This window comes from Argopecten irradians, chromosome 15, assembly GCF_041381155.1.
Source record: "Argopecten irradians isolate NY chromosome 15, Ai_NY, whole genome shotgun sequence".
NCBI classification, from domain to species: Eukaryota; Metazoa; Mollusca; class Bivalvia; order Pectinida; family Pectinidae; genus Argopecten; species Argopecten irradians.
The window spans coordinates 30,733,236-30,855,131 of record NC_091148.1 but is presented as its reverse complement, the minus strand read 5'-3'; the positions used below and the strand labels follow the sequence as shown (position 1 = coordinate 30,855,131).

Here is a 121,896-nt window from a genome sequence, read left to right as displayed (position 1 = left end):
TAATCATTTTTTGTACTTTTAAATATTTTTATTTTTTTAATTACAGATACTATAGGTATTAATTGAATAGATGAAAACAAAACAAAAAGTATAATTATAAATACCAAGTTTACATACCGATTATTACGTCAAATATGTAAACTACCGAGTTATGATAAAAGAGTTGTGTTACCTCCCTTTCATTTTAAAGTTTATCCGCTAGGGGTCGGTATTAACTATTTAAAACAAAAAATTAAAATCATTAGAATAAAGCGTTTTTTTATACCAATAAATTGTGATTTTATTTATATGACATTTTACATATTTTCCCCGCACACTACAGAAACTATGAGTGGAAACTCGTAAAGATTTGTTTTTGTGTTTGCGCGGTTATTTTCACTTCCGGTTCTTTGTTCATTCAAACTTTGTGTACACACGTGCTTCACACCGATAACATTTCTTAGCCTCGACAGCATCCAAACAGGATATATAACTTCCAGATATCGACAGATATTTCAAGGTAAGTCTTTGTTGATTCGTATACAAACTTGTTTTTAAAAGAATGTGTTTTATTATATTATTTCGCGGTAAGTTATTTTATCTATATATGTGTAGTCAGTATTTTGAGTATGTATACACATATACATTAACTTATACAAATTCCCTGATGTGCCTGTATACTATTTGTGTTTTTATTTATGTAATAACGTACCGGCACATGAAAAATATATCGTCTAAATCATTATATAGATGTTTAATGTTTTATTCTGTTTTCTTTTACAGATGAGAATGCTTATATATAAGTACACACGGAAGTAACGTGAAATGGCTCCTACACAAACAGTCTAGGTGGAAGTTGTTGCACCTATTTCATGCAGGATGAGCAGAAGACATTAAAATATTAATATAAACACTAGTATATTTTGTTGTTATTGTACTTCAAAATACTAGAATAATGGAAATAAACAAACGTAACATACAAACGTTGTGAAAACATTATATGATAACATTCGGCGGACGTTGTCAAAAAAACGTTCCCCAAACTTTCATTTGCAACCTTTTTGCAACCTAAATGCAACGTTGCGATCGGACCTAATAAAAACGTCCTCCGGATGTTGTGTGCCCACTGGGGGTGTTAGAACCAAGTATTCCCAACATCCCGCAGAAATTCCCGGCATTATACAACTCCAATGTTACTTTTGCAACATCCCAGAGAGATTTCCGACACTCTTCGGACATAATACAACTCGAATGTCACTTTTGCAACATTCCGTGCAGAGATATTTCCGGCATTATACAACTCCAATGTCACTTTTGCAACATCCCAGAGAGATTTCCGACACTCTTCGGACATATTACAACTCGAATGTTACTTTTGCAACATCCCAGATAGATTTCCGACACTCTTCGGACATAATACAACTCGAATGTTACTTTTGCAACATCCCTGAGAGATTTCCGACACTCTTCGAACATAATACAACTCGAATGTCACTTTTGCAACATCCCAGAGAGATTTCCGACACTCTTCGGACATAATACAACTCGAATGTTACTTTTGCAACATCTAGAGAGATATCCGACACTCTTCGGACATAATAGAACTCGAATGTTACTTTTGCAACATCCCAGAGAGATTTCCGACATTCTTCGGACATAATACAACTCGAATGTTACTTTTGCAACATCCCAGAGAGATTTCCGACACTCTTCGGACATATACAACTCGAATGTCACTTTTGCAACATCCCAGAGAGATATCCGACACTCTTCGGACATATTACAACTCGAATGTCACTTTTGCAACATCCCAGAGAGATATCCGACACTCTTCGGACATAATACAACTCGAATGTCACTTTTGCAACATTCCGTGCAGAGAGATTTCCGGCATTCTTCGGACATAACACAACTCGAATGTCACTTTTGCAACATCCCATGCAGAGAGATTTCCGGCATCCTTCAGACATTATACAACTCGAATGTCACTTTTGCAACATTCCATGCAGAGAGATTTCCGGCATTCTTCGGACATTATACAACTCGAATGTTACTTTTGCAACATCCTAGAGAAATTTCCGGCATTCTTCGGACATTGCCCATGCAGCGAGATTACCGGCATTCTTTTGGACATTATACAACTCGAATGTCACTTTTGCAACATTCAGGAAAAAATTCTGGCATTTTTGTCGGACATTATACAGTATCTGGCAATCTCCGGAAATTAACCAAATCTCACTTAATCACGCAAATCTCCTGAAATTATAATACTCGTTGCAACAGAAATTTCCAGCAATCTCCAGAAATTATGTATGGAACACACCAAAAGGATTCACTTCCAACAAAACGCTTGGTAATGGCTTTGAGCTAACTTTATTGGTACATATGTAAATGAAACAAACAGGATTGGCTAATCGTTGTAGATAATCCTCCAATATTCATAAATTATTAAAGAATTAAAACAAAACTTGCTGGTATAAATGTGTATAAAAGGCAAAAGTGTAAATAAGATATTTTGAAACATGCAACTAAAATCAAATATCGCATTGGACCTATATATTTTTGATAAAAAGCTGTTTTGATTAATAATTTAAGAAAACATAGGCAATGATAAAACTTAAGTAGTAACTTTTAAAATTGACTGTTACACATTAAATTGACGTTTTCGTGCATCCCTGTATTTATAATACATGTACATAGCAATAATAGTGTGTTCTTCACACAGAACAGCCTTATCGTCTTTGATTTCAGAACAAATGTTAGGAACACCTCCTTTTTTTACCTCCAAGTCATGTGTTCATACCAAAGAATTGGATTCTAGGAATAATACATTATTATTTCAATTTTAGAACCACATGATAGGAACACTCCATTTTCGTTCAAAATAAAATATTTTCAAATAATGATTCTTGAAATTATCATACGTTATCTGCAATTTTTTAGTTGTTTTAGAACGCATGTTGTAATGTGTTCATTAAAATCATTTATATTAGTTTTCTGTATTTGAATATTACAGAGTTATCTGTCCTTGCGGGTAGGTATTGATTATGACGTCATGTGTTTGCGAGCGTAACGTCATTCTTTTCGGAGAAAACGACGTTGAATGCGCTCACAAAATAATGACGTAACGATCGATACCTACCTGCAAGGGAGCTAACTCTGTAATATGCAGACAGAATTAAGCAATTTAAACACATCACTTCCCTCCCCCCCACCCACCCACGCAAGTGTTCACAGTTCAGTAAAGATTTACCAGTATATACTCTAAATAAACAATCTAATTAAAATGAGACTTGTAATTCCGCTCCACTACGATCTATTTTACGCTCCAATACATACTTTCGAGAGAATCAACCACACCGAAGATTTCGTAGGCCAGACGCTGATTGGCTAACCACAAGGGTCATCCTGAGGTGACCCTTATGTCTTGTATCGGGGCGTAACGTAGCTATAGAGTAATCGTGATTTGGCGAAGTTAGAAGTCTATAAGGGCTCCACTATATAGACTAACATCATTGGAAGTCTGTACTCATAACGGAATGTATAGAACACATTCTTCATTCGCTCGAATCCATTTGCTAGGCAAAAAATAGGATTCTTTCTACATTTTAAAACTATTGTAAGATTTTAGAACATGTGTTTGGAGCACATCTTCAATCCCTCTAAACCCCCACGTGTTAATGATGACATAGTATAACATTATTTTAAGTCTGTGATTTTGGAACACATGTTAGGAACGTCTCCGTCGTTCCCTCTGAGCCACGTGTTCAGGCTGCGATACACACGTTTGTATTTGTTTACAGTATGACTACGCCGACACAGTTCACAGAAAGTCTCCTCTGAATCAATGGTATCCTGCGCCGCGTATGACTGTCTCCATCGAAAAAAAGAGTTCGGCATTTTTAAGTGTTTCATAACCTTCCCCAGTGATTCTATATTTGAGAAATCGGCCGTATTTAAATATGATCCCGGCGGTAAGTATAAAGAAACATTAGCTCCATTTCGTATTATAGGAATCACATCAAATAATTTATCGTATATTTTAAAGCTCTTTTCTGTTATGTAATCTCGACATATTGTACTTTCAAATGAGAGATAATATTTATACTTATTTTGTAATTCCTTAGAACATGAAGTCCAGTTTCCTTTACACGTTTTTGTACCACATCGCCCATATATATCTAAATCTAAATATTTGTTCAGCTCTGCTGCGTACTCCGCTCTACAGCTCGGGACGTAACAGTTAGACACAAACCACAGCATAGATAACCTTTGTTCCCAGTTCAAAAGGTCAGTATCCGAAGAGGGGATAGAATTATTCGGAATTGTTCGGAAAATTCCGTATGGATTATAAAAATCAGAATCCCGTCTGTAAGATATAGTCCAGTTGATTAATCCATCCCATAAGTGCGTTGTATAAACATGAAGAGGCGGTGGCTCCATTGTATGGAACACCCAAGATTGATTATTGTATTTTCTTGGAGGGTACACTGGCATTTCCGTTCCCTGCCATATTACAATATCCGCCGAAGCATAGTCACTTCCTTCAGTCAACACACACGCGTACTCGCAGTTTTTGAACACATCCGCACTAAGGAATTCCGGTCTTTTGATGTAATGTATTCGACGGTAGAAATTTTGCCGTGCACATATAGGATCCGTATGAAAGAGGTACAGGAGACACATACAGAAAAGCAGGAGTAGAAGTACTTTGGTAGTCCTGAAAGTGAAAGACAAAACGTTAATGTGGTAACATAAATCAACGAAAATTAAATAGAGTTATTAATCTTTTGAAATGTGTATTGATTTACATAAATTTGCTCTAGTGCACACACCTCGGTCATTCACAAAATACAGTTGAAATTGCACAAAAGAAAATGGCGAGATACGTTTGGCTAACTTCATTAAGTCTCTTTACAAAATACATTGTGTAGAGAAACATATTTACTGCATTTCACCAATGCAACATTGAAGGAGAACACATTTAATATAACCTTTATAAACATAACTTTGATATTTTTACATAAATCCCTTAATATTTTTATATTCGTAGAGTTCTTAAGCTGTGAAAATATAATAATTGGTCTCGTGTAGTAGTTCCCTTTAACATATAATTTTCTTTGTACAGTGAAAAACGGACAATTTAATAAATAATAAAATTCATCACCAATATCGTTGGTATCATAATAATGCACACCCATATTTCACATACACTGGTGTTCAGGACGAAGGGAGGTAATCCTTACAGAAGAGGAACTTGTTCCATGGCATGTCAAAATTTTCGCCCAGTTACGGCTCATATAACTTTAATAATTATCGTTATCGTTATTAGCTGTTCTGGCCCGAAATACAACCAAATTTGGCAAGAAACATCCTACGGGAAAGAGGAACAGAGTTTGTTAAATTTTGGCTCAGACCCCCAGGGGGCGGGGCCCAATAGGGAAATAGAGGTAAATCCTTTTTATTGCTGTTAGTCATAGTGTTCTGCATGGAATGTAACCAAATTTGGCCAGAAACATCCTTGGGGGAAGGGAAACAGAGTTTGTTTAAAGTTTGGCTCTGAACCCAAGGGGGCAGGAGGGGCGGGGCCCAATAGGGAAATAGAGGTAAATCCTTTTTATTGCTGTTAGTCATAGTGTTCTGCATGGAATGTAACCAAATTTGGCCAGAAACATCCTTGGGAGAAGGGGAACATTGTTTGTATAAATTTTGACTCTGACCCCCTGGAGCAGAAAGAATGGGTCTCAATAGGGAAATGAGAGGTAAATTTTAAATTACTTCAGAAAAGAAACAATGCATATGTAATCAGAAATTTACTTGGCATTACAATAACCAGGTGAGCATACAGGCCCTCTGGGCCTCTTGTTTTCCTCCAAAATGAAGAGTACATATTGATATATATATGGTAACAACATGAAATAGTATTAACAAAATAACGGAAAGAGAGAGAGAGAAGTTAAAAAATAAACAAAAGAATTGTTGTAGATTAGAGAAAGAGAGAAGATGGCACAGTTCTCTTGGATATTTCTATATCAGAATTATTCTAATGTTTAAACATTGTATGTATTTAAGGATTAATTTGAATATATTTTTTATGTTATGGAGATATAACAGAAAAATCTGAGGTACTCTAAATAAACCGCGAAACGGTTTATGATGAAAGTACACTCAGATTTTTGTGTTATATCTTCATAACATAAAAAATCTATTCAAATTAATCCTTATAATTCAATTTACTAAAGATAATCTCTTCAATACTCAAAATTCATTTTGGGACTCTTTTGTCTATGAAATCATTACGCCGTCATCTCTGCCAATCAGAAGCAACGTCACAAACGGCGACGCCATTTTTTCCTTTATTGGCTGATTTAAATTTTTAAGCCAATGAAAATGCTTGTAACAAGCAAAATTGAATTATATATACATATATAAAGAACTACACGAGTAAGTTTTGCAGTGGTTATAAATCAGCTACATACAAAAACTGAACATCTTTTTAAAAGTATACACTGATATCAATCTGAATTGTTCCATATCGTACCTCTCCAATGTATAACCCAGGGGATCTCCTAATAATACATGTATACATATGATATAAAACCTATTATTGTGATTGAAACAATTAAACGTATGAAATCATCTCTTATTTGTTCAGTTAATTAATAAACAATTAAAAGCAATATGACTAACAATAACGGTGTAAATGTGTCCACAATAGTGACATAATATTATAGAATTTTCCAAACACCGACAATCATTTTCATAATATATCTTACATTTTCAAGACAATTTGGATTACGTAGAGCTAGTTTCCTAAGGTAATGGGGTTTTAAACAATCATGTAATGATAAGAATCGTGTAGTGATTTTTGAAAACAAGAAAAGTAGAAGAACACATACATTTACTTTTAATAATGATAGGATAAAAATTGAAGATTCCTACTCATATCTTGGTATTATATTCAATCATAATGGGAAATTTTGCAAAGCTAAAAATAAATTAATAAAACAAGCGAATAAAGCACTTTATGCTCTATACAGGAAAATCCGAAATGCTTCTCTTCCGATTGATATACAACTTAAATTGTTTGATTCACTTGTGGCTCCTATCTTACTGTATGGTTGCGAAATATGGGGATATGAAAATACTCAAATTATTGAAAAAATCCAGATGCAATTTTGTAAAAATATTTTAGAATTAAGAAATAATACACCACATTTTTTGGTATATGGCGAATTGGGACGATATCCATTAGAAATTGAAATAAAAAAACCTGACTTTCTGGCACAAGCTCATCACAGGGGGTGGAAAACTATCTAGTGTATTATATACTCTTGTTAATAAACTTCATTCGCAAGGTCAAATTGAGTACAAATGTCTGGCTTTTGTTAAATCCATTTTTGATAATACTGGTTTTAGTAATATATGGAATTGCCACAACACATGCACTATTAGTAAAGATAAGTTGAAATTATGTATTAACCAAAGATTAATTGACCAATTTATTCAACATTGGAATAACGATATTGATACTTCATCTCGTGGTAAAACTTATTCAATCTTTAAAAGTAAGTGGGAACTAGAAATTTATCTAAAAAAATTGTATCCAGCAGAACGAAAAACTTTATGTAAATTTAGAACTTCGAATATTAAGCTACCAATTGAAACAGGTCGGTGGGCGGGTGTGAGTAGAGAAAATAGGATTTGTACATTATATTATCTAGACATTGGTGATGAGTTCAATTATTTATACAAATGTGAAAATGATTTAGTAAAGGAAATCCGATACAAACATATTCCGGAATATTATTACAACTGCCCAAGTGAATCCAAAATGAAAGGTATGTTTTCAATATGTAATGTTGCACTTCTGAAAAACTTGTCAAATTCATATCTAAATTGGAAACCCTATTAGTATCCTAATGATGTATACTTATTTTTTTCTATATATTTCTTACTTTTATGTTTTTTGGTATGGATATATGTACGGGTATATGCATATCACATACTTATATAAATATATCCATGTTTGAGTGTTTGTACGTATATGTACGTGTTCATACTTATTTCATACTTATATACATGTATGTGTGTTTGTACGTATGTGTACTGTGTTTATACTTATTTCATACTGATATACATGTATGTATGTTTTGTACGTATGTGTACATTTTATACTTATTTCATACTTATATACATGTAGGTGTGTTTATACATATGTGTACATGTTTATACTTATTTCATACTTATATACATGTATGTGTGTTTGTACGTATGTGTACATTTTATACTTATTTCATACTTATATACATGCATGTGTGTTTATACATATGTGTACATGATTATACTTATTTCATACTTATATACATGTAGGTGTGTTTTTACGTATGTGTACATTTTATACTTATTTCATACTTATATACATGTATGTGTGTTTATACATATGTGTACATGATTATACTTATTTCATACTTATATACATGTATGTGTGTTTTTACGTATGTGTACATTTTATACTTATGTCATACTTATATACATGTAGGTGTGTTTATGCATATGTGTACATGTTTATACTTATTTCATACTAATATACATGTATGTGTGTTTGTACGTACGTGTACGTGTTTATACTTATTTCATACTTATATACATGTATGTGTGTTTTTACGTATGTGTACATTTTATACTTATGTCATACTTATATACATGTAGGTGTGTTTATAATATGTGTACATGTTTATACTTATTTCATACTTATATACATGTAATTGTGTTTGTACGAATGTGTACGTGTTTATACTTATTTGTTATTTCATACTTATATATACATGTATGTGAGTTTGTACGTATATGTACGTGTGTTTATACTTATTTCATACTTATATACATGTATGTGTGCGTGGGGATATGAACAGTGTATATAGGTGTATGTATGCATTGTACAGAATATAGGCCTATGTATCGTTCGGTAATGTAATGTGACATATGTATGTAATGTCTTTATGTATAAAAAGTGTGAATTGTAATGTAATGTATGCAAGTACCTTAATAAATGTAATGTTTGTAATGTATTTATGTAGAATAATGTATGTATATGTAATGTGTATAATATATGTAATGTAATGGATTTATGTATTTATATAGAATAGTGTATGTATGTAATGTGTATAATATATGTATGTAATGTGTATAATATATGTATGTAATGTGTAAAATATATGTATGTAATGTGTATAATATATGTAATGTAATGGATTTATGTATTTATATAGAATAGTGTATGTATGTAATGTGTATAATATATGTATGTAATGTGTATAATATATGTATGTAATGTGTAAAATATATGTATGTAATGTGTATAATATATGTAATGTAATGGATTTATGTATTTATATAGAATAGTGTATGTATGTAATGTGTATAATATATGTATGTAATGTGTATAATATATGTATGTAATGTGTAAAATATATATGTATGTAATGTGTATAATATATGTATGTAATGTGTAAAATATATGGATGTAATGTGTATAATATATGTTTGTAATGTGTATAATATATGTATGTAATGTGTATAATATATGTATGTAATGTGTATAATATATGTATGTAATGTGTAAAATATATGTATGTAATGTGTATAATATATGTATGTAATGTGTATAATATATGTATGTAATGTGTATAATATATGTATGTAATGTGTATAATATATGTATGTAATGTGTATAATATATGTATGTAATGTGTATAATATATGTATGTAATGTGTATAATATATGTATGTAATGTGTATAATATATGTATGTAATGTGTAAAATATATGTATGTAATGTGCATAATATATGTAATGTAATGGATTTATGTAGTTATGTAGAATAGTGTATGTATGTAATATGTATAATATATGTAATGTAATATAATGTATTTACACAGGTATGAAAAGTATGTATGAAAATATGTTACATGTTAATGTAAGGATGTGTAATGTATGTATTATTGCTAAACTTGTGGAACATTATTATGTAATTGATGTATCTCTGTTCTGTCATCTCTATATGTATTTGTTTGATTGACCTCCTGTTACACACAGATCGTGTGTCTGGAGTGAATAAAATGAATTGAATTGAATTGAGTGTGAATTCTGCGTCATTTGACATTCTCAATTTCCAGGCATTTGTTTCATACGTAGTTACAGATTTGTGGACGAAGGCCTTCCAACAATACCTAGTAGGAAAAGACCCACCATCTAAAAATATGGTTATGTCAGGAATAAAACCTTTTTGAACATATGACGTCACATTATTTAAAACATATCTAACTTTGAAAATTCTAAAATTTAAATTTGTTCGTTTCATTCTACAAACTCTGCCTAGGAATAATAGTCTTTAATATCTATATAAGCCTCAATAGAGGTCCATCCTATAAGTGAGAGTACATAATCTGTTCTAGTTCTTCTGTCAAACCCTTGTATAGACTTTATAATAAAATGTTGAGCCCTTTCCAGCATTAAAAAATCAGGTTTTTATAATACCCAAAGCTCACAACCATATAGAACAGAAGGATAGAAGGATCAACTTTTTATTTTGATAATTTTTGAAATAGTAAGGGGGTTCAGGGCACACTGGTGTGCACCAGAACGTAGTAATGCCATAGTACCACTTTTTAAATTTGTAAAAATCCTGTTTGATCCTTTCAAAGGATTGATATTTGCTATTCATAATGAAACCAAGATGATAAGTTTCTAAAACAAAAGGTAAAACATTATTATAAAGACTAAATTTACAGCTGATGCTTAAAATTATCTCATTAGAAAATACCATAATTTTACTTTTTGAGTTTGAATACAGAAATCTCCATTTTCTACTGTATTCTTCACATCATCGTCGGAAACCCACGGATGATCGCACTTCACTACGTTACACTTATCACCCGTGGGCAAACTCCTCGTAAAATCCTTGTAAAATATGCTAATTCACATACTAGAATTGACTAGTTAGAAAACTCGATATATACACTGTAGTTAGGAACTCTTCAGAATAAAGGCTGCTTTAGCTTGAAGATTAAACAAAAAATGGCGGCGCCCATAAAATCATGTGAGTTTTGTTAAAAACGATCAAGGACAAATCATACAGATGTCTATCTTCCAAAACTATCCCATACCACATAGGTCATGGTAGTATGGTGAGTGTGAAGGTATGACACCAAGGGTAGAAAGGAGTTGTTGACCACGGTGAGTGTTAAACAGCTGTGTTTACATGGTTACAATATGTAGGTCAAGGCGGTGTTGGCTCCATGACGTTGAGCTACAACATACGTATGCCCTAATTAATACCTTATACCTAATAACATTAAGACTATTAGTATAAAACACTCAAATGAAAATAGAAATTTCTGCCCTAATAAAGCGTAATATTAACATGACTGAATGCAAGGCCTTAAAGGGCGCAGCCAGATGTTTTAATATGAATCATGCACGGCATAGATGTAGGAAGACCGAAGCTCTACTTGTTTATTTTATTTTCTTTTTCATGAAGAAGACATAATTTAGAAATAAAAGGACGCACTTTAAACTATAGACGTATATGATTTAATAATTGTCTAGCATTAACTCAAAGATTCGGATTTCTCTGTGTCCATACAAGGCCTGGAGTTCCCCGTATGCGAATCCTATGATTTCGCGCCATTTGTTGACATTATGTGACGTCATGATTCCTTGCGCTCATCTTCGCCTTGGTGGATAGTTTGACTGCATTCCATAGCTTTTAATTTTCAAAGAGTTATTATTATTATTTAAAAAAATAATAAAATATGTTTAATTACTCCTGTTATGCATTTGCATTAGTAAAATATATATTTCCTGAATAGAGCAGTACCGGAGCAACGCACAACCTCCCCATATGTATGAAAAAATGGCGGCCGCAAACTGAAGCTGTCAGTGTGTAGGATTGAATTTTGAAGATTGTGTTTTTCTTATATTTTCGTGTATCTGTTACCTTAGAAGTACCTAATAAAGTCCTATACTGCTAATATGAATTAAAGGCAAAGCCTCAGAAGAGCGCAGCTATATGTAAAAGATTATAACATCATAACTTTATATCGTCTATATTTTTCTACGAGATTAACAATGAAATATCTCATTGACATGCACATACTATTGATAGTTAGAAAGAATTCGAAATAATCCAAATGGAATAGTTCAATATACTTCAATCTTGTTTTTATCAGATGCAGATGCTATCAAAATTACGCGCGAATCTGTGCCGTCATCTTTGGCGTCAGGTTTTGTGACGTCACTGCTGACGGTGCCGTGCGCTTGAGAACATATACGTATACTGATAACACATTTAGTCTAGTACAGAAATTTCAAATCTCGTCGTGCTGATAACGAGAATTAAAACATGGCTGCCTACATGGAGGCGCGGGACTTTTCCCGCGGGACACAATTTCAAAGTACAAGGGGTACTGGAATGTATTGGAATCTCTATGCTCACACACGTGTTATGATTAGTTGAGCTTCGCTTTACGCGGAGAGCTACGCTCTTATGAACGAAGCTAACAACGCTTTTGTTCATAGTTTACCTGGCCCATACACTTACGTGTATACAGTACACCGCTCGTGCGCTCACAGTATCGCGTGCCCAAACATTCGCCAGGTGCAAGTGTTGTCCATATTTGTTGTGCTGCCGTATACTGCACATAACGCTTACTCTGATTGGATGAAATCCCATCGCAAAAATGTACTGGAACCAATCAAATTCTTCATGCATATACATTTCCTACAACGATTTTACCTGGAGTTTGCCCACGGGTGATAAGTGTAGCGTAGTGTAGTGCGATCACACTTAACAATTTTTTGAAGGCTCGTACTATTCGAATTAAAAACATAAACGTATTATTTAGTGAGCTATCACTAAATCAAAATTTTGATCAATAGAATAAATGAACTATAAACGTCAATATGAAAAGGTTTCAAAAAGGCATATTAATAGTTTTATAATAAAGAATATAACATATTTGTTTTCTAACTTTTTGAATAGATTATTCATCTGGATCTTAAAGAAAATAACATGTGTGTAAATGTAAATCGTCTTAGTAATTTGAATATTGAAGCAAATTCATGTGTGACTTTGAAGCTCTTACCTAATTTGATGGGAAATTATGATTAGCTTATAACAGCACGTGGGCGCATTCGGTAACCGGTCACATGATGAATCTGAAAAGACATGTTTAAAACAGTTGATAAAAATGTAATTTATATTCCATGTAATTGATTAATCAAAATTCATTGAATCCACGACATAAGCTGTTACGTGTGTAATGATATATCATGTAAGATTTGATAATGACGGTAGTTGGAACTGTTGTTTAATAAAATAACTAAACTTCCCAGGGTAAATAAATCACAGTAATCACATGAAAGTACGTCAATAATTGTACATTGTATATTGACAGTGAATAACGGTTTTTCTACAAGAAGACGTATTAAGTAGTTATTTTTTTTATTAATATATTAATTATTATTTGAATTACTCATTTGCCACAGACATACATGTGGATAAATTACAGAGACACAGAACAGACAAGTCAAGAGGAATTATGATTTAAATCTGAACATCAATTATTCCGTCTTTGCTTATTACAGAGCTATGCCTCCCATGAGTGTAGGGTCATTATATTGTGAGCGAAACGCACGTCGTCTGAAAAGTATAACCTTACGCTAGGCTGGATTACCTGCTGAGGTACCAGTTCTCTCCGCTACGTTGCGAATTTCGGAGAGAAGCCTTGCGGAGAGTAGAAAATTTACGATAGGCGATTCAGTCTTAACGTTACGCTCAGATTAAACATGACGTCATAATCAATTTCTACCTACAAGAGCAGATAAGCCTGTATTATGTAAACAATGAGTCCTGATGGATTGACATTGAATACGGTAATAGATATGTGATGAAGTATGTTTTCCCGTTTGATTATGTATGTATTGTATAGGTTTTAACTGGCATAAAATCTAAACAGAACGTTTATGTTGGCAGTCCGAATTATTATAGGAAACCATTGATTGCTTACCGGCTTATAAGTATCGTACCTGTTGTAGGTCCACCCATGGGACAGTGGAACATTAAACACATTGTTTTCGTCATTGATCCTCCAATCCGTGGTATATTTATACTATGACCAGACAATCGTTAAAGGCCCACTACCTTTCCGGAGCAAAATATAAAGATTTCTTAAAAACATTAATAACGTCAGAAAATATGTACCGATGGCCTAAGATGAGGTTACAACACCAAAGATATGCAAGATTTACCGCGTAATATATGAAAACAGTGGAAAGTCATTTCACTGTTTTGCCGTCTGGCGCAGTGATAGTCAACTACCGCGCGGTATTTAGGACGACGGCGGGAATCATAAGACGACCCGCGTTATGAAAATTAACATTTTATTTATTTTGATTAAATTGTTCAGAAGGTGATGATATATGTAGTATTAACGGTAAGTCAATAACTTTTGCGACTCTACAAAATTATCGATCTCGTTTTACATTCCCATTTTAAAAATAAAAAGCCGTTTCGGAAAGGTAGTGGGCCTTTAATATTACTGATAACAATGTAGGTTAATCAATAATGGATATTAATGTACCGATAAGTTTGTTAGTAAGGTAAACACGCTAAATACCTACGGTTTAATCGGTTATCTTATAAATATATCAATAATGTATACATGGATACATTTTTGTAGAGCATGGATACACTTTTGTAAATCCGGACTTCGGCTGCCACTGCCGAAGGGTAAATTGCCCTCCATTGTGCTGTATAGTTTAATATTTGTCTACTTTGTCCCGCATTACTGTTCGTATCCGTGTTCGTTTTGTTTGTCTTGATAAGAGGCAGATCGCCTCGAAAATTGACAATTTTGTTTTGTCCATACGTTTGGAATTACTTCCTTGTCCCATAGTAATGTATACATAAATATTTTGTACTTGTATTTTGTGTTGTTATTGTCTTAGGATTTTTATCTTCCGTGATTCTCTAAATATTATACAAGTGTGGTGGCTTATCTAGGTATTTTGGGGATTCCGTGGGTTTTTCTTGCTGAAGTTTGTCGCCATATACAATTATATACCAAAATCATTTTAGGACACCCTCTTTACACAAAAACCTGACCTACATGTATGCTGTTTGATTTATTACTCCATTGATCCGAGACACTAAGTGACCGCCCGTCAGCGACACCGGAAACAAGGTTTAATCGTGTGATCATTAGTTACCATGGATACAGTTGTATCGTTGTTCAGGCAGGAATTCATATTTGATTGATAATTTCTATCGTTCACCATCACGTGTATCAATAAATAAAGTTAAGTTAGAGTCTAAATGAAATTGTTAAATGATTCAGTTGAAACAGTTTTTCATTGGAACTCTCCAGTGTTTCAGTGAAAACATTAAATGTTTCAATAGAACTGTCTAATATTTATTTTTGTTTTATTTCGGGTCTGTCTAATGTTCCCCGATACTCCAGGGGTTCCGATCAATTACGATCTCTACAGATCGTATGTAATCGGAACCCCTGGAGGAACGATGCTTGTTTCTAGTGTACTCGGTAAGCAGTTTTTCAAACACTACCATATTCTCCTGTAGTTTGTTATAGACATATAAGTCTATAATTATACCAATTAATTGAAGAAATTAAAAGAAAATGTCTTAACTTGATGTCTTGTAACCATTAACAACATGCATTTTGTATGGTATCTACGGAAGCATATACATACTTATATCGTAATAACGAGATAGAAAAAAAATCAATGGCACGTACTTGTAGGCTTCCGTAAACATCGACTATGTTACATACATTCACTACTACCAAACTCGTAAATCTTGGTGTAACTACCACAAATCTTCCTTATTGGATCATATATACAATAACTAGCACCACTTTAATAAACTAGGAAGGGTGTAAAGCAATTACTCAGTGGTTAAATATAACGGTGTAATTATAATAATGACTGGGTCTATTTTATGAATGTCAAACATAATTTATCTTTGTCAGACGCCAACATATGCTGGGACTCAAAGAAAACTCTAAATCATCTTTTAACCTTTGGAGGTTCCTATATTTACTGTCTGATTGTAGGATGTAACAGAGACCCCAGAGGGAGCTAGGCGCCTAGTCTACTAAACCTGCCTATATTTACTATCTGATTGTAGGATGTAACAGAGACCCCAGAGGGAGCTAGGCGCCTAGTCTACTAAACTTGTCTATATTTACTGTCTGAGTGTAGGATGTAACAGAGACCCCAGAGGGAGCTAGGCGCCTAGTCTACTAAACCTGCCTATATTTATTGTCTGATTGTAGGATGTAACAGAGACCCCAGAGGGAGCTAGGCGCCTAGTCTACTAAACCTGCCTATATTTACTGTCTGATTGTAGGATGTAACAGAGACCCCAGAGGGAGCTAGGCGCCTAGTCTACTAAACCTGCCTATATTTACTGTCTGATTGTAGGATGTAACAGAGACCCCAGAGGGAGCTAGGCGCCTAGTCTACTAAACCTGCCTATATTTACTGTCTGATTGTAGGATGTAACAGAGACCCCAGAGGGAGCTAGGCGCCTAGTCCACTAAACCTGCCTATATTTACTGTCTGATTGTAGGATGTAACAGAGACCCAGACCCCAGAGGAGGCACACAAACTCTTTACTTCGTTGTAGGATGTAACAGAGACCCCAGAGGGAGCTAGGCGCCTAGTCTACTAAACCTGCCTATATTTACTGTCTGATTGTAGGATGTAACAGAGACCCCAGAGGGAGCTAGGCGCCTAGTCTACTAAACCTGCCTATATTTACTGTCTGATTGTAGGATGTAACAGAGACCCCAGAGGGAGCTAGGCGCCTAGTCTACTAAACCTGCCTATATTTACTGTCTGATTGTAGGATGTAACAGAGACCCCAGAGGGAGCTAGGCGCCTAGTCTACTAAACTTGCCTATATTCACTGTCTGATTGTAGGATGTAACAGAGACCCCAGAGGGAGCTAGGCGCCTAGTCTACTAAACCTGCCTATATTTACTGTCTGATTGTAGGATGTAACAGAGACCCCAGAGGGAGCTAGGCAGCCAAGGCTCTAAACCTGCTATATTACTTGATTGTAGGATGTAACAGGACCCAGAGGGAGCTAGGCCTAGTCTACTAAACTGCCATATTTACTGTCTGATTGTAGGATGTAACAGAGACCCCAGAGGGAGCTAGGCGCCTAGTCTACTAAAACCTGCCTATATTTACTGTCTGATTGTAGGATGTAACAGAGACCCCAGAGGGAGCTAGGCGCCTAGTCTACTAAACCTGCCTATATTTACTGTCTGATTGTAGGATGTAACAGAGACCCCAGAGGGAGCTAGGCGCCTAGTCTACTAAACTTGCCTATATTTACTGTCTGATTGTAGGATGTAACAGAGACCCCAGAGGGAGCTAGGCGCCTAGTCTACAAAACTTGCTATATTTACTGTCTGATTGTAGGATGTAACAGAGACCCCAGAGGGAGCTAGGCGCCTAGTCTACTAAACCTGCCTATATTTAACTGTACTGATTGTAGGATGTAACAGAGACCCCAGAGGGAGCTAGGCGCCTAGTCTACTAAACCTGCCTATATTTACCGTCTGATTGTAGGATGTAACAGAGACCCCAGAGGGAGCTAGGCACCTAGTCTACTAAACTTGCCTATATTTACTGTCTGATTGTAGGATGTAACAGAGACCCCAGAGGGAGCTAGGCACCTAGGCTACTAAACCTGCCTATATTTACTGTCTGATTGTAGGATGTAACAGAGACCCCAGAGGGCGCTAGGCGCCTAGTCTACTAAACTTGCCTATATTTACTGTCTGATTGTAGGATGTAACAGAGACCCCAGAGGGAGCTAGGCGCCTAGTCTACTAAACCTGCCTATATTTACTGTCTGATTGTAGGATGTAACAGAGACCCCAGAGGGAGCTAGGCGCCTAGTCTACTAAACCTGCCTATATTTACTGTCTGATTGTAGGATGTAACAGAGACCCCAGAGGGAGCTAGGCGCCTAGTCTACTAAACCTGCCTATATCATTAGGCTTATTTTTATCATTCATACATGTTTTTTACCTAATATATTTGAAATGCGCCATTGAATTAGCGTAGGCCATATCTGTCCTACGATTTTACGTTTTCAGAGGTATCGCGAGCTGACTTTATATTAGATAAGCATGGAAATAAGTCTGATAATATAGGTTTAGTGGACTACATGGCGCTTACCAACGATTTATCTATGTCTGCTTTTCAAACTTAAACTATTAAAATCAAAGATGGCTGCCTGTCGACTATCTTGTTGATGGATAGGTCCCAATATGTCACATGCGCAACCATAGAACCTACATATAGGTATGATACTTCAGGACGATCCCTTCAATACTTTCTGAGAAATAGCGGTAACAAGAATTATTAACAGACCACAGACTAAGGGCGAGTTGATCGTCTCACTATCTGATGATGGTTGACTAAAATGCAAAAACAACAACTATCAAACATCACACTCCACATGCACAGTTCACTTCTGTAGATCTATATCCATTGTGAATTATTATTTTGTGCATTGGTGCTATTCAGGTCGTTATCTCTGGAGGCGTATATAATAATACTAGCATGCGAATAAATATAAGTCCAACACTGTATAAATATTTCATTTCAAGTTACAAGAAAATGAAAAAAAAATAATAAAGTACCTTATCTTGAGACATGTATTGAATGTATAGGTGAGTCGACTGGTGGCCAAGATAAAAGACATTTCCCTACTCGGTGATCTATACTAGAGAACCACAGTTAATGGTTACTTGTCACGCCAGTTATTATGACTGGTTTTCAACCATTCTTTTTTAAATGTTAAATACACAGTGTTTAAAAATATTTGCCACCTAGTGCACGATACACCAAGTACCCCTGGCAGTAGTTTGTAAGTGTTTGTTCTCTTGTCAGTAGGCAGTTTTGAGTTTGAATGTGGAGATTACACATTTTATATTGATATTTGATATGATTCTATTTGAAGAACGAAAGCATTGTCTACAAACGAAAATAAGTTGTATTTATGTTTTACCATTTCGCCATACTACCTTACTAAAAAACCATGTTGTGTATTAAACATCAACCTACCGGAATTTACGTTTAACGTATTACCATACTATCTTACTTAAAAACTATGTTGTACATTAAATATTAAACTAGTGTTATTATCGTAATGTTCAACATATTTCCACAGATTTATAAAATATAAAATGACTTGTTCCATGTCTATCTATTTTTATTGTGGTATTGACTCATTTGTTCAACATTATTATTAACTTGCCCATGTATTTCAGTTGTCGGTTTTTAGATTTGGTTTTAGACGGTGAGAAGTTGGTAGATTTGTGAATGAACTAAATTTCAGTTTCGGTTTTTAGATTTGTTGTTAGGGTGAAAGTCTAGATTTGTGAATGAACTAAATTTAAGTTTGTCGGTTTTTAGATTTGTTGTTAGGATGGAAAGTTGGTAGATTTGTGAATTAACTAAATTTCAGTTTGTCGGTAACTTTGTTGTTAGGATGGAAAGTTGGTAGATTTGTGAATTAACTAAATTTCAGTTGTCGGTTTTCTTTGTTGTTAGGGTGAGAAGTTGGTAGATTTGTAAATGAACTACAATTTACGGCACAGATAACTGTAAGACGAACAATGGGGTCATTTGTTGTTAGGGTGAAAGTTGGTAGATTTTGTGAATGAACTAAATTTCAGTTTAATCGGTTTTAGATTTGTTGTCTAGGGTGAACAAGTTTGTACACATTCCAAAACAGAACTACATTTCAGTTTGTCGGTATGTAGATTGATTGTAAGAGTGAGAAGTTGGTAGATTTGTGAATGAACTAAATTTCAGTTGTCGGTTTTTAGATTTGTTGTTAGGGTGAGAAGTTGGTAGATTTGTGAATGAACTAAATTTCAGTTTGTCGGTTTTTAGATTTGTTGTTAGGGTGAGAAGTTGGTAGATTTGTGAATGAACTAAATTTCAGTTTGTCGGTTTTTAGATTTGTTGTTAGGGTGAGAAGTTGGTAGATTTGTGAATGAACTAAATTTCAGTTTGTCGGTTTTTAGATTTGTTGTTAGGTTGAGAAGTTGGTAGATTTGTGAATGAACTAATGTTACTGTTAACTCAAACCGCAGGATAATATTCTGAGTAAGTATATTAGGCCTTTAAACATAAGGTCTTACCCCAAAATAATTACAACATTTGTTTTACAAGAAAAAAAAAGTAATCACAAATCAAAATTTGTGAAAGTGTTTTTATTCTTGACTCCCAAGAATTCAGAGAAATAGGTGTATTTATTTGATTGGCCGACTTTGAAGCTAAATGTAAACTCAAATAGCTGTAATGAGGTAGCAGAAAACCACTATGGCATAAACGTTTTAAGAACAACTTAGATTGCAAAAAATATTTATTTATTAAAATCAACCCAGGGAAAAAGTATGACAATATGGAAAGTGCAAAATGATGTCCTTACAATAGGTTTTGTTGGATTGTTTTAAAGATAAGAAATTGTAATAATTAACATTACCATCGATACTTATTGTAGTGTAGTCTTTTGATTCAGCAATAAAATTTGTGTATTAAAGGTTAAACGGTTAAAGGTAAGACATTTTACTTTCACTCGCTGAGATCACATAATTGCTCAAAGTTGGTCGGATGACCTTTATTCAATGTCATTTTGAATTCCAAATTGAATAATGTCTTTTTATGCAAGAATTACCCAGGCAATGCCATCTCAAGTGCTTAGTTATTTCATACGTAGACTATTCTCATCTGAATATATATATCAGGATATCCCCAAATATAAAGGTGTGAGGTCGATCAAATCCAAAAAGCAGAAAATACCTTGTATTAGGTCATAGTAATGGTGATCCAAAATTCATACTTGTATCGCAAAGTGCACGGTTCGCGATCGGTCAAAAATGGGGCTTAAGCCTCGAGACTATACACCGAACCGCTCCTTTCACGGGCTATTTAAATGTCTACCCCTATTATTTACAACAGAAATTACACCCAGTGAACAATGCAATTATCAAAGGTTTATCTTCCACGCTAGAAAGTAACAAAGAATAAAAGCCCGGCCGGATTACAGTGTGTCTAAGGCAAATGGAATCAAGTGAAACCCCATACACTGGTAAGTGACTTTGAACAATATGCCTTTTATGCCTGTGTTTGTTTGTTTTTGTCAATCGTTTTGCTAGCACTCAGATTCGTACAACTACAAGAAGTATCCATAATTTATTAGCAGTCCTGAGTTAAGAAAATACAAATGTAGACCTTTTATGACAAACAATGATATATGAAAAAAATATCACAACCAAGGTCTAAAACCTTAATTTTGAAATTTATAATTAACCAGCCAACCAAACAAAGTTCTATTATTGAACTCAATACTATGATATTGTGAAATTCTATTTCTCATTTAGTTGGTTGTTTCCTCAGAATTTGCCAGTTTAAAATATTAGCATATTTAGTTTTGACAGTCGCACCATCTACACATTGAAAGCTACCACAACCTGATAAGTACGTGTCCTTTACAAACAATTACTAGTGCCAGTTATATGTGTACGAAAACTGAAAAACACATATAAAATGCCTTTGCGACTTATACACAGGTGCAACTTATTATACGTAAGTCTCTTATGTTTCATTCATAACAGTTTGAATCAAAACTAAGGCCAGGTACGGGTTACTGTATAAGAACTCATTTTCGTGGTGATTTCATTTCGCCTTTGATGCCTTACAACTTTTTCACAGTAATATAACATTGAGATTTAGTCTCATAAATAGATTGAAAGATTTTAGTGGTGATTGATATTCACGATTTCAATTTTTTTAACATTTCAATATTTTTAGTGATTTTCATAACATATACAGTGCAATTACATTGGACAAAACCAATTCTTACATTACAATGTAGACACTATACATTACCATGATTGAATGTGTATCACTCTTGACTATATTGATATGTATATAATTACTCTTGAATCAAGATGACTTGCTCAACTACAAAGGTATAATGTATTCAACACACATTTAAAGATGAGGTGACAAGCAATATACATGTAACATGTACAACACAAGACCAATATCCATTTTTGTTAATATCTACTGAAAAGTATTTGGTTTACAGTACTGTACATTATATTATTCTCCCGTACATATTCAATAATTTACGTATTCGATATTGTCAGCTTATTCACGATACAGAGTCACAACCAATGGTTCTCATCGTTTATCGTGCATTTATACGTGTATTTATGCAATTATTCGTGAAACATTTGAATTCGCGTTCTCATGCGTTCTCCCGTGAAAACACACGAAAATTTCTGTCTCCCGAAAATCCGTTGGTTTACTTTATTCCGTAATCTACAATAACAATCACACGGTGATACTGCATACATATCTGATACAGAGTAGACTGTGGACAAGCCAACCAAACAAACACAGGTCAACACCGAGATTCTGTAAAAATGATTTTTTTCGTGAGTGAAATTTTCCGCGCTGAACCAGATTTAACCCGTTCGTGTTGTTACAATATTCGCTCTGTGTATGTGTAGTAAAATTATTGATTACATGTGGAAATTTGCATTTGATTTTAATGCTCACGTGTTGATATGTTAGCGTAGGCCTAATGGAGGCTACTTCAGGGGAAATTGTACATCGCGAAAAATTCCAGTTTTACAGTAACTAGAGTTTAAGAATACGCAAAGAAATATCTCATGACTATGTTCGTTATAACCGAGATTTGGACACTAAAACTACATTTATAACTGAACGCTAAGCAATAAAATCACCTCTATAACCGAGCCCAAACCATTAATTAAAAAGATATATACTCTCCTATCCAAAAATATGGGCCGATCGGGCTCTAGAAATTCATCATGGCATTTTTTTCATATATTATGGAGTTTATATTTACCGGGTGTCTCTGGTGTTTGTGTGTTACGCCAAAGTTAAATGACGAGGTGTCCCGAAAGGAGCACATGCATAATGTATGATAATATGTCATGATGAATTTCCACAGCCTGATCGGCCAATATTTTTTGTTGAAACGAGGCAGCTATCGTCTTAATGACGGCAATTTGTCTAGTTGTGTAGGTTGATTTTGAAAGCAAAATTATCACTCCTTCCAACGGTAGTAATCGTTCTTTGTGAAGGCGTGCTAGAAAATGTGATTTTTTTAGTCGCTAAAGCTAGGTGGGATAGAAGTTTTGAATTGGCGAGCAATGTAGAGTATGATTTTTACCAGTTTTTGATCTAGACCCCTGAAACGTCTAAAATGGTCTGTGGGCACTCTGGTGGGTCCTTAATTATATAAGATGTTACTAATTGTCTGATCCCTATGAAGCTACTCTATATTTACATACATGTATGTACAGTAGCTTAAATACACCACATACCTCTGAGGCCAAAAAATAAATATGTATGTTTAGGTTTACCTTGACAAAAAATGGGTCGGTCGGTCGAGAGGAATGTTTTTTTTTTCTCGTTTTTTAGTGTCTTTCACCCTAAATTGATAGCCGGAACCAGAGTCCGAGATCGAAATCCCGACTTTAACAATTTTTTTTTTTCGTAGAAAAGTGGAAAAGGGTAAACAAATTTGGGTGGGTTGGGTAACCCTAAACAAAGCATATTTAAATTACCGAACTTAAACGCCAAATCGACCAGATGACACAATCTGACACACATAATATTATCAAGAATAAAGTCAAGCCTAAGAAATGTCGAATTCCTCCGAAATATACACACATACAAGTACAGTAAATTGATAATTGATTTTAAAATTTAGCAACTATTCACACAATATTAAAGGAAAATTTATCAGAAAATTCTTTGTGATAGTTTTATTACGTCAATCTGCCCCGTTATATCACATACTAATATCGTCAACAATATATGTACACTGATAATTATTTCAAGCATTCTTCTAAATTAATCAACAAAAACGTGAAAACCAAACAAAATGGAAATTACAATTGTCATGCATCAACGTGAATTACTGCGCCTGTTTCGTATATAATTTTCATAAAAATAGCTGTCACATCATATAAAATTTCATCTGTACCGTGACGACATGGGATTCATTCTAAATGATTAACTATTACTGTATCCCTGTAACGCGAAGTCGGAATCACAAAGTTTAATATTACACCGAATCAACAAATACATATCCAAAGTCACACATACTCCCGTGTATCTTATTTCCGTCCTCACGATATTGTATTACACTGAATTAATGACGACGGAGCTAAATTCTCGGGTGATTCGTGTACCCGAATGCCTATTACTATATATATATATGTAAATCACAGGTGAGAAACGATCAGGTAACATTGAAACCTGTTGCACTGCCCTTCCCGTACTCAAGACATGAATAATATACTAAATAATTAAAAGCAGGTTTTAAAAAAACCCAACTGAATGTGATAATTTATACCTTATTAATCGTCAAGAGATAATACCAATAAAATATTTACCAGATTGCAGTTCCGCTCAAGCGAACACACAGAGTGACATGGTAGGGGCTACATCATAACTTACAATCCTGCTATTTAGATATGATGGGCATCAGCAGGGTAAATAAGTGGCGCAGGTAGAATATTGTGGAGAAATTATTATCGAATTAGATATTGTCTAAATATTTAAAGCCAACACAATTCAAAAAAGCACAACTGGATAATCTGATTTAGAACCATCCATAATATTCGATACAACGCTCTAAACACCACCCAAACAATTCTCAATACATCAGTCTAAACACCATTAACAAAATTCGACACAACATTCCAAACACCATCAACAAAATTCGACACAAATCTCTAAACACCACCCACACAATTCGATACAACGTTCTTTAAAACAGTCAAAGTTGGATATAGCGACAGTGATAGTAACCCCTGAAGTATTGAGGGTGTATACGTATTTATCTAAACAAATCACGCTTTTGAAACTGTGAGACTAGTGAATGCTCCCCCGTGATCTCTACTCTACTTAAATTGTGATCGTTCCAAGTCTCTACACTAACAGGAAAAGAAACTCTTCAATTTAATCTACAAAAACACTATCCTCGATACTCCATTGACCTTAGGACAGTGATAGTAACCCCTGCAATATCGAGGACGCCAGTGCCCGTTTTATCAGACTGAAGTGTAGTTGGTGTTTGCGATATTCATCAGATACCACAGGTAAAATGTATTCATGGCAATTTCCCTGTAAACCTTCGTCATCTAAAGTTCACCTGAAATTAGCCCGAACTATTTTCATGTTGGTTAGTGACTTTTCACTTTCTCGAGTAAAATTGATTCGGATTTGACCTGAATTGATCCGATTTTGCGACTTGTGAGACAGTCATTCTTTACGGAGGAGTATATACGTAGGTCTCCGGACATAACATACAATGTGACCCACTACCCGATAATTATTTATAATTGTATATGGCCGGGGGGGGGGGGGGGCGCTTGATATTAAATACTCGTTATTTAATTTCAAGTTTATGGCGTTTTTTATTTATAAGCTACACCCATCTTTTTTGGCATGTAAAACAAGTTTATCACTGGCATTAATAAATGCTCAATTTCGACATATACATATGTGAGAACTTTTGGAAGGCCAATGAACGCACTTAGACTGGTTTTCTTTGTCCGACTATTCACTTTAAATATGTTAAATTGGGACGCGTTCCCTTGACCATCTTGTTTGATTGTTTGTCTCCTTTCTACGAGATTCTCCATACTTGCTTAAAGATGCTTCACCACCGACAGAGCATACATAATAATCATCATTTGAACAATGAATGGTGTTTAATCGTGTATATATATGTCTAATCAACACAAAAAATAATATGAATTAATTTATTTTGCCTTTGGTGCATGCGTAATCATTACTTCATTCCATATAGGATATAGTGCCACGGATTTTTTTTCGTTATGCAATTAATTATTTTTTATTTTTAACTTGAAGTAAAATTAGAAGTTAAACTTTTCAATGGTGATAATGGTGTAAATTAAGTAACTTCTATAACTGGAGAAAAATACTAAATCGTCTGTTGCTGTTTTTTATAGTGAAAAATACAATTTGTCAGCGGTGTAGCATCTTTAATGAATTCATCTAGTTTAAATTGTTTTGGTAGTAGGACTAATATGTTTGACTGAAATCAAACTTTTTAGAAAAAATGTTAACCATCCATCCTGTCTTGCTTGATATTTCATGTATAATATTTTCACCCCATTTACATAATTGTGGCCGAGTGAAAATAAAAATCTTAAATCTTGGTAAATGTGCAGTTTCATTCATTAATAAACCAGTGGGATTTAGGCAAATTCTCTGAAAACCAATTGTGCAATATTGTTGAAACAATATAAAAACATGTGTAAAACAACAAGATGTTTGGAAAAAAGTCAAAGTGTTGTACAACACAGGAAAGTTTCAGGAAGCGAAAATAAAATGGAGTTAATGCTGTAGTTTAATAGTGAATTTATCAAGAGGAAGGCAACCCCTGGAATGTATACAGAGATTATGTAATTGTATTTTATTTTAAGTCAGTGCAGTATTAAATTATCTTCATAATCATTGTGTGGAATATTTTTTTTATTTTGAATTAAAGTATACCGAAATATTTCTGATTGTGTGTTTTGTGTAACCACAGTTATGGTAAAATGCATGGAGACCTACTCACACATATTGTGTAACTTATGAGTGACTGTCTTACATTAGAGTCACATATAACACACTTCAAGGTAACATATAGGACAGTTACAGGTAATGGTCAGATAATCTGGGAGTCAAAGTACAGAAACAGCAATAGATGACATTACAACCATGTTCTAACATGACTGATACACTGAAAGGTCGAAAGTAACAACATACTTTGCATTGAAGTTTTTTTTAAAACATACATTTAATAGAACTTTTTCCGTAAACCTAAAATAATTTGTACCAACCATTTGAAATAGATTAGTTTAGTGTTCGCCCAGTCCAGCACAGCTTTCCATGGCATACAAAAAGGAGTTAAATACTAATGACTATGAATTCTGGAAATTGGATTGTTTTCCCCTTGTGATATATTGTTTCAGGCTTAGACTAGTCTTAGGTCATATCTACAACATACCGTGAAAATATTTCATGAATTTAGTTTAGTCTCTTTTTAGACTTTAAACTGGATAGGTTTCTCTATATGACTTTAAACTGGATAGGTTTCTCTATATGACGAAAGAAATTTGTTATGAATGTGTCTTTTTCTATATGGCGAAAGCAATTCGTTTTGAATATGCCTTTATTTCTTTTAAGCTAAACTTTGTAGTATTTTAATCATTGAAGTAAATTAATTAAAATAAACGAACTTAACCCTAAGTATTCGTATGCATGTGATTGAAAACGTAGGTAGTCGAAACTCAAAACATTGTGTGTGCGTTTTGTCGAATAATATACCTACGTATTCAACACACACTTTGTTAAGGTCTCTATACCAAACAACGGTATATATGCTATTGGAAAACTGTTATACAAATATTTCGTTTAGAACCATAGTTGACCAATGTAAAATAGGTAATCTCGACCAATAACAACGAACAACCTCTTCTTCTACAAGGCTTCCATAACAAGGATCGTAACACGAACATGTTTTTGTATAAATATTTCAAGGTATAAATATCAGTGCGTCAAATTAGGTATCGTCTTTCCTTACGTCTGTATGACAGGTATGGCTAGTCATGTTTACAATGGTAGTACAGAAAATAGAAACTATTTCGCTCATTAGTTTGTGTGCTTAAGTAGGTCACTCCTAATACAGCCTAAACATTTGTTTTAGTACAAGACGAAAATTCTAGAAATTTAGATGACATAGGTGTTTACTTACGTAGGAGTGGACAGTACTTGTGGCTCAGCCTAGACAACATATTCCGTATAAAGGAACTCCTATCCGCACCCACACACCGTAGAGACTGCCCAGTACCGAGATTCGTCACACCAGACTTGGTCCAAGGTATTCATGACAATATACGTGTGTAGTATTTACCGTCTACCACAATACCCTCTGTGTATTGTTCCACACGAACAATCACCAATAATGGATTAGTAATATGGATATGCCCCGTTTAGAATTACCATACCTGTTGTGACGTCACATTCCAGTCAGAGACTGTAACATGTGTGAGGTCTGTATCAGTGTTATATCATCCTGTATTGATTCCTGCCAGGTATCTAATGACCAACAGGTGTGCCTTAATTAGTTCTACGTGTTTGGATGACCTAGTTATTAACAGTAGCAGGTGTGTGACTCGATAATTGGAATTTTTATGTATCTTAGGACACAAGGATGTGCAAGAAGGAGTTAAGATTAGTACCCGGAGAAAAACCGTCTACTCACAGGAAAATACCAATCGTTACGTCACTTATGATGAAGAGACGGAAGTATGTTGGTAGAATATTTGTCGGTTTGATATTTTGGCCTCAGAGACACAGGCTATTGATCATTTATATCACCTAGTATCCATGGCCCAAAGGTGGATGTATAATAAATGGGGGTGTTCTCTGAACGCCAACATATTTATCAACAATACATGTAGGTAGGTGTTGTTTTAGGAAACAATAGGAAGGCAATTATATACTGTTTCATATAAGCTGTCTTTATATTTACACCTGTAAAGTCACCTGAGATTTACCTGTATTTCAATCGGTATCATAAGTAACATTGGTGGGTTTTGGAAAATAATTCCTTCAATAAATTCCGTATAATACACAATGTAAATCAGTGCTTTTATATACATAAAATTATAAACATTACAAATTCTAAGAATTAATATGGAGCTACATGTGGATTATTAAGAACAGTGCATTTTGAGTTCCAGGTGAAATATTTTTTTACAAACAGGTTTCGTGATCAATGTATTGACATAGGAGTTCTTCAGAGCTACATTCTTAGCCAACTTTCATTTCTTGTGACCGTGCATAGTTGCGCATGATTTCTTTTAGCGTATAGACGTACACCTTTAAGTATTTGGTTAGAAAATGAGTGGAGAAAAACAATAGAAAAGTTTTAATTAATTTTGTCGGAGATTTTGACCTGTTTATTATAGTTTCAGTTGGTAATCTATTAAAGCCGACACAAACACACTTGTATGATGTTTTATAAACATTGGTAATAATATATCATTGGTTTTTAATGCTTTATATGTATATGAATATAAAATATTTTAGAAGTCACTTAACAATGTAAAAATACCAAATAAAATGAGATTGAAGACTGTTACTTAGGGTCTTAACCATATTCATTTTAATACACATTATAAATGTTAATGTTGCAATACTGGCAAAATTATTTCAAGTCCATATGTTGTAGGTCTTGTAATTCTCAAAATGTTGCAAACTTTTATTGTTGTGAATACCAAATTAACAGTTTTCTTATTTTTTTTCTGTTTAAAGATTATAGTACATATACCAATTTGTATCTAGTAACAATGTTTGACCGAAATTCAACCATAGGAAAGAAATTTATATGTTATTTCTAACATGCAAAAAATATATCATTTTACTGGCTGTTAACGGACAACGGTTTAATTATTGGGTGCTCTTTTGTTATAATGACATACATCATTTACATTATAATGTAACATCACGCTGATCTAGAATTACCATCTTAGGATAAGAAAGCAGGAAAATTATACAATTATGATAAATGATGCATCCTAATGCAACTTTCAAAATATATTGTATGTTCTGTTAACTGAAAAAAGGTCAGTCAAGTATCCCTTAAAACATTTTTAAAATTTGGAAATCATATTTGACATAAATTCACTTACTCTGTTGTTGGTAATTAACGCAGATGTTACATGTACATATAATTGATGAATACATGTATATAAGGTCACTTAAAGATGCTCCACCGCTGACAAACGGTATTTTTCACTATCAACGACATGAGCAAACGATTAAGTATTTTTCTTCAGTTAAAAAAGTTACTTACTTTACACCATTACCGCCGTTGAAAAGTTTGAGCTCCCAATTTTACATTAAGTTAAAAATATAAAAAATAATTAATTGCATCCCGAAAAAATTCCGTGTCACTATATCCTATATGGAATGAAATACTGATTGCGCATGCACCAAAGGCAAATTAAATTATTTGATTATATTTTTTGTGTTAATTAGACATATATATACACGATCAAACACCAATTATTATTCAAATGATGAATGCCATTTATTCTCTGTCGGCGGTGGAGCATCTTTAACAGACATATATGGAAGACCTCGTTGAAATATATCACGTTTCGACAGGCAAAATGCTTATATTATTTCAAAGTTTTAATCGAATGGGTGTTACACTAAGTTGAAAAAGGATAATTCCTTTTTGATTTTACTGAATGGGAAATTAAGTTACTTTCATATGAAATAAGTTTCAAAGAATCTAATGAGATTTATACCAGAGATTTTTGATATATCAAGGAAATCTTTAAAATTCTTGAAATCAAATCATTGTGAATTTAATTTCATTTCATTCATAGATTCTATTGTTATATTTTCATAGATATTAACAGAAACATATATTATGTATATATGTATCTGATATTAAATGTGAACAATTATTGAAAGAAATATCAATCGATATACATTTAGATAAGTATCAACACAGGTAACTCTTACAGGTAAATTTACCTGTTGGCATTGGGACTGCTTTTAGGAAAAAGACTATAAACACTGTCACAACAAACTACCCTACAGGTAAATCCAAAATGTTGGCGTTCAGTGATACACCCAATGAATGTATATCAGATTAACTTGACCACAGGTAAGAAGTGTTGAGTGAAAGGTAGAAATAATGGAAAGCTTTACCAATCGGTATTACAACTGAATAAATGAAAAAAACCTTCGAAATGGCCCCTATGTCTGTTTGTTTTTGTACGTTTGATTAATTAACACCCTTGTGTAGGATGATTTTGAAAGGGAAATTATCACTCCTTCCAACAGTAGTAACCTTTTTGTGAAGACGTGCTAGAAATGTGATTTTTAGCCGTCAAACTAGGTGGATTAGAAGTTTTGTCCCGGGGAGCTTTCCATCCTTTACGTGTATAGTACGATATAGAGCATGATTTTACCTTTAATCTAGACCCCTCAAAAATCTAAAATGGTCTATGTGCACTCTGGTGGGTCCATAATTATATAACTGTTATATAACTATTCTCTGGTCACTGTGTAGTGTGTATGAAGCGCGGGTGTGTGTTCTGGGAGATTGTGGTGTATTCGTGTTGTGTCTTCTTGTATAGTGGAACTCTTGTCCTTTTTATAGTGCTATATCACTGAAGCATACCGCCGAAGACACCAAGCAATACACCCCACCCGGTAACACTTTACTGACATCGGGCAATCCAGTTGGGCTCATATATAGAACAGATTGAGTACATGATAGTATTCTGTCAGACCCGATTGTTCACTGGATAATTATAGATTTCCTCAGTAAAATTATTTTCTGATATTTCTGGTAAGTATAGCTAGATAACAATGAATTTGGAAAGTCAGATTGAAACTACTATTTAAAATATCGATTTAGATTATTGATCGGTAAATCGTTAGAATTTTAAAAATATTTTATCGCAGAATTAATTTTATGTAAAAATTCCAAGTTGGGAGTTTGAACTTAAAGTTATAGAACATGCTAGCTGAATTTGGTTCATCAGTTTTAATAGTATATTCCAAAGTCATTTTGTTGGTTGGTGTCATCACCGTAAACATTTCAAAATGCAGATAAAAGCGACAATCACAATACCTCTGTTCAAATCCGGATTTTCTCACTCTCGCTTCAGCTCCGGTGTCATTACCATCCAATAACTGGATTATATGTAGTTACATTATACCAGTGTAATAACCACTCCGACATCGGTATCTGGTGTTGGGGGCTAGTAGAAAGTCAGACACCTTAACCATTTAGATATCGGGATCTGGTGTTCGGGGCTAGTAGAAAGTCAGACAACTAAACCACTCCGACATCGGGATCTGCTGTTCGGGGCAAGTAGAATGTCAGACAACTTAACCATTTAGATATCGGGATCTGGTGTTCGGGGCTAGTAGAAAGTCAGACACCTTAACCACTCAGACATCGGGATCTGGTGTTCGGGGCTAGTAGAATGTCAGACAACTTAACCACTCAGACATCGGTATCTGGTGTTCATGGCTAGTAGAAAGTCAGACACCTTAATCATTTAGATATCGGGATCTGGTGTTCGGGGCTAGTAGAAAGTCAGACACCTTAACCATTTAGATATCGGGATCTGGTGTTCGGGGCTAGTAGAAAGTCAGACACCTTAACCATTTAGATATATGGATCTGGTGTTCGGGGCTAGTAGAAAGTCAGACAACTTAACTATTTAGATATCGGGATCTGGTGTTCGGGGCTAGTAGAAAGTCAGACATCTTAACCACTTAGATATCGGGATCTGGTGTTCGGGGCTAGTAGAAAGTCAGACACCTTAACCATTTAGATATCGGGATCTGGTGTTCGGGGCTAGTAGAAAGTCAGACAACTTAACCATTTAGATATCGGGATCTGGTGTTCGGGGCTAGAAGAAAGTCAGACAACTTAACCATTTAGATATCGGGATCTGGTGTTCGAGGCTAGTAGAAAGTCAGACAACTTAACCACTCAGACATCGGGATTTGGTGTTCGGGGCTTGTAGAAAGTCAGACACCTTAACCACTCAGACATCATGATCTGCTGTTCGGGGCTTGTAGAATGTCAGACAACTCAACCATTTAGATATCGGGATCTGTTTTTCGAGGCTTGTAGAATGTCAGACAACTTAACCATTTAGATATCGGGATCTGGTGTTCGGGCTAATAGAATGTCGGACATCTTAACCACTCAGACATCCGGATCTGTTTTTTGAGGCTTGTAGAAAGTCAGACAACTTAACCATTTAGATATCGGGATCTGGTGTTCTGGGCTAATAGAAAGTCAGACATCTTAACCACTCAGACATCGGGATCTGGTGTTCGGGGCTAATAGCATGTCAGACGTCTTAACCACTCAGACATCGGGATCTGGTGTTCAGAGCTAGTAGAATGTCAGACACCTTAACCACTCAGACATCGGGATCTGGTGTTCTGGGCTAGTAGAAAGTCAGACATCTTAACCACTCAGACATCGGGATTTGGTGTTCAGAGCTAGTAGAATGTCAGACACCTTAACCACTCAGACATCGGGATCTGGTGTTCTGGGCTAGTAGAAAGTCAGACATCTTAACCACTCAGACATCGGGATCTGGTGTTCGGGGCTAATAGCATGTCAGACGTCTTAACCACTCAGACATCGGGATTTGGTGTTCAGAGCTAGTAGAATGTCAGACACCTAAACCACTCAGACATCGGGATCTGGTGTTCAGGGCTAGTAGAAAGTCAGACACCTTAACCACTCAGACATCGGGATTTGGTGTTCAGAGCTAGTAGAATGTCAGACACCTTAACCACTCAGACATCGGGATCTGGTGTTCAGGGCTAGTAGAATGTCAGACAACTTAACCACTCAGACATCGGGATTTGGTGTTCAGGGCTAGTAGAATGTCAGACAACTTAACCACTCAGACATCGGGATTTGGTGTTCAGAGCTAGTAGAATGTCAGACAACTTAACCACTCAGACATCGGGATCTGGTGTTAAGGGCTAGTAGAATGTCAGACACCTAAACCACTTAGATATAGGGATCTGGTGTTCGGGGCTAGTAGAAAGTCAGACACCTTAACCACTCAGACATCGAGGTCTGTTGTTGGGGGTAGTAGAATGTCAGACACCAATTATAGATGGGTTCCAGTATATTGATGCTCAATTTTGATTTCTTACAATATTAACAAATTTGGTATTTAAACTCATATAACAGAAATTAAACCCAGAAAATACAAAACGTAACTTTGCTTGAAACCTCTTTGATTAGTCGCTCACCGTGACAGGTGCTAGTGGGAGAATGGCAGACATATTTCTCAGTCACTCGCCGATTAGTTTTTCTGTTACAGTGTAAACAAAGTAAGAAAGACAAGCTGTATTCAGTATCATGGAATGTTTCCTCCATAAAATTTTAATGTAAAATGTACATGATGGCAAGATGATTGTTATCGGCAAAACTTATGGCATAATATAATTGGATGGATTTCAATGATCACTATTTTACATTGGTTTTAATTCATTAAGACAATAGCGCTGGCAATGGAAACGAGGCACACGGCGTTATGACGTCACTATAATATTCAAACTATAAAATATCCCCATATGTTTTTGAAAATGGTTGACATGAAATACAATAAAATAACGAGGGATCAGATTAGACTAAGAACCATGTATCCATACATATTGTAAGTGTTAAGACACTTAAGTAACGAACAGATTTTTGTTTCAAAAAGTAAGGCACTTAACGGCAATCGCCAGTTTCTCCCCCTATTACCCAAATTCTCACAATTATTTACATCAATTGACAACCGAATGTTCTCTATAAAAGATACCATGGTGTATAAGTAATATGTATGTGTACATACAAATAATTCATCAAACTTTTCGCAGCAATCTGCATGTTTGTCAAGACACAAAAACATTCATGCTTTTGGATATATGAAAAAAATGTATACAACTCACAAACAAACAGAAACGGTAAGTTGTAGTCACATTCAGATATGTTAGAGTTACTTCCCTTTATATGGACGGGATCAGAATGTAATGTTGACCTGTTCACCCTTCCGTGGCGATAAACAAATATTTGTATTTGTTAGTACCAGATCATTACACACACAATACTATACGGCCCATTGTTAACCTTATAAACGTTATATTTTAAACGTACTTTTTGTTAAGCATTTATCAATCAAACAAAAATCTTACCAAAAGTCAATATATTTACATTTAAATTGAATTGAAATTAGTACATACGACCAGCAAATTGTAGTCTACAATTTAATTCCACATTTGTATAGTGTTATTACAAATTGTTAAGTGATTTCTGTAGGTATGCTTCCATCTAAACATTCACAAGGTATTAAAAAAAAACAATTTTACAGTACATAATTTCTGTGTTGTAACGAACGTTATAAGGCACCTGTTTGAATGATTTCCACAGCTTAATTCATCAAACATTATGGTTTTCAATTTATGAAGATAAATTCACAATTATGGCACCTACAACTTTAAGGGATAAAAACGCGGAATAACAAAGTCACCACGACAATAAGTTTGTTGATGGTCCAGAGATATAGTTACTCACAAAAGGAGAAACCAGAATGTCAAACTTTGGCTAATAATAACAAATTCAAAACATCACAAACATTTACACCAATGTTTGTTTTAACACAATGCCTAGTGGCATTGAAAACATGATGAACAACATTTAGGTACATTGTAGTTTAACTCATCTATCCCCGCGCACTTATTTAGATTCTTCTAAAACAAACTCCAGGCTAGTCTATTATAAAATTCCAGGGGTGAATGAGTTTCCAAATCTTCACGGGACCATATGCCATGAAATTGCCTATGTCTTTAAAGTCTATGATTCGACAATTAGAAAATTTAGTTTAAATCAGTAAAATTATGATTTGATTTTTCTGTGCATAATAATAAAATTATGTGAAAAATTAAACTAACGAACATGATTCTATTACATAAATAATAATTACATATATACATATGTGATATTTACCCTAGAAAACATGTACACTTCTACATTGTTCTACCACTCAATACAGCCTGTGGTAGTCCGCTAAGACAAGTCTCCACTGAATACACCCATAATAGAACATACAATTTACCCTGCTAAAATTCTCATTATGAAAATCTAATCCCTACAAGTCATGTATGATTGAAAAATAAAAATTTTTGATTGTTTGAAAAATGACAGGCTAGTCTCTATCTCAAAACTGTCAGCTCATTTTATATGTATTACCTCATCCTCAAAAAGTTAAAACGTAATAACTATATTTATTACTTGATTGATTTGGAACTAGTGTGTATATTTTACCGAATATATATCAAGATAAAGAGGATAGACTTAATGCTTCCCACAAACAGATACTGGAGCGACCACAAAGTCGTCATACTTATGATATCTGTACATATAGATAGGATTTTTTTCCATGAACACAATGATATAAAAGAGAAAAAATCTGAAGTATTTCCCAGGACATATATATTGAATTGTGCAAAATATTGATTTCTAAACTCAAACTTCTGCTTCGTAATGCATTTTTCTGTCGTATTTCATTATGCAGAGTTATTTCACAATACAAAGATATCTGTTCATGCAAATGCATATTGTCTGCTGCAATAATGTTTGCATGAGAAAACGACGTCGTTTCCACACAAAAAATGATAATGTTCTTCAATAAATTGATAACGTTCTTTCACACAAACACGACTTTCTTTCACATAAACTGATGTCGTCACACCCATATATGACTTCCCACACTAATGAAGTTATATCGAACTATCACACAAACTATGACGTTCTAACACACGAAATGATGACGTTTTATCACACAAACTGATGACGTTTAAAAACTTCACTAACAATGCTTTCTGAAATTTAATTGACATCAAATTCATTGTCTACTTGCATGCTTCACTGTCATCAATATCAATTCACGAAACGATTTTCAACCTCACAAAAGATATGATAAATCCTCGATTATAGTTACTCAATTAACCATTTTGACGTCACTACCGAAAATGAGTTTTCGACGTCATAGAAAATGAATGAATATTTAACTTTGTGACAAATTGATAAACGATATATATAATCAAAATGATTTCGCATCAATACACTGTGTATTGAAAGCCTACCTTCAAATTAACTACATGAAGTATATGCTTTTATTAATCTAAATTGAAGTGAAGACAAAAATATATACAATATCAAATAATATATCGTTTTGTACCACGGTAAGCCTATGTTTATTATTATGCAGATTCCTGTCTCGTTTTAACGTATACCCGAGAATGGTTACATAGCATCAGACGTCCATCTACTTATCAACCTACTTTAATGTTTAAGAGTATATCACGAAAAATTAAAATAATCAAATACAAAACGATATGCATCAGTTCCAAACGATATTCAAATAACCTAATAATATCTCTTTTAAATCCCCAATTTTCACTTTTAAGCTACTTAACCAATCGGAACACTTCATCTGATCCGAACACTCGTTGATGACTTAGGGCAACAGCCAAGGTGTTCCGATCGGGACTTCCGATTGGTAGGGAATCAGTGGAAAGGTACGTGATTGACACCGAATAACCACTGAATTTACAGAGGCATCAATGCTTGTTTCAGGCTTTCTGTCTCAACTAATTTACTCTAGAAAAAATAAGAAAAAAAAAAAAAAAAAACAGAAAAAATTAATGTCATTATAAAGATATTCCATTTCTCCTTGTTCTCCAGTATCAACGTACCCTGAAAATACAGCCTAATGTAACCATATAAGGTCACATACAGTTATCCAATCATATTATGTCGTTTGATCACGTGTTGATTGTTTTCATTTTTTTTTTTTCGAAAATTTGTCTCGAATCCGGAATCGTCACTAAATGCAATTTAAAATAAAGCGTTTTCCTGACAAATAGTTCTTGGTCGAATTCCAGTAATTTTCAGTCATTAATATACAACTTTTTTGTAATCGTTTTTTTATGAAATTCCTGAGAATAATTAAATGATATGTGAACTTGTTCTGTTAACAAAAATGCATTTTCCCTTTCCTTTAAGCAGCTAGGCAATCCACATTTAGACATATATTTGTTTTAATCGTTTATCCTATTTGCAACCATTTCGAAAAAAAATGATTACTTCAGTTCCCGAAGAAAATGACAACAGTTTAATTCAACCAGATTCCCTTAGCCATAACATGTCTAAAAGGGCTGCTAAATATCATAAATTTAACATAACAAAAAAAAATGTATAAACAATAGTCATTAGATACCGTCTTATTATGTGTACTTGTGAATGCAATTATGATTTCACATGCTTAGTTTAGCTTTGTATTATTAACTGAATAATTGACACAATTACAACTGCTTCAACAGTTAAAATATTCCACCTCACACGATACATTACTTCTCATTTTATAGTAATATTAATTCATATGAAATGTTAGCTGCTCTGCTGGCTTTTATCTTGATGTTACATTTGATATCGAATGTAAAAATGCCCAACCGCCGGCACCAACATTATCGCCGCAGGCTTAAAACGAAAAGAATAAGGCCCATTATTTCCCTTGACGAGGAACCTTTGGTTCAACGGAAATTATTCTTTTGACCCCCGGAAAATATCGGAGTATGTTTAAACAAGTCTTTACATGCAATGTTAGCGACAAAGAAATGTGTACAAATTGAATGTAAACATCTCTAACATCCATGACCACAAAATATCCTACTGAGTAAAGAAAAGGTGTAGTTTCGATATGACTTCAAATAATTTTACTTAGGTCCCAAGCGCATGCGCCACTATCACATTTGCCGCTACTAATTCTGCGTAACGATCGCTGCCTTGAGTTGAACAATATCACCGCCAGGTGGCGTTCCTTCTGGAGAGGCTCGCAAGTTCGTTTCCGACTCCATACCAATAGAAACAGGAATAGCTTTTGGAGGCGAAGGTTCGAATATGTGGGGTTCCTGCTTCAAAACGAGGTTCTGATTCATGGCTAGGGCGCGTTCGATACTGTAATCCGGGCTTAGATGATGTATGGATGGAAGAACCCCGGGTGGCGGGCTGCCGACCTGTAGGAGCGCAGGGGGAGGAGTGCTTAGAGCAGCTAGCACTGAGCCGTGTGTCTGATAAAGATTTGGATAGGAAGACATCAGAGGTTTCATCTCAGTCACTGGAAATAAAAGTAAGAGAATATAAACATTGAGGAAATGTTTGAAGCTTGACACAGAGGTTCAGTATGCAGACAGATGGAAACATTTATGTCTGTATGAATTCTATTTCAGAGATTTAAAATTGAGATTAAGTTGTTCTAGATCTGAGTATATTTTTTCATATTTTCTTATCCATTTTCTCCAAGAAAAATAAACGTCAATGAATGCAAATAACATATTTTAAGATGTAGAAACGGAATATTTGGAATATTTCAATACTCAGGTCAACACTATAAGTGTCCAACCGTCAATTCAAACAAAAAATGTGTCACATTTTAAATAATATCAACACATCATATTAACACTTACCTGACGAGTTATCTGCCTTTGTCGCTGACAGGTCTAGCAGGCCGGTAGAGGGCGCTGACACATGAGGCTGATGATGATGGAGGGGGAAGTGTTGCTGTTGATTGTGTTGCGGCTGATGTTGTTGCTGCTGATGTTGCTGTTGATGTTGGTGTTGTTGTTGTTGCTGCTGTTGTTGTTGTTGCTGAAGTTGCTGATGTTCAACGTGAAGGGACACTTCTTTATTAGAGGGCGATTTTTTAGAGCTGGTCTTGGGTTTTCGTTTTCGAGTCTGAATCCCGTCTTTCTTCATTGACATCGGCCGATTTACCTGGAGGAAACATTAAAATATATTATATTGTTTGATATTATCCAAGATTTCTGAAGAAACGATCATATTTGCGATGACGCTTATGACACCTGACAGTACACGGATAAATCGAAAAAATAGTAGTCTGTGTATTTATGAGTTCCGATTTCGGACAAAGGATATAAGGATTAAGTTCTGCTGTGAATAACATACCTGATGCAGTTTGTAGTAAAGGCCGCATGCGTTACATACGGGTTCTCCTTCTCCATTTCGCCGCCAGAGGGTGGTAGTAGTGGTCCCACAATTCACACAAGACAGTCCCATCCGGTTCCGGTTGTTGTTGTTCGCCTGTAACAATAAAATGTAAACAAAAGGTTGATGTCTTTCTTTAGCAATCCCCTTTTTCAAATCAGTCGTCTTTTGTTTAATAACGATTTGTCACCAGTCCTATGACAAAATATAATTTTAAACAACCACGAGGGAGAGCTATGGAACTACACGAACGTCTTTTTCACGCGGTGTGACCAAGTTCAACCGCAGCATTTATTCAATATTACGCCATACAAGCCGATGAAAAGCATCTTCAGAGCGTGCGGACATTAACAGGGTTTACATGAAGGCCGTCCTTCCAGGCCATTAGTTGTAAATAAGACACTCTGCCTAACCACCAAACCAAACAGCCGACCACGTCCAGAATTCCGAATGGAATACCATGGTATGGAGGATAGACAGGATAGAGATTCGTGTTTTACCAAAAATACTGGTTACTGATATATCGATATATATATTTGTCATTATAACAATGTGCATAATCAAATACAAAGTTGGTATTTTGATTTTGTACAGCAAATTATTAATGATGCCTGGTCGTGCCAATGAATGAGCCACTGTCACTTTGAACTTTACATCGCTTTATAACATAACTGTGTACAAGCAATGCAACACAAAAATGCAATTTTGACATTGTGCCCAAATGGTATTTGTACAACGTTTAGGAAAACAAATATTGATCATATAATTTATAGAGGAGCTACTTGGTCATAATCACATTGCATTTTAAATTATTTTAAAAGTTTTATGTAAATAAGATTTATATCCAATGAAAGTTAAGTTTTTGACCTAGGTTTATGATCAGACTGAAATGAAAGACCAGCACACGAAAGTCGTGACAAACTGTATTTATTTGGATTCGTGTACATTTGAGACACTAAGTTGTATACCCATGTATCAATGACCATCAGAATTGAGGAAAATCTTGGTGGGTTTTTTCCTTTAACATTTCTGCATTTTTCATCTCCAATAAACCGTTACGCTTTCACAGCAAAAATGCGCATAACTGTCCATCATTCTTGTCAAAAAAGAAGTTTATCTCGGGAGCTCTGTACTGGCTCGATGTGTTTGAAGTTATGCCTCATAAATTACGCTCGTGCGTTTGTACGAGGCATGACGGATTCGCGTAAATATTTATCACAGTTTTCACATTTTCCAGATATGTGCGGCGTATTATGTATCAAATATAGATTAGCTATACATAATATTGTCTAAAGGCGCGCGCTGGCGTCAGACATTGGTTTCATTCTGGCGATAATTGGGTTTATTCTGCTCCAAGATAGAGCGTCAAACGTCAGTTTAAGTTCAATAATAAACATTTGTTTGAATTCCGTAAGTTCGTCTACATCAAAAAACACTTGAAGCAAGCCAAAAAACTATTTCCACTCGTGAATATTATCCGGTGATACAAATTCCTGGCTCGTATTTTGTCCCGCTATTTAAAATGTTAATATGTCACCAGCTCGATGTTAAAGGGAGATAATCAACTCAATAAAAATGGGAGATAACCAGAGTTCCAATGGTCTGGTGATAAAGGGAGATAATAATAATGTAAATAGTCTCGCATTTCAGGCAGTTAACTCTCATGTAAAGTACTAAAAACAATTTAGCAGGGACTATTCTTTTAACGAATATTTCTTTATGATATTTGTGGTTCCAAATGTACTCTGATTGGTTGTAGCTGGGTAACACAATCGCCTCAGACTTTGATGTACCAAGTTCGAATCAAAACATCCAAGAACATAATTTACAAAAAAACAACAACCCATTATTAATCGTGAAAAGGATAATTTAAAGATCCCGAATGGCAAATGCTTTATTTTCTCACATTTACATATATCACAAAAAAAATATAAATCTAGTTTTGTTTATTTCCGTAAACACGTTTATGGAGAAAGCATGGATTAATAGAATCTCACATGGGCCTGTAAAGTGGACAGGGATTTATCCCATACTTCACAGGGATATCCCGCGGTTGCTAGGGAAAATAAAAGGGCTAATAAAATCTGTTACCTGTAAGTGAACAGGTTATTTCAGTCGAGGGCTAAGATTTTGTAACATAATCCCAACCGAGGCGTTAGCCGAGGTTGGGATGTTACAAAATCTTAGCCCGAGACTGAGATAACCCGATCTCGATCACTTATAGGTAATAGATTTTTTCCTCGTGCCTCTAAGATATAACAAAACACATCTATATACGCGTTCAGAGTGTAAAACTATCCCGTCATGGGCCGCCTGGTTCAAAGCCGATTAACCATTTTATCTGCGCTTCGATTTCAGTCATTCCGCATAAAACTGTAGTTCGGTTGTATCAAAGACAAACGATGATCAATCGGTACATACTGTTTTCATAAATACAAACAACAACCAAACAATGCATGGTAAATGACTGAATGCACATATTTCTAATAATATTGATTATCTGACGCTTGTGACGTCACCGGTTCGAGAGTTTGACGTCACATGGTGCGGACTTTTACATGAATGGCGTAAAATTCCGCCAAAATTCGCGTAAAGGTACCAGAGAGATCGGACGAGATAGAAAAATCTAGCACCGGGTATCATGTGAGATTTCCCTGTCCGAGTTGCGAGAAATCTCTATCTTACACAGGGGGGTGTAAGACATCTCACACGCGCTAGACAATAACATGACGTCATCAATACATGCGACGTCCCTGCGGCGCGAATTGTAGTCGACGTCATCAATTTTGACGCATAACGACGTTCCTGCGATAATCGCGCGATGAAAAAGCTGGAAACCAAGTGGAATTTCATCATTTTTTCTCGGCAAGCCTCGGGTTGATCGGCCAAAATCTTTCACTCGGGTTGAGATATATCCCTGTCCACTTCACAGACCCATGTAAGGTTCTATTTATCTCAACCCGAGTGAAAGGTTTTGGCCGTCAACCCTCGGCTTTTGGGTTGATGGCCAAAATCTTTTACGAGGGTTGAGATATCCCTGTCCACTTCACAGACCCATGTTTGATTCTTTTTATCCCATTAATAGTAGAAAAAAATAATAAAAATTCCACTTGGTTTACAGCTTTTTCATCGCGCCATTATCGCAGAAACGTCGTTATGTGTCAAAATTGATGACGTCGACGACAATGCGCGCCGCAGTGACGTCGCATGTATTGATGACGTCACGTTATTGTCTAGCACGTGTGAGCTGTCTTACATCCCCTGTGTAAAATAGAGATATCTTTTCCCTATCAACCACGGGATATCCATGTGAAGTATGGGAGAAAACGATGTCTTGGACAGGTTCCACTACGGATATTGTTTGCAGCAGAGTTTGGGTACAAATATTTCATATACACTAGCTACACATCATCCGTCATAGTTCTAAACTTTAAATATTTGGCATATAATATAACTCAATGTATAATTCGAGAGAGCGGAAACAAAGCATTAACATCGTCTGACTAATGGAACTCTTCGGTATTAAAGTCTTAAAACTAACCGAGGGCCAAACTCCTTAATAATCCTCGACGTGGATACGTTAAACGAACTTTCTCAGCAAGATGCCCGTGTCTTTCGAAACGTTTTAGGGATTTTTGTTCAGTTTTATAAGTTAGAGATGTCTGCGGTATGGTTAATCCTGGTACGGTTGAAAGCGATTAATCTTACATTAGATAGGAGTGCTAGTCATTCTTTGTCATAAGCAGAGATGTTCCGAATGTACTCAAGGTTTGATCGTGAATACTTGGCAGCGCTACGGCTGCTGGCTTTAATGCCCAGCGGTGGGCAGTACCGTAAACCTATCCAGTGACGGCTGACTAGGGATAGAAGATAGATCTATGACTTCTTACTTGTAATGTTCGAAACATTCTATTGGGCTCTCTGTAGATCCGTCAGACCTTGAGCAGGGTTCTTGAAATATTTTGATGTTGCTTAGGTTGTTGACTTACGATTTTTTTTCTTTTATTTCTTTATGAATTATCAACTTTTGGCACAACATGGGTATTATTCATCAACCAGGAATTTCTTGATAAGATTTTAACTTCGATCTAAGATCAATGTTTAGATTCATAAACGTTTCAGTTTTAAGTTACTGTAAATTGTGTTTAATCAAAAGTATGGAGAAGTTACTTGTCGATGTATCAACTCTCGGTACATTGTGCGCTCTTATTGGGTTCAAATGTTTTTTTAACATATTGATATATTTTTTTAGTATTGGATTTTCAAGGTCATTCTAAAACGTGGTTAATATCATGTTATCTCCCTTTATCGTCACTAGAGATAGCGAGATAGACTGCTATAAAATGATCAGTGACTAAGATAAGAACATACCTGGTATACGTATGGCTCGATCATCGGTCAGAATTTGGTGAACCCGTTCTGACTGTTAATCTCTCTGATATTCTACTATTATTAACTTAGCTTGAATTAGGTTAAATAATGCGGTAACATTTGCTTGTCAAAAGCGGAAATGGATAGTCTTTTTAACTATTAAGTATTTCATAGTATTATTCAAAATTGTTTCTTATTTGAAACCCCTTGACCACTAATGTTAATCTGGGTTTATTTTGATTACATCGGAATTCTCTAGTCCAGTCCAAGGGGATATAAGAATTAGTTACAGATTATATAATCATGGACCCACCAGAGTGCCCTTAGACCATTTTTAAACGTTTAAGAGGTCTAGATTAAAACAAACGATAAAAATCATACTCTACATGGTACTATATACGAGTATTACGTATGTCAGCAGATAACATGACGTAACGACGGGTGTTAGAACCAGATAATCGTATTATAACTACATAGATAAGAAGTTCGATTCTTAGTACACTCCGGTCATGTCGCTACTGTGACATTAACATTGAAATGACAGCAGGTCAGTACTTCGCCGAGGGGTTCGGTGCGCAAGTATTTACTTAGGTTAATGGCGAAGCCACTGGTGGTCGGGAGGTTGTTCTTCGGCAGGAAATGACAAGTTCCCATGTGATTACGTCACTTCCTTACCCGTTTGGAAAGGCTTATTCGGAATATAAAAATAATTGCGATAAGTGCATGTATATCTGGACCCACACTCTAATGGACAAACCGTCCATAGAGCAAATCTATACTTCGTATGTTATTATTCCCCCAGCACGGGCTCAGTCAGGTACCCTCGCAAGGTTCACGACTACAAGTCCCAGACCAGGAAGGATTTACCGGATCTAAGGGGAGACTACTCTATTAATCAACTCGGTAGAGTTGGGGGTCTTAATAGCGAGTTATAAGGCACAAGGATTATGGACATGTTAATTGAATTTTACCATACATTAAAGGTCTAATTGTAGTTAGTAAGGTACCGGTATAGGGGGTCGACTTGGTATTTCCGGCGATGATTTTCTAAAGCCTGCCTGTCTCGAAGAAACTCTCGCTCGGTATGTTTAATGTCCTACCAACACTGATTCAACAGTCAAGGTCATTAAAAGACGTGACAGGTTTATGAATGGAGGTAATTCGGAGTACCCGGAGAAAAACCGTCGACCAGCGGTCAATGCGTGGCAACTGTCCTACATGATTCGAACTCGCGACCCAGCGTTGGAAGATGTGCGATAATATGTCGATATGTATTAACCACTAGACCACTGCAAATCCTCTAAGTCTCTTATATTTTCATTTTCACTTTGAAATTATCACAGAATCTGAGAAGAATCATACTGCCAAATTTCATAATCTGCTGTTTGTCATTAGCGTCTTCGCCTGTGTTAATACATAATTAAAATGACAAAACTTTCTAATAATATCTGCCCTTAAGATTACACCATACGACTGTTCATTCCTATATCAGCACCAAACCCATTTTTTCCCTAGACCCTATCGCCAAAAAAATAGTCGTTCCAACTGTAATGATTCCAATTAGTTCAGTTTGATAAAAACATGCGTAAAAATCAGACTATATAATGTTCAGGTTGAGACGAGACGATGTGTTTAGATGAGGGAGTGATAATTCCTGGTTTGATCTTTTTGGCAGTAATTAATGAGTTCTTATCGGTTTGAAATAGTTTCCTGAGATGGAAAACCATCGGTTTGTTTTACAAATAATTGCGACTCAAAAAAACGATTTTACTAATTGGATGTTCGGAATATTCCAAGAAAACTGAACTGTGAATGATATAATTATGTACATTTTAGACCTGCTCGGTCACTATTTCTTCAATCTATCAGGGCCACGTTTCGCTAAAATACCTAATTCTGAGATGGTCCCGTAGGAAATCATTACAGAGGCTGGGGCAGTTCTACAAAGTCCGGGGCAGTTCTACAAAGTCTGTGGCAGTTCTACAACGGCTGGGACAGTTCTACAAAGGCTGGGGCAGTTCTACAGAGGCTGGGGCAGTTCTACAAAGGCTGGGACAGTTCTACAAAGGCTGGGGCAGTTCTACAGAGGCTTGGGCAGTTCTACAAAGGCTGGGACAGTTCTACAAAGGCTGGGCAGTTATACAAAGTCTGGGGCATTTCTACAAAGGCTGGGGCAGTTCTACAAAGGCTGGAACAGTTCTACAGAGGCTGGGGCAGTTCTACAAAGTCTGGGACAGTTCTACAGAGGCTGGGACGGTTCTACAAAGGCTGGGCCGTTCTACAAAGTCTGGGACAGTTCTACAGAGGCTGGGACAGTTCTACGAAGGCTGGATCAGTTCTACAAAGTCTGAGACAGTTCTACAAAGTCTGAGACAGTTCTACAAAGGCTGGGACAGTTCTACAAAGTCTGGGACGGTTCTACAGAGGCTGGGTCAGTTCTACAAAGGCTGGAGCAGTTCTACAAAGTCTGTGACAGTTCTTTAGAAGCTGGGGCAGTTCTACAAAAGCTGGAACAGTTATTAATTTCAGTTTTTTTCTCGCCTTCATTAATGGTTTTCTATAGGAAAAAAAAGCTCAGGAAATTGTTAAGACATGTCCGCGAACCTCCTTTTCAACTTTACAGTGCGTATATTGAAAAAATGTTGTGACCCCTTCATCTATTCCCTCCAAAACACAATCACATGGCCTTAATGTACGCCCTCCTCTCAACCTTACCCCCGGACCAATCTAACAACTTATATACATGTAATTGAGAGCGATGTGCCTTTAATCCCCCTCCCGGGCTTTAACTGCGTCCAATTTAACAGGGCCTATATTGACAATGTTTCGAGACGGACGCTGAGGATAAACAAATTATACTATCGATGTGATTTTAGATCCGACTCCGACTGTAATTCCGGCCCTACCACAATATTTACTTATCCCGGAGAGTGTATGAAGATTGGGAGATTTCCATCTTTTGACATGCGCCTTCATTCATTTTTCTCGACATCAGTTGATGAGCTCGCGAACCAAAACCATCTCCCAGTGAGACTCCGCGTTGAAGAATTTTAGATTTTCGTCAGATAAGAATGCTTTACGGAACGCTCAATGGCTCTACTAGGAATGTGTCTTAAATTCAAATGGCAAAAATGTTCCACTGGATAACTTCGAAAGATTATATAAATACATGTATATATGATTCAAAGAGTCAAATTAAAATTTAATGGGAGTCCCCTTTCGTGGACCCCTTTTTAGTAACTGTAACGAATACATGCACTGGCTATGCATCACACTTACTGCCGGCCGGGTGACGGGTCCCGGGGGACGTGTATACCAATACTATTGAATTTCAATAGCGCATCGGGGGCTACCATGGGGTATTTATGTATTTGATTATAGAAAATAAATTTACATTTTGTAATAAACATAGACTAGGCTCTTTGAAAATAAGAATATGCTTCTTAAGTTGACATTTGTTGTAATGATAGTGTGTATCAATTACATTATACATAATAAATACATCAACATATTGGATATGCGTATTCTAATTTCGGTTACAAACTTGAATACGTATACCTTTAAACATCTCTAATTGATTGTTGAAAAGGTATATTCATGTTTTTCACCATATCACAATTTCTCTTCGTGGCATTTAAAAACTCCTGTGGATCCTAATCCTATTTAAACCGATCCTTTTCAGAGAAAATTGAACAAATTGTTTTACGGAAAACTTGCGTTAAGTCACATCTATAAATAAATTAGTGTCGGTGAAATGTTTATACGGTTAGCCTGGTAAGGAAAACGTGATCTCGCAAACAGAGTCTACAACATCAAACCGAAATCGGATACTATCGGCTATACGGGAAGGTGTGAAGCCTCTAAGATTCCTCGCACTTACAAATAAATGTGTTTTGTTTTCCTTTTACCCGTTCTAAATTCAAATGTATTGCACTTAGATTTTACCTCCCCTCATCAAGTTAAATCCGGATATTTAAAGTCGATCATATATACAAACTGGATACATCGCTTAGATTAAATAAGTTTATCTTTAAAGTATAAAATTAAAGGTAAATATGACGTCATGATTAAAGTTACGTCATCAATATTGTGACCTGCTAGACTACATTATAATTAATATAAACTTTTAATGGTTTTATTTTGAATATTACATGTGATACTGTCAGAATAAGCTACCATCGTATACCTATGGTATTAGAATTTTTTTTGCAGTTCAGTTAATATAGAGCTCTTAAAATCAATGATATTTCAATAATTATTTCTTTTATTTTTCAATGAAGCATGATTCCCCTAATTTTATACTTTGAATAACTGAACTGATTTGAACACAGTTAGGTTTTCCCATTTATAGCATTTGACATCTGTATTTTGATACGTATCTTCATGTCAGAAACACATGTTTCTTCTTCTGAATACATACTGAAAACTACATATTAATAATGGTGTCCGTTTGTAATCTAGTTTTACACGTAATTAGATTAAAACATGCAGTATAATTAATATATGTGTAAGTAATTCACTAATAAGTTTCCTGTGATGACTTTGTACGTACCTCTGATTATCATTGATAACAGTTGATATCAGAATATACAGTGATACGACTCAACGCTAACCCTAACAGCTGGTGTACCATATAGCGCCCTCCCAAAATTTCAACCCCGACACCATTTCGTTACAGCTGACCCCAAAACATGTATCCATGTATCCAGGAGATTGTAAAACTGACCACTGACTGATCATAAAACTTGTGTTGACACAGACAGTAAATAGTCCCCCGAGACCAGTATTTGTATGCACACCATACTTAATCGGCCACAGTAATTAGCGTTAAGTACACTTCTTGTAACAGCATTGACAGCTTAACTATCATTTATACAAAAAATAATACAAACGTTAGTCGCGTTGTATTAACAATTAACAAAATATAGCCGTTTCTAGACTACAAATAATAAATATGTATACTGAAATATGAATTTTCGTCAATTTGAAACCATCTAAAGCTTCCGACGTTCAAGTTATAGGGTTTTGGCACAAGCCCCCATAACACACGATTGCTTTCAATCAAACAACTTTCGGACTGTGGGTGGGATTTTACATCAAGTCCCTGTGTGAACAGGTGGCGATCTATAGCAGATACAGTCAGAAAGGCTATCTAAAATATTTCATATTTCTGCCATCCTTTTATACCATTTCCTGATTTGTTGAGTAAAAATAATAACTTGTATGAACGTGTTGATGCTAGTCATCTACAGTTTATATCTATATCGGTTATTCTCAATTGTAGGGTAAATTTATATTTATACGCCCTCAAAGGTACGCGCACGTGACGAACGGAAAGAAACACACACAGGAAAAATGTTTTTTTCTTCATTACAAAAAAAAAAGTTAATAATAGAAAAATTAACTTACCTTATCATATTTACTTTCGAACTTCTTTGGTTTTTCGTCTTCAGGCGAATCCTGGAATATGAAATACGACACTAAATCCACTGACATCCCGATATATATATAGAAAGGCGATGGGAATCTGACGACTTTTCACGGTGGGTGTATGTTTATAGACTCAGTCCGTCCCTCCCGAGACGTGTACCACTAATGCCGAGTGTTGATGTTGTAAAATTCAGGGGGAGTGAAAGTTTCGTGTGGGGAAATCAGATATCCCTAGTCTGAGTCGAGTCGACATGTAACCGAACAGTGAGGCCCGATAAGGGGTAATTTTAAGTTTTTGGAATCCTTAACCTCAGTCAATCGTATTACACGTCTAGTGACATGTTCTCACATAATTTGTTTAAACGTTTAAGAGAAAATGTCGTTAAATCTCCGGAAATTGGAATATATGTGAGTACAGTACTGCAATGTTTTAAGGATGTTTATTTACTGGCAAGATTTAACTTACGAAAGCCTGGTGACAATGTACGAGTTCTTAAAGCATGTGTTTGCAAGTATATTTCAAATTATTATAAACTTAGAATTTCATTCACACAGTCCATCCTTTTGTACAAATATGCATCGACACATAGCTAACAAAAAAGGACCGATGGATTTTTGAGACGCTGAAATGTTTATGAATACATTGTAATCCCATGCTCGCTTTAGAATCCGCGTTTTTTTTTTAAGTTAACAGTATTTTTTTTTATATATATGTTGCCTTTTGTCTTTTACAGGATGTTGTTTTCTCTCATGACTTGTACACATTAAAGATATATCTTGTCAATAATCTGACCAATTCTGCCCATTTTTGTGTACATTTTTGTGTCCTTTTTTGTAATTAATTAACAGAAAAGTTTATTTTGCTAAAGTAAACTACAATTATATTTCCGTTATCACGTAAATTTAAATATTCATCGAACAAATCTAAACAAATCTGTATTTTTGTCTTTGTTTCACCCAAACTAGAAATATACAGCACTGGTACATGTATATTGAATAGTGGACAAAATTTCAGTCTCTCGTTACATGGGTTACTTCCCTTTACACAATTTAAAATTCGCCAACTGATAAAGGTATACAGAGTTATCCAACTTAGCCCATGTGAAAAACTTTATATACAAACGATTGGGAGAGACAGGGAAGATAGCAATAGCTAAATCGGAGGCAAAAATGTAATTGTTTCTGTTTGTAAAGTCATATCTGTTAATTGGTTGTAATTAATTTGTGTCGAAGAGGGACTTATATAAGTTTTATAATATCTGTCTTTGCTTTGACAAAATATGTATAGATAGATTTTAAAAAGTTTCTCTGTTGAAAAACGGCATGGATATGGGGGGAAAGACAATTATGTGCTAGATATTACTCTCCAGGGAATCTCCACGAAAAATATATGACATTGCATTTTTCAAGAAGATGATAAATAAATGAATAAAAAATAAATAAATAAAAACTCGCTTATTAGTTTACCATATACCAATGCAGATTTTCGGATCGAGATTGTGAAAGTAAAATTAAGTCCCACATGTATTTTTTAAAATATTTCCAATCCGTCTCATAACATTGGTGTTATACTGTCACATTTTATCTTATCAGAACTGTTGAAAATAGTAATGACATCAACATCTAACAAAAATAATGTGAAGTGGCATTCTTTTCCTTTCAATTAGTGCTGAAAGGTTTACACTGCATAGTTATCATGATGCAGTGCATAAGACCTAGAAGATATCGCAATCTACGCTGCGCATTAATCTAAATCCAATTTTCAATTTTATCGTTTGATTTTGACATTCAAAAGAATTAAACCACAAAGCAATAAAATGTTTCTAATTACCTGACTAGAAGGGGAGGCTTTACTGTTTTGATGTCGAGTTAATCCATTCATTTTATGATATAATCCACACGCATTGCACAAATAATGACCCGTCCCGTCCTTCCGCCACAATGGCGTCGATATCGCTCCGCAGTTCACACATTCCCGCCCTTCTCCGTCAAAGTAGTTCGGGTCGTCTGAAAGTTAGAAAAAAAAAGTCAGTCAAAGATGCTTTTCTTATTCAACAAAGTTTGACCATAAGTTAAAAGGGGTGTAGATATTGAAAAAAAATCAGGCAAGTAATGTTGTAAGTATTTCCGTTGGCAACATAGGCCACCTTTGGATACAGAGGACGGATTGTTGTAGTTTACAAGTACCTGACATGGTGATTAGAAAACGTGAGACGACATTATGAATATAAAAAGTGTGAAGGGTTTATGTGGACAAAAATGGATTCTGACAGATTTACTTTATCATCAAAGTCCTCTCTGCAAAATATAGAAAAGAACTTGAGAATTGTCGAGTATTATAAATTATTTCTAAATATTGGCTTAAACACTTTTGCTTTTTAAAGTTAGAAATGATTTAAAGTATTGATCAAACATAAGAATACTAGACGTTTTTTTCCGAATCCCATTTTACTGTACTGCACGAGGAGCGTGGTTACTTACGATTCATTTATAACATTAATAAAATAACAAGCGCCCTCTATCGTCTGACCTATCGAAGTTTATGTTTTTTATCTCTGAACATTGAGTGCGGGGCTGGTTTATATGCAGCACTTTAAGAGTATAATCCAAATTATAGCACACCTGTGAAAAAAATCGATAGGTGGTATTGATTTCGACTCGAGCTTCCGGTAGTGGTGCGTGGAATAGCTGCGTTGTCAATGTTTTCTGACTGTACGCCGAGCCCTTATTCATTTCCAGTCAACATTATTGAATTGAAAACAATGATATAAAAATTAGAAACGATATATTTTTAATCTTTGAATCGTGCATTAAGTAAAATTACACAGGTTCATCGTCTCAAAGAAATGTTAATAAGGAAAATTGAGTAATTAGATTTATTAGGACTTTGAAAAAAATGCAATCGTGAGCTATTTATAACTTTGCTATATTTACCAACATTCTTCTCGACATAGCCAACTAAAAAACTCTTTCCATGCAATATTTTAGTGTTAAAAGTATCCTGATGTGACGATATTATTTTGTAATTGGAATTTCTTTTTTTTTCTATTTTCGTTTCTTAAATGTGACCTTCACAAGCTTCAATATGACTCATAACTGACTTCCATAGTGTGTTTATAACTTTGATCAATTTTATTTTCATTATTTTTCTGAAGGGGCATCATGTTTTAATTGAGACTGTTATATGTTTTTTTTTTAAGTTTTACATCCAGTACAGACATTGTTTGATAAGAAGTTGTATTCTAAATTTCAAGGTATAACTATATACATAAATTCTTGCGCAGACATAGGATTGTAATAGTCATTACAGAATTTTGTAAAGTAAAATCAATTTCACAAAATTTTCTTTTTAGATTAATGTCAATTTATACATCCAAGACAATGTCATCATTGACGGATCAATCAATATTTGGACATTTTCTAAGGGTTTCCTTGCATTGCAGACTTTTTTTTTGTCGCCAAATGAATTAGCCCAGGATTCCAGGATGAAATATTGTAAACATTCCGTCTGAAAAGTGAAATATTTCAAGTTCTACTGATGAATTGACGATAAATGATCCAATATGTATTGTTTCCGTAATGTGGATCTCACATCAAACTGTGGAAGTATTAATACACACTATATCTGTGTCAAAAAACCCACATATTGTCAGGAAATAAAAAAACAGTTGCTTACAGTACAGATATAGATTATCAAGTGATCGATGGCTGAAGGTCACGACCTTTGTGGTAACCAATAGAATCACTCGAAAGTGTTATCCACTGCTGTGTTATCTGATATGTTATACGATCACCTTTCTGTTTGTCCAGTACTTCTATAGTACGATCCCACTTATAAACAATAAATGGGGTGTTGATATGATAGTTTAAAGTTATCGTTTTAACATTAACATCAATACCAATTTTCGATTACTTGAGAACAACAGCAATGTACTCCTAAACTCGAGAAATCAGTATACAGTGAACTTAACTCACATTTATTTTGTTTTCCATTTTTATTTAGCTTTAAGAAGCTTTATAGCATATGTACCTTAAGATTTTCGGAGAGAAAAGAAGGCAAGTAACTCTGATAGATAATGGAAATACCCTCCCTGGTCAACATACCAAGTATTCTCATACTCCAGGGGTTCCGATCACTTACGATCCCTACCCCCTGGACTATCTCATAGTGAAATTGAAGGCAGCTCAGCAGAAAACATTTGACCAATCACAGACCAGCAAAGATTTCCTTTCAAGGCTACAGAGAGAGCATCGCCTAACACCAAAGCCACATAGTCAATCAAAGTGTACCGTTATACGGCTCTTTTGATGTTCATCAAATGACTAAATTACCTGTTCTATTCTGTTGCCACCAGTTTTACTATGAGATAGTACAAGGGTGTAGAGATCGTAAGTGATCGGAACCCCTGGAATATTGAGGATAAGTATCCTAGGCTCAGTTATAACCGGAACAAGGACGTTAAGTCCCATCAATCAATCAATCAATCACTCACTCAATCAATCAAGGAATCAAGTCCCATCAATCAATCAATCAATAAATCAATCAATCAATCAATCAATCAATCAATCAATCAATCAATAAATGGTCAAAACACCGTACATTACCCTATATAAAAGTCTGTACGGATAGATTTTATCTTTGTGTGATATTACGATAGACTTAATTTCTTACTGTTTGTAATTGTCACGTGGTATCATAGGCGTTGTCGCGAATCTGTACAAAACAATATGTACACATATGCATGAAAATTCACAAAGCTAAAAAAAACTGCGAATACATGAAGAATTCACCAAGATATATTTTTGCCCCTTTGTAATTAAGTAAATTATGCTTTGTATACAATTTCGGTGCAATATAACTATAATTTCTCGTTATTTCGACATATACGTATAACTGTTATATGAAGACCTATATATTTCCCGGTATTCCGTAACAGCAAGCAGTCCCGGGATCTCCGCGGACATAATTTCGGAGATAAGATATCGCCCTAGATAGATAAAATGTGTACTCTAATCCCCTTACACAGAAATACTGACAACCCCGAACCCATGATCCGGACCAACATGCAACCCTCGACCCCAAATTTAGTCATCTTGTGACGGCATCCGGCATTGCCACGACCTTTGACCCCTATTCAGTTCGTTTGTGCTGGCGTCGCCATCTTGAATTGTTGACTTTGAAAGATAAGGGATTTCAATGTTTAACGTATACACAGTTCGACAGAACTTGTATCGATGTGTATATATGTGTTACGATATGTAGGTAGACCTGTAGATATACACGGCAATATGGCTGATAATGATCTATAAATAAATATTCCCAAGGTACAATATTGATTACAAGTGTCTCTATGTGAGTTGACATACGTATCTCCCTGATATATATATGAAAATGAAAACAACACACTTCAAATCAATATTGACATGGAGATTTTTTGTCACAATTAAATAAAGATTGATAAGCGTCAAATCAAATTGAGATGATGTAAATTATTATGTACAAAGATGAGGTGCCCGACTGTAGGAACTGTCAAGTTATAACCTTCAGATATTAGGTTCGTTTACTTAAGAAGGAATCTAGGTGTTGTTAATGATGACAGTACGTAATTATCCGTTATCATTTACTGTTTTGTAAAAAACTATGTAATGTCGAGTGAATCTCGGTATCCTTTCCTTCCCACATATTTCACATTCCGTGGTGCTCGGGAAAATGCAATTTATCTGAGAGTTTAATTCTGTCCCAATGGCGAATATATATTTTGTTGAGGGACCGTTATATAGAATCAATAAAAGGTATTCACAAACTTTGAACCTCCTAAAACATTACTGTATTATATCTTTATAACATTACGACCATAACATACTTCTAACACATTCAATCAATTTTTTTTTTTTGGGGGGGGGGGGGGGGGGGGCATTAGTAGGCTGGTCACCGGTCATTCCCGATGTCAATAATAAATAGGCAAAGGGGGGAGGGGAAATCTATTAGACGATGAATTGCAATCTTGTACATTATATTAAAGGAAAAATTTTCGGTAAATAGAAAACTTTTCAAATCACTGATTGTAAAAACATGTTATTTAGTTAAAATGATGTTGTCCCATTCTGTTAAGCAATGGAAAAGCAGGATTTTAGCGAAATTAGTATTGGCAAAACTCAATTATTTATAAGTGAGATTAATCCTTGGCGAAACTGGACGATTCCGAATTTTTATTGAGAAAGGATCGAGTTTATAAAAAATGTTTACATATGTGAAGATGGTTTATAAGGAATGCTTTTTAGGTAAATTGGCCTTCCCGGATCTTTGAGACGGTCTGCAAGAAGTCTCGGTGAATCATGGTGAAAACACGTGATACAAACGCCCAAGTTTTATAATAAATTAATCCACGTGGTTTGTACGAAATTCAATAAATATCGGCCACCGTGTTTTTAAGCCAAACAATGAATGAGTTTGTATCGACCAGAGAGCGCGTGATTGGGTTGTCAGGGGACACGGGCCAGGGGTCGGGCCGAGATCGCGCTTTAATATGTAAACAGAATTTCCGTATAACCGCCGGGTACAGGGGTTAGACCAAGGTCAAACTGTATTTTAGATTATCCACAGGTCTAATTTTTGGATTATAATATTATATATAACAGTGCATGTACCCATCTATTATAATGATTATCAAGATTGAAACCATGGATTCGACTGTATATATATGTCTGTTACTCTGTTACTTAGATTGACATGTCTTAAATATGTTGGCATGCACAAAGACTTTTTTGGGCAATTGCTGAAATGAAATAAAGATATAGTGATAATTAATTGTGTGTATTAATATATTGATTATAAATCGATTCAACAAAATTATATTTATCACATAACTAGCCTGTCTAGCCATGTCATAAATATCATAAGACACATGTGTAATAACACTATATGACGTCACAGATAGTTTTGACGCCATTATCTATATGACGTTGTATGATTGTCTCAGTAGACGGAAACGTCACATCGGAGCCAGATTTCTACTGTTTTATATAGAGTCAAATTAAAAGTTTCACTTATATCTATTAATAAAAGTTATGTGATAAATAGAATCTTACATTCGTAGCTATATAATATGAAATTTATCAAACTCGTTTAATATTTTAATATGCCACTCGCCTCAAGGCTGGTGGAATATCCAATTATTGAACTCATTTGATAAATTTCATATTTCATAGTCACTAGCAAGATCCTCTATTTCAATAATCATTACTAATGACCAACAGGCAATGCCTATGTATCTTGTCTCATAGATCTAATAAGGTTTATCAACTGGCGCTAAAATTACGCGATGCGACGTAAGATATACATGTATAATATATAGCATAACCAGGTACAATCGGACATGGATACAAAATTATTTCGTACAACTCTAAATGTTTTTGGCGCTAACAACGAAAATTAACCAAATAAGGAACATCGAATCAACCTTTTTGTAGTGTTTTCAATTAAAATCAACACAACATAAAACCAGAGATAAATTATATAAGTAATTTCTATCTACGTCTCTGATAAAACTAAGAATGCTTTTATATTAGACTTATACATGTGTTGTTTGAATTAAAAATGATATTCGTCCTCAATATCACGATGAGGGTCACAACACTTACAAACACGCTCACTTCTATCTAAATTTGAAAAACGTCCACATTCAATACACAGGTTATGTGCAACATCACCAAAACCATGACTGAACAATATATCTTTAACAAATTTTACCCAATTAAATGCATTGGTTTTTTTTGATAAGTTCAATAAAATATTATAGGCAGTTTTTAAAATACAGTTATTAGAATTTATAATTTTCAACCAGTATTTTATCATTCGATACTTTCTGGTGTAAAAAAAAGAGGAAAACGTTCAAAATAAACCATTACATTGCATGTGGATTTTTTAACATGTAATACCTTTTTACAGAATTCAAGCTGTATCTTTTCAATATCTGAAGATTTACAGACTTCAGATGCATAACTTAATACACTATTAACATACGTATTAAATAAATTGAAGTTAACCCCCCTCTCCTGTCTCTCTTATTGTCTCCTTCTTCTCAACTCTATCTCCTACCATAATAACAGCGGGTTAGAGTCTGTACTAAAATATCTGCTAACAATAGATGTAGTAATCATTCTGCTGTATAAATCATGCTAAATTGTCTTATTCTATCGATATGAGTTATGGAAAAGATTGCTATGTGATGATAAAACAAATGTCCAATTATTTGTTTACATAGCAATTAAGGAGATTTATAGATAGTATTATCTTAGTCTCTGGTGTTAATAAATCACAAAATAATCCATGAAATAGATTATATACATGTAGATATACGTGTCACATTCAGGAAAACCCCCGTCTGATATAACTCCATCTACATGTATATATGGGACAAAATCAAACCTAAACCTATATACAAATATATTTTGAATTTTCAAGGCAGTATATCTCTTTATGAAAAGAGAGGTACAGTCATAATTTTCAAAGTTAAAACGTATCTATATATATATATATATATATCTAACAGATAAATAACAAATAACAAGATGCAGAAATATATATCACAAAGTATCCCAGTATCTCTCCTTAATTAATATTTTCCCCGTATATCGATGACTAATAATATCCCCGTATATTTCGTTAATTAGTAACCCGATTATTTGTACTCACTATTGCACATAGCCAGATAGTTATATCTGTATAGAGGTAAGAAATCCGCCATGTTAGATGATTCCGGGTCCTTCTTCACCAATAAAACAGCTGGTTCTGTTGTTATATTACGCGATAAGGACGTGAAGAGCACGTGCCATCAACATGGGGTGTGTGAGTTAGGGTGTGTATTCGGAGTTCCCGCGGAAGACGGGGTGACACCGGTACCCGAAGCGACTGTGACGGTGGCTGTGATTGGCTGAACCTCACTTCCGCCGTGTATTGCAGTCGCTGTCGGCCTGTCAGGAATGGTGTGACAGGTTTACGACTGCCATGTGTAAATATCAAAGAAACAATCCAAGCTTTATTAGTTTTTGTTCGTTCCTAGTTTTCACACGCGTTATAACATCACATTTTAACCTCAAAATTTTAAAATAATGAAACAATGTTAAGATTTGTTAGCTCTTACACTTGAACAGAGTTAGATAAAATATTATCTAATTCGAAAATGTCATAGGATCAAAAATAAATATAAATCTATTATATGGTTCTGATAGGACTGGGTACCATAAAGAGCCGAAATCACCCTTTGATTGCATTTTAAATAAACATGGACACTTTACTGAAAAACCTTCTTCCCGTCGCCCGCGGCAAGGGAAACCATACCCCACCCCATGGTCACACACACCTGTGACAGTACTAACCCCCGAGGCAGGTGTGTATACTAGAGTTAGGTGGGACATGTATATACAAACAACATTGGTGTACATCTGTTTACTTATATGGTCACATCAAGACAAAGTTGATATCTGTGTGTGGTTTTCCCGTCCAAAGGAGATAACATACAGAATAGGATTAGCTAGCACCTGTCAAGGGACGACGGGCATCATACACCCCCCTCCCCTCTTCCCCCCTCCCACCCCCACCCCGTACAATACTTCCGTAAGTTTTGTTTTATCATCATAAACTATGACACGTAATTTTATAAAATTTCGATAAAGTTGCCATCATCGAATACGGATGTTAAGGACAGAATGGTTTTAGGCTTTATTGGCATATCTAGGAGGTTTTACACAGAATAAAACGTATTTATGGTAATAAGAAGTTTTTAGAAATAAGGAAATATCAGTGAAATATTTCCATATTTGGCCTTAAGGCATTATTAATTACTGGTATGATTCTTAGTAATAAACAGAACACTTTGCCATGCTTCCCGAAATCTGGTAATTATAGCGGTTTTTAATCTTTTTAGTTGAATTTCTTCTGCTTTTTGCGGAAAAGTTACGAGAATTGGGTTTTGTTTGTTAGCAGATACTTGTGTTATTGGGTATTAACGTGACATGAAGGATATGGTGGTCGTACATGTAGTTGGTGATAAAACCAAGGACGTGTGGCATTTAGGGTTTGGTTTGTTTAGTTTTACGTCCTATTAACAGCCAGGGTCATGTAAGGACGTGCCAGGTTTGTTGGTGGAGGAAAGCCGGAGTACCCGGAGAAAAACCACCGATCAGCGGTCAGTACCTGGCAACTGCCCCACATTGGATTCGAACCCGCATCCCAGAGGTGAAGGGCTTGTGGTAATATGTCGGGACATCTTAACCACTCGGCCACCGCGAAAATATGGCATTTAAGTCCTAAATAAAAAGTAAAACCAAACCCAGATCCGGATCCACATAAATAGTATGCATGGATTAAAAAAAAGTGGATGCTGAATAAACATTTTTTCTTATGGCGTCTAAATGTCTCTTAGTTCACTAACAAAACACAAATATTTCAAATCACTCTTAACTTGAAATTATCCTTAATTAATATGTAAAAATACCTAAGTTACTTTTCTGACGTGACACTACATGTAGTTCAGTTTTCAAAAAACTTCTAAAATGCAGTTTATAAAGTAACATAGAACTTAGATTGTCTAAACCATGGACTACTAACTCACTTATTTTTGGTCTGACTCAAAATTTCTATGTTTTTGATTTGTTACATGTAATTTGATATTAAATTTTCTATTCTTCCTTATTAATTGTAGAATATAGAAATCTTGGAGAGAAAAAACACATTTAGACGTGTAATAACTTCAGGAAATCAATTAATTAGTTCCGTGAATTATTCTTTCTTACACCATAATATTATTTAACTTTAGACAAATTGTTTAGGTATTTAACCCCGTACCGTCATATTTCCCTTTTTAAGTCAACTTTTGAAACGGGGAAAAAGTAGTAAAAATATTTTAATATATATTATAAGTCACTTTACACTTGTGTTAATGTATATATAACGGTACGTAGGCAATTCAATTATTCAATATATCACTTAGCACTGTTTTATTCAAGCAAACACCACCCCCCCCCCCCCCCCCAAAAAAAAAAAAAAAAAAAAAAAAAAAAAACCGAAAAGGCGACAATAAAGTAATGCTTTATATAACAGTTATCACATCATGTGTCAATGGAGATTCGCTGTTAACGGAGATTTAATTAGCTGAAGTTAATCTCTTAACTCTTTAAAACTGACAGATAAATCTTCTTTACTGCTCCATTTGTTTTGCAGTATTTCATTGTCCACAGTTTACAATTGTCCTGTTAGTCAACGTTTCTCAACATTTCATACGATAGTCTGGGTTTATTGGGTGCATGTGTACCGAAATCATCCTGACAGATTTATGACATTCTGTGGTGAGTTTGGTTTAGATGGGAGGGTATAACTGAGGGGTTATATACGTGAAGATACCTGTCGTAAAGTCATAATCAGGGCTATATAGAGGTAATAGTACCGTATAGCTATGTGGAGACAATAACCTACTTTACCAGATTAGATAGTAAAACAAAAGCCAACGAACCAGGGCTCAAATAATGCTCTGGAAATATTGCTGTTTTCGCCGAAACTGTCTAAATTGCTAAAGACGATATTAAGGGTTATTAACTATGGACAATAAAGATGGTTATTTATGTTTCGCAAAAATATAAGTTAATATTCGGTATGATAATGAAAAAGCGAATAGTCGATGACAGACTATGTAATATTTTTAGATACTGTAAAAGGTATGTTTCCTTTAAAGAGTAAGAAATTTCTGTTTCTATATCATTATCTATAATTACAGGCACAAGGTAATGAGTCATTCTAAATTTTTATCTATGAAAAACAAAGTAGCATTTTTCTTCAGTAACAAAATTTACTTACTTTACACTATTTCCATCATTGAAAAGTTTGAGTGTCTCATCTCAATTCAGACTAAAAGTAATCAAGATAAATTGCATTCCGAAATAATCCTTGTCACTACGCCCTATAGGGAATTAGACACTAATTGCACAGACAACAACAATAATGACAAACTTTAATTATTTTCCTCTGTTAGTAAAATTTGATTACTAAAAGACATAAATAATATCTCCAGAAGTATAAGTCCATAAAATGACAACCAGTGTTACATACCGTGAAAACTTGTGTAAAATGCGCATGTTTTCTGTACAAAAATTAAATCTGAAGTTTGGGGTGCGCAAATTACATTGATAGTGGGGTTTAAAAATTTTACGGGGAGAAAATCTGTCCATTCTGAGGGGCTGACGATCTATGAATGTTGAAGTACCACTCTGTTTATAGTAGCCTTTTATGGCTGTTAAGATAAAATATGGTTGGATATAAGAAATTAATTCATATTACAAATACAATACATATATATAGTTGTTAATAGAAAACAGCAATTTAAATTTAGGCAACAAAAGCAAAACAAACCATTTCAAACTTAAGTATTTTTGTGCGTGTTTAATTAGACATATGATATATGCACAATTAATTACCAATTACTTTCCCAATGATAAATATTGTTTATGCTCTGACGGCAGTGGAGCATATCTAAAAGTGGTCATTTAACAATCGAGGAACAATAAAAGCATTATTTTGTAAATCTTAATCTTTGGCGACAAACTGATACAAATTATTATGTTAATTTGTCATCGGTTTCTCTGGTGAAAACCTGGCTTACATTGTATGACAAAACATTGAGTTTTGCATCAAGTTTGGATCACCAAAACATTAAATTATAAATCGAAAGAAAAGAATGTTGAATACATAATTCCCTAGATAAAAGTTATCCTTTTTTAATGTAGAAAGGACAGTAAATATATTGAATCTCTTTAAAAAAAATAGCTGCCAACTTGGTGAATTCAAGCAGAATTTTAAAGTTATGCATATCTGTTAATGTCATTTTTACGAACAACATACCATTTGACATTTTTGAACCATATTGTTTAGTATTCGGTTAACTTTACTTTGCTTTGGATGTTTTGGACGTAGAGAGTTTTATTTCTAGTTATCAGATTGAACAATGATTTATACGTGATCTACATCCTTGGATTAAACAACCAAAATACCACTATGGAAGATTTTCTGTACTCATTGTTTGATGTCCTACATCATATACCCAAAACTTAATTTATGACCGGAATTTCGCCACTCTGTACACTAGATACGAGATACCCCCATTTAACTATGATACGTAGGATTGTGTGCTGATCTGACGAGATGTTGTAAGGAGGTCATCTCCTGACCAAGGTGTCTTAAAGTCAACCTTGTCCTAATAGGTAGGCCCAAAGGCATGTGTACTCACGAGACAATATTGTAACAATGTATTGGGTACATGTCTGTTTTGTAAGATATTGAAAACACTGCTATCATGTTATTTCAATATTCCATGACAGTATTAAAAGTAAGCAATATACCAGATATGTTTTTAATAGTATTGGTATCACATGTGTTTATTTCTTGTTCCCTTTTATGTTAAAACGCATTCAATTAGATGTTTTAAAAAGTAACAAATTAGATAAAAGCATTTTCCAATGTTTTCATTTTTCAATATCAGATGCATGTTTATTATAGCTGGTTTTGTCAGCCTCTGACATGTATATACTTAGACGACATAATGTGTCGGTATGACTAGAGTTCGTTGTCATTGTTGAGAGATAAATGATAATGATATTCTTTTGTACATTCGATCATTCGTTCGTTTTAATCCACTATAGTTGACTACACAAGCTATCTAAAACAAACTTGTAAATGTTACGTGTAAAATTAGTTTCAGTCGTGACTGATATCTTTCAATCTATATTAGTTGTTGATATTAATATTCAAAATGTTTTATGTAAAATTTTTGTAGGAACCTTTTAATGTTGGAAATATTTGTCAAACCTACAATAATTAACACACAGTGCTTTATATATCAAATATTCAATTTTAGTCTTTAACATGATTATTTTTCGTCTTTCAACAACATATAAATGTAAATCGATAAATACAATATGTAAAATAGTGTTTAGTTGGAATCACTCTACAGTAAAACTATGGTAATGAAATTTGTAGTAAATGAACATGGGTGTCCTACACTATATATATAGTTTACAATCTATACTCTATTTATACTGCCAAACTGTATTGTTTTAAAGTTAATTAATGAAATTAATTAAATGCAAAAAAAATTGTTTTGGAATAATTTTACAAATACAATTGTGCTATGTATCTAAATATTCTTTAGTGTTGTAATGTGCACCATAGGCAGAATCACGTAGCATCACTTTTATGAAAATGATTAAACCTCTTGTGTCAAAAAGTACGCATAATGAACGATGAAATGTGGTGCTAATGATATATGTTTTTATAACCATGTTTAAAATTTGAAAAATTGTATTTTGAACGTTCAAATCAATGCATATTCAATTTATTATTAGAGTATAAGGTATAAGTTACTGCATATGGACAAATAGGATTATTATAAATTATGGTATAAAAATGGACAGCACAGAGTTTTTGTTTTGTTCTTTTTCATCTTTTTTGTTGTAAATAGTTGTTACCTAGCAACAAATCAAAACAACCATTTGGAGTTTGTTGTGTTATAATGATTTCAGTATCATTTAAATCATCATATATACAAAATAAAAAGGGAAAATGCCACTTGGATACCACTTAATACATAACATGTATGAAATGCTAATTTCGATATTGCCAACTGGACCAGAATTTTAATATTACTTTATGTATGAAACGCTAACTGAACCATAGTTTTGGATATAACTTCACACAACACATGTATTAAACGATAACTGAACCCTAGTTTTGACTATTATTTCACACAACACGTGCATGAAATGCTTACTGACCACGAGCTTTGATATAACTTCATACACCACGTGTAGGGAATGCTAACCGAACCAGCCGAGCATTTAAGGCGAACACTCTACCCATCATTAATATCTCCAGTAGTTCCGATAAGGAATGGGACAACAGAGATATGTCTATAAACAATGGAATGGAAGTAATCCGATCACGGTCTCTAACACCCGAACACGTGTAATCAAGGTGGCGTATTACAACGCGATCAATGGCACTAAATATGGCCGCAATTTTAGTCAGCATAATCTCAAACCCAAAACAAATCTTCTAATATTCGCATTTATCCTAATTAATGATTTATGTAATCATAAAATGGCAGTACTGCCATGAAGTAAATATGATTAAGTAAGAAAAAAACATAATCATGTTTTATGTGACGTATAATCAAATGTATAAACTCACAGTAAAGATATAAAATAAATAGTTTTTAGTGAAAAAGACATTATGCATTTTGTTTGATGTACATATAACTAAGTGTATAAACACGCAGTACTGACATATATAACAGTATTAAGTCAAACGTTTGATGTACATATCATTAAACGTATAAACTGGTAGTATGGACATATATAAACAGTATTAAGTCGCATCATGGTGTATATAATTAGTATCTAGCAATACGAGATGATGTATACAGACCCATTCTGGATAATTCCTCAGTTATTAACATTGCTAATTGACGTATTTTATTTGATAGTATTAATTTATTATATATTACCATATTTCATTTGATAGCATTAAACTATTATATATTACCTTTAATAATAATTATATTATTAATTGTTATATCATTTTCGTTCATACCTACACGTGTAATATTGGCTGGTCCAGGGCAATATACTCATGTCGCCTGAAGCTGTATTGCATGGCTACCCATGGCTACCCATGCAATAAAGCCTCGTGACGTCAGAGCGTCAACAAAATTACAATTTTCTAGGCACAATTTGAACATTTTTTTTTTAAATTAAGCTGGATTTACTTTAAAAAAATACAAAAATCACGAGATCTGCGATAAAAATATCACGCAATTTTTTATGTATGGAGATTTGCATTGCTGCGTTTTTTTTCGATTTTATTTCAAAATGGCGGAAATTAATAGAAGTAAAATTGCAAGAAAACGTCGAGGTATGAGAGAAAAATACTCTTTCATACGTGGATATAAAGGATAGGGGTATTCTACCCTCGGGATCACAAAATGTTGTAAAACGCTAGGCTTGCCGAGCGTTTTACAACATTTTGTGATCCCGACGTCTTATATAGACGAACTCCAAAACGATAGTTTCAACATATACTGTACATGTGTGGTTTGAATGTTTTGTTACTTTTCTCACGTTATATTTAATAAATAGTACATGTATCCTGCTACCTATCATTTTTTATGCAAACACCGATGTTAACCTGATATGGGCAATTGAAACAGAATATTTTAATATTTTCAATAAGGCCAATTTGGATAGAAACAGTAATATTCGTATAATACGCCCCCGGTGACATAACGACTCTCGGGTGATCAAATAGTCATGTCGCTCCATCACGGGGGCGTCGGTTGTATAATGTCACCATTTATGTCACTGGGACGCAATTAGGAAACACTACTGATAATAATAATATGCTACAAAAATGAACGAATTGTGTTTCAGCAAAGCTGCACAACAATATAAACGATTACAACGGAAATAAGAACCAGAAGTTGGTGTATTTACTTGTTATTCTACATTATGCAATCAGAGGAAGGCATACATTTTAAAGCATTGGCTATAATATATTCTTAAATATTATAATTATGCGGATTTACAAGAAGTTAATAGTAGTACAATGTTCAATAGTACGAGAAAAAAACGTTTACAAAAGTATCAACACATATCATTTACATTGTTTGAAAACCTTTGTTGCATTATATTCCTACACATTAGAGGCGGTTTTCAAGTAAAAAACACTCAAATGGATATAAATATATAAACATAACTTACCTTGGGGTCGATTCTCATCCACCATGTTAAAAGGAGGCATGCTTGACTGTCCAAGTTCATGGCTCAGATAACTTCCGTAGGATGTCTCATTTGTGGACTGTCCCCGGGGGTACTGCAGCCCTGGGGACCCCTCGTTACGGATAGAATGGGAAGGGGATACACTGTCATTATTGAGAGGATACGAGTACTTGACAGGCGATGAGAGGCCAATGTTTGTGTAAGTGGGTTCCTGAGACGGAATCTGCCACTGTGACGACGGCGTCGATGATGGAGGGGGCGACGCCGACGACGAAAGGCCGTAATCGTGATGCCGACCTGAAGGCAAGTAAAGCGACGAAAGTGGCGAATGATAAGACGGATGGTGAATGTCTGAATAGGCAGAAGGATGGGACAAAGTCACAACACTTCCGGACGAACCCAGTAGACCGTGGTATACTGTAGGTGAAGCCATGGGCGCATTGGTTAGTGTGGTCAATTGTCCATTACCACCTGTCGTGTAGTGAGAATTGGCAAGAGAAACAGAAGTTGCCATTGGTCGTTCCATGTTGTGAAAGAACTCTTCCACGTCTTCCTGTGGAAGCAGTACGCTGTTAGTATTGTCAAATGGTGAATGCAAACCCGAGTTACCGGATAAATTGACAAGACCCACCGGAGCGTTCGAGAGGTTTAGTCCACCAAACGACACATGACCCGTTGAGGAAATATTTGTTAAATGTGTATGACCTAATTCGTCCTCCTCCCGGTGTAAACTTCCGTTATGAGGGTATTTCACTATCTGTACAGTCTGTAAAGGTGGCGGCGATCTGGACACTTCCGGTGTGCCCACAGTCTCTAACCGACTAATGCTCTCCACGGCCTGAGCAGTTTCCGCAGCAGACTCGGGTGTCTGGGTATGATAGGAGAGGACTACGGTGTCTGTATGGGGATGATGTGCTGGCACACAATCGTCCACCCGGACACACGTATCAGGACACACTGGCTCTGAGTCGGCCTCTAGACCGTTGGACTCTGTACCTTGGTACCCATACACAGCATCGTCCTGAAGCTCACACTCACCACCCACTTCCTCTTCTACAACCTCCTCTACACTCTCCTCTACCTCAACGTTCACCTCTGGCACCGGCACGTGGTTCTCCTCCCGAATTATATCCTCTTCTTCCTCGTCGCCCTCGTAAGCCGGTGGATTGTCCGGACTACGTGAGATCTCGGGTGGCGAAGTTCCTGGCCAGCTCTCGCGAGCTGTAATCTGTGCCATGACTGGTCGAGATGTTTGTATTTAGTTGAGAGTACTGGTATAGTAGGTGGTCCCAAGTCTAGGTGATCTTTGGACGTCCGCCGAGCTGGCTGGCTGCGACTAGCGTAGGTACACAAATAGTCTAGTCGCACCTGCGTGGCCGCGGTACCTGAGCTGAAACATACATCACCGATATTTTACAAAAAAGCATAATCAATTAACGAAAATAAATGGATACTGTCTGCGAATTATCGGTAATAAGAATAAAATCCATGCTGCTGTAATATCTAAATAAAAATAACGGAAAATAAGCATAGAAAAACGGGAATGAAGCCAAGCATCAGCGTTTATATAATATAATAATAATAATAATGAAATTGTGCTTATGGTTGCATTATATCTCGGAGATACTCTAGTCCTGGGAAAATATACATAGGCTAACATTAAAAAAGAAATTAAGGGATCCATTGTAATTAATGCAAAGACAAGGTATTCAAAGAATATATCTTATCTCTATTTTTATGGCTTTAGAAATTAAGAAATTATTATGGAAATATTAAATTTGTAAAAGTCGAAACTTAGGGAATAAAACACCACCTCTTAAATGGAAAAACGAAAACATTGTCAAAAAAAAATTAAAAACATATCATTGGTTTGAATCTGAAAGGTTAAAACTATTAAAGTTTGTCATCATAAAAAGCAAATCGTTTTTTCAAACGCGTCCAAATCTGTTAATAAAGCAGATTAAGTAGACACGCCTTCTTTAAGCTAAAACAGGTAAAAAAAACTTAAAACGTTTGTGCAAAAAAATAACCCTGTAAAAATCTTTATAACACAACTAGATTTTGACCGTGATAGTAATATACTAATTTTATTTTCGGTCAAATGATAATTACAGTCTATAAGTTCAAACTGAACTAAATGGATAGTCAATTGACTGACAGAAAATGTAATAAAATGCATGTTAATGACTATGTGGCCAAAGATGCATACAAAAATATTTCTTTTGTTACATTTCATATGCTGAAAATAAAGTCAACTCAATTTAGGTTCTGTAAAATGTGGTTTATGAGAAAAAGAAGATATCTTTATGGAATTGAATCGCAACATAATTTCGGATATTTTGATGACATTTGTAACTGGATCGAGTCTTAAAAAACCCAAAAAACCTCAAATACAGGATTTCACCCAACGAAATTAATACACATTATCTTTATTTATTTCATTATTTTGATTAAAGCATTGATGTCGATTTTTTAACTTCATCGGGTTAAAAAGCAGCGGATTCACACAGTTTGCCTCAGATTTTTACTACATGAAGAAAAAGAATCTGCCAGTCGGAAAGTCGGATTAAGTATGAAAACAAATAAAAAAATAATTATTAAGTTATATTGAAATAATTTTAATGGATATTTTTTAAATTAACGATACGTATAATATAAAGTATATATGTAATTGAATTCCATTTTATACCTAACATATTTTTTTAGTACATGTATAATGAAATTTTGTAAATTATTTAGTATTTGTAGATTAACATTACGTATATGATATCAGAATAAAATCATCATTGGAATAAACACTGAAGTGTCCAAATTTCTATCAGAAAAAAATAATCCTTTATCTACTAGAGATGTAATTAAGACTATATTATAAAAAACTCTAATGCTACTCGACAGAATTAAACGAAATTTTCGTAAATATTCGCAATTTCTTAAGAATAAAAATATGAATAATAAAATAACAATAAAACAATTAATTAAAATATAGAAAACAAGATGAGAGTTGGATGTCAATTTACATAATAATTTAATGTTTTTGGTCCTCTACGTATTTTTAAGAATAACTTGGTCTTAAATAATACAAACAATAATAAAGAAACATCGCACAAACTACATACCTTGTACTGGCATTGAAGAAATATTGTTATTATTTGCACTTATTGTATGCTATTTGTTAAAAATGAAAAACATACTTAACAGAAGTTATGAAAAACTCAAAAGAACGGATGAAATAAATTCAATGAAGAAGTATTGCGGAAAATTAAAATATAAATGTATATACTATGGATAATGTTTTTCAAAGTGAGTTGATTATGCAATATTTTCAAAATGGGGTATAACAGCACTTGTTAACTATAAATATTTAAAATAAGTTATCAAGTATAAAATGATACTTAAAGATAATACTTTTAGTACATAAATAAGTAGGATAAAAGACGAAAAATAGTATGGTGTTTATGTTACAATCGGTGTTTATTTAAAATGTACACGTACTATGATAATTATTAATCAATAAAATTATCTATATGTAAAAACACATCCCAAAATATTTGTTTCGTGGAAAGGAATCACAAAAAGATATTAATATCTTTGACAGCAAAAAATTCACAGCGTCTACCAAAATATTGTGCAGCCTACATGTATATAACGCAAGAAAACAGAAATATTTAATGTTATGTTAGGCTGAAATTGCTTTATGTGTATTCCAATATAAACATCAGCGGAGTGATAATGGGCTATCTGACACTTGGAGTGCCCTAATAAATGCGCCGAAATATTTACAAACCAACTATTATAGCAGATTTCATGGTTTTATTGCACTCAAACATAAAATGGACTGAGTTAGCTAATGTATCATGATTTTGGTAATATTTAGATATATCTACAGCGACTACGATCCCACATGATTAGAACTAATGTCAAAATTGGAAATGTTTTATTGTAATTTATATCAGATACATGAATACTGCAAATACAATGTAAATGGTGATGCAATAGTTAAGACAATAAATGTTTTGTGTCATAGAATGTCATCTGTATTTTCAAAGCAACAAAATATGAAATCCTTTTTTTTTTTTAAATAATTTTTAATATTTTTGTTTTTCTATTTATGCCGTAATATTTATTAAAATGTCCAGACGTTACTTAAGAATTAAAAAATAATTTCAAATACTGTATATTTGTAGTATATGTTTACTCCGAAACTATTTTTTTAATTTGCAAAAACAATTACACATAATAACATTTGCAATTTTTTGAAAAAAAAACCCAATAAAGACCTTAAACAAAATGTGCAACTTTGAGACATCATCATGTCTGAAAAAGCATTAAAGGAATTTTATCTTTCAATAACTATAGAAACAGTAGTTAATATTTTGATAAAAAAGTATTGATACACTAAACGACTTTTCTGTTCAAAAGTTTTTTTTGTTTCGTCTACTCATACATTTATTTTTAAATTTGTAATTTGTTAAACTCCAAAAAATGGCCAGAATAAAACAAAAACATAATTTCTAGCATTGAAACACAAATATTTCAAGTCAAACCACAAAATTGTCATTAGAAAACACATTGTAATACCAATGATGCGATGCACATACGATTTTACTGACGTTTTATATAAACATATATTTTGTTTGTTGTACATCTAATTATAAATTTTGTAATGTTCTTATGACCGTCTGTAATAGAAAATAATATTGTTTGTTATGTATATTTAATTATATCTTTTGTTTATGGATTTATATAAGATTTTGTATCGAAATAATATTTTTCACAATGGTAAATATGTTTCTTTCGATAAGTAAATCATAAACAGCCATTGTAATTCAAATCAAATACTATACTTAGGTTTGTACAAATTGCTGAGAAAACAAGATGAAATATGTAAGCACACATCCTAAACATTCTACTACATCTTGTACTATTTTTGCCTTTTAGATACATTACTACAGTTATATGGTCCGTAATTTTCATACTTATTCACCACCAAAAATACTAACATTTTTAAAATTACATGTGCAATACTTTCATTGCATAGGTTTTAATTTTACATGTTCAAATAAAAGTTCAAAATGGATTTGAACAGTACTATAAAAAATCGTTATATTTACATCTACAGTTCAGAAGACCATAACGTCAAACCATGAAGCCAATGTATGGCCTATAATTCCTTTTAAATTTTACAGTTTTATTATTGACTGTAAAGTTACTTCTACGCATACTATTGTGTTTTTACATAAACATGTATAAGGCATGAAAACAAGAACGTTTACAGTGTATGTGATGTAACTTATGTTTTTAAGGCATCACACATGTTTGTAAGTCCAGTTGAATGAGTTTTACGGCATATTTCATCAAACCTGATGATGTTCAATAGATTACCAAAGGAAACAACCCCATGCTTTGTTATGGCACATATAGTTTTAATAACTAGAAACATTATATTTCGCTATTGGAGGCGAGGAAAACTAAAATTCAAAAGTAATTTTAATTGAAATTATCCAAGTACTGGTGGAACATTGGAAGTTGCAAAAGAATCTATTTTGAAAGAATAATTGTTCAAAGGAAGGACGTGGTCAAAGAATAATGGACATTTTTTCTGTTAGATTATAATTTCGAAAAATACTCAAATAAATTCAAAATGAATAAGGCACAACTATTATCAGATATAATAAGGCACAACTATTATCAGATATACATTGTAGATACAGTATAACAAAAATATGAATTCAGAGTGATTAGGCCAAATAAAGATTAAAAAAAGAAAGTAATGAAGAAGTTTGATGAGATCATGAATTTTCAGTAATATCGTAATATAATAAGTAATCAGATCGATGTCACTGCTGTAACGTAACAAGAGGACTAAAAGTCTAAGTGGAGGTAAGGTATGTCAAAAGAACATTAAAAAAACACCAACAACAACAATAAAGATTTTTGCAGAGAATATGAATTTGAGTATGAAATACAAATATAAAAGTATATAATGTGCAGTAAGATAAATATCTTTGTCACTAATGTAACGAATACACCTGCAAGAAGTAAGACGAGGACGTCGAATGTTCGGACCCAATAATAGTTTGGGTGTGCCACGTACCTGTGCCAGCGATTCCTGTTTGTCCTATCAGTAAGGTAAACGGTTGCCCTAATGAATCTCCAATATCACCCGAAATTCTCATAAAAACAGAAGCTGGACTCACAATAAACTCATCTATAGTAAAATTCGACATGTATGCGTTTCTCTCGACCTGAATTTTTCAGACAGGTAACTGACGTTGACCTCTAAATATTGGACCCTAGCGTGGCATACGGTACCTTACGCCGGTCCTTATGCTAGTTTTTACCTGTATGAGTGCTTACCTGAGCCAATGCATATGTCGAGAGGACTGTGGAGGGCTACTGTGTCACAGCTTACACAATGAACAAAGGTTTACCGCGTCAAAACACCTAGCCAAATGTTTAACCATACTCTCCCAAAAATCGACACTTTGCCTTGGAATTCAAGCTATGCCAATGTTTGAAAACATATCTTGGCCGTAGAAAACGTAAAGATATCATGGTTATATTACTTTTTTTCTTCTTATCAATTTTGAAAATCTGTTACTCTTTATACTTCAACGAAAAGATATCTTTCTCCATGGCACAATTAAGAACGAAAAAGTATTTAGATTTTTTTTATGGAAGACCTCTTTTCTTTTCTAACTTCTAAAGAGCTAATCTTTTTATGGTGTGTTCCCAGTAAGAAGGTAATCCGGTCCAAAGTTTGACAAAACGTAGTCAAAACTGTCACAGACTGAAAGTTCCGCGGAAACATTTGATGAAGATTCAAAAGAAATCTAAGGCGATCAAGTCAAGACCTGGTGCGGTAATGTTCGACAGTTCCAGAGAGACAACTTAAACATGGAACGATAAAGGTTTATCACCGATAGCGTTATATGCAGTTTGAGGAGTTCTCGCGATAGTACGGCTAGTGACGGGGACACATATTGACATGTTGGTTGTAAACTGCGATAAATCAGAGCCCGGCCACAAGTACTCCAGAGAATGTTCATTACCATGGCCCCAGTGCTGATAAAGACTCACCAAATAGTATTATCAGTGATAACACTGGTACCAATACTTCTTACCCCTTACCTCAACCACACAGATAGCAGCGATATCGCCAAAGCTCTTCTACACAGAAAAAAGGACGCACTGGAATAAAGGTTATGTGCAGATTTATGAATAATTTACCATTTTAACCTTTGAACTGTCTGGGTTAAACTCATTTGCATAATATGGCCACTGAATATTATGGCGGTGTCGTAAGCTTGAGTAGTGTATCTTGGTTCTACTGGACAACTCAAAATTGTCATTATGGCGGTTGTAAAACCAAGGGGAACATTTACCTGTAGTGGTAGCCGATAACAGAACCCTAAAACGTTCCCGAGCTGATAATGTTACCTATCGGGGACTGATTGCAAACTATAGATACCGATAAAGGACTGATCCTATATATACTCAACTAATGCCATCCGAGCTGGTCTTCCATGCTCCGGACATTCAAATGGTGATTTAAGGCTTCAGACATGTTAGAAATGTTCTTACCTGTAGGTTTCTCACCTGGACGAGGTACTGTCGTGTTTAAGTCTCTCTCTGGGATCTAGTGTGACGAATTTTGCTGTATACAGCTTAGAGACACATGTTACTCTGAGGAAGTTGGTAACCCATTTTCTGTCACGGTAAATTGTGTGCCATAGCTTGTAGCCAATGTTGAGCGAACTTGGCCGTCTGTCGGGCGTCCACAGCGAGCCTGGGAACACGGCGTATGGCCACACCTGTACGATTGGTGGTTTGTCACCTACACGTAAACTAGCTTTTCTTAAGTCAGGCGCTATTTAAACGTCAACTAATTCTGACTTTTACAAAATTTTCGAAAATGTATATCATTTTCTGGAAAATAGAATGCAAATTGATATCTTCACGTAGGTATGTGCTGCTTGCTTTTACTGTAATATCCATAAAACATAAACAATAACATATACTGAAGTTTCAGTGTTGTAATAATGAATAATGTTTACATCATCAATTGTCTTATTGACGTTGCGAAACTATTATCACGTAAATGAATACACTGGAGATATCAAATGGGTTATTTTACACTCACCTGCATTTAAGAGACCCTTAATGTAAAACAAAAGAAGAAAAACAGATTTTTTTTTTCCTTTTTTGTGTTAAATCATGATTTGAATATTATGTTTTCCATGTTTTTCCTGTGATTTTTAAAGATTCGTGTTACAACGTTCGTTACATGAATTATAAATCATATAAAGTTAAGTATAAGATTAGGTTTTACCACAGGAATGCTTTATCGGCCTTATCTATCATCAGAAATGCTTTAACAATTTACATAAGGGTACCATCAAGCAGGAGGATAACATCAATGGGAATACCTACAGCGCCATTGTACAAAGACAGGGTATCTCTAAAAAGGACAACATTTATAAATGTAACAATGTGTATTGGAAACTTTCTATTGTGGGTACTAAATTTTAAGATTTCCATTTCAATACAAGTTTGCGCCACTTACAGATTTCAACATTGAGTGAAATCCCTATCAATATAAATGTTGTTACATTAATTACCGAAAACAAACCGATTTACTTGGATTGTGATATCCGCGAAAGTTAACAGCAGGCAAAAAATGTTCACACTACATTTATACCAACTTGTATAAAAATTGTAAACTACACGATGTTTTACCTTTAAGGATGTGTCATATTTTGGAGGCGAAGGAACTCTGCAGAACTATTAAGATAATATACTAACACAAGAGTAATGTATTATATATGTCCCTCGTGGTATTCTTGCGGTTAAGATATTAGAGGTTAGCAGTAAAAAATATGTGCACATATCAAACCAATTACTCAATATATACATATACAACACGTTACAGAAACTTCCATATCGATGGTATTGATAAGATAGTGTAAGACAAAGTTCTTTAGCGTGCGATTTACTTTCGCGAATTCCATGGATGATTTTCTCCGCAAAATAATATAAATACCACTTATATTGATAGAATTTTTCAATCAGTTTTTACATCCACGAATGACAATCTTCGCAAACGACGTTGGTTTACAGTATCTAAAATAGAAAGAGACTTAATACCAGAGACATTAGAGTCAACAAAGACAAGGAAAACTATCAGGAACATAAACTGAACCTTACAAAAAGCTTTCAAACAAACTGCCACTATGGAATTAATGTAACTTTTGGATACCAAAATCCGACAGTAAGTAATATCTTTATATATAGACCTTTACCATATAATGTTATGGTTCAATAACTGAAGTCTTTCAAAAAAATAAAAATAAAATAGTATCGAATAATTGAACAGTAAACTATATTTCAACTTAATGGAACATGGGTAAAATATCATAAAAAATAGCAAAGGAAATAATTTCGAGTGAATCACATCGGCAATGGAACCAGAGTAAACTACAACAGCAATCATATAAGCATTCTCATGTTTAATGTATCAATGGAAAATAATCAACACGTCTCATAAAATATGGCGCCTTATTTTGATATCAACCCAATAGTTATTCACTGCCTTTAAGGAAATATTAATAATGTTTCATATGCATACACATACTAAATATTTCATATAATATGCTTTATTTTTCACAGTTATTATACAATAATTATTCACTGCCTTTAAGAAGATATAAATTATGATTCCTATGCATACAGATATCATTTGTCTGAATGTAAACAATAACCAGCTTAGTCATACTGAGGTAAGTACACCTACTCATGCTTTACGTTAAATCAAACAATAGATGATGGATCAGATCGTCCTCAATGATTTCTGTGTCTGTCGCCGATAGAGGACTTGGTTCAAATCTCAATCTATTGTTTGAGGTGCATTCGCATGTAATGCATTTTTACGTTCCCGACACGGTGTACTAGTTAGCTTCATGTTGAGTTTGTGATCCTTCGGGCGCCATTTTTATTTCCTTATAGACAAAGGTCAAGGACTTAGTTCGGCTTGCGTGTAAACAGAAAAGAGATTTTTAGGGTCCTGCCTGGTGTAATCTAAGTTTGCTTACCATAAATTGAAACCACATATCGACCTGCTGCAATGGTGTGTAGTGTATAGGACTGTTTATAGGTCGTTAACGGATGTTAACCAGGTGTTTTACCGGAGACGGGCATAAAAACAAATAAAGTAACACCTTTAATAAATAAAGTTAATAAGAAAGAACATTTTGTGTTATTATATGGAGTTAAAAAACGTAGCATGACAGAATAGCTATATAAAAAATATAAAAATTGGTGTACGATAAAATCATGGAATATACATGCATAATGTATACCTATGCTTTTGATTATAACGGGATATTATAACCTGGAACAATGATAGTACATATTATGCCTATATTAATTTAAAATAAAAATTGTCCCCCAATTTCATGATACATGTACTGAAAAGTATACATACGTGTGATATTTACTTGAAAACGAATTGATCTATTGTTTACTATTTTTTAACAAAAAATCTATATACTACAAAATGATACAAATATGCATTTTCTGAAAACAAGGAAACAAAGCCCCGTTTAAGATGTCGTTGTTTACGTAAGCTAAGCCCCCCCTGTAAGAGGTATCAGGATTAACCGTGTGTACGGGACGGGTATGTGGGACCAAGGCATAGATAAACACATGGCGACACTTCATGTAGCATTTTAGTTACAAGCCTTAATCATGCAACTGTGCAAATTCTGAAAACAAATATAAACATTCAGTTGAAGTACAACAATTGATAAAAAATTAGAAACGCTAAGATATTAGAAATATGACCATTTATGATAAAGTCTTTCTGTGGGATTAGGACTTAGATTAACACATGGAACTACTCCAGGGGTATAGATAAATTCTAGTATGGTCTGTACATAACGCTCACTCATGGAATTGATTGGGCAAATTTTGTAAACAGGTACTTCTGTAAATAATCATCTAACATTGGCACAATGTATCAAGTATGACCATTTATAAGCTGATAGATTAATTTGTAATTAGTGTAAAGAGAAGTGATTGAAATAATCATATAATTATGGGCATGTGCAAAAGAAACAAAATATATTTTAGTTGGAGAGTACTTCATGTCTAGTCATGTACATATATAACGGCATGTTCAATTATCGAAAACATACTTATAAAATAATTTTGGTTGCTTTTGTTTTCTGCGCAATTAGTACCTTACTCATTCCATATAAAAATGTTGGATATGGCGCCATGGAGGTTTTTCGGGCATATAATTATTTAAAATAATTTTATTCTGAAGTACAATTAGAAGTTGAAACTGTTCAATAATGGTAAAATTGTAGAGCAAATAATTTTTGTTTTGTTAATGAAGAAAAATCCTACATTGTTTGCTCATGTTAAAAGATATAAACTACCTTTCGTCGAGGTTTTAGAACCTTTAAATACTAAGTTAATTTATTTACATTGAAGATACGAAGTTTCTAATAGTATTTTCTCCACATATCTTTAACTTAAGTGGGGTGAAATTTTGTGCAAACTTTGCATATATGTTTGAAGCATATGCATATTTTGGTATAGGCATTCCTTTGCACACCACCTTCATACTAATTTCATAAGGATTGTTTAATGTATGATTTATAATATATTGTATAATAATCTTTTATTTGGTTGTCCAATGTGAATTAAATGTGTTGTTACACACTGCAACAGTGTGAATCAAGTAAATTTCGCGCACAAACTGATGCGAAAAAACTAGCTATAGGTAAAGTATTGTTCACTAAACAATAAATCGCGAGAAAAGATGACCCAACCCTGTCACATTGTACTGACAACGGCGAACCAGTCGTCCCACTCTCCTTATGCTGAGCGCTAAGCACGATCAGAAACTACCACTTTTATAGACTTTGGTGTGTCTTGGCCAGGGGACAGAACTCAGAGCCTTCCTCACAGCGACGAGCGTTCAGACAAAGGCCAAAAGTGAGACGTTAGTAAGAAAATACAGAAACGTTAATTAATATTAACAAAGAAATGTTAGCATGAGGTTTGAAAACACCAAGTTAGTCGCCGCGAAACTAAGTTGGTTTACAGTAAATATAGGTAAATAAGGTAAATACATGTAAATACAATATGTACAGGTAAATACATGTCCTAAACGGCTTTCAATTCAGCTTAGTATTTCTGGTTTCATTTGTAGTTACAAACGTTGAAGTATGGGGAACTTAACAGGAATCGCATACATGTATCATAAAGGTAAATAATTTTATACGATTCAAACCCTTCATGAAACTATAAGCTAACCTTCTATCACATCCACTTAATTTCGCTATTTTTGTTTCAAACATCAAGGAAATATATTTTTGTTGATTCAAAAAATGAATTTAATATCTTGAAATCATTAAATTAAAACGAAATTTGAATTAACGAAATCAAAATATAACAACAATATCATCATTTGTAATTTTTATTACTTTTTTTCTCTGTTTTGTTGAAACTAATTAATGATTTTTAATAAGAATGAAATATCAGTCTTTCACACATAACCTAAAGTTCTAACATCAGAATTTGACGGATCGCCAGCTGTCAATCACACCGCACGTGTCTTTACCATTTGTATTGTGTATGTTACGATGTTTTTCTCTGATATTGAATAGAAACACGTGCGTGTGCGAGCACGAGGCGTGGCTAAATATTGCCTGTCGATCTGTCAATTAAATTTAACAACATGAATTATGTAAATAACGACGAAAAAAAACATGTGTGCATGAAAAAGTAATTGTAATTAATAAATTACAACTTATTAATATAAAAAATTCTAATTAATAAAACCGGAAAAACATACCCAATACAGAAATATTACATACACGATACAGCTAGCCATTTTTGCGACTAAAAATCATGATTTTGAATTAAAACAAGAAATGAAATTTACAAAAAGCATAAGAATCATCCATGTCTTAGTAGGAAAATATTAAATAAATAAATACCAATTGAAACTAAGATAATATTATTTGAAATTCTTCATTTTCAAATTGTTTTCCTTTATAAGATTCCAGTGCTATTCAAACAAAACAATACATTAGTAAACCGCTCATCATCAAATCATAAATATACACACAATGTATTCAATTTCAATTTTGTAAAAGGAGCTAACATTTTAAAATTATTCCTAATTTCATAGACTGATTAATAACATATGAACCTCATATTTGAAAGTTTGAATTCAGTAAACGTATTGCAACAAGGGTAACGATAATATGTCTGAAGACGTCATGCTCTTGATAGCTTCGTCAGCTGTCAAGGTCTGGACACCAAAAGGGTTTAATGTGTTCTAACTGCAATCGTTCATAGGAAGGGAATGTACTCTTTCCAATAAATTCCAAGTTTTACTAGATAGGGGGTTTTACATTGCTCTGTAACCGACATCACAAAAGTGACAAAAGTTTGAGAATGCGACTGATCCCAGATTTTGTCCATTTTGGTAAACGAATGCCCTGCCTTGTTTACTTTAAAGCGTTACTTCCCTACAAAAAGTGAGAAGATGTCACTAAATATATAACTGTATGTAATTGAGTTTGGAAGAACTTACTGCTGCTTAGATACTGCAATACAAGGCTCATAGATTATCAATCAGAACCCAAATGGACATTGTCATGAACAGCAAATGAGAATATTGATAGACACATTTATCTCAGCAGGCGTAGAAATACGAGGACAATGTGCTCAGGCGCAAAAAGATATGTACCGTCCTCTCCATCACAAATATGACGTGTTAGATGTCTGTGGTAAGTAATTTTTGTCAAATGCGGGTAATTTTTATTGTTAATTAAATTTAATCTTCAAATAGTATGCTTTAAATGGCAAATGCCATTAACAAAAACATCGTGAATCCAGTAACTGAACAGTTGTGTGGATATAACACATTATTACTTCTATCACCAATAACGTAGAATTCTAAATATTCGTTAATGAATTAAACATCTATTTAACATAGTGAATAAAAGACACAAATTTTGGTTGAGTCTCTTGATACAATTTCATATTTTACTTTATTATATTTTATTCTTTATTTTCTGGTATCCATCGCCTGTAGTAGAATTCAGTTTGGGCCTGCGTTTTATGTAGCAGGTAATACTTGTAAAATTTAATAAAATTTAATACTTGGGTGACTTGATTCAAAATATCAACTTAACAATACCCAAGCATACATATTCCGTCTTTGCATATTCGAGAGTTATCTGCCCTTGTGGGTAGGTATTGATTGTGACGTCATGTGTTTGCGAGTGTAACATCATTTTATTTAAAGAAAACGACACGAGTATCGTTCACAAAACAATGACGTCACAATCGACACCTTCCCACAAGGGGAATAACTCTGTAATAATCTAATGTTTTGTCGGAACATATGCAATGGAAGATTGCAAGTTTTTCCACACTCTCAATGCCCACAATTATATCAAATCTAAAACACAATGAAGATATCACAACGAAAACAGGAAGACAATAACTATATCATCAGCAAAACTTTTTTTTTAAATCAAAGGAGTTGTCTCCCTTTCGTCTAATTGTTGAAAGTAATCACAGTGAAATTACGCTATTGAGGCGATGACGTCATCGTGTTGATGTCAATAATGATGACGTAAGTGTTTGAGTTATTGGTGACCCGAAGGACGTTATAATCACATTCTGCCAGTCTCCCTCCGCTGTCTTAATACATACTGTTGAAAAGAAAGAAAACGGATTACACATATATTCTAGGAATCTACTAAAGGAATATACGGTAATAATAATTTAATTCAAACAGCAGTTTATGGAAATCAATGCTTGCAATGCTCTATACAAAAACCAATTGCTTAATAAGGCCACTTTTCTTGGGTACAAAATGATCTAAATGTTCACGGTTTATGTGTACATAGACCACATGGCTATAAAGCTCATTTTCTCTCTGTTCCTTGGATGGTCTTCACAGACAAGTTTGATTGTATAATTTTTATAAAACACGTATAAAGCCTGTTCTTGGTATGGAGTTAGCTCCCTTTATACTGTCTATGTAAGTTAACTGTTAAGATAACCTAAGATTGATGTTCAATCCTTACTAACATCTTGTCATTACAATAAGCTGAATTTGAAATATATTAAAAAACTGACGTCACTTGTGGATTCGACTAAAAAGGCAGTTTCATAGCAACTCATATCGAAGCAGTCAATACCAGTTTTAAAGGGAAGATAACTCTGTATTTAGTCAAATAAGTAATTCGTTTATACGATACAAACTATCATGGGTTGTATTGACTTACTTGTCCTGTTTCCAAGGGTTCCAGGTATAGTCCCCTATGGTTGCCACCTTCTGAGTACGAGGAGGCGGAGGGGTGTCTGTTTTAGGAAGAAAATAACACATCAAACAAAATAAACAAATATAATTAAGATTTCTATATGACGATTACCTATATTAGGAAGATATAAAAATAACACATCAATCAAAAGAGAAATTAAGATAAAAGAGAGAAATTTCTATAAACGATTATCTATTTTATGAAGAGGTGAAAATAACACACCAAATAATAAAAAGTAACATGAATGGGAGAAAGTTCTATATGGCAATTATCTATTTTAGGGAGAGGTGAAAATAACACATAAAACAAAATGAAACAAACAAAAATAATTGTACATATTGATATATGAGGATTATTGCATCAAACGCAGAAAAGGAAATGAAAATGATATTCGTGTCGAATAGGTCACAGGTACAGTACTGTTGACTTTTGTTTTTGTTTTAAAGTTCGCATGTATGTCAGAGATAAGAATTTGCAAAAATAAACGTCCGCGGAAAAGATTCATTTACGTGTGTAATAGACCTCTCAGATTTGTCCATACTCAAATGACGCTAAACCGGAAACTGTGGAGGTTGTTTTGAATTCCAGAATGGTTTCCGTTACGCTACGACATTTCACTTGGATATTTTTCCATTAAGTAAAAATTGTCTTCATACAATGTATAACATTGAATGCTTAAAGATGCTCCACCGCTGACAAATGGCATTTTTTCACTATCAAAAACGGTAGCAGACGATTTAGTATTTTTTCTTCAGTTACAAAAGTTACTTACTTTACACCATTACTACCATTGAAAAGTTTGAGCTTCTAATTTTACTTCAAGTTATAAATATAAAAAATAATTAATTGCATCCCGAAAAAATTCCGTAGCACTATATCCTATATGGAATGAAGTAATGATTGCGCATGCACCAAAGGCGGAATAAATTAGTTTATGTTATTTTTTGTGTTAATTAGGCACATTTATACAGGATTAAACACCAATTATTGTTCAAATAATAAATATCATTCATGCTCTGTCGGCGGTGGAGCATCTTTAAAATAATGAAATAAATCAAATAAAAGCAATAAAATGAAAATAATATATCTCTGAGGTGTTTTCGGTCCCTGTCGTAAATGGGAATGGATTTTCAAACACCGGAAGTAACGTTCGTCGATATGAATGATAAGAGAGTAACCGTCCGGACCGAAATTCCGGAATTAAAAAAATCGCATACGGATTCCCTTAAAACATAAAATTAGGAGAAAATCATAAAAATAAACATAAACCAGATATAGTATCGCAAAAACATACGAACTGATTTTGAGGATGATTTCAAAAAAGAGTAATGACTCATCTTAGCACTGAATACAATGGGGTTAGGGTTGTGAGTTACAAACTTGAAACTTACACAATTGTGAAAATTTGATTGAAGACCCCATATTTAGAAAAAAATGACATGGATTTTTTCATCAGTATGAAGCTACCTTAAAACTGTAAATTGTCACAAAAATAGTCGTTAAGCATGAAATCACGAAAATACATCTCCACGACAATAAGCTGGTTAACAGTATGGCATCACGTTACAGGACAAGAAACCCATAGACGTAATAGCTAGTGACATTTCAATTTCCATTTCATTAACTTCTCTTAGTCCGCTGCTTTTCATTTTTTGTATGCTTAACATCATATAACATTTAAATTTTTATGTCATTAATTTCTCCTAATCTACCGCTTCTCAGATTTCATCTTTCATTTTGTAGTATAAAGATTGTAAAAAATATATATATTCGACTAACATTGAATGAATTCGAATATACCGGGTATATAGTCTATCATAGACATTTGTACCAATGTCAGTAGGTATTTATAAAAGGACATTTATGTGCAAGATAAACAAGATAACACCTTTTTGCGATTAGGATACAAGAACATATATAATTCAACCATTTCTCATCAAATTCACGTATCAAAATTTCGCGAACATAGCATTGCGACGTAAAATTCGAAAAATGCCATCCCCGCTAAAATCACGGGCTATGTAGTATTATTTCAAACGGCTCACAATGCATCATAAAAATTCAGGAAATAACATCCATTTTACCTTTATGCTGCATGTGCAGATATCCGAACAGTCCTTTAGGCGGTTATATGAACTTTAACATAGCTTTAGTCAGGTTCACTTTATTGTTTTAGGTTGTTTGTTGCCATTAGATAATAATACACATTATTCAAATTAAAACAGAAGGGCATTTAGACAATACAATTTATAGTTGTTTACAAAATAATCGTTCATTGATTTATTTCATAAACAAGAGGCCCAAAGGGCCTTAACAGTCATCTGACTACCTTGGCAATAGTAAAAATTAATTTCATATGGTGACACTTTGTCAGGACCATGTCAGGATCATTATCAATTTTTTTCAACAAATTTTATTTCAAACAAGAGGCCAAAGGGCCTTAACATGAAGGAAATTAATTAGATATAGTGTCATGTTAGCCATCTTCGATTTGGGATCAGCCAGAGATGTAACATCACTTTGTCGGGACCATGTCAGGATCATTTCATGCAAGTTTCAGCCAAATCGCACCGGTAGAACTGAGAAGAAGTTCAAAATCTGTTTTCAAGATGGCGGCTGTGTCGGCCATCTTGGATTTCGGATCGACCCGAAAAATAACAACACTTTGTCGGGACCATGTCAGGATCATTTCATGCAAGTTTCAGCCAAATCGCACCGGTAGAACTTGAGAAGAAGTTCAAAATGTGTTTTCAAGGTGGCGGCTGTGGCGGCCATCTTGGATTTCGGATCGACCCGAAAAATAACAACACTTTGTCGGGACCATGTCAGGATCATTTCATGCAAGTTTCAGCCAAATCGCACCGGTAGAACTTGAGAAGAAGAAGTTCAAAATGTATTTTCAAGATGGCGGCTGTGGCGGCCATCTTGGATCTCGGATCGACCCGAATAATAAAAAACACTTTGTCTGGACCATGTCAGGATCATTTCATGCAAGTTTCAGCCTAATCGCACCGGTAGAACTTGAGAGGAAGTTCAAAATGTATTTTCAAGATGGCGGCTGTGGCGGCCATCTTGGATCACGAATCGACCCGAAAAATAACAACACTTTGTCGGGATCATGTCAGGATCATTTCATGCAAGTTTCAGCCTAATCGCACCGGTATAACTTGAGAAGAAGTTCAAAATGTGTTTTCAAGATGGCGGCTGTGGCGGCCATCTTGGATTTCAGATCGACCCGAAAAATAAGACACTTTGTCGGGACCATGTCAGGATCATTTCATATTAGTTTCAGCTAAATCGCACAGGTTGAATTTGAGAAGAAGTTCAAAATGTGAAAAGTTAAAGCACGGCGCACGGCGGACGACGACGGACGAAACATGACGACTATAGGTCATCCTGACCCTTCGGTCTAACCCTAGTTTTAATTTTTCTTGAAAGCCACTTTCAATGTGTCCTTGTTATCTTCAATGATGTCAGGTTTTACGTTTTTTCTATGTAAGACATATTTGTACTTTTTATATATTTTACAATTCTGATAACATACGTGTTCTACGTGTCAATGTGAGGTGTTCTAAGAATGATTTCATACATAGGTATGTTACAATACAATGGTTACTTACAATACTCTATTTCTTCCTCCTCGCTTTCCTCTTCAAACTCCTCTTCCTCCTCATCGCGGCATTTTCTGTGAAAATAACAAATACCGATATAGCAGAATACGTGAACATTCAGAATTCGTTAAAAAAGAGAGAGGAGTGGTAAAATAACATAAAGACGTAAAAATAGAAGAATGGTAAAAGGAAATATAAATCGTTAAAGATGCTCCACCGCCGACAGAGCATAAATGATACTCATCATTTGATCAGTAGTTAGTGTTTAATCATGTATATATCTGTTTAATAAACGTAAAAAATAATACAAAATCACTTATTTTGCTTTTGGTACATGCGCAGTCAGAAATTCGTTCCACATAGCACATACTGCCACCGATTTTTTTCGGGATGCAATTAATTTTTTTTTTAAATATTTTTATCTTTAAGTAAAAATTAGAAGCTCACACTTTTCAATGGTGGTAATGGTGTAGAGTAAGTAACCTTTGTAACTGAAGAAAATACTTAATCGTCTACTCCTGTTTTTGATAGAGGAAACAAATGCCATTTGTCAGGGGTGGAGCATCTTTAAAGGTTTGTTATCCTTCGAGTGGTCGTTATAGACAGGTTTGCAATCCATTCATTAGGTGGTCATTATTTGACTATAAATACTTACCCTGGTCTGCAATTTTCACACAGTCCCTCCAAACGGTCCACAATCCACGAGAAGAAGCCGTTCCTGTACGCCATGAATATCAGCAGACCTATCAATAAGGCGCCAACCGCACAGAATGTTGTCAACCAGGCAACGTTACTGGTGCTTTCCTCAAACTTCATGTGTCGGTCAGTGGTAGTCGTGGTAGAGGTAGTGGTCGTGGCTGGCACGATCACCTGGATAGCAGCGTTCGCGGTGAGGCCTCCAGTATCGGTTGCTGTGGCGATGAATGCCAGCGTACTCCCACTACTTCCGAGGTTGCTGACGTTACTTTTAACGTAAACTTCTCCGTTACTGTTGATGCCGAAATAGCCAGCATCGGCTGAATTATCCAGCGTGTAGGAAAAGGTCCCTGGAAACAATGGCAAAAGATTTAAACCTTATAATCGAAATTAAATTCAAATAGTATTTACTAATTGAGTTCAGGGTTAATACTAATAACAGAAACAAATCACTCGTTTATAATTCCTTATTATAGAAAAAAAAAGATACATCGAACATAAGGGAAAACGGATAAAGGAACAGTCATATAAATGAAGAAAACACTTTTTATCAACATGAATAAAAATTGTCCTTTAAATCAACCGTCATTATTATTCAGTCAAAAAAACTACCAAATTATTATAAAAATGTGTAAAAGTCCATGTAAATCACAAATAAAATACCAACTGTTTTCAATTGTTCACAAATGGACTTTCTTGATAGGTCTAGAAAAACCCCAAATATAAGAACCTATTCATATCAGAATAGAGTAGGCTCAGATAATTAAATTCAAAGAACGACAAAAGTAAGTTGTTTCAAAAACAAACGAAAACGAAGCGTAGAGTCATCACGCATGCGCAAAGGGTAATATCATAGGAGTAAGATTGGAGTTTGTATTGAAAATAGATACAATATCATCTCAAGCCATCAACAGTCAGACAAAAGACAAAAGAGAAAACAAAAATAAAAGAAAGAAGGGGGAAAAGGAAAACAAAGAAAAACAGAATTTCAAAAAAGGAAAAGAACAAAAAGAGAGGAAAAGAAGGTAAACATAGAGAAAAAAATATTTTTCAATGAAAAGAAAAAAGAGAGACAAAGAGAGAAAAACCAGACTCTTCGGCCGTCCAAATACCTACCAAAATCTCCTATATCGGCGTCAGTAGCGGAGATACTACCAACAGTGGTACCAATGGTAGCCGTACTATCCATGTACCAGACGTAGACTGTCGGGTCAAAAATGGGCGTGTTGTCATTAATGTTATTTATAGTAGCGACTAACGTGGTCGTGTCTGTCAACGCCGAATCCGAAACTGTCACTGTACACGTGACCGTTGTTGTCGCACTTGCGCTGTCTACGTCATACGCCGTAATGAGTGAAATGGCGCCAGTAGAACCGTCTATGGAGAAGATAGATACACAGTCTATACTGTAGGTATGGGCATCGCCGGTATCCTCGTCATTCACAACGAAGTTAGGGTTACTGAAGCTGGTACCAGCCTGTTAAAATATAATTATCTGGGTTTAGTATTTTTTTCACTTCCATAATGTAATTTTTTATGTGTTCAGATGTATCATATTCATCCAATGTATTTCCAAATAAACAGTTTAAATAGCTGAAATGGTGGTACGATTGAAACCCAATTCAGAACTTTACTGCTTTGTTAACACTTAGAAAGAGTACCGGTGTCATGTGAAATTTTGACCTCCATGGATAATACCGGTAAAGGCGACTTGAGGCATGTATGCAAAATTGTATGCACTTACCAATCCCTCGTCGCCACTAGTTGTGTATTGTGTCTTCTGAAAGGTTGGCGGTTCGTTCACGTTAGTAATGGTCAGGGTGAGGTCAGAGGCCACAGTCGCCTTCGTGTCGCTAACGATGACGGACACAATCACTGTGGTTGAATCTGCCGTCTCAAAGTTAATGTTTGTAGCGGACGTCGACAGCAGACCAGCTATTTTACACAGAAAATGTAAACGTCATCAAAAACGCTATACATTTATGTCTATTTATAGGACAGCACCGAACACCGAACTATTGCATGGGACTATTATTCTATATATCCTCTACAATTGATATATATATATATATATTGCTGCCAGCATATGTGATCCAGAGGAGAAAACCCCACCTAGAATGTTCTACTGTTTTCACAGTTCTTCATTTTTGGCACTCATAGAAATCCTCTTGGGGATATAATAAGAGGCCCAAGGGCCTTAACGGTCATCTGACTACCTTGGCAATAGACGTATAGAAAATTATAAGTTGCCATCTTCAATTTGGGATCAACCAGAGATGTAACAATACTTTGTTGCGATAATACCATGGTCATTTCAGGCACATTTCAGCCAAACCACATCGATAGAACTTTAATGTATTTCAAGATGACGGCTGTGGCGGCCATATTGGATTTCGGATCGACCCAAAAAACAACACTTTGTTGGGGTCATGTCAGGATCATTTCAGGCAAGTTTCAGCCAAATCGCAACTACAAAACTTGAGAAGATGTTCAAATGTGAAAAGCTTTGGGTAAAATGACCAAAAAAACCCAAAGAATTGTATCCTAAACAAATGTTTATCTTAATTGCTTTAGTGTTATGTTCTGTGAGATCTGGTATAAAATAAACCAAACGATTCTAGTGGTGTCTGACAACGAGTCAACGACCCACAAAACAATTATAATTAGCCTTCTGTTAATAGCACAAGCTATCTGTGGTTGCCGTGACATGACTTTGTGACTTTATGTCAAGTACCCTGAGATACACAGCACTACTTCATCAAGTTTTTTATCCACCGAAAACGCACTTTATCCACCCGCTTTCACATTAAACGTATGATCAACGTGTTTATGAAATAAAAATATTCCGGATAATAGTACCAGCTACAATGTACGTCTTGTTGTTTCATGGAAACAATATATGAGGTAATTACGTACTGGTACTGTCCATACTGAGATAGACGAGGGCTGACCCTGGGTTGGTGAAGGCGGTGTAAGTCAAGGTATCCCCGTCCGCATCAGAACCGGTTACTTGGAATATGGACACACCGGCAGCGCTATTCTCGGGAATAGTCGCCGTGTCTGGTAAGTTATCGATGGTGGGAGAGGTGTTGATATCTGTAGAGTAAAAAATAAAAACCCATCTGAGTAGATTTGAAACGAAACACTTCATGCGAAATCCTTACGTGATGCTATAAATAAAGTAATAATTTGTAATATATACAGATGTTATAAATAGAGTAATAATTTGTAATATATATACAGATGTTTTAAATAGAGTAATAATTTGTAATATATATACAGATGTTATAAATAGAGTAATAATTTGTAATATATATACAGATGTTGTGAATAGAGTAATAATTTGTAATATATATACAGATGTTATAAATAGAGTAATAATTTGTAATATATATACAGATGTTATAAATAGAGTAATAATTTGTAATATATATACAGATGTTTTAAATAGAATAATAATTTGTAATATATACAGATGTTGTAAATATATATATAGTAATAATTTGTAATATATACAGATGTTGTAAATAGAGTAATAATTTGTAATATATACAGATGTTGTAAATATAGTAATAATTTGTAATATGTACAGATGTTATAAATATAGTAATAATTTGTAAAATATACAGATGTTATATATAGAGTAATAATTTTTAACATATACAGATGTTATAGATAGAGTAATAATTTGTAATATTTACAGATGTTGTAAATAGAGTAATGATTTGTAACATATACAGATGTTATAAATAGAGTAATAATTTGTAATATATATACAGATGTTATAAATAGAGTAATAATTTGTAATATATACATATGATGTAAATATAGTAATAATTTGTAATATATATACAGATGTTGTAAATAGAGTAATAATTTGTAATGTATACAGATGTTGTAAATATAGTAATAATTTGTAATATATAAAGATGTTATAAATATAGTAATAATTTGTAATATATACAGATGTTGTAAATATAGTAATAATTTGTAATATATACAGATGATGTAAATATAGTAATAATTTGTAATATATATACAGATGTTGTAAATAGAGTAATAATTTGTAATATATACAGATGTTGTAAATATAGTAATAATTTGTAATATATAAAGATGTTGTAAATATAGCAATAATTTGTAATATATATACAGATGTTGTAAATAGAGTAATAATTTGTAATATATATACAGATGTTATAAATAGAGTAATAATTTGTAATATATACAGATGTTGTAAATATAGTAATAATTTGTAATAAATACTGATGTTATAAATTGAGTAATAATTTGTAATATATATACAGATGTTATCAATAGAGTAATAATTTGTAATATATACAGATGTTGTAAATATACATATAGTAATAATTTGTAATATATATATAGATGTTATCAATAGAGTAATAATTTGTAATATATATACAGATGTTATAAATAGAGTAATAATTTGTAATATATACAGATGTTATAAATATAGTAATAATTTGTAATATATACAGATGTTATAAATATAGTAATAATTTGTAATATATACAGATGTTATAAATAGAGTAATAATTTGTAATATATACAGATGTTATAAATATAGTAATAATTTGTAATATATACAGATGTTATAAATAGAGTTATAATTTGTAATATATACAGATGTTGTAAATATAGTAATAATTTGTTATTTATACAGATGTTTTAAAAAAACTATGATTTGTAATATGATGTTGAGTTGCTTTCGTTTTTCCTTGATCATAAAGCGAAGTCACCAGACTTTCAAACCGTTCGAAAATGGTAGAAGGAACAAATTATAAACATATATACGGGAAACATCAATAAATAATGTATGACCAACTAGAGACGATAAATAAGAGAGATAGAGGGTATATTGAAGGGAGATAACAGAAATATCGGTATGCGCTGTTTAATAGAAAAGGGCGTTAACTCTGCATGACCTCAGAGACGGTAATTAACATTGCAATAACTAATGGCAGATAATTCTGTAGTGACCTACCGGAAACGAAAGGTAAATGTGCGACAGAGACGGGACATAATTCTGTAGTGACCTACCGGAAACGAAAATGTGCGACAGAGACGGGACATAATTCTGTAGTGACCTACCGGAAACGAAAATGTGCGACAGAGACGGGACATAATTCTGTAGGATAGAGACAGGAGATGACTCAGTATTATAGAATAAGAGCGTAGCTCTCTGCGCGGCCGAAGTCCGCGTAGAGCGAAGCTCTACTAACCATAACACGTGTGTGTGCATATAGATTCCAATACATTCCAGTACCCCTTGGACTTTGAAATCGTGTCCCGCGGGAAAAGTCTCGCGCCTCCATGCAGGCAGCCATGTTTTAATTCTCGTTATCAGCACGACGAGATTTGAAATTTTTTCTAAAGACAAAATGTATCACCAGGATACACTTTGAAATTACTGTAAGTAGTTTTAGATAACTACACAAAGATACGAACGATACAATAAATGTACTAGTCAAATAATATACTGTCTGTGTGTTGTCAAGCGCACCGTCAGCCGTGACGTCAGGAAGCTTGGTGCCAAAGATGACGGCACATATTCCCGCGCTTTTTTGATACATGGCATGTTGCCAAGTTTTCCGCCTTACAGAGAATTCCAATTGAATGTGTCTTTCTGGCCTGTATATGACGACTGTCAATATATTGCTAGACACAAAACATCAATCTACAGTATTGAAGAATAGCATTTAATAAAAATCAATGATCGGACTACAAGTTTAAACAGTTTTAATCTCGTTCTGAGGTTACAATCCTAACTATATTTACATTTTACATGTAGCTGCGCTCTTATGAGGCTTTGCCTTAAATTCATATTATGGAGATAACTTCATAGGATAGAGACGGTAGATAACTCTGTGTGATATTAGAATGGAGTTAACTTCATAGGTAGACTGGATTGCCTGCCGTAGTTTTTCTACTCTCCACTAGGCTTCGCTCCGAAAAAAACCCAAACTCAGGATCTTGACCAAAATGGCTGTCCTGACCTGTCTTATTATTTATGAGCGCAGCTTAGCGGAAAGAATTTGTACTAAGAGATGTAATTATAATCCAGTCTAATAGGCGATTTGCCGGTTCTCAATGACGAAAGCAATTTTCTTTGCAAACACCTAAGCGGCAACCGGAACAACCGGACAAGTTACCGAAGCGGCTTTCTATAAGAAATGCTTACTGCTATGAATTACATTTCGTTTTTACTGTAATAATGAGATATGCCTTTCTATTTCTTGAATAAATAACGTCACAAATACAACACAAATCAGTAATTATTTGAAAACTAAAGGAATGGGGTGATTTATATGAACTAAAGCGGCAAAACATTAACGTTAGTCTTCAGTACATGAGCACTACGAATAAAAACTATTGAATAGCAGACAAAAACACGGCGCCTATCTGCATATTTGGAAGTTAAAGTGTATAATTTATTATGATCATGAACTACATACAGGAAATAAAAAAGATAAGAAAACAAACATTATTAATTATAAAGAAGCATGGTTCCACTCGTGATATATCGGCCCGTCTCGACTTGTATAGAGGTGACCATTTTCAAAGTAACGTTAACAGTTAGACTGAAAATAAATGTCAAATATGAGGTTTCTAAATACATATGTTTTTATACTTTCCATATAATATATAAATCATCTACAATGTATTTGTGAAAAAGAAGTTTGCAAAATCCAATAAATAATCTATTACAAAGTTGCGTAGTCGTGCGATTTGCGAATTTAAGTAGGGATTTTCCGATTTTTAAGAGCAGATATTGGAGGATCAACTTCTACCGTGGAATATCTTTTTCAATGAAATAAAATACACATAGTTTATCCTATTGCAGATTGATCATTGTACATGTATGTATAAATTAATGTAACTGTATGTACAATAATGTATAATTTTTATATAGTGTAATTACTATTGGAACAACGGAAGAATGCACAACTGATAAAAATTACAATTAACAACTTTTAGCGTATGTATAAATTAATTCTCATTGGCACTATTTGTGATTCATGTAAAACAATAAGAACTTATGGATTCTGTGTATAAACGTAATCAGCAGACGTTCTATTAATTCTAAAATGAACATGAAAATTCGGTGGTAATTTTTATATGCGCCTGAATCTACATCGTTAATTACTTAAAGTTAAACTTTTATTATCAATCCAGGTCGATATCAAGGACAAGTTACATGTATATAAACATCAATTTGATTTCATGTACCTTAGTCCGCTAAACCTGCCTATAGTATTAGGCTTTTTTATTATTTTTTTTTTGCCTATTATATAATTAGACTATATATTAGACAAAAAAATTAAAAAGCTTTATAATGCATTTATGCATTTATTTGAGAGCTTGAATTATTTTGATTACCTCACAAATAGAGTAACAGTACAGTAATTGTACAGTAAAGTTTATAGGTAAGAGTAATATATATATATATATATATATACGTCAGATGTATACTTTGAAAGAGCGCTTACCTCCGTTGTATCGCCGCTGTCCGCATACGTTATTGTGATAAAATTACCGATATAAACAAACAAATCAAATTACACGACTTCCTATACAATAGGCTTATAAACGGAGACATAAAATCTGATGAAAATATATATCAAGTATTGTAAAGATAAGCTGAATCCGATAAATAAAACGTTTCGCTATGCCCGGCACAGGCTGCATCGCTAAATGAATATTTTGACAGCCTTTACACATATCTCTCAGCTTGATTTAATGCACTCAACAACCAAATACAAGCAAAAACAATTTAATTTTAGCAAACACAGCATTACAACTGAGCCCACTTTTTATTGGAGTATGAGTAAAGACCAACTTTTTGCCCGATGGAATTCTTTTGTGTTTCAAGGGAGATCACTCTAATCGCTAACCTATTGGAAACCGGCAAATGGTCTATTGCATAGGATTGAGACGGGAGATAACTCTGTATGATAAAGAATGAAAATAGCTTCATATGATAAAGAATGAAAATAGCTTCATATGAAATGGAAGATAACTCCGTGTGACAAAAAAGAAACGAAAAGTCAGAGTCGGGATATAAGTCCAAAGAAACTTAACAGAGACGGGAGGTAACTCCGTTTGACTTACCTGCGACATTTATAGTGACGATGTCCGGCCCTACCAGATTATAACCATCATAGACGTACACGGAGAGGGCGTAGGAGGCCTGTGTTAAACCGAGGAGGGACTGTGACAAAAGGATGTCTCCAGCTAAATATCAACAAATAAATCAAACTAAATATTGAACATTATATGGTATTATTCCGTCGTTCTTTTTGATGATTGTATGTTCCTTGTACTGGTTATATCGTTACACCACTTAATTGTTTGTGACATTGATTTTATATCTTAATATATGTAGATCTAGATATATATTGGTGTTTAAGTATCATATCTACACTGTGTTGTTTTGTGTGAAAATAATTCAATTCTTTGAGGTTAAAGAAAATAATCAAAAATTTTTGTTTTGCTATGCTCTACTGCGACTGCTGCAGATGTACGAGTTGTCTACCTTAGACCATTATTTGATACTTACAATCTTGTATTTGAAATGGAGCGCCGGTCGGGTTGGTGGTCATATTGTAGAAGAGTTGTGTACTGTCTGTATCTGTTGTTGTTACTGTGTGTACAATGGTACCCACTGATGTTGACTCACTGTTCACGGAAACGGTAGCTGGAAACATAAACAGATTTTGGACTGAAGAAGGCTCTATAGTGGCTGAATAAATATTCCATAGAAATGATTTTGATTTTACTTCGAATTTATTTTGGCTTTTTATTTTGGATTATTTATATACTAGCTTTATACCTTTATTATCTCATTATGATAAAGAAGTGACACAATAAAACTACGTTAGTCTCGATCCGAGTGCAGAAATAAATCACAACTTTTGATGACGTCATACTGTATTATTTTTAACCTGACGTAAATTTATTTTATACGGAAACATAGATGAACAAAATATTAAACTACGTTAGCTTCCATCCTAAGTGTAATATACAATATCTGATGATACCAGAGTGTGGTAACGGAACCTGTTATAGATTTGACGTCACGTAAACCTTCGAGGACTTGGATAACGGGGTCGGCGTTCTGTGATTTTAGCCTCGGTGTGAGACATGGTGACGTCGCTTACCTCCAAAGATTTCACCGGATAACCAGGTCGGTGTTCCAAGGTTTTAGCCTCGGTTTGAGACATGATTACGTCACTTACCTCCAAAGATTTGGATAACCGGGTCGGTATTCTAAGGTTTTAGCCTCGGTTTGAGACATGATGACGTCACTCACCCCCGAATATTTGGATAACCGGGACGGTGTTTTATGGTTTTAGCCTCGGTTTGAGATATGGTGACGTAATTTTACCTTTAGAGTTTTGGATAACCAGGCTCTAGGATCACGAAAGAGTCTTAGACTTAATTTAAGTTTTTGATTAGCTATTAAAAAATGACGGATTTTTCTTTTGCAAAGTCATCTGTGATTGTGTCAGTCTAAACTTAAGACTAATTAGACTTGTTTTATTATCTTAGGGCCAGGTCGGCTTTCTGTAGTATTAGCCTCAATGTAAAAAGATGATGACGTTATTTACCTCGGAAGACTGGGTCGGCGTTCTGTGTTTAGCCTCGGTCTGAGAGATGATGACGTTACTTACCTCCAGGGTTTTGAAAGGCCGGGTCGGCGTTCTGTGCTTAGCTGTGTTTAGCCTCGGTCTGAGAGATGATGACGTGACTTACCTCCAGGATTTTGGCAGACTGGGTCGGCGTTCTGTGCTTAGCCTCGGTCTGAGAGATGATGACGTGACTTACCTCCAGGATTTTGGAAGACTGGGTCGGCGTTCTGTCCGACGGTGACTGTGAGTGAATTTGTCGCGGAGGCGCCACTCTCATCGGTACAGGCTATGGGCACCACATAGGAAGAAGCAGTAAGGGTGGGGTTCTGTTGTACATATACTGCATACTCTACACAGAATAAACTTGTTATTTTACCTGCTGTACTTTGTAAGTCATTTTGCATTGTACATACACTGCATAATATACACAGAATAAACTTGCTATTTACTGTTGTACTTTGTAAGTAATCTTCATGCTCACATGGCTCTGATAATTAATTACGGTATACATAATTATATTTCACAGGTAATACACAGGTAGTTGTCCACGATTTAATTATGAAAACTGATGAGACTTTCATAAATGCTTAACATCTAACGTCCGATCGGTTTTGACTGAACTCAACGCTGTTTGTGGTATCACGACTTGTAGTTTGGCCCTAAAATGATCTTGGTTGTCGATGGGCCGTAAGCACAAACCAACAAAATTGTGGTATCACAGCGGACGCAGAAATCAGTGAAGGAGACGACACAGAATCCTCACAGGGCCTTGAGAATGTATTTACAGTTTGTATCAATATGGACCCATTAGAGTGACCATTGAGGATGTTTAGACGTTTTAGGGATCTAGATCGAAAATCGGTAAAAACAATATGTATGGTGTGACGGTGTGACCGCTTTTTGACCCCAAAATCCATCAAAGGTTTTACAAACCTGTTATTTAGTGATTAAATTGTTGAATATCAAATATCGAGTACATCCTTGATATAATAGATATGGTTATTATGTATCCTTGCAGTTCTAGTTGCTATGGTAACCATCCTAAATATGCAAAAAATATAAAAATGTTGAAATTTGGTTTTTCATCTAGAACCACTGAGCGCATCATTGCACAAATTTTATATTTCTACTAAAGATGTGTCTTAGGTACCTACATATTCAGAACAAATGTTAAGTTTGATTAAGATTGCGCTCTATTGTTTCTTTGACAAAAATATTTAAAAAATTGCAAAAAATGACAAAAAATTGAAATTCAGTTAAAGATGCTCCACCGCTGACAAATTGAAATTTTTCCTCTATCAAAACAGGAGTAGATGATTCAGTATTTTTCTTCAGTTACAAAAGTTTCTTACTTTACACCTTTATTACCATTACAAATTGAGCTTCCAATTTTACACCAATATCAAAATATCAAAAATAATTGACTGCACCCCAAAAAAATTCCGTGATGCTCTAAGTCCTATGTGGAATGCAGTACTGATTGCGCATGCACCGAAACCAAAATAAATTATTTCAAATGATTTTTATGTTAATTAGTCATATATATTTACGATTAAACACCAATTATTGTTAAAATGATGGGTATCATTTATGTCCTGTCGGCGGTAGAGCATCTTTAATTTATGTATATTTTGGTGTAACAACGGTAACTTAATTAAAGTTGCAAAGTTAAAAAACTGTTATTAAAATTAAATCACGGATGGATATACTAACTATATCAAATGTAAAAAGTTTATTTCTTAATTTCTTAAATCTATAGATTTGGGGGCCAAAAAGGGCCCAAACCATACATAGTCTTTTGAATTGTAAATAGTACAATGCACGTAAAGAATGGAAAGCCAAACATATGGCCTTCGTTTAAAAGGTCTCAGCGAAAACAGGTCCTTTAAACCTGTTTCCATTAAATAATAGAAATTATGACGATCAATTAACGGGTATCGTGTATTTCATCTCTTCTTTTTATTTTTTTCTGTAAATGTTAAATTTATCTTAATGTCTAGAATTTTTTTCTATCGGTACGGTGGTAATAATTATAAGCATAAACATACATATTTTTTTTTATATTTTTCATTTTTATTTTTCAGATATATTTAAATATATCTATCACATTTTGGCTGTTTGGAAGGGATCAAGTGAACAAGTTATTACATTTTCGCACATCTCTCTAAAAATCATATATAGAGAAAATATGGGTCAAATATTAAGTGGATTTGTTTGTTCATTACGTATCCCTATTATGAAACTGATTTCTGATAATAATTGTGTCTTCAAATTTCATGTGGTAGCGCGGCATTTTAGTTCTTTGATTTTTACAGATACAATCATTAGCACTGGCAAAGATTTATTTCAAAATTAGAGAGAGTTATATTTGTAAAATCCTTAAATGTAATTGGCGTTGTGCGTCATTAACACAGAAGATAACCGTTTGTGTTTGAGGGATGGGTCGTTCATTTTTTTTCCATTTATTTATTTATTTGTTACGCAAGTCCTTTCTGCCACGCGTACCGCTTAAATTATTGTACTTATACACAGAGACCAGTTTAGCTATAAGACGTTTAGTCACACAAAGCTAAAATTAGGTGGTAACTAATTAAAATTAGAGCCTCTATGATTCTTTAATTTCTAGGAAAGCGATACATATAGATATTTTAGACAGCGATAATGGACCGTGTTTCAACGACATCCTCAATTTTGTTGAACGAAAACGTTTTATAACATGAAATCGCTTTAATTTTACGTGTTCTTAAAACGACAATTCAAAAAGTTACGTCTACTTTATAAACTTCTTTCAAATTATGATTACATTCTAATAAAACTAGAGATATATCGATAACAACTTAAATATATATACATTATTGATTATAATAGATGTTTAATAAAATTAGAAGAAATGTTTGTAATATGTGCGATAATATTTCCTTAATTGTGTATATTCATGTATTTATATACATTGTATTTATGTCTCATTATTTTCTGTAGAATATATTTTTTATGATAAATTAATTGAAATGATGATGCCGCGCAACCAAAGTCAAGGACAGAAGTATGCACATGTACATAAATAAGCTCATCGTCTATATAGTTTTCATATGATATATAAACAAAACCTTACTGGTATATACACAACGACATGTATCTTACATCTTAATTATATGTATCTGGCTTTTTGGGTTCCAATATCTAACGATCACCATACAAAATTACACTGGCATTTCGGTAAAAAAAAACACAATGGTTTATGAACGCACAATATATATATTCCATTCATAAAAGGTTATCGTTGGGTGAATTTTCTGTAAAAATGATTTTGTTTAAAGAACATAACTGCGTCAAATTATTCTTGTTCGAGCATTCATGTTGATTTAATTAAATATATTGCATATACATCTTGTAAAACATAAATTTAAGTTATTCTTCTTGTGGATGTGCATACATTTACATGTAGATCTAAAATGTACATGTAGAATAAAGATACAGCTATATGTATGAGAATTCCAAAATAACGCTTTATGTTTAGAAGGGAGATAACCCTCTGTAATATAGTCCTACATGTAGTCGGTAATTTGGCCGTCGTCCGGCGGATCACAAAATACATATGTACATCATTTTCATTTGTATTCATACAGTAAGGTCCGAGCCTATGCTCGAAGAAGTGGGCGAGGTGTTCCGATTGCAGAGACACCCGGTAAAATATATGCATATTGGATGAAGCCGAGAAAAAAACCATTTGGAATACAAAGACAGATAAAACATGCTACGATCACTTACTCACCTTTGTATTAAAATGGTATGGAATAAATAATTCAAACAAGAGGCCCTTTGGGCCTAAACAGGCACCTGATACTTAATGAAACATGATATGGGACTCAGGTAACTGGTGAAGGGATATAACTCTAAGAAACAAGATTGACTGAACTCACTGCTGTTTGTGGTATCATAGCGGACGAAGAAATCCGTGGAAGCCGGAGTGGTAGGGAGTTGGACGACACAGTCGACAAAGTCATCAGCGGAGGCGTCTGTGTATTCAATCAGGAAGATCTGTGCCTCGGCAGTTTCGGATTCTGTCGCCGTGGCGGTCCAGGCGGCGTTTGTCAGTACGGGGGCCTATAGAGAAAAGAGGGAATACATTTGTCATTTACTTGCCCTGATTGACTTAAACAGCGAACCATATAAACTGTGCCCTAGACTAGGATATAAACGGAATAGTAGATTAAACCTCATCAATCAATCTTACGGAGTTGGTCACGATGACTGTGAGCGTTCCCGTATTTTACTTACGGAGATGGTCACGGTGACTGTGAGCGTCCTCGTATTTTACTTACGGAGTTGGTCACGGTGACTGTGAGCGTCCCTGTATTTTACTTACGGAGTTGGTCACGATGACTGTGAGCGTCCCCGTATTTTACTTACGGAGTTGGTCACGGTGACTGTGAGCGTCCCCGTATTTTACTTACGGAGTTGGTCACGGTGACTGTGAGCGTCCCTGTATTTTACTTACGGAGTTGGTCACGGTGACTGTGAGCGTCCCTGTATTTTACTTACGGAGTTGGTCACGGTGACTGTGAGCGTCCCTGTATTTTACTTACGGAGTTGGTCACGGTGACTGTGAGCGTCCCTGTATTTTACTTACGGAGTTGGTCACGGTGACTGTGAGCGTCCCTGTATTTTACTTACGGAGTTAGTCACGGTGACTGTGAGCGTCCCTGTATTTTACTTACGGAGTTAGTCACGGTGACTGTGAGCGTCCCTGTATTTTACTTACGGAGTTGTCACGGTGACTGTGAGCGTCCCTGTATTTTACTTACGGAGTTGGTCACGGTGACTGTGAGCGTCCCTGTATTTTACTTACGGAGTTGGTCACGGTGACTGTGAGCGTCCCTGTATTTTACTTACGGAGTTGGTCACGGTGACTGTGAGCGTCCCCGTATTTTACTTACGGAGATGGTCACGATGACTGTGAGCGTCCCTGTATTTTACTTACGGAGTTGGTCACGATGACTGTGAGCGTCCCGTATTTTACTTACGGAGATGGTCACGGTGACTGTGAGCGTCCCTGTATTTTACTTACGGAGTTGTCACGTGACTGTGAGCGTCCCGTATTTACTTACGAGTTGTCACGGTGACTGTGAGCGTCCCTGTATTTTACTTACGGAGTTGGTCACGGTGACTGTGAGCGTCCCTGTATTTTACTTACGGAGATGGTCACGATGACTGTGAGCGTCCCCGTATTTTACTTACGGAGTTGGTCACGGTGACTGTGAGCGTCCCTGTATTTTACTTTACGGAGTTGGTCACGGTGACTGTGAGCGTCCCTGTATTTTACTTACGGAGTTAGTCACGGTGACTGTGAGCGTCCCTGTATTTTACTTACGGAGTTGGTCACGGTGACTGTGAGCGTCCCTGTATTTTACTTACGGAGTTGGTCACGATGACTGTGAGCGTCCCCGTATTTTACTTACGGAGTTGGTCACGGTGACTGTGAGCGTCCCTGTATTTTACTTACGGAGTTGGTCACGGTGACTGTGAGCGTCCCTGTATTTTACTTACGGAGTTAGTCACGGTGACTGTGAGCGTCCCTGTATTTTACTTACGGAGTTGGTCACGGTGACTGTGAGCGTCCCTGTATTTTACTTACGGAGTTGGTCACGGTGACTGTGAGCGTCCCTGTATTTTACTTACGGAGTTGGTCACGGTGACTGTGAGCGTCCCTGTATTTTACTTACGGAGTTGGTCACGGTGACTGTGAGCGTCCCTGTATTTTACTTACGGAGTTGGTCACGGTGACTGTGAGCGTCCCTGTATTTTACTTACGGAGTTGGTCACGGTGACTGTGAGCGTCCCTGTATTTTACTTACGGAGTTGGTCACGGTGACTGTGAGTCACTTACGGAGTGACGGTGACTGTGAGCGTCCCTGTATTTTACTTACGGAGTTGGTCACGGTGACTGTGAGCGTCCCTGTATTTTACTTACAGAGTTGGTCACGTGACTGTGAGCGTCCCTGTATTTTACTTACGGAGTTGGTCACGGTGACTGTGAGCGTCCCTGTATTTTACTTACGGAGTTGGTCACGGTGACTGTGAGCGTCCCTGTATTTTACTTACGGAGTTGGTCACGGTGACTGTGAGCGTCCCTGTATTTTACTTACGGAGTTGGTCACGGTGACTGTGAGCGTCCCTGTATTTTACTTACGGAGTTGGTCACGGTGACTGTGAGCGTCCCTGTATTTTACTTACGGAGTTGGTCACGGTGACTGTGAGCGTCCCTGTATTTTACTTACGGAGTTGGTCACGGTGACTGTGAGCGTCCCTGTATTTTACTTACGGAGTTGGTCACGGTGACTGTGAGCGTCCCCGCTCAGAGGTATTTTTACTTACGGAGTTGGTCACGGTGACTGTGAGCGTCCCTGTATTTTACTTACGGAGTTGGTCACGGTGACTGTGAGCGTCCCTGTATTTTACTTACGGAGTTGGTCACGGTGACTGTGAGCGTCCCTGTATTTTACTTACGGAGTTGGTCACGGTGACTGTGAGCGTCCCCGTATTTTACTTACGGAGTTGGTCACGGTGACTGTGAGCGTCCCTGTATTTTACTTACGGAGTTGGTCACGGTGACTGTGAGCGTCCCCGTATTTTACTTACGGAGTTGGTCACGGTGACTGTGAGCGTCCCTGTATCCTGACCCCCTGTTGCATCCATAACTCTGAAGTCCAGACTATAAACTCCCGCTGGGACTGCCCCGGTGGTTTGGACGGCAGCTATTGCAGAAAAAAAATGTATCGTTTTTGTACATTTCATGACGAAGTCCATTAATCTCAGAAATACGTACCAGTTAACCTCCATACTGGCTGTGCCTCATAATGTTTATCCAATAATATTACATCTAAACATTTTACATTGTTTGTTACACAGGTCTATAGTTCCTGTATTTGTATAATACTCATTGTTTTACCATTGTGATTAACTATTGCCTGTAACGAGGTAACGCCATATTTTTAGTGTCTCCTGGGTTCATTACAATCCTCAAATTCAAATCAGGTTAAACTGGTTCCTTCACCCTAGTTCTCTACTCTCCGCCAGGTTGCAGTGTAGCTTCCACAAGGGAGGTAATTGAGATGGGAACCAGTCTAATCTGGTGACCGCAATGAACTCTGGGAGAGATTGATTTTTTAGGAAAACTTATTTAATCTTACTAAAAAATCATGACGTCACAATCGATACTGTTTCGAAAAGGCAGATAACTCTGCTATGTTGAAACATTACATACTTCCTCCACTAACAAGAGAGAAGTAGCCAGCGGATCGTGTCATAGAGTAGCCTTGGATGTCTCCATCTGTATCTGAAGCTGCCAGGGTAAAGATAGTTGTAACGGCAGTGCCGGTGTCCACCATAGTGTATGTATCATCGAGGTTATCGAAGGTTGGGGCAGCACCTGGGAAAAGATAACGACGTTTATTTAGATCGTGCCTGTAACAAGGACTTTTATTGGCTTAAAAATTATGTTATCTGTTCATGACGTAAAAAAATGACGAAGCTGTTTGTAACGTCGTTCCTGATTATCTGAATCAACGATGCAATGATTTCATTTAAAAAGTCCCTCAACAAATTTGGAATTTCACGAATTTCGATAGATTAATAAGAGCGAAGCGAACGGGAACTCTTGTGATAGAGGTGTCTCGGTAACGTTATTCTATGAAAATCATCCAATATATGTAGAGTTTGGAAAAATTTCTCGTAAACCGGAAACCGGAAGTCAAAGCAAGATCCAACAGCAAGACAGTATCCAAAGTCACACTTTCGCTTGATTACAAAATCACATCACGCGTGATTACAAACAAGTTACATAGGTCTGGAAAATTTCAAAATGAAAGCATTAGTGAAAGATAAACATTGCAATTTATTCTTACCTGAATCTAACATTTACATTTTATCCTGAATCTTAACTTAAAAGCCGTTTTACGTGAGCAATTGCTTCGGAATTTTCCGCCTGGCAACGGAGAATGACGTCGAGATATATTTTGTAGCCGCAGTTACGTATTTTTGCAGAAAGTGAAAGTAGAAGTATCCTGTGTTCAATATTGTTTTTCTTGTTATAAATTCAATGTCAGTAATTCAGCAAAGCTATTATTATTAATTAAGAGCGCAGCTCTCTGTGCGGCCGAAGCGCACACAATCTGGCATATTTCTCTTTTAGTAACACAGTTAAAAAACAACAACGAAAGAATTATTAACTGCTGCGCTCTCAGATAGGCTTTGCCTACAATATATTAACACAGAAGTGTGAGTCTTTTCTCATCATGAACACCCCCGCGGTTTATTAAAGTACACTCTTAATTTTGTGTGACATTTTGTATATATCCATATCATACAAATCTATTTTTTTATCCTTTAAAACTGAAAGAAATAAAGAATAAGAACAGCACCTAAAAATATTAATTTCACCTTGTCATTGTATGTTAAACAAAATATTAAAAACATATTTGAAATATTCTGTATTTCCAAATTGCACAATTATATGTAACTGCGGTAGTATTAATTGTCACGTCATGTTTGCGAGCGAAACGTCATACTTTTCAGAGAAAGTGACGTGAATTTCGCACAAAAAATTAATGACGTCACAATATCTTACATAAATAATCGATTGGTATTAGTTATTTTCAAAGACAATGTAAATAACACGAATTTGTAAGAAAAATGTATCAAATGTCAAAAATACTACAAATACAAAGTATATGTTTTACGTGTCTATTGTCTAAAATACAAGGCGTATGTTTTACGTTATCTATTGTCCTACAAATACAAGGCGTATCAATTGTTACAAATACAAGGTGTATGTTTTACGTGATCTATTGTCTACAAATACAAGGTGTATGGCGTATGTTTTACGTGATTTGGTGACAAATACAAGGCGTATGTTTTACGTCAATTGTCTACAAATACAAGGCGTATGTTTTACGTTATCAATTGGTGACAAATACAAGGCGTATGTTTTACGTGATCAATTGTCTACAAATACAAGGCGTATGTTTTACGTGATCAATTGTCTATAAATACAAGGCGTATGTTTTACGTTATCAATTGTGTGACAAATACAAGGCGTATGTTTTACGTTGTCAATTGGTCTACAAATACAAGGCGTATGTTTTACGTGATCAATTGTCTACAAATACAAGGCGTATGTTTTACGTGTCAATTGTCTACAAATACAAGGCGTATGTTTTACGTGATCAATTGTCTACAAATACAAGGCGTATGTTTTACGTGATCAATTGGTGACAAATACAAGGCGTATGTTTTACGTGATCAATTGGTGACAAATACAAGGCGTATGTTTTACGTGATCAATTGTCTACAAATACAAGGCGTATGTTTTACGTGATCAATTGTCTACAAATACAAGGCGTATGTTTTACGTGATCAATTGTCTACAAATACAAGGCGTATGTTTTACGTGATCAATTGTCTACAAATACAAGGCGTATGTTTTACGTGATCAATTGTCTACAAATACAAGGCGTATGTTTTACGTGATCAATTGTCTACAAATACAAGGCGTATGTTTTACGTGATCAATTGTCTACAAATACAAGGCGTATGTTTTACGTGATCAATTGTTGACAAATACAAGGCGTTGTTTTACGTTATCAATTGTCTACAAATACAATTGTTTTATCGTTGATGGTGAAAAATACAAGGCGTATGTTTTTGACGTGACAAATACAAGGCGTATGTTTTACGTTGATCAATTGGTGACAAAATACAAGGCGTATGTTTTACGTTATTCAATTGTGACAAATACAAGGCGTATGTTTTACGTTATCAATTTGTCAAATACAAGGCGTATGTTTTACGTGATAAATTGTCTACAAATACAAGGCGTATGTTTTACGTTGATCTATTGTTACAAATACAAGGCGTATGTTTTACAAGGCGTATGTTTTACGTGATCAATTGTCTACAAATACAAGGCGTATTGTTTTACGTTATCAATTGTCTACAAATACAAGGCGTATGTTTTTCGTTACTCAATTGTCTACAAATACAAGGCGTATGTTTTACGTGAACAATTGTCTACAAAATACAAGGCGTATGTTTTTACGTGATCAATTGTCTACAAATACAAGGCGTATGTTTTTTTACGTGATCAATTGTCTACAAATACAAGGCGTATGTTTTACGTGATCAATTGTCTACAAATACAAGGGCGTATGTTTTACGTGATCAATTGTCTACAAATACAAGGCGTATGTTTTACGTGATCAATTGTCTACAAATACAAGGCGTATGTTTTACGTGATCATTGTCTACAAATACAAGGCGTATGTTTTACGTGATCAATTGTCTGACAAAATACAAGGCGTATGTTTTACGTGATCAATTGTCTACAAATACAAGGCGTATGTTTTACGTGATCAATTGTCTACAAAAATACAAGGCGTATGTTTTACGTGATCAATTGTCTACAAATACAAGGTGTATGTTTTACGTGATCAATTGTCTACAAATACAAGGCGTATGTTTTACGTGATCAATTGTCTACAAATACAAGGCGTATGTTTTACGTTATCAATTGTCTACAAATACAAGGCGTATGTTTTACGTGATCAATTGTCTACAAATACAAGGTGTATGTTTTACGTGATCATATTGTCTACAAATACAAGGCGTATGTTTTACGTGATCAATTGTCTACAAATACAAGGCGTATGTTTTACGTGATCAATTGTCTACAAATACAAGGCGTATGTTTTACGTTATCAATTGTCTACAAATACAAGGTGTATGTTTTACGTGATCAATTGTCTACAAATACAAGGCGTATGTTTTACGTGATCAATTGTCTACAAATACAAGGCGTATGTTTTACGTGATCAATTGTCTACAAATACAAGGCGTATGTTTTACGTGATCAATTGTCTACAAATACAAGGCGTATGTTTTACGTTATCAATTGTCTACAAATACAAGGTGTATGTTTTACGTGATCAATTGTCTACAAATACAAGGCGTATGTTTTACGTGATCAATTGTCTACAAATACAAGGCGTATGTTTTACGTTATCAATTGTCTACAAATACAAGGCGTATGTTTTACGTGATCAATTGTCTACAAATACAAGGTGTATGTTTTACGTGATCAATTGTCTACAAATACAAGGCGTATGTTTTACGTGATCAATTGTCTACAAATACAAGGCGTATGTTTTACGTGATCAATTGTCTACAAATACAAGGCGTATGTTTTACGTGATCAATTGTCTACAAATACAAGGCGTATGTTTTACGTGATCAATTGTCTACAAATACAAGGTGTATGTTTTACGTGATCAATTGTCTACAAATACAAGGCGTATGTTTTACGTGATCAATTGTCTACAAATTAACAAGGCGTGTGTTTTACGTTATCAATTGTCTACAAATACAAGGCGTTATGTTTTACGTGATCAATTGTCTACAAATACAAGGCGTATGTTTTACGTGATCAATTGTCTACAAATACAAGGCGTATGTTTTACGTGATCAATTGTCTACAAATACAAGGCGTATGTTTTACATTATCTAATGTCTACAAATACATGGCGTATGTTTTACGTGATCAATTGTCTACAATACAAGGCGTATGTTTTACGTGATCTATTGTATGAAGAAAACTTACAACAGTTGAAAACATATATTCAGGGATTTATATATCTATTTACTTTTTAGTTACTATAATTAGGATTGTCCATTTTTGAATCAGTAAGATTATATCAACCCTAACTTATAGGACACTCATATTTGATTGTGATTTCAGTTTCGAGATGCTACCTCTATTTAGTTATGATGTATTTCTCTACGCTACGAGACATTTCCCGTGTATTGGCGGATTTTTTTTAATTACGAAAAAATTTACTTATCAAATTAGAATATCTATTTCTGAAAAAAAATCGCCTTCACGCAGGCCTTCTGTTACGGGACATTTCCCTTCAGTTATATGCGTTTTATTCCTCTTCAATTACGGCATATTTCCCTTCAGTTACGGGACATTTTCCTTCAGTGACGTAATATTCCTCTTCAATTACGGCATATTTCCCTTCAGTTACGGGACATTTTCCTTCAGTTAGGTAATATTCCTCTTCAATTACGGCATTTTCCTCTTCAGCTACGGGACATTTCCCTTCAGTTACGGTAATTTTCCCTTCAGAAATGGCATATTTCCCTCAATTACGGGACATTTCCCTTCAGTTAAGGCATATTTCCTTCGATTAAGTAATATTCCACAACAGTTACGGGAAATTTCCCTTCGGTTACGGCATAATTCCCTTCAGTTACGGGACATTTTCCTTCAGTTACGGTACATTTTCCTTCAGTTACGGTACATTTCCCTTCAGTTACGCGACATTTCCCTTCAGTTACGGCATTTTCCACTTCAGTTACGGGACATTTCCCTTCAGTTAACGCATATTTCCCTTCGATTAAGTAATATTCCACAACAGTTATGGGACATTTATCTTCGGTTACGGGACATTTCCCTTCAATTACGGTACAGTTCCCTTCAGTAACGGCATATTTCCCTTCACTTACGAAATATTTCCCTTCAGTTATGGGACATTTCCATTTGGTTACGGGGCATTTCCCTTCGGTTACGTAAAATTTTCTCTTCACTTACGTAATATTCCACTTCAGTTACGCGACATTTCCTTCCATCAAGAGCTATATTTTCCTTCATTTATGGTATATGTACTTCTATTTATTAACTGGACATTTTTCTTCAGTGACGTAATATTCCTCTTCAATTACGGCATATTTCCCTTCAGTTACGAGACATTTTCCTTCAGTTACGTAATCTTCCTCTTCAATTACGGCATTTTCCTCTTCAAGCCAACGGGACATTTCCCTTCAGTAACGGTATTTCCCTTCAGAAATGGCATATTTCCCTTCAGTTACGGTATTTCCTTCAGTTAAGGCGGGACATTTTTCCCTTCAGTTACGGCATATTTCCCTTCAGTTACGGGACATTTTCCTTCAGTTACGCAGTTACGCGTTATTTTCCCTTCAGTTACGGCATTTTCCACTTCAGTTACGGGACATTTCCCTTCAGTTAACGCATATTTCCCTTCGATTAAGTAATATTCCACAACAGTTATGGGACATTTATCTTCGGTTAAGACATATTTCCCTTCAGTTACGGGACATTTCCCTTAAATTACGGTACAGTTCCCTTCAGTAACGGCATATTTCCCTTCACTTACGAAATATTTCCCTTCAGTTATGGGACATTTCCATTTGGTTACGGGGCATTTCCCTTCGGTTACGTAAAATTTTCTCTTCACTTACGTAATATTCCACTTCAGTTACGCGACATTTCCTTCCATCAAGAGCTATATTTTCCTTCATTTATGGTATATGTATTTCTATTAATTAACTGGACATTCCATCTCGGATACAGGGTATTTCTTTAAGTTACGAAATAAATTTCATTTCCGTTATAGGACATTCCCTTCAGTAACAACTATCTGTATGCGACATTCTCTTCTGTTATGGAATATTTCCTATATAGGATAGGTATTATTTCACATAATTTATATCATAAATTATTAATATTTTAAGATGATTTTCTTCTGTTTAATCATCTTTCTGAAAGTTTCGGGATATTTCCGTGAATGCAGCGGTCTTTGTCTTAATTTCCTAGAAGTTTTGGGATATTTGATACGAAACATTTTTCTTATATTTCAAGATAGTTCCCGTTTTGTCCTAAGTTGTCTTGCCTTCAAACGTCTATTAGGGTTTTCCGAAGAGGTCAAAAAAAAAAAAAAAAAAAAAAAAGAAGAAGAAAAAAACCTTCACAGGTATGCCTCAGAACATCAACTTTTATCATATTCATTTTTAATATTTATCTCAGGAAAATAAACACCATTTTACAAATATAAGGTATAGATAGAATTAAAACACTAAATATACATTACCATAAGACGACTTTACGATCACTGCCGTCCATAGTAAAACAAAATATAACTTTTCTATCGCCATTTTCTTTCGCCTTCTTTCCGAGTCATAGTCTCCATATACTATAGGTGCGACTATTAAAACCGAGAGAATCTGTAGTCCTGCCAATATCAATGACGTGTACCTATAATGTGTATCTATAAGAAATCTATCAATGCTGTCGATGTCTTGTGGTAAAGAAAGTTTTTATTCGTGAATCATTAGTTGTTTGAAGCGTTTTATAAAGGTATTTAAACGAGGTGAATGCTCATTGAAATCGCAGGAAAATTAATATTTACACTTTTACGGAAACCTAAACGCGTCCAACATCTGGTCATTTAAACATTGAGTTCAAAATATACGTTACAGTGAAAACTAGGGCGATTGTAGAAAAGTTGTGTGTGCCAAGTCACCCGGACACTGCCGCAATATCTCCCTTTCCGATATTCCCGTGATAGCACCGTTGGTGGCGCTAGTCTCAGTAGAAATGTATTCATTTCCGAAACGGTTTTCTTTTTAAAATTGGAAATTAAATAAAAAAAACAATAATTTGTAAAGTTGCAAAATATATCAGCTTTCCGTTAATACTACTACAGTATTATAACCTCCTTCTGAACAATTTAATTAAAGTAAATCGAAAGATAACTTTTATAACGCGGATCCTTATGTGTCCCGCTACCATCCCAATTACCACGTGTTAGTCTAGTATATTTGCGCCAGGCGGCAAAACAACGAAGTGAATCTTCACTGTTAACATATATTACGCAGGGAATATTGCATCCTCGATACTCCAGGGGTTCCGATCACTTACGATCCCTACACCCCTGGACTATCTCATAGTGAAATTGAAGGCAGCTCAGCTGAAAACATTTGACCAATCACAGGCCAGCAAAGATTTCCTTTCAAGACTACAGAGAGAGCATCGCCTAACATCAAAGCCACACAGTCAACCACAGTGTACCGTTATGCGGTTCTTTTGATGTACATCAAATGACTAAATTACCTGTTCTATTCTGTTGCATCCAGTTTTACTATGAGATAGCCCAGGGGTGTAGAGATCGTAAGTGATCGCAACCCCTGAAATATTGAGGATGTGAATATTGCAATTATTTGGTATTGTAACTTCATCTTAGACTACCAATATAATTTTTCTTGTACTATTATTGTTTTAAGAAACGTTTAATGTTTGTTTCGGAAAGATACATGGGCCTTTTAGGAAAACTCATAATGGAATCGTTAAAGCTTTGCTAGACACTTTAAGTTTTGCCTGTCTGTTTGTTCTGATGATAAGTCGATGTTATTAAATGTTTAGAAGATGAAATGAAGTCGGAATACCATGAGAAAAAAATCATTGACCTACGGCGACCAGTGCATTGCAGCTGCTCCATTTTTGTTCTGAATCTGAAACACGACCGTATGAGGAGGTCAAGAGAAAAAAAACCACGTGATCAAATATGAAATGTAATCCAACGCAACATAGGCAATCGCAACATACCGTAGACATTTACTTTAATCTTCGGAAATATAAATAATAATTTCCGAAGATAGCCGAAGATGTCTGGGAGATGTTACGATTGTTACCACAGGACCACGTGATCCGTCTGGTCCGCCGTAGATTCTACACCTGTCGGTAAACAGTGTACGTAAACAGCAGTGAACACCTTACAATGTCGTTTAACCATGTAGTTTATACAAGGACACGTATATCAGTGTGTGATTGCCGCCCCTATACACTACAGTACAATACACTGTACAATATAACAACACCTTCGTCATTTGAAGTCCCACAATGACGGCCGTTATTACCTATATAATGGTATCTGATATAGGAGAGAGTTATTCCCCGCCTGAATGGTCTCCATTGTATACTAACTACTCCTCACAGAATACGACTGTGAAAGGACTGAGTACACGACATAGAGGGGAGGTGATAATTAATTATACTGCTCAACAGGACAAGGCTATGCGTGTTTATAACGTTTCACCAGTACAGAATGGGTGTTTGATATTCTTTTTATATAGGCCTTCAGACGTTCATCGACATAATTCGGAATAGGTAATAATACAGCATGCTACTGTGGTGTATATGATGTTGTTGGCAGGAATACTAGGATGTTCTTATTGCGCCACTGATGCCAATGTCTATTTTTTACGTTTACATGATCGACAGAAATCTATCATTGTTACCTCCCTTTGATGATAATCAAGAGCTCATTAGTCTGTGAGGCGAGAAGAGAAAGACAGCAGATCATTGGTTGTACAGACAATTACTTGAATATGAAACTAAAATAATTACAGGAAGTTTAGCATTAAGTAACGGGGGAGATGAACCACTTAGTGGTGTGTATATTTAAGATGATTTGATTATATTTGGTTTGGTTTTATTAGTTTAACGTCCTATTAACAGCAAGGATTATGTAAGGACGTGCTAGGTTTGGTGGAAAAAACCGGAGTACCTAGAGAAAAAACACCGTCCAGTGGTCAGTACCTGGCAACTGCCCCACATGGGATTCGAACTCGTCACCCAGAGGTGGAGGGCTTGTGGTATTATGTCGAGACATCTTAGCTACTCGGCCACCGCGGATTTTTTTTTTTTTTTTTCAATACGATTACGTGTTGTTACCAAAGTATTACTTGTCACAAAAATGAGTCTAAGAAGTAAAGAAAGTGACAATCGATACAATTAACATGTAAACCAGAGTAAACCAGCAGTCATATTCCGTTATACTTTTACGGCAATTTTATATCATAACCTGCAAACGGTCACCTCATGACTAGCATAAGTCTATTAACTCGATACCGTTATGTACGAGACTCTCGCGTGATTGTACGAGACTGCTTACCCTATTCGATTTTAAAATTGTGAAACAGTCATGCTATTGAGGCATTAGTTGTCAGATTAGACTTAAATATTCCATTATAATATCATTTCGTTTAAACTTACCAATCGTCTTTGTTGTGCTTGGTATTGATTAGGTTATCGCCATAGCGACGAGCCTGATATATAGTGTAATGCTGTATTCCTTAATTCAGTCGTATAGGAAACGTGCAAATATTAAGAAATTCTTATCGTTATTTTGCTTTTTATCAGCCAAATGCAAGCACGCCCGGTCCTCTGTTGTATTTCATGCATGCATCGCGATCGTACATATGTACACGTGTACGTTGTGGTCTGTGAGTGTCGCCATCCCCCTGATGAAAAGGGCGATTTTCCACAGCTTAGTGCTATCACATTGAAACACATATTGTATAGTGTAATGCTCGACGATGTAACATCAAAATATCAATACTGCTAACAAATTTAGTCTAGTACAGAAATTTCAAATCTCGTCATGCTGATAACGAGAATTAACGTTCCTTTTACAGATATTGTTAAATATTATTTACCAGTGAAAACGATTTGAAAACCATGGCAACCAAACGTTCCTTCCTTGTTTATATGGCCATGGTAATCGCTATTGAACGTTGTGATATGTCATATTATAGACATATATAAGTTACAATAATTGAGAAAGTTGTTAAACATCTAACAACCAATGAGGTATCGGCACTTTTACAAAACTTGTGTACAGTGACCCGGTTACATTGGCAACCGTTCTTTCAACAAATGAAAACCTACTTTCTCATTTGCACATGCTCTTCAACATTACTGTGAAGATTAATTGATATTGGCCCAGTATTTCAAGAGTTGTCCGGAGTTATGTTATTTGTTTTGTTTTTTGATTCAACAAAAGACCTGTGTATATTGACGTAGTCACCATGACAACCAACATAATGGCAAACGAAAACATGCGTGCACATCTACACATGGTCCTCAACATTGCTGTAAAGTTTCAATGAAGTTATTTAACAGTCAAGAAGGAGTTACTTGATTCCAAAGACAGACAGACCGAAAGGCAAGACAGACCGAAAGGCAAGTCAATTCAATGTCCCCCCCCTTCCTATTGAACTCTTTGTTGTGCGAGATGAGGGTGAGGTATATAAATGTTTTGAGTATATTATATTTTCAAAAAACATTTTTGATAATTCTGAAGATTGTTCAATATGTCTAACATAACATAAAACATTTATGAAACAATTTCGGGGAGAAGACCGATTTAATACTATTTATTAAATATTTATGAGTATAGCAAAGATCATGATTGCTATTTCACTTGCTCTCAGTTTTCCCTAAAATGACCAAATATTGATTTTTTGGCGATATTTTGACAAAATATTTATCTAACATATTATACAGGAATATACATTATACATTATAACGTATTATAAACATTCCACTTTACATAATTGGCATACTTCATGCTAAACTAATAGGAATTAAAAGATGATCTACCTTTAAACTTGAAGTTCTGGTTGCCAAAGGAGGTAATATTGTATATTTGACCATATGACCTTTGACCCCTAACGTTGACCTCACTACATGGTCAAATAATTGACACCATCATTTTTCCAAAAGAAGATGACCTACTGAACATTTTGGTATATGGTGTCAAACTTCATTAAGAAGTGTCCACGGAACCCCCAAAACCCGACATTAGACACCAGACTATAGCTTCCGTTATTCATCTCTTGATGATATATGTGACGTCACAATGTACTATTCCTTTGATGTCCAACATCACAGACTGTATACGATCACCTTGGGCAGAAAGCGAAGACCATCCTCGGCTTTTTCCTGATTAGTTTTAATAAAAATACTCTTTGTATTTTACGACTCTCCACAGTGTAGTTAAAAGTATATTAGATCCTACCGGTGGTCTTGTGGATGTATATAAAATATACTAACTTTGTCATGTAATCAAATCATTGAAATGTTGGTAACTTTCATACTGATTGATTACTTGTTCAACCTAATTTAATGAAAAAGACTAAAATATTCTCCCTATATGTTTACGAGTCTCCTAACTAGCTCATGTGCTTGATATGCTTATTTATCATCCGTGCGGTTCGTTACAATGTTCATTATTCTAACGCACCAAATTGTTTCTTCACATCGTAAAGCCGTTGCATCTGTATGTATGTAAAGACAATAGCATAGTCGTTAGGGCTTTAGCATAGTCGTTAGGGCTTTAAATTCAATTCCAGTAAGCTTTTGTACTACAATGTATTTCAGTAACAAAATGGTCTGCCACACTGATCATTATGCCGAAGACAAGGAACAATTATACCCAACCCACTCACATTATACTGACAACAGGCAAACCAGTCGTCCCACTCACTCCCTTAATGTGGAATATTAAACAGGAGCTGAAACTACCCCTTTTATAAACTATGCTGTGTCCTTCTACACAGGGGCGAACGCTTAGCTTGTGCGGCGATGACAAGGGAGACATAGGACTGCCAGAGAAATAAGATAAAAGTACGTATGCAATACACCTCTTTCCATTCGAACAAGAGAAGACAATGCCGCCGACTGTTTGGAAATGTTCATAATTACTCGCCAGGCTACACATCAAAGTCCTTATATAAATGAATGAAAGTCATTCGTGAGTAATCTAAACACAGTCTAAAAGCAAAGTTTCGGTTTTTCGTAAACGACTATTCCATCAGACTATAGATTGACTGTATTTATAAATCGTCTTATTGAGTTGAAGATGGTCGTACATAGTCAATCCTAATTCAATGAACCTATCAAAGTATCTAATATTTGCAGTAATGGAGCCAAATTAACTCGCAGTTGCATTTAAACGATTCGCCGACGACATTATCAGATGAGGCACACTCGGGCTGTAAAATATTCAGCGGAATAACTGACAGGGTAATGGGTTTAGGAAACTAATCATTAGAATCGTGTTTGTGCAATCCCTGAGGGACAGGTTCGTTTAAGAGACTTTCATAGTCTCCGGTTATAGCGCGACAATGTTAACGGCTTGTCTTGACTTGTCTGTAAATTCCTTACACTCTTACGTTAAGCACCGGGTATGACACAACTGATGGCGGTGTAAGCGGGAGTTTCCGGTAAAAACAATCGAAGCAAGGCGAGAAAACGACAATTACTACGTTTAGATATCAAACTCAACGTTGCCCGTGAAAAGGTTAATGTTGCCATGACAACTTGTCCACGCCTCTCATGTCCTAGACGTTTGGAAATGATAGTTTCATAATGTCCAGTTTCTCAAACCTTTGATCAGCATTAAGCGGAAAGAGGGAGACTAGTCGTAAACCATCGAGTTCCTGAACCATTTGACGAACGAAACGGTGAAGATGGAAGGCTAGTCGTAAATTATCGAGTTCCTAAACCATCTGACGAACGAAACGGTAAAGGTGGAAGGCTAGTCGTAAAATGTCGAGTTCCTAAACCATCTGACGAACGAAACGGTAAAGGTGGAAGGCTAGGTAAAGGTGGAAGGCTAGCCGTAAAATATCGAGTTCCTGAACCATCTGACAACGAAACGGTAAAGGTGGAAGGCTAGCCGTAAAAATATCGAGTTCTGAACCATCTGACAACGAAACGTAAAGGTGGTAACGCTAGCCTGTAAAATATCGAGTTCCTGAACCATCTGACGACGAAACGGTAAAGGTGGAAGGCTAGGCCGTAAAATTATCGAGTTCCTGAACCATCTGACAACGAAACGGTAAAGGTGGAAGGCAAGCCGTAAAATATCGAGTTCCATGAACCAGTCTGACAACGAAACGGTAAAGGTGGAAGGCTAGCCGTAAAATATCGAGTTCCTGAAACCATTCTGACAACGAAATGGTAAAGGTGGAAGGCTAGCCGTAAATTATCGGTTCTGAGCGGTAATGGTGGTAGGCTAAAATTATCGAGTTCCTGAACCATCTGACAACGAAACGGTAAAGGTGGAAGGCATAACCGTAAATTATCGAGTTCCTGAATCGTCTGACAACGAAATGGTAAAGGTGGAAGGCTAGCCGTAAATTATCGAGTTCCTGAACCATCTGACAACGAAACGGTAAAGGTGGAAGGCTAGCCGTAAAATATCGAGTTCCTAAACCATCTGACAACGAAACGGTAAAGGTGGAAGGCTAGCCGTACAATATCGAGTCCCTGAACCGATCTGACAACGAAAGGTATAAGTGGAAGGCTAGCCAGTAAATTAATCGAGATTTCCTGAAACCATCAGACCAACGAAACGGTTAAGTTGGAAGGCTAGTCGTAAAATGTCGAGTTCCTAAACATCCTGACAACGAACGGTAAAGGTGGAAGGCTAGACCGAAAATAAATCGAGTTCCTGAACCATCTGGACAATGAAACATTGTATATTTTGCATTGATAGCTGCAAAAAATCGAATTCGTGAACCACTTGACATCGAAACGGTATAGGAGGAATTCTAGTCCGTAAAGTAGCGAGTGCTAAACCATCTGACGAACGAAACGGTAAAGGTGGAAGGTTAGTCGTAAAATATCGAGTTCCTGAACCATCTGACAACGAAACGGTAAAGGTGGAAGGCTAGCCGTAAATTATCCGAGTTCCTGAACCATCTGACGACCGAAACAACTGGTAAAGGAGGAAGGTTAGTCGTAAATTATCGAGTTTCCTGAACCATCAGACAGAACGAAACGGTAAAGGTGGAAGGGTTAGCCGTAAATATCGGAGTTCCTAAACCAATCTGACAACAAACGGTAAAAAGGTGAAAGACTAGCCGTAAATTTCGAGTTCCAGAAGCCAACTGACGTAACGAAACGGTAAGGTGGAATGGCTAGCCGTAAATTATCGAGTTCCTGAACCATCTGACGAACGAAACGGTAAAGGTGGAAGGCTAACCGTAAATTATCGAGCTCCTGAACCATCTGGACGAACGAAACGGTAAAGGGTGGAAGCGAGCCGTAAATATAACGAGATCCTGACCATCTGGACGAACGAAACGGTAAAGGTGGAAGTTAAGCTGTTAAATTATCGAGTTCTTGAACCATCTGACACGAAAACGGTAAAGGGAGGAAGGCTAACCGTAAATTATCGAGTTCCTGACCAGCTTGACAACGAAACGGTAAAGTGGAAGGCTAAACCGAAAAAAAATCGAGTTCCTAACCATCTGACAACGAAACGGTAAAGGTGGAAGGCTAGCCGTAAATTATCGAGTTCCTGAACCATCTGACGAACGAAACGGTAAAGGTGGAAGGCTAGTCGTAAATTATCGAGTTCCTGAACCATCTGACGAACGAAACGGTAAAGGTGGAAGGCTAGCCGTAAATTATCGAGTTCCTGAACCATCTGACAACGAAACGGTAAAGGTTTGGCTACAACGTGTAAAATATCGAGTTCAAACCATCTGACAACGAAAGTAAAGATAAACGGTAAATTGTGTAAGGCTCGTAAAATTTGTTATCGAGTTCCTGAACCATCTGACAACGAAACGGTAAAAGGTGGAAGGCTAAATTATCGAGTTTTGAACCATTGACAAACGAAACGGTAAAGGTGGAAGGCTAGCGTAAATTTAGTTCCTAAACCATTTAAAAAGGTTAGGCTATCGTAAAATATCGAGTTCCTAAACCATCTGACAACGAAACGGTAAAGGTGGAAGGCTAACAGTAAATTATCGAGTTCCTGAACCATCTGACAACGAAACAGTAAGGGTGGAAGGCTAGCTGTAAAATATCGAGTTCCTGAACCATCTGACAACGAAACGGTAAAGGTGGAAGGTGTAGTCCGTAAAGTATCGAGTTACCTAAACCAACTGACGAACGAAAGCGGTAAAGGTGTAATGTAGTCGTAATTATCCGAGTTTTCCTGAACCTATCTGACAACGAAACGGTAAAGGTGGAATGGTTAGTACGTAAAAATCGAGTTCCTGACCCATCTGAGCGAACGAAACGGTGAAGATGGAAGGCTAGTCGTAAATTATCGAGTTCCTAAACCATCTGACAACGAAATGGTAAAGGTGGAAGACTAGACGTAAATTATTCGAGTGTTCCTGAACCATCTGAACGAACGAAAACGGTAAAGGGTGGAAGGCTAGTCTGAAATGGTCGAGTTCCTAAACCATCCTGACGAATGAAACGGTAAAGGTGGAAGGCTAACCAGTAAAGTATAACGAGTTCCTGAACCATCTGACACGAAACAGTAAGGGTGGAAGGCTAGCTGTAAAATATCGAGTTCCTGAACCATCTGACAACGAAACGGTAAAGGTGGAAGGTTAGTCGTAAAATGTCGAGTTCCTAAACCATCTGACAACGAAACGGTAAAGGTGGAAGGCTAACAGTAAATTATCGAGTTCCTGAACCATCAGACAACGAAACAGTAAGGAGGTGGAAAGGCTAGCTGAAAAATATCGAGTTCCTGAACCATCTGACAACGAACGTAAAGAGGTGGAAGGTTAGTCGTAAGTATCGAGTTCCAAAACCAACTGAACTAACGAAAGGTAAATGTGGAAGGTTAGTCGTAAAATATCGAGTTCCCTGAACCCATCTGACAACGGAAACGTAAAGGTTAAGGCTACCGTAATAATCGAGTTCCTGAACCATCTGACGAACGAAACGGTAAAGGTGGAAGGCTAAGCGCGTAAATATCGAGTTTACCTAAACCATCTGACGAACGAACGGTAAAGGTGGAAGGATAGTCTAAATTATCGAGTTCCTAAACCATTCATACAACGAAAACGTAAAGGTGAAATGCTAACCGTAAATTATCGAGTTCCTAAACCTCTGACAACGTAACGTAGTGACGAAAGACTAACCGTACATAATCGAGTTCTGAACCATCTGACGACGAAAAGGTAAAGGTTGAAGGCTAACCGAAAATTATCGGAGTTCCTAACCATCTCGACGAACAGAAACGGTAACAAGGTGGAAGCTAGCCCGTAAATTATCGAGTTCCGTGACCAACTGACTAACGGAAACGGTAAAGGTGGAAGGCTAACCGTAAATTAACGAGTATTCCTGAGAACCACTGACGAACGTTCCTGAACCATTTGACGAACGAAATTATCGGTTCCTGAACCATTGATGGAAGGCTAGTCGTAAATTATCGAGTTCCTAAACCATTGGACGAACGAAACGGTAAAAGGTGGAAGGGCTAGTCGTAAAATGTCGAGTTCCTAAACCATCTGACGAACGAAAACGGTACTGGAAGGCTAGTGGTAAATGGCTGGCTTCTGAAGCACTTGACCAACGTAAACAGTGACGGAAGGACTAGACGTACAAGTTCAATTTTGTTACGGCGGTTGATTTAGGAAGCCATTTATCAAAATTGATTTCGAAATGTTGTGAATTTATATCAATTTACATTGTATATTTTGCATAGATTGTTGCACTATTAGCGTAGAATGATCTAGAAATATTCATCTGCCTTGCTTCCTGAAAAGTGAGACAGTACACCAGAAAGTTTGTATCCATTTTAAAAAGACAAATATTGTTCTAAACATAAACCTTCTATGTATTTAAGTCTAAACAATATAGCATATACTTACTCTATATCAATCATTCATCCAAGATATTTATTGTGTGTGTCCGGTCTATATCGGAGTAAAATAACGATTTATCAGAGCTCCCCGACTTGACAGCTGATGAATGCCACAAAGAATCACTGAAAACAATTGACAGTTTGAAAAATGTTAAAAATAGATAACATCTACAAAAGCGGGATCAATACTGTTTCAGTTATAAAAAACAATTATCTAAAGAAATGGGCATTTTTACGTCATACCTGAAGTAACCATTAACCACCGACAGGTAAACAAATGTTATATCAGGTGTGAAAAGATGTAGAATATCAATAGTTTATAGTATGAGGATACGGACTACTGGGACACTATTCTTGGTATTGATACCTTTTATATGAGGTTGATATCAAACGTCGAGGACATTTACAATATTTCTATAGTATTGTAAAAACATGATGCGGAAGAGCTCAGTGTAAAGGATACTGTAGTGACAAAATAGTGTGGGGATTTGTCCACGCTGATCTTAAATAATCATATAGGTAAGTTTGAAAGTTTCATTTTGGTGGAAGGCATGCGTAAGATAACAAACATTTGTTTAAGTTAAAGTGAATTTGAAATATTATCAGAGACAGTAACAATATTGTTTATAATACAAATATTTGGGACAAAGCTAATTTTGGATCTTTCTTTTGGTTGAGTGGAAGTCATGCTTGAAAGGAAAATAAAGATAACTAGTGTTTGTGTAAGGTTTAGATGTGAACTAGAAATATTATTAGAGTACATGTAACTATATTGTTTACAATACAAATTAAATGAGACGTAAAACGTGACGCTACCCAAATTGAAAACATTTTTTTGAAGATAATTGTAATTTGTTTTTACTTGCTGCTTGAATTCGATTTTTTCTTAATATTCCACAAGTAGATGCCTTATTTTTGATTTCATGGTTTGTTTGTACTTGTCAGCAGTTGAATATATTTATAAATACAGAGCTTGAAATGCATGCCCGGTCCGCCCTATGTTTCAGCAGGTTTGAGTACCCAAAATGGAACACATCTTAAATAAAGTTTGATTAATAAATACCAAGGTATGAAAAAAATGTTTGGGATTCATTTTAAAGAAAATTCAAACATATTTTAGTTATTCAAGTAATCATTATCTTTCAAAAATATTCCATTCAGCAAATGTTTTTCTCATTTCAAAATATATGGTGTTTTTAGGGTTGTTGCACGACGTCGTTTCCCGGAGTTTTTCAAAATTTCATTAATTTCGTTTTAAATACAGATAATAGGCAGCTGGAAAGAAAATAACTTGTTAAAATGATCACAGTTATTAGCCAGCACCTTAATTTTTTTGTTCAGGGACAGTTATTGTTAGTTTAGACTGTAAATTGAAAATTCTGTATCACATACTTCAAAATTTTTCCATTTTGGGTAGCGTTCCAAATTGGGTAGCGTCACGTTGGTTAAACGTTGGTTGTTTCTTTTTGGTGCAAGCAAAATAAAGATAATTAGTGTTTGTTTAAGTTTTAGAGTGAATTAGAAATATTATCAGAGACAGGTAACAATATTGTTTATAATACAAATAATTCGTACGTAGTTAAGATTGTTGGTTTATTTTTATTTTATTTCATCTTTTACTTAGTCAGTGTCAGTTTGCAATTGTGTGCTCGTCAACTTACAGCGGCTTTGATTTTCACGTGTCATAGTGCTGTCTCCGTGAAGTGAACTGCCGATGACGCTACCAGGGCATTATTTCTTTATTTTATTTCCGGGAAATATTTCAGATAAAATCTACTTCTTTATTGAAGCTGGTTGTGGTTGCTCCTTTGTTGAATTCAGTTATTCTTTTTCATTTTCAAATAATTTTATTAAATC

At 35.1% G+C, this 121,896-nt stretch overlaps 3 protein-coding genes across 5 annotated transcripts; all 3 read right to left on the bottom strand.

Moving 5' to 3' along the window:
- Positions 1-3,198: 3,198 nt before the first annotated feature.
- LOC138309113 (alpha-(1,3)-fucosyltransferase C-like) lies at positions 3,199-28,488 on the bottom strand. Of its 2 annotated transcripts, XM_069250255.1 has the most exons (4): positions 27,911-28,488; positions 13,128-13,200; positions 11,148-11,290; positions 3,199-4,699 (listed from the first exon to the last, which is right to left on the bottom strand). In XM_069250255.1, the coding sequence occupies exons 3-4, from the start codon at positions 11,150-11,152 to the stop codon at positions 3,679-3,681; spliced, it is 1,026 nt and encodes a 341-aa protein (XP_069106356.1). In that variant the 5' UTR covers positions 11,153-11,290; positions 13,128-13,200; positions 27,911-28,488; the 3' UTR covers positions 3,199-3,678. The 2 variants fall into 2 exon arrangements, with proteins under 2 accessions (XP_069106356.1, XP_069106355.1); XM_069250254.1 differs by lacking the exon at positions 11,148-11,290 and having other exon boundaries at positions 27,911-28,485.
- A 5,593-nt stretch (positions 28,489-34,081) lies between these two features.
- On the bottom strand, positions 34,082-73,400 carry LOC138309112 (uncharacterized). Of its 2 annotated transcripts, none has more exons than XM_069250251.1 (7): positions 72,758-73,400; positions 66,383-67,790; positions 51,411-51,586; positions 49,559-49,609; positions 39,740-39,874; positions 39,241-39,547; positions 34,082-38,891 (listed from the first exon to the last, which is right to left on the bottom strand). In XM_069250251.1, exons 2-7 carry the CDS (start codon positions 67,635-67,637, stop codon positions 38,536-38,538), a joined length of 2,280 nt encoding a protein of 759 aa, XP_069106352.1. In that variant the 5' UTR covers positions 67,638-67,790; positions 72,758-73,400; the 3' UTR covers positions 34,082-38,535. The 2 variants fall into 2 exon arrangements, with proteins under 2 accessions (XP_069106352.1, XP_069106354.1); XM_069250253.1 differs by lacking the exon at positions 72,758-73,400 and adding an exon at positions 72,495-72,655.
- Positions 73,401-80,807: 7,407 nt separating this feature from the next.
- Positions 80,808-109,858, bottom strand: LOC138308998 (cadherin EGF LAG seven-pass G-type receptor fmi-1-like). Its single transcript, XM_069250084.1, has 14 exons — positions 109,663-109,858; positions 102,984-103,148; positions 102,359-102,474; positions 99,640-99,823; positions 95,916-96,068; positions 94,648-94,785; positions 94,200-94,322; positions 88,980-89,159; positions 87,808-87,998; positions 87,180-87,540; positions 86,023-86,413; positions 85,377-85,441; positions 81,721-81,796; positions 80,808-81,141 (listed from the first exon to the last, which is right to left on the bottom strand). The coding sequence occupies exons 1-14, from the start codon at positions 109,724-109,726 to the stop codon at positions 81,132-81,134; spliced, it is 2,217 nt and encodes a 738-aa protein (XP_069106185.1). The 5' UTR covers positions 109,727-109,858; the 3' UTR covers positions 80,808-81,131.
- Positions 109,859-121,896: the final 12,038 nt, after the last annotated feature.

Bases quoted from the DNA above. Each gene is read 5' to 3' on its own strand.
- LOC138309112 (XM_069250251.1), bottom strand. From the start codon at position 67,637: ATGGCACAGATTACAGCTCGCGAGAGCTGGCCAGGAACTTCGCCACCC. The intron at 51,587-66,382 runs GTAAGTTATGTT...TCTAACTTTCAG, and splicing joins GGATGAGAATCGACCCCAAG to ACGACCCGAACTACTTTGAC. The intron at 39,548-39,739 runs GTATGTTATTCA...TGTTTCCTCCAG, and splicing joins TTTACTACAAACTGCATCAG to GTAAATCGGCCGATGTCAAT.
- LOC138309113 (XM_069250254.1), bottom strand. From the start codon at position 27,950: ATGTTGTCTAGGCTGAGCCACAAGTACTGTCCACTCCTAC. The intron at 13,201-27,910 runs GTAAGTAAACAC...ATGTCTTTTCAG, and splicing joins CAAGTACTGTCCACTCCTAC to ATTCATCATGTGACCGGTTA. The intron at 4,700-13,127 runs GTAAGAGCTTCA...TTTCACTTTCAG, and splicing joins ATAATTTCCCATCAAATTAG to GACTACCAAAGTACTTCTAC.
- LOC138308998 (XM_069250084.1), bottom strand. From the start codon at position 109,726: ATGGCGATAGAAAAGTTATATTTTGTTTTACTATGGACGGCAGTGATC. The intron at 94,786-95,915 runs GTAAGTCACGTC...TTATGTTTCCAG, and splicing joins AGTCTTCCAAAATCCTGGAG to CTACCGTTTCCGTGAACAGT. The intron at 87,999-88,979 runs GTACGTAATTAC...TGTGTAAAATAG, and splicing joins TCTCAGTATGGACAGTACCA to CTGGTCTGCTGTCGACGTCC.